General features: G+C 43.5%; 5 protein-coding genes across 6 annotated transcripts; 2 read left to right on the top strand and 3 right to left on the bottom strand.

Moving 5' to 3' along the window:
• Window positions 1-15884: 15884 nt before the first annotated feature.
• Window positions 15885-29214, bottom strand: LOC311235228 (troponin T, slow skeletal muscle-like; the record flags this gene model as incomplete). Its single annotated transcript, XM_084322638.1, has 8 exons — window positions 15885-15930; window positions 16444-16484; window positions 16591-16681; window positions 20615-20721; window positions 20938-21051; window positions 21576-21653; window positions 22464-22580; window positions 29158-29214. The coding sequence occupies 8 exons, from the start codon at window positions 29212-29214 to the stop codon at window positions 15885-15887; spliced, it is 651 nt and encodes a 216-aa protein (XP_084178764.1).
• A 20030-nt stretch (window positions 29215-49244) lies between these two features.
• On the top strand, window positions 49245-71447 carry eme2 (essential meiotic structure-specific endonuclease subunit 2). Its single transcript, XM_084322538.1, has 8 exons — window positions 49245-49862; window positions 50772-50893; window positions 51326-51421; window positions 60214-60338; window positions 60687-60765; window positions 63263-63381; window positions 69190-69379; window positions 70829-71447. The coding sequence occupies exons 1-8, from the start codon at window positions 49388-49390 to the stop codon at window positions 70982-70984; spliced, it is 1362 nt and encodes a 453-aa protein (XP_084178664.1). The 5' UTR covers window positions 49245-49387; the 3' UTR covers window positions 70985-71447.
• Window positions 71448-71688: 241 nt separating this feature from the next.
• Window positions 71689-84303, bottom strand: spsb3b (splA/ryanodine receptor domain and SOCS box containing 3b). Its single transcript, XM_084322636.1, has 7 exons — window positions 84175-84303; window positions 79498-79630; window positions 77258-77456; window positions 74645-74832; window positions 73990-74092; window positions 72835-72960; window positions 71689-72730 (listed from the first exon to the last, which is right to left on the bottom strand). The coding sequence occupies exons 2-7, from the start codon at window positions 79621-79623 to the stop codon at window positions 72210-72212; spliced, it is 1263 nt and encodes a 420-aa protein (XP_084178762.1). The 5' UTR covers window positions 79624-79630; window positions 84175-84303; the 3' UTR covers window positions 71689-72209.
• A 1023-nt stretch (window positions 84304-85326) lies between these two features.
• On the top strand, window positions 85327-103696 carry nubp2 (nucleotide binding protein 2 (MinD homolog, E. coli)). 2 transcript variants are annotated; one of them, XM_084323308.1, is made up of 7 exons: window positions 85327-85374; window positions 90377-90495; window positions 93821-94019; window positions 96729-96892; window positions 100671-100781; window positions 101417-101486; window positions 102077-103696. In XM_084323308.1, the coding sequence occupies exons 1-7, from the start codon at window positions 85359-85361 to the stop codon at window positions 102214-102216; spliced, it is 819 nt and encodes a 272-aa protein (XP_084179434.1). In that variant the 5' UTR covers window positions 85327-85358; the 3' UTR covers window positions 102217-103696. The 2 variants fall into 2 exon arrangements, with proteins under 2 accessions (XP_084179434.1, XP_084179435.1); XM_084323309.1 differs by having other exon boundaries at window positions 85338-85374; window positions 90380-90495.
• A 1267-nt stretch (window positions 103697-104963) lies between these two features.
• atp6v0cb (ATPase H+ transporting V0 subunit cb) lies at window positions 104964-118631 on the bottom strand. Its single transcript, XM_084323310.1, has 3 exons — window positions 118356-118631; window positions 108917-109100; window positions 104964-105451 (listed from the first exon to the last, which is right to left on the bottom strand). The coding sequence occupies exons 1-3, from the start codon at window positions 118423-118425 to the stop codon at window positions 105247-105249; spliced, it is 459 nt and encodes a 152-aa protein (XP_084179436.1). The 5' UTR covers window positions 118426-118631; the 3' UTR covers window positions 104964-105246.
• Window positions 118632-121807: the final 3176 nt, after the last annotated feature.

Here is a 121807-nt window from a genome sequence, read left to right as displayed (position 1 = left end):
ACCCGTCTCATGCTTGCCCATTAACCTAAGTGTACTATTTAGCCCTGTGTGCCCTAATCTCATTCTTGATACAATCACTTCTTCCCTCGTACTCCTACCCCCACTTCTCATCTTCCCTACTGCCCTCTGGATATTATAAAACTGCCTACTGTACCTCTACTTCCTCTATCCCACTCCTCCTGCCACTTCTTTTTCATTTCATACTTAACTACACTCTTAACTTCTGCCTTGCTGTACCTCACTTCCCTACTTACTTCTACTCTACTAGCTGCTTCCTTAGCAAATGTATCCGCTAGTTCATTCCCCTCCACCCCTATATGTGCTGGCACCCATATGAAACACACATCTGCGCCTACCCTCCTTACCCTAAACATCGCCTGCGCTATTTCTAAAATAATGTCCTGCCTTGATTCTGACTCTGTGTTCTTTATACTTACTAATGCACTACTTGAATCTGACGCTATTAATACCTTGCTTGGTTTAATTGTTTCCACCCAATTAATAGCTAACAAAATAGCCATTAACTCACCCGTGTATACCGTCAATTTATCACTCACCCTCTCCTTTTCCATGATATCTACTTCTGGGCTTATAAATGCAACCCCCACCTTGCCACTGATTGTTTTTGATGCATCTGTGTATACTTTAATCTGCTCTCCATACTTACTTTCTATATACCTACTGACTTCATACCTATCCAACACTTCCTCACCTCTTTCCCTCCTTCTTTCCAATAAATGAAAATCTACCTCCACCTCCTCAAACAGCCATGGTGGAACATCAGACAATGGTACCGTCGGGCTTATCTCCATCTCCCCTATCCCTATCTCCCTACTGTCATTCCCTATTGTCCACCCAAAACTCTTAAACTCTTTCTTTTCTTTTTCCTGACACTCTAATAATACCTTTTGAGTGGGGTGACTCTCCTTATGGCCCTTTAAATTTACCCAATACGTTAACGCTATCTGCTTCCGTCTGAACTCCAAAGGAGCTTCATTCATTTCCACTTGCAATGCAGATACTGGGGTTGTTCTCATCGCACCACAGCACAGTCTTAACGCCTGATACTGTATTATATCTAACTTCTTTAATAACGTTTTTGATGCAGACTGATACACGATGCAGCCATAATCTAAAGCAGACCTTACTAACCCTATATACACAGCTTTCAAAGAACCCCTACCTGCTCCCCACTCCCTACCCCTCAGGCACCTTACAATATTTAATACTTTCTTACACTTAGCAACAACTTTTCCTATATGGTTTGCCCACGTAAGCCTTTTATCAAACCAAATCCCTAGATATCTAAAGCACTCTACCCTCTCTAACCTTTCCCCATATAACTTAAGACTAACCTGTTCTGACACTTTCCTTCTGGTAAAAAATGCCACCTTTGTCTTTGCCACTGAAAATCTAAAACCCCACTCTTTTGTCCACTTCTCTACTTCCTCCGGTCGCCTGTTACTGTTCCGCAACTGTAAGTTACTTCCGGGGTAGGCCTGATTGGCCCCGACAGGCACGTGACAGGCGCGCGGCCACGCCCCGCGGCAGCCTCAGGATGCGCAACGAGGCTGCTGAGAGCTGTCGCGCGGAAATAGGCTGTCTATTGCCTCGCGCTGCAACGCGGAAATAGGCTGTCTATTGCCATTCTCTAAGACAAACTCTAACCTTAACCAGCTCCTTAACAGCGCCTAAACTTAACCCTTTAACCTTAAGCAACTCCGAAACTATGCCTAACCTTAACCTTAACCTTAACCATGCCTAACCTTAACCATAAGGCATAACCAACTCCGAAAGAATATTGCCATTCTCTAAGACAAACTCTAACCTTAACCAGCTCCTTAACAGCGCCTAAACGTAACCTTTCTAACCATAACCAACTCCGAAACAATGCCTAACCTTAACCAACTCCGAAACAATGCTTAAAGTTAACATGCCTAAACTTAACGAACAAATGCACGTTAAAAAAAGAAAAATTGAAGGGAATCGAACTAGCCAGCAACGGACGGTAGGATCGCCACCAATGCAGCGCTGCCAATTGAGCTATTTCTGGATAGTGAAAAAGGGCGTATTACTGCTACATAATGCTGCCGCGGAGCGTGCCGCGCGGCAGAGAAAGTTGCGCGTCCTGAGGCTGCCGCGGGGCTTGGCCGCGCCTGTCACGTGCCTGTCGGGGCCAATCAGGCCTACCCCGGAAGTAACTTACAGTTGCGGAACAGTAACAGGCCCTCCGCCTGGCATTATTTTTTTTCCTGGCCGCATTTCTGGCAGACGCTCTCTGATTGGCCACAGACTGACGCTCTCTGATTGGCCACTGACATGTTTGCCCAATCGCGTGACGAGCTGTGTCTTTGCCCATTTCCGCATCGAACAGCCTGCAAACTACCTGGCGTTCTATCGCCATGCTCTAAGACAAACTCTAACCTTAACCAACTTCGAAAGAGTGCCTAAGCTTAACCGTCGAAAGAACTTGCCGTCACGCTCTAAGACAAACTCTAACCTTAACCAACTTCGAAAGAGTGCCTAAGCTTAACCATCGAAAGAACTTGCGTCACGCTCTAAGACAAACTCTAACCTTAACCATCTTCGAAAGAGTGCCTAAGCTTAACCAGTGTAGAAACAGGCGTCGGCCAATCAGAGAGCGTCTCCGAGAAATGCGGCTACGGAAAAAAATAACGCCCACCCGACAGCCTCTATATTAAAGGCAGCGCAAGAGTCCTTCCGCGTTTCTCTGATTGGCCGCGACGCCCCACGTGACAACGCCGCCGCGCGAGAGAGCGGCAGTGCGGAAATAGGCTGCATTCTATTGCCATGCTCTGCGACAAACTCTAACATTAACCAACTCCGAAACAATGCCTAAACTTAACCCTAACCTTAACCAACTCCGAAACAATGCCTAAACTTAACCCTAACCTTAACCAACTCCGAAACAATGCCTAAACTTAACGCTAACCTTAACCAACTCCGAAACAATGCCTAAACTTAACCCTAACCTTAACCAACTCCGAAACAATGCCTAAACTTAACCGGCGAATGCATGTTAAAAAAAATTGAAGGGATTCGAACTTGGCACCAACGCATCGCAGGTTCCACAGCACCGCAGGTTCCACAGCAAGGCAGCGAGCGAGTTGAGCTAACCGTCGATGTTAAAAGAGGGGGGATTACGGCTGCATAATGCCACGGCAGAGCTCCGCGGCAGACGCGCGGCGGCGTTGTCACGTGGGGCGTCGCGGCCAATCAGAGAAACGCGGAAGGACTCTTGCACTGCCTTTAAAGAAGAGGCCACCCGACACGCGTTCAGAGTTTACTCTTCCTGAGAAAACAAAACGCGCCGTTGTTAAAATGGCGCAGCAAGGAGTTTATCTGGACCGGGACCAGTTCTGCTGTTCTGTCTGTCTGGATCTACTGAAGGATCCGGTAACTATTCCCTGTGGACACAGCTACTTGCAATGGGCCTGGTCTACAAGATACACTACGCGACCAAGGTACCCATGTACATGTCAAAATACTTCCCAAAGGTCAGTGAATACCACGATCACGACACCAGAGGGAGCTCCACAAATCATGTTAAACCCAGATTCAGCTCAAACAAGGGACTAAACACGTTTCGCAATTATGCCACATCAATGTGGAACGCCCTACCCAAAGCTGTAAAGGAATGTGAATCACTACCCACTTTCAAAAACACTCTCAAAGAACACATACGGGAGAATGCAATTCGAAACTGGCCCCTACAAATGTCCTAACCCAGTTGTACAGTAAATGACCAAGTATGGCTTTGTCAGTATTCCAGTGTACAGTGCCCCCCCCCCCTAACCAACCCCCCCCCCCCCCCCCCCCCCACCTCCAATGTACAGCCCCCACCCACCCAACTACACCCCACCCACCCAACCTCCTCCAATGTACAGTTTCTACGTCAAATGTATATACACTCTTTTTCTGGACACTTTTTGTATCACAAACAGTACTGTATTTGCAAATCTGATATGTCATAAATGTATAGATGTAGCAGTACTGTATGTCATGTATGTCATATATGTTATGATGAATTGAAAATGGGGGACCCTGATGTAAACAAGACGAAAGTCTTTCTCTGGTCTGCATCCCCTTAACAATTGTATGTATTGAGCTGTACTGTACTGTACCCATTCTGCAATCTGTTAATAAACTTTTCAATCAATCAATCAATCAATCAATCAATGGGCTGTATTAAAGACTGCTGGGATCGAGATGATCAGAAGGGGATCTACACATGTCCCCAGTGCAGGGAGACTTTCAATCCGAGGCCTGTTCTGAAGAAGAACAATATAATTTCTGAAGTGATGGAACAACTAATGAAGACAGGACTCAAAGCTGCTCCTCCTGATCACTGTTGTGCTGGACCTGGAGATGTGGCCTGTGATTTCTGCACTGGGAGAAAGCAGAAAGCGCTCAAGTCCTGCCTGGTATGTCTGACCTCTTTCTGTGAAACTCACAGTCACCTCCAGCTTCATTATACTGTGGCTCCATAATCCATTAAAGAAACACAAGCTGGTCAAAGCCTCCACATGGCTTCAGGAGAACACCTGCTCTCGTCATGATGAAGCTATGAAGATTTTCTGTCGTACTGATCACCAGTGTATCTGTTATTTGTGTTCCATGGATGAACATAAAGGCCATGATACAGTCTCAGCTGCAGCAGAAATGACAGAGAGACAGAAAGAGCTTGGCACGAGTCAGCAGAAAGTCCACCAGAGAGTCCAGGAGAGAGAGAAGCAACTCAAAGAGGCCCAACAGGCTGTTGATTCTCTCAATCGCTCTGCTGATAAAGCAGTGGAGGACAGTGAGAGAATCTTTACTGAGCTGATACGCTCCTTGGAGACGAGGCGCTCTGAGCTTAAGAAGGTCATCAGAGCCCAACAGAGGACCACAGTGACTCAGGCTGAAGAACTGCAGAAGAGACTGGAGCAGGAGATAGCGGACCTGAGGAGGAGAGACACTGAGCTGGAGCAGCTCTCACACACAGGACCACATCCACTTTCTACAGAGTTACCCCCCCTCTCCAGTCCCAGTGAGTCTACAGACTTACCCAGCATCAGTGTCCTTCCTCTCCTGTACTTTGCAGATGTGACTGAGGTCATGTCTAAGCTGAGAGACAAACTAGAGGACGTTCTAAAAGAGCAGTGGCCCAGAATCTCAACAACAGTGAATGCAGTTCATGTTTTACTGCCACCAGAGCCCAAGACCAGAGCTGACTTCTTACAATATTACTCTCCAACCACACTGGACCCAAACACAACAAATGGATATCTGTCTTTGTCTGAGGGGAACAGAAAAGCAACACGGATGCAGCAAGAGCGGTCATATCCTAATCACCCAGATTACTTTTGTTTTTCTACTTTACGTGTAAATGCCATAAAAATACAGTAAATTACCTTTTATCAAAATATTAACCATTAAATAAAGGTTGTTATCTGTAAATGTATTTGAAGTATTTCGCAACCGTTGCTGCCAGACATGTACCGTTTTTTTACAGTTTTCTTTTTTACAGTTTTCTTCTTTTTTTTTGGCTTAGGAAGAATGACCATTCATTGAATATTGTGCATTTTGTCTTTTGTTCTTTTATTCTTACTAAATAAACGTGGACATCTAAACCCAGAAGGACCCGTGTGGATATTTTCTTGCGTTTCACCGACTGAACCTCAATATAGAACTTTGAACACAACGCAAAGGAATTTACTTGAACTCCATATTTCCATGTGCTAAATTCTGTCGAATTCTAACATTACCATTGAAATTCAATAGTGAAACGAGTTAAGAGTTCCAAACCAATTCTGGTTTAATTCTAGATATCTAGATCATCTCCAATCGGCGGCAAATACTTTCTAAAATGTTACCATTATTAAGTACAATTGTTTAAGAACCCAAGAGCTGAGGGCAATTGTTTGGGCAGCGGTGGCCTAAAGGTTAGAGAAGCGCGTTTGTGACCGGAAGGTCACCGCCACCGGTTTCGATCCCCCGGACCGGCAGGAAACATCTGGGCTGGGGATTTGGGAAGTGAATGAATAACTCTCTCCCATACCCTCAATACCAACCACTGCAGTGCCCTTGAGCAAGGCACTTAACGACCCCCAACTGCTCCAGTAGAGTTGCTCAGTGGCCAAGGGTGTCAGACTGTGGTTGTACTGGGCGGCTCCCAGGTGTGAATGGAACTGTGTGAGTGTGAAGCAGGGTGTGACTGAAAAAGAACATTCGTGCTCAGAGAACATACCCTGGTAAATAAAGGTTTAAAATAAAAGTTTGATGTGGTGCTCCTAGAGAGAGTACCTCCTCCTGGTGGCAGGAGTCGAAACTGCAGGTGAATAGGGGAGAATATCCTTTCATCCTATCGGAATGACATTTCACAATATGGGCATGAATGCAAACATCTTTTGTATTATGCCCTTTATATATTGCTATAAAACACAATCTGTTATTTTTAGTTTTTGTTCTTGACTATACGTTTGATAAGATAAGATAAACCTTTATTATTACCCCGTAGGGGAGTTCAGGCATCAAAGCAGCAACAGCAAAGACAATGAAGCACAGTAGATGCACAGGTTAGATACAAACAAGCTAGGATAATTAGAATGAAAATACAATAAAACCAAGTAAACACTTGCTTGCCCTTGAAATCTACTCTGGATCTCTGAGTGAGTGAATGAACATAGAAACATTAGTATACTCTACAATATCAATAATATAAATATGTGTGTATGTACAGCCCACCCTGTTATAAATATACAAATAACTATGCTAAGTCTACCCCCGGTACAAATATACCTAACTCTATCTTATGTCTACTCACGGTACAATATATATACTGTAACTTACAAATATAAGTCTATCCTGTGCAATATATACAGTACTCCATACTAAGTCTACCATGATCTGTACATGGAACATAAGATATTTGGAACTTTCTGATATATAGATCAGTTTTACTACAATGTTTGCAAACATTGCCAACATACCCAAAGTGTTTCAGCCACAGAACAAATACAAGCAGCTCACTGTTGTCTAGTGTTGGTCGGTCAGCAGGATATGAAAACAGGGCTCCATTCTTATGTCCAGTGGTGGAGCTACACAGTCATGTATGTTTGGATCAATTACCTTTAACATATTCAAACTAGCCAATAAGAAATGCACACATTTGGATATGATCACTTTTCCCTTTGGTGAAATACATCAGATACGTTTTCTGTTTCAATATGATGCATAATTAAATAGTTGGGGTTCGACTAGTCAATTATTTTCTTTTTGTGTTAAAATAGAGAAAGAATAACTGTATAAGGTGACTGTACATGTCTTCATATAAACATTTAGTAAGCATAAAGTAATTAATCATAAAATGTGTTACCCATAAAATATAAAGGGCAATGTATATTGTGTATATACATATATAAAAAGAACAACACTTTCACAAGTTCATAGTTTATTAGTATGTAGATTTAAGTATCCACAACAGGACTTGACATAAACATTTGTACACTAATGATGAGAGTCAAGTTATGCAACACCCGCACTCTATTTCAGTTCACTTATCCAAAAACGCTTTACAATTTGTTCCTCACATTTTACCCATTCACTCACACATTCACACACCGACGGCGGAGGCAACCGCAATGTGCCAACCTTCTCATCAGGAGCAATTAGGGGTTAAGTGTCTTGCTCAAGGACACTTCAACACGCTGCCCAGGAGGAGCAGGAATCGAACCGTGAACCTCCGGATTACCAGACGACTGCTCTACTCTGTCGCATGTCTGATGAGCAAGGGTAGAATTACCTATGGAGTCAATGGAAAGAATACAGACGCATAATGGGGTAAACAATTGTCAGAACTAAGGTCATTTGGACAGTCTTTTGATGCCATTATGAATGACTAGCAATCTGTCGGAGTCAATGAGAGCTTTCATTTATGTCTAACTATGCCTGCCATTCAAAATGCCATTCCAGAATTCGTCCCTATGAGACAGTTGTAGTTAAATCTGCACTAATGCCAACTGTTTAACATGAGTATGCAACAAGCTCATACTGGCATATCCTTTCTAATCTACTGTCTATCTAGAAGCTCATACTGGCTGCATATCTTTTCTACTGTCTATCTAGAAGCTCATACTGGCTGCATATATTTTATACTGTCTATCTAGAAGCTCATACTGGCTGCATATATTTTCTACTGTCTATCTGACCCTTAGAGGGCCTGACCCTTAGATTAATCTGTCTAGTTTAGTTAGGATGTCTATTTGCTCCCTTGTCTGCTTTTCTGCAGACATAGGAGAACCTTTTAACCTCTGTCTCTGTCTTTAATATTTTTTGGACTGATTGATTGATTGATTGAAAACTTTATTAACAGATTGCAGAATGGGTACAATACAGTACAGCTCAATACACACAATTGTTAAGGGGATGCAGACCAGAGAAAGACTTTCATCTTGTTTACATCAGGGTCCCCCATTTTCCTTATGGTGTTCTTGTTTTGTGCTTGACTTATTGTGATGTTTCCTCTTGACTTGTTTAAAGAAGAAGTGTACGGCCCATGGGGACATTAACATGTGTTGTCGGGCCTTACAAATAAATTTGATTTGATTTGATTTTATCTAGAAGCTCCTACTGGCTGCATATCTTTTATACTGTCTATATAGAAGCTCATACTGGCTGCATATCTTTTATACTGTCTATCTAGAAGCTCATTGGTTTGTAAATTTACTAGATCTAGAGATTTTTAGTTTTTAATGTATGTTTTGTAATCTGTATATTGGCCTGGCAAATGGTGTGTTGTCGTTGTATTAATTGTGATACTGCACATGATAACCATTAAATATAAGGATCTTGAATACAAGGTGTAGTGGCTTAAGCCCTATAGTCAATACAATGACAAGATCTTTGGACGGGCCATTGTAACACTTGGCAACTCTCACTGATTTACAGTATAAACTGGTGGCAGATTATCATGGACACATGATGGCGCTATTCACCGTACAATCATTAGTGCTGTTGTGGTAAAGACACAATGACATGATGCCCCTTTAATATGTACAAAGTCATTCAAATGTGACCTTATAAGACAAATTCCCCTCCTCAGTATTTGAACCTCTGTTGTCAAGCCTTGTCAATATAGCACAGTACAGCACGGGGATGCCGTGAGACGTGACCCGAGAAGCGAGGCGCTGCGCCTTCGTCGCGGCGATCTTGCCCCGAATATCACACGTGCACTGTTATCACTGCACAAACAACCCTGCTGGTTTGCCGAAATGGTAAATGCCACTGTCAAGTGCTCATATTGGTATTCAATAGCATGAGTTCAGTATTCATAAGAACTCGTGAAAGTATTGACACCTGTCCCTGTTAAGCAAAACAAGAAATTGTGCATCAGACAAAATAACGTGTTGGACGTTGGAGATTTTAAACATTTTATTTTGATCACGAGAAACATAATCAAGGACAAGGAAAAAAAGATCTTGAGAAACACAGATTGAAACATGACAGAGCAGCTGAAATATTTGAGTAAAGCAGTTACTGCAAAACAGAACATCCTGGGAGCAGCAGAAAACTAAATCACAGCGAATAAAGGAACAGACTTTCTGTTGTTGTTTTGAAGGGTACTTATGTTACACTGAAAAACTAAATATTTTCACATTATCTTTTTTATATTTTTACAAAATATTGATGTAGCTTGCTGATAGAAGTTATTGTTTCAATTTGAAGAGGCATTGTTGATAGTCAAGACAAACTGAATGAGGAAACCTTTCCATGACTTCCTGATGGCTGGTGTGCTAATTAAACAATCCAAGGCACGGATTCTTTGTAGCTGACAGATTGTCAGAAAACCTTGCAGTTATTACTCTACTAAACTCTAAATACCAATATCTGGAATTCAGTATCTCTTCCTGGAGTTCCCCTCAGGGTCTCAGCCATTGGACCTTTTAGAGAAACATGTGGATTATGGATTATTTTAGAGAAACATGTGGATTATGGATTATTTTAGAGAAACATGTGAATTATGGATTATTTCAGAGAAACATGTGGATAATGGACCTTTTAGAAACATGTGGATTATGGATTATTTTAGAGAAACATGTGGATTATGGATTATTTTAGAGAAACATGTGGATAATGGACCGTTTAAAAACATGTGGTTTATGGATTATTTTAGATAAACATGTGGATTATGGATTATTTTAGAGAAACATGTGGATTATGGATTCTTTTAGAGAAACATGTGGATTATGTATTATTTTAGAGAAACATGTGGATTATGGATTATTTTAGAGAAACATGTGGATTATGGATTATGTTAGAGAAACATGTGGATTATGGATTATTTTAGAGAAACATGTGCCTAAACGAGACTATTGGGACCCTAGACCGTCCTCATGTAATGTTGCCTGCATCTCTGTCTCTTGATTTTAACGCTATTGAATTTCAATAGTAATTAAAAAGGTGAATACATATGAAAAAGGTTGTTGATTGTTGAGTATGAAAATAAAGATGTGGACTTCCCCACAGGCAAAGGCAGAGAGGTGCTGAAGATAGAAATGGAATATGTAAATATCCAATATCAAACCAACTTTACCCCATTTGATAGAATAGTACTCTGATCAAAGTAAAATGACTGTATTAAAAACTCTACTAAAGTAATAGCATAAAAGTAAATATTGAATGTATGTAAGTAACTAAAGTAAGTACACATTCTGTATGGTGTACTTGTACAGGATTATAAAGATTGAGAGGTCCTAAATTCTCAATGCATCAACCTCTGTGTGATGTCAAACTGGTTGTTCATCCAGTTATGCTGGTTGTGATTACTTCCTTTTGACATCGACAGACTTAAACATTAAATGTACATTTTGTTTTCCATCTTATCACATATTTGGTACTGACTGACACTGGGCTGGCCCAATCACATCTCTTACTAAGCACCCCCCCGACCAGTCGTGTGGTACATGACTGAGAGGGGGGCTGGTACATGACTGAGATGGGGCTGTGGTACATGACTGAGAGGGGGGCTGGTACATGACTGAGAGGGGGGCTGGTACATGACTGAGAGGGGGCTGGTACATGACTGAGAGGGGGCTGGTACATGACTGAGATGGGGCTGTGGTACATGACTGAGAGGGGGCTGTGGTACATGACTGAGAGGGGGCTGTGGTACATGACTGAGAGGGGGCTGGTACATGACTGAGAGGGGGCTGTGGTACATGACTGAGAGGGGGCTGTGGTACATGACTGAGAGGGGGCTGTGGTACATGACTGAGAGGGGGATGTGGTACATGACTGAGAGGGGGCTGGTACATGACTGAGAGGGGGCTGGTACCATGTATTGTGCATCATTGTAGGTCAAACCATTAAAAAGTTAATTTCCACAGCAGCCATTTTGGATTTTGGTCTCTCACAAATGTCCAACGCCTTTTTTAAAAATACACCCCGGCTAAATTTGTTTATTAACCCTCTTATAGATGACAAATCCATTGAGAAACGAAGTGCCACATATGACCCAACTACTAGGTCCATATCATATCATCATAATATTATTTAAAAAATCATTAGGATAAGGGTTCCCTTGATAAAGATGCATTAAAAGGCTGTATAATATGTAGCTCAACTGCAAAAACTGATTTTTTTTATTTGTATTTGGAAATTAAAAACACATCATAAAAACAAACTATCTTGACCAATTTGTATTCCTGAGGATATCACTTAAAACACTTATTTCCAAGGTGGTCCTCGATGGAAGACATAAAAACACAGCACATCATTTATAGCCTACTCAACTGCAAATTTTTGCTCAACTGCAAAAATGTATGTCTACTTATGTATTAGCCTACATGGAAAAACACATTCACAACAGGCAGCAACGTTTATTTTCAGCCAAGTATGGTAATAAGGTAACTATTAGGATATATATGGTATGGATTACTTACTCTTATAACTTATTACTATCTGTGGTAGCTCTAGTCTCCACCTACACAAATAGTTTTTGTGCTGTCCATTGATCATGCACCTTCACGTGGTAGGCACATTAACTGTAGGTCAAACTCCCTAAAACAAACAAGCACACCATTGATTCAATTGCCATATAAATCACATACAAAGATCTAACTATTACTCCTCTCTGAACATGAATATAAAACAAGAAGGTGATCTATTAACTGTGTAAACCTTATGCAATATTCATCATTGATATTTGAATACTTGAAATCTGTATGAACTTAGTAGTTAGTATCAAATGAAATAAGATGGAACACCTCCATGCATTCATTGAATAAACTATTTGCTCATTACCAGTATGGTATTGTTTAAATTGTACATCTTTGTCAGGGAATTCCAACAATTCTGGACCTGAATGTACCAGTTAATTGTAATCATCTCTCTCTCCTTATGTCTAGTCAAGCCAGGTTGTGGAGGAGAGAGACAGGGATGAACAGGCTATAGACTTTGCCCGTCCTGAGCCTGCTATGATGCAGATGTTTTTACATCACCACCCAAAACAAGATTCAGCCAAGAGTGAGTGAGTACACTGGTCCACTTGTCCATGGCACTTACTACCCAGCTTTGTAGTGGTTTGGGGGAATAGTACAGTAGGTACGCATATTTAAGGGGGCCGCAAGGATGGTGTACTGGTGGGTGGTGTCTGATCGATTATTGTGGGCCGGTCTGGGCCAAAAATGCCAGGGCCGATTTTTGGTCCCAGTCCAGCCCTGCTCACTTTACAGCCAAGAAGAAAGTTGCTGAGAGCACCTGAACTGCTGTTGCATGCACACACACACACACACACACACACACACACACACACACACACACACACACACACACACACACACACACACACACACACACACACACACACACACACACACACACACACACACACACACACACACACACACACACACACACACGCACACACACACAATGTAGCTAGATGCCTAAACCCATACCTTCACATGGAGACAGAGTAAGATGTAACCTAAATGTCTCAGGGTACCCATTCTCATTCTAGTAGTCAAATGTACAGTATTGTGGTTCAACTGTGCGGTCCCCTCAACAGACTGCTTTCATTGCCACTAGCATTTATTGTGTGCATGTCTCTCTCTCTCTCTCTCTCTCTCTCTCTCTCTCTCTCTCTCTCTCTCTCTCTCTCTCTCTCTCTCTCTCTCTCTCTCTCTCTCTCTCTCTCTCAGCCTGGTGCACCAGTTGGCTCCTACACTGAGACAGGTTGCTGCACAGAAAGCTGTGCTCGTTGTGGAATTGGCTAAGTGAGTTGTTTTCTTTTTAAGGTGCCTGTTACCATGGCGACAATTCAGTCACCTGCAGTGCAGTTTATTCATTAATCCGTCAGCGTAACAAATACTGTACAGTATTTACATAACTGTTTCTGTTTACTCATAATCCTAGCACATCTTGTAAGATATAGACATTGTTTTTGATATATTGTTTGCCATATTTTTTTTTATTATCTTTTCCCCCCTTCTTTTTCCGATTTTCTCCCATCCCAATGTTAGTCGTTATGCCAATTCCCAATCCCCTTCCTGGTCGTTGCGCACTTTACCCCCTACCGTCGGTCCGGGAGGGCGGAGACTATCACATGCTTCCTCCGACACATGTGTACCCAGCCCACCGCTTCTTTTCACCTGGCAGTGCGGACTCTCACTGGGAGAGTGTAACGTATGGAAGGTCACACTACCTCTCCTAGATCCTTCCCTTGCTGTGCAGGCGCCCCGACCGAACCGTAGGAGTCGCTGTTTACAACGACCAGGACCCACCTTCGCCGGGTTTCCCACCCGCTAACACTGCCAATTGTGTTAGTATGGACGGTCGGCCAACCCGGAAGCACCACAGCTGGATTCGATCCCACTGTCTCTGTGGTGGTAGACAGATGGTTAGTCCGCTGCGCTACCCGGCCGCCCCGTTTGCCACATATTTCATTGCTGTGCTAAATTCCAGTTCCAGTTACAACTGTTGTGTATTAATTTAGCATCTTTCAGCTAATGTGTCCTGGTAATATATGTGGTCTCTTGTGCTAATCCTCCTCGTATGTATCTCAGGTTCCTATTGGACCTGACCAAAGAGCAGGAGGTGGGCTTTGCGGAGAAAGTGGCGGACATGGCTAAAAAGGCGGGATTTGAACCACGGCAGGAGGTGAAGACGGGCGACGACGCCCACACCACGTTCACACTGGAGAGAGAGAGTGAAGCCTGTCAGAATCTAACAGAGCTCTCCTCTCCCCTGCCTCCATCAGTCTCCCTACCTGAGTCTTCACCTGCCTCAGGATGGACAGAGCCGGAGACATTTTTAAATGTCATTGACACAATGCAAATGACTCAAGCTAACATTTAGATTTCAGTTTCCCCAAAATCACAAGCAGAATGAATCTACTGATTTTCTTTATTATGTTATCAAATTGGATGCGCACACATCACATGTGCATACAAATAAATGGAAAGGAGCTGTCAAGAGTGGTGTCCACAAAATTCCTGGGGGTCATCATCGATGAGTCACTCAACTTCAAATGCCACATAAAATATCTACAAACAAAACTGTCCAAATATGTTGGCTTATTCTGCAAAATACGTCATTTTCTTCCCTTGCCTGCCCTTCTCACTTTATACAAAACCCTGTATGAACCCCTCATTAATTACTGTAATGTCATATGGTGCAACACATACCCCAGCCATCTCAAGAAACTAGAAAGCTTACAAAAGAGGGTACTACGAGTGCTGTCATGGTCCGGGTATAGAGCGCCCTCAAAGCCTCTGTTCCATCGCTTTGGTCTCCTGAGGCTCGCTGAATTTAACATTCATCAAAACGCATCAATTATGTATCAAGTTGTCAACAACATGAATCACAGACTGACTGAGCTTGTCCCAGTCTGCCAACCACTGCACATCCACAACACAAGAAATAAGCATCTTATATTTGGCAAGAGGAGAAGGCTCAATTGTGCTAGCCTAAGCATAGCTTGTAGGGGTCCACAGATCTGGAACAAGCTTGACGAAAATCTAAAAATGACTAAAACCTTTAAAACCTTTAAAAAATCACTGAAAGAGGATCTGCTTAAATCATATCTCTAATAAAAAAATTATAACTTAGGAATACAATTGTCTGTATTATGTATCTCTGTTATATGTCAGTTAGTAGGTAGGTGTGTAAACCTACCCACGTTGTATTGTTTTGTTTTGTTTTGTTTTTTTTGTTTATTGTTTTGTTGTTTATATTCTGTTTGTATCTGTGTTCAGGCTCCCTCCAAAAGCTTTAAATAGCTTCTTGGGAGACCTGGCACATGCACACAATTTGCGACATTGTCATATCACATGAGGATACTCACATGTAATGTATCGTGTGTATGTGTGAATAAATTCATTCATTCATTCATTCATTCATTCATTCATTCATTCATTCATTCATTCATTCATTCATTCATTCATTCATTCATTCATTCATTCATTCATTCATTCATTCATTCATTCATTCATTGATATGTTACCAGCTAGAGAGAGAAAGTTGTGAAATGCCTCAAATGGAGTTATCCCTTATTGTTTGGCCTCAGACGGTAATCATCTTTCGTCTTGTAATGTGTCGATACATTTTTGAGTAGTTCTAAAAATCATAGAATTCTGATCTTTTTAGTTTAGTTTATTTTTTGTTTTATTAGATACTCATAGTCTCCTCCCCTTTGTATTACAATCACAAAAAATTGTGTCAACCTTTTAATAAATACATTCATGAAATGTAACTATTTCAGTAAATGTCACTCAGAAAAGTTACTGTATGTCTCAGTTAGCTCAACATTGTCGTCATACAGTATATTTATTTCAGAAATAAATAAACGATGTTCCTGCTTCTTTGTTGCGCCTGTCCAGTGTTCACTTCCAGCGACCTCCGACCTTGCCCTGGCCCTGAACCTTTTTGCTGCAGAGAGAGGTAGGATGAAAAGAGCTGGAGAAGGGTGTAAATGGTCATAATATATCACTCGCGTCAAATCCACCAACATGTCTGTTCACTTAACAGCAAGGCATAAACCGTATGCTTTCAACAAATTATATCTGAGAGGTGATACTACGGGCGACCCATCAATGTGTTAGAATTTGAGTCAGGGTCATTTCATGATTGCTGTCTTGACCAGCCCTTGTGCAATGAAAGACATGTTGTGTCCACTGCTGTTTTTATGCTTCGGGATCTCTGGTAACACGTTCAAAGGTCTGAGATCTTTGCATAGTCTATGCAAATGTACACATAACAGTGGAAATACTGTTCACATGCAACACAAGAAGTACATGTAAGCATAATAATTATGTCAGTTTGAGACATCTATTTGTGGCGCGCCAGTCAAACACTGTGTTGTGTTAATATTAATTAAACATTTCATGGGGAAATGTCTGCCAAGTCATGGAAGGCTAAATTAAAATGGACAAATTAACTTACAATTTCTGAGCGTGTTGAATTCTGTTCAGGAGGACATTGATCTGCAGATACACAACAGTGTACAGAGGTCACTAATTGTACAGAAGTACCCATTTTCAAAAGAGTGGCCAAATGTGACCAGCAAGTGTTCTCAACCAAACCACTCACTTCATACTTCTGTCTCCTCATCTTCTCAGTCAGATCAAACTTATCTGACTCCAGCTGGTAGATACACTCCCACATCTCATTGGCTCGCTCTCTGAGAAAGTCATAGAGCATCAACAATGTCATTCTGCTCTCTTGAGACAGTCACAGAGCATCAACAATGTCATTCTGCTCTCTGAGACAGTCACAGAGCACCAGCGATGTCATTCTGCTCTCTGAAACAGTCACAGAGCATCAATAATGTCATTCTGCTCTCTGAGACAGTCACAGAGCACCAGCGATGTCATTCTGCTCTCTGAGACAGTCACAGAGCATCAACAATGTCATTCTGCTCTCTGAGACAGTCACAGAGCATCAACAATTTCATTCTGCTCTCTGAGACAGTCATAGAGCACCAGTAATGTCATTCTGTACTTGACCTATCACTCTAGAACAGGGGTTCGCAAACGTTTTCATACCGCGACCCCATTTTATTTAGGATTTATTTTGGGGACCCCACACTTAACACTTTGCCGCCCAAGCACGAGTTAACTCGTGATTCGATTCCACCCGTTGAGGACCAGAGCCACGAGTTAACTCGTGGCGAGTTGTTATTGTTTTATTCCATATTTATAACGCTATTAACGTCCGCGATCGACTTGCAGGACCTACCCACATATTTGATTTTCGAAACATGCAATACCGGCCAGATCCGCTTAGGGGCGCCATTGCTCCACTGCAGTATCATTGAGGGCGATTGAAAAAAAATTATTTTCACTGTCTGTGGGCGTTTCATATGAGCCTCGGTTCCAAACGAAGACCCTCCATCTTTGATCCCGTTACCGAACGCATATTTCAGCCTGGAATAATGGGATTTATGATTAGCCAATGGACATATCGATCTACCAGATTCCGATGACTAATGACGAAATGCTGCCTGCGATCACAAGGCCTGACGGTAGGATACTATTCCCCCAAATTACAGCTGGATTGGACATTGTTTTAAAACGTAATCGATCAGTGAAAATGGCTACTTGAACACACACTGTATTGCTAATCAATAATACTGATCGGCGTCCCCCGCCGCCCCCATTTCATCCATAGATGCTCTGTAATAGTCCGGATGCTACGCAGTTTGTTTTATTTCATTCGTATATATACAGCAGAAATGGCGTTTGATATAACGTGACTAGCCTTTAGCCTATTATCTAGCTCCCCAGAAAAAAACCGAGGCGAAAACTGCGATAAACCTTATATTCACGGCGCTATAAAATGACAACCAACCGATGGATTTTTATTTTCTTTAAGCCATTATGAAGGCACGGTTTATGCACTCAAGTGACAATGAGAATGGACAGATAGCAATACTATAAATTATATATATAGCTGTTAGAAAGTACATCGGTTTGTAAACAAACCTCTGGCCTATAAATCAGCGCTACATGCTGGTCGTCAATGTGTTAATGTATTGCATAGTTTCAAATGTGGAATTAACACTTTAATCGCCATGGGTTAAATTCATAATTTACCATCCCTCGCCAGCTCTATTTGTCTATGGAGAAGTTCCCCTTCTTTGCAGGGCTATAACTTTTTAAATTCTATTGCTAAATTGCCATTATTATGGCCCATTCAATGTCCTATATGTATTGTTCAGGGTGTAGCAACGTTAAACTTTTTCATTCACATATTCATACTAAAATATGGTCTAAAGTATAAGTATGTTTTTATCGTTTTCTGCAGCTTTCTTCAGAACGTGATTTATAGCCCTAAATGCATTATATTGATGATCAAATACAGTTTGGTAGGAATCTGTGCGAGATAAAACATTTCAACTGGATGTGCTTCTAGAAGTTTCTACGTATCATCTGATGATGACCGGATGGGCGGGGGATCGTTTATAATTCCGTGGGCAGCGTTAGATGATTCATCCAGAGTGGGTCATATGTTCATCATAGCAGTTTATATCGAACACGTTAGAATATAACGCTGAATCTTACCGTGGCTTCCTCGCGCCGCTGGCAGATGAGGGTGGAACAGAATTTTTTCTATTATGGGATGTAGAAATGCCCGATCCATTTCCAGGTTGTATAATAGTATATACGTCCAAATCATGTTGTTTTTTCGAGTTATTTGCACCGATCGATGTTCACTGTATCAAGACGGAGTCTCTCTAACGATAGCGAGTGCCCGGACCACATATGGATGAGCACTACCGGTTCAAAGGTTAATTTCCGGTTGGCGATCTGCCGATCGGCCACCAGATGGCGCTCTTGAACCGCTAGAGAGTTCAGTGGAGCTTTGCAGTGTGTCTCAGGGCTCCGGAAAGGAAATATGATTTCGATGACAGATTTTTGAAATATTGACATCAAAGACGAGTTACGGCGTCTTCGGCAAAATGAGCATGGCTAGGAATGACGTGTAAACTCGTTCACGGCGATCATAGTGTTAAGGAATATCAAAATAAAAGCACACGTTGTTGAACTTGATCATGCATATTTATTAGAACATTTAATTACAGCACTATGTTATCAATACACATTTATAAAACAATAGGCATATTTAGCCAAAATATGTTGCCAGAACAGTAAATAAAAAAAACCCACTGTCACCTACCCGCGACCCCAATTTAGGTCGCGACCGGTAGTTTGCGAATCACTGATCTAGAATGAAGGACCAAGGCCCAATTATCCACAGCTGGTCAAAATAGGCCTTGGCATGCCTTGTACCAACTCAGAGTTGTTGTTGTTGTTGTTGTTGTTGTTGTTGTTGTTGTTGTTGTATGTATTTCTTTAAACACTATGGCGTCCGTTCACGAGTATATACGTGTTTCGATTCCATGCGTTGTGGTCCAGAGCCACGAGTATACTCGTGACGAGTTGTTATTGTTTTATTCCATATTTATAACGCTTATTAGGTACCTGATCCACTAGCAGGATCTTTCCACATATTTGATTTTCGAAACATGCAGTACCGGCCAGATCCGCTTAGGGGCGCCATCACTCCACTGCAGTATCATTGATGGGATTTAAAAAAAAAATGCTTTTACAGTCCTGTGGGCGGATCATAGAGCCTTGATTCCAAACGAAGCCCCTCCATCTTTGATCAGCTTGCCGAACGTTTTTTTCAGCGTGGAATAATGGGATTTATGATTAGCCAATGTGCATATTGATCTACCAGAATCCGATGACTGGTGAGGAAATGCTGCCGGCGATCACATGGCCTGACGGTAGGATAATATTACCCCAAATTACAGCTGGATTGGACATTGTTTTATAACCTAACGTGATAGACTACTGACATTGGCTACCGGAACGCACACTCTATTGCTAATCAATAATACTGATCGGCGTTCCCCGCCACCCCCATTTCATCCATAGATGCTCTGTAATAGTCCAGATGCTACGCAGTTTGTTTTATTTCATTTGTATATATACAGCAGAAATGGCGCTTGATATAACGGCGCCAACGTTTAGCCTTTTTTGCAGCCTCCTGCAGAAAAGCCTAGACGAAAAGCGCAATATACCTTATATTCACGACGCTATAAAATGACAACCAACCGATGGATTTTTATTTTCTTTAAGCCATTATGAAGGCACGGTTTCTGCACTCAAGTGACAATGAGAATGGACAGATAGCAATACTATAAATGATATATAAAGCTCTTAGAAAGTACATCGGTTTGTTTACAATCCTCTGTCCTCTGAGGCCTAAATCGCCGCGGGGCGCCGGTCGCCATAGTGTTGAAATATGCTTGAAAGTACAACTTATTGTTTGAAGCCATGGCCCAGTAAATAAATAATCACTGTTAGCAACAACATTGTAAAGACTTGAGAATTTGTATTTGAATAAATATTTAATTAAAATAACTTTTGTCTGCGGGGTGATAGGGTTTCAAGTACAGAGGGCATCATATTGCAATGACTCAGAAAAAACTAAAATACATATAAATAAATATACATTCATCATTATTTCAGACTGAAAAAAAGGCTTCAATCCAGTAAAAACGAACATTGGAGCGACAGGGTTTCAACAGAGGGCATGGACTGACCTCAGGCCCTCCTCTCTCAGGTTGTCTATGGCCAGGGGCTGGTGTCTCTCTGCCAGAGTTTTCTTCTTAATCTCCCTCCCTGTCTGTTTCCTTCCTCTCCGCTCTGCCTGTGGGGTCCAGACCAAACACGTCATGTAGCCTAGAAAAGGCTTGGTTTATGACCGCATCAGGCGGTCAGAGCAGCACGTGAAGGAGTTAATTCAGAATTGACTGACGGAGGCATACTTCACACACTTTTCACTGCACAGAAAGAGACACACTTTTGATGACAATAACCTGATATCAAGAGATATAATGTTCCACTGACTAACAACTGGATTGACCTTAGCTAGGAAACCTCCAAAGTGAGCCCCCATGTTAGAGAGAACTTTCTTCTTCTTGGCATCGTCCTCTGACCTCTTCTTTGCCTCCTCATCCTCCTTCCTCTGTCGCTCCTCCTGAGAAATCCATTGTTATGATAAAAATTAACCCTATTGCTCAAGTGCTCATTCACTAAATACACAGACGGGGTCAGAATTGCCAAACATGTTATTGTGTCTACATTTAAAAAAGGTCCACTTCATAATCCAAATGTAAACAACTACTTGTGTACAACTACTAAAATATGGGACAGGATCATGTATTTTATAGCTGTTTAAGGGTCTGTTTACATTCGTAATGTTCGTAAACATGGGGGTAGTATTTGTAGTTCGAATTAATGATCAATTGGGAAAGTTGGTAAAAAAAACGAATTTCCCACATATAATTCAAACTCCAGAACATACTATGTTATAATATACCCCATATTTTAACACATTACTCATGACAATACGCGGACCGGGGCTTTGAATTACACATTAACATATCCAGTTCAATTTGACCCCCACTATAAACATGTCATCAACACGAATGGTATCATAATAGCATGGTACTGCAGGGATGATTCTCACGCCCGCACAGGGATGATTACAGGGATGATTACCGTGATCCTCGTCTGTCTGTCTCGTTGTTTGTCAACCCTTATGCGTTGCTGCTCAGCCCTCTCTCTGCGTCGGTTCTCCTGAAATAGAAAGTGTGAACGTTACACCGTGAACGTGTTTATTCACGCATGCCTCGTTAATCGGCTGCTATTCTTTATCGTGGCTCAATGTAACCGCTCACTCCTTCCATGCGGATGCCAACAGAGAGCAGAGACAATAGTAGAGGTTGATATTTGAAAGGAGCTGTCTAGACCTAAACTAAGCTCCATCTAACCGCACTGGTGAAGCTTACTGGACTTATTCACTCTGTTTTGCTTGGTCTGAGCATACAGTTGAAAAATACCGTATTAGTTTAATTCTGATCATTGCCATTCGTTCACACTGCAAGTCTTCGTGCCCAATTCAGATGTATTGCTCAGATCAGATTTGTTCTGTTTGGCATTCTTTTTATTTTTTATTTTAATGTGGCCAATATCAGATTCCAGTGTGAACTGGTGACGCTCCTGAACTGACCCGCATGTGTAAAGAAGAGAAAGAAGAAGATGGACGTAAAGAATTGTGACACATGTCAATCTAGAGAGCATGAAAGTCGCATTGCAAAAGATCAGACCTGTATCTGACCACATATTATGAAAGTGGACCAAATCAGAATTTAAAAACATCAGATTCCATGTGATTTGTGCTGTTCACACTGTTGTGAACAAATCTGGGTCACATTATGAGCAAATAAATCAGATTTGGGCCACTTTCGTCTGCAGTCTGAACGTAGCTCGATTCAGATTCTGACATACAGTATTACAGTATATTTTTGGGGGTTCGGGTCTGGTCAGGCTCGAGTTTTCAGGCCTGAGTAAATCTCCAGGCAGGGAATGGGGGGGAGGGGGCATTACAATCCTGTCTTTGAGCCCGATCAGCTCCTCTTCCTCCTTCTTCCTCTGGTCAAAGTGGACGTCGATCAGAGTCTGCAGCTCCATGAGATCCTTCTCCATCCTCTTCCTGTGCATGTCCTGGGGAGGGGGGGGGGGATCGGTGGATCAACACCACGCGGTCCACGCCACGCTTTTCTCTCGTCACGTCATCATAACCATTCATTACAGGGAATCAGAGATACTTCATATCACTTCAGCCAGCAAGTACATGGTCACACTGGTGCAGGGGTACAAGTTACACAGTGCATACTAACACACATGCTACAAGGACACTAAGTTACACAGTGCATACTAACACACATGCTACAAGGACACTAAGTTACACAGTGCATACTAACACACATGCTACACGGACACTAGGTTACACAGTACATACTAATACACATGCTACAATGACACTAAGTTACACAGTGCATACTAACACACATGCTACAAGGACACTACAAGTTACACAGTGCATACTAACACACATGCTACAAGGACACTACAAGTTACACAGTGCATACTAACACACATGCTATAAGGACACTACAAGTTACACAGTGCATACTAACACACATGCTACAAGGACACTAAGTTACACAGTGAATACTAACACACATGCTACAAGGACACTAAGTTACACAGTACATACTAATACACATGCTACAAGGACACTAAGTTACACAGTGCATACTAACACACATGCTACAAGGACACTACAAGTTACACAGTGCATACTAACACACATGCTATAAGGACACTACAACAGTGCATACTAACACACATGCTATAAGGACACTACAAGTTACACAGTGCATACTAACACACATGCTACAAGGACACTAAGTTACACAGTGTATACTAACACACATGCTACAAGGACACTAAGTTACACAGTACATACTAATACACATGCTACAAGGACACTAAGTTACACAGTGCATACTAACACACATGCTACAAGGACAATACAAGTTACACAGTGCATACTAACACACATGCTACAAGGACAATACAAGTTACACAGTGCATACTAACACACATGCTACAAGGACACTACAAGTTACACAGTACACACACATACTACAAGGACAGTATACTATATCACTCTACATTCAACACAAGTATTGTAATTATACAACATTGCATACATATTGTATGTATATATACTGTATATATATGCACACGCGCACTCACACACACACACACACACACACACACACACACACACACACACACACACACACACACACACGCACACACACACACATTGTTTCACCTGAATTTCACCTGAACTTGTTTTATTTAGAGAAAGAAACAGAACCTGGTATATTTTATTTATCGAGTATAAATAAAGATTGAATGAATCTTACCAGATACTCTGGAGACCCTTCACATTGGTCGTTATTTAGGCAACTTAGAAATAAATTGGAGGTAAGGAATGCCAAATCAAAGCTAGCCCATATTCAGATTGTTCAAATTTGGAAGGCAGTAAATTCAAACAAGAGCAAGATCACTACTTATTTATTTATTATTTAGCATGTACAATTTAATGGTTTAATATCTGAGCAGAAAGAGATTGTCTGGCCTTTAATTGACACTTTGTTGAAACCGGTAATTTGTTTGAAAATACTAATACAGGTTTGGAATGGAACTGATTGCCAAGCTACTTCGCTGAAATAGAATCCAAAACCACTTTCAAGAAAACATTTAAATACCATCTTGTTGTAAATTCCCCATTTTCTATGCTGTGTAGCCTACTATTATTATTTCCAGTCAGGCAATTCTTTGGACCACCAGGTGTCCTATTACTTTCTAGCCAGGCATCTCTCTGGCCAGCCCAGGGGTCCTTAGTCTGGTGATTAAATGCAGCTGCCATCTTGCCGCCACATGTTGTTTCCGCGTTATTTTTTTTCCTAGCCGCATTTCTGGCAGACGCTCTCTGATTGGCCGACGCCTGTTTCTACACTGGTTAAGCTTAGGCACTCTTTCGAAGTTGGTTAAGGTTAGAGTTTGTCGGGGGGGCAGGTGGCGCACAGAGATTACGTTCGTCACCAACACCGGGAGACACTGGATTCGCCTGTTCGAATCCAGCTCCCGGCGTTGCTATCAGCTTGGCTGGCCTCTCACACTGATACAATTGGCTGTATCAGGGGGTGGGAAAGCTGAAGGGTGGGTCCTGGGCGTTGTGGACAGCGACCCCTACAGTTCGGTCGGGGCGCCTGCTCAGCAAGGGTTGGAACTAAGGCCTCCCACACGCCACACTCCCTGGTGAGAACCTGCGCGGCCAGGTTGGCCTGCCCCAGGCTGCACATGCGTCGGAGGAAAGCATGTGACTGTCTCCGGTCTCCCGGACCAACAGTAGGGGAAAGTACGCAACAACCAGGAAGGGTGGGATGGGAGAAAAATCGGGAAAAAGGAGGGGAAGAAAGATAAAAAAAAAAAAAAAAAGGTTAGAGTTTGTCTTAGAGCGTGACGGCAAGTTCTTTCGACGGTTAAGCTTAGGCACTCTTTTGAAGTTGGTTAAAGTTAGAGTTTGTCTTAGAGCATGGCGATAGAACGCCAGGTAGTTTGCAGGCTGTTCGACGCGTGTCGTATATTCTGGTCAGTACTCTGCTTATTCTGTGGCTACGTGTCTGGGTCGACCACCGGTCTTGTGCAGGTGTGAGGTGCAGAAGAAATCGGAGTCCACACGAGCAAGTTAGAGTGGTATTTCGGTCGCTTTATTTAAGAGATTCCCTGAAGCTGGTTGTCTCAAAAGCTCTCTAAATACACACTCTTCCTCTGGATTGGTTTCCAGTGTTTACAAAAGCATTATTGCAGCAGGTTGGTCATCGTTGGCAATGCGCATAGTAGGTTAGTCAGATTGACATGGCGAGCGGAGGGCCTTAATCAGCGTTCAATTCTGGTCATTTCTCCTCGTCATCTTCATCAGTCTGCATTCTGTCTGTTGTGTGTGTCCTCCATCTGCCGGGGCACGAGCATTTAAACCTTTTCAGGCCCGCGCCCCCCTGCTTCCCGTCCGCATGAAGGACACCCACCCTCAACCAATCAAAACACTCCTGAGGCCGTGTCTGGCCTGAGTCAGGAAGAAGATCCTCCCTCTAGTAATTTCTCTAAGAGTATAGTTTTCTAATTAAAGCATTTTTTGGATTAATGCTTTCAAATTAGAATCAAGAGCTTTGTCTATAATTCTTAAAGACAAATGTACAGATTCTTTCCTTAATACTTTTACTATTGATTTGAACTTAAAACAGTTAAAAGAATATTATCCAGCCAACCAGTATTCTGAAGCCCTCTTTGGAATGTGTATCATGAAATAGGAAACTCTTTAAGTTAATGTAACTGTTTTGGTCACCTATTGTCTTTGATTGATTAAAATACTCTTGTGTAAGTAGTTGGACTATAACCATTTTTACATAGGTTCCAGTATTCCAATAGCACTTAATTTATTTGCCTATTTACCTATTATTATCACCAATTTAATATGTATTTTGTCTTTTGATTATTAGTTTCCCTGGTTTAGTCAATTCTAACAGTTCTACCCTGGTCCTTGCTAAACCCAGATCTGTTCTCAGGATCAATGATTGTCTCAACTGCTCTAATACCATAAACACAAGGCCAGACCCTTACGTTGACCTAAGGCCGTATCCTCTGAGATAATCTACTGACCTCCGTCCCAACTGAGTTCCTTTTGAGTGTCTTTATGGTTTTAACTTCCTTATCTGACAAAACCATCTATTTTAGCTTTTGTAGACAAAAGCTTATCCTTCATGGCTTTCACCACTGCTGAATCTACTCAAGGTCTGTTTCTGACCACTTTGTAACCTATTGACATGGAGTCATATTAGCTTGTACGATTACCCTGATACCTCACGCGGAAATGGGCAAAGACACAGCTCGTCACGCGATTGGGCAAACATGTCAGTGGCCAATCAGAGAGCGTCAGTCAGTGGCCAATCAGAGAGCGTCTGCCAGAAATGCGGCTAGGAAAAAAAATAACGTGTTGTTTCCACTGCTGTCTGCTGTCACATGAGTGTGTTCGTGAAGAAGTAAGTCATCAATAGCCTCCATATGTAATATCTGTGGGTTTATGATGGGTAAAGGTCATGTATTATGCATTATACACTGCCTGGTTTGGTTGTTAGGTGACTTATGTGTATTACTATGACTGGTTGCTACTTTGTGTTATGTTTGGTCCATGCGGCTAATTGATGCTAATGCTATGCTAATGTGAATATGCTATATAGCATTGTTTCAGTTATGTATATTCTAGATGCTAGCATGTTATGACTAAGTATGTATTCTGCTAATTCCTTGTCTATTCTGCTTATGTGTTGCAGAAACCACTCAATACCACCCACTCAATATCTCACTATTTCATCCAGCCTTACAACCTGGATGGAAATCACTCACTCAATAATTGGCCAGATTCACCCGATACCATTCCCATCCTTGTGTGGATGCTCATTGTTTCATTCAGCCTTACAAACTGGATGGAAATCACCTGTACTGAAGAAACCCTATCATCCTTTGATACCAACATTAAACTACAAAGGACTGTTCTCTGTCTCTGTGTCCACTCTCTGACCGGGGTGTGCTGTTGTGGTTGAAGTGGCTCCAGCAAACAACATTACAACACGTTATATCTTCAATACATCTACTAACGAGCATGGACTGAACCCTTATGGCATAGCGGTGAAAACCAATTGACTGTTAATTGTATTTGTTGATGGCAGTGAGTGCTGCTCAGGAAGCACTATTTATTTGATTTTAATTATTTGATTTTAATACTTTATACTAATAAGTATCTTGTACAATATCATTCTAACTGAGGATGAGATTGTTAATGATGTTGATAATGATGTAATTGATGATGTAATTGATGTTGATAATGATGTAATGTATTGAATATTGTAAGTGCCGGACCCCAGGAAGAATAGCTTTTTCAAGTGCAAAAGCTAATGGGGATCCTAAATAAACATAAACATAAACCCTTATTGGCAGCCATGAGCCAGTTCACGCTGTAATGATGCAGCCTTTCTCTCACAGTGTTTTCGAATCACTACAGACTACAGGAAATCAGCTGGAGAGGATAAACTGGATCCTTTTTTTCTCAGGTTAGCTGCTCCATTAATTACAGAACAACACATATATTTAATATTTCATTGTCATAGTTCCTAGTATCTGGAAATAGCTCATGTTCTTCCATTGCACAACGGTGCAGATAGATGTAATATAAATACCTATCGACCAATATCCAAGCTATCCTGTCTAGCAAAAATCCTGGAATCACTGGTAAATGATCAACTCAAAAACTTTCTCTCAGATCACTCTATATATATATTAAGATATGGAATCTGGTTTTAGAGCTAAACATAGCACTATCATAGCCACTACTCTAGTTATAAATTATATAGTATCTGACCTTGACAAAAAGAAAACACTGTGCTGCCCTTTTAGTAGATCTTTCAAAAGCATTCGACACAGTTGATCACTCTTCTATTGCAAAGGTTAATGAATGTTTGCTTCGAGACATCTGCTTGCAAATAGTTTCAGAGCTATTTATCCAAGCGACGTTAGTATGTCAAAACAGCCAATGTCCAGTCAGAATTCTTGCCCATTACAAAAGGCAGAGTTCAAGTCTTATTTGCTATTTATATGAATGATATTGTCTCTTCTTTGGGGGGTTGTCAGGCTCATCTCTATGCAGATGACACTATTGTCTATTGTGTTGCTGACTCTGTACAACTAGCCATTGGAAAGTTACAACTCTTGCAGGGTGCACTTGTTCATCTTAAACTGGTACTCAATGCAAACAAAACAAAGTTCATGCTGTTCTCTAGAGTCAAAGGTACTGTTTGTGAACATTTGCATATATCCACTGTGAATGGGTCTATTGAGAGAGTGAAAGTTTAAGTAAATTCAAATATTTACATTTAAACGCCATGTAGATAACCTGCCGACAGAAGGTTGGCTTTTTGTACAGAAATAAAACCTATTTTCCTATGCTTAGCAGAAGGAGGGTTGTTGTAGCTGTTTTACTGTCTGTTTTGGATTATGGAGACATGCTGCTGCTTCCACTCTAAAGCCATTGGATTCTTTACATCATTCTGCCCTTAGATTGATCACTGGTGACAGTTATGGTACCCATCATTGTATCCTGGTTGGGTGGTCCTCCCTGGCAGAGTGAGGTGACGTGACTTTCACTGGCATCTGGTTCTGTATAAGGCCATTATTGGTGATCTCCCACCCTACCATACATCACCGCATTGCTGGATTGCTCTGGACCTTATCATACTCGCTCTGGTGATTGACTTTTACGCTTAAGGTCCCCAGAGTTTGCTCTGAATTAGGAAAATCTGCTTTTAGCTTCTGTGCCCCAGAAACATGGAATATTTTGCAAAGCACCTTAAAACTCAATACTTTAGTATCCATTGGTCAGTTTAAATCTGTAACCATTTCACCTCAGTCTGTAGTTTGTTTTGATTGATTTGAATTGTTTAATTGATTCACATTTCTGTTTCTATATTGTTTTTGTGTTATGTACTGTACCTCTCGACATCATTGTGAATGAGAGCTTGTTTGATCTTTCAGGATTAAATAAAAATGGAATGAATTAATGAATTAATTGAATGGATGAAAATGATCAAAGTATGGAAAGTAAACATACGTCAAAGTCCACTCTTTCCCCCCCGGGGATCTTAGGAGAAGCAAGCTGTGACCCCATTGACCTGTGAAATGTCACCAAGTTACTAGTTACCAAGTTACTACTGACAATCATATCAATGTATTCCTCACCGGCTGGCAGAGCAAACAGTGAAATATTGTCTTGTTATTACTATAAGTGTTGTCAACTATGTGTATTATTCTCAAATGTGGGAGACTACTTGTGTACAGTGGTGGAAGAAGTACACATTTCCTTTACTTAAGTAAAAGTAGAAATACCCAGATAAATGAGTACTCTGGTAAAAGTAAAAGTCCTCCATTCAAATTCTACTTAAGTAAAAATAGAGAAGTATTTGCTATTGAATGTACTTATGTAAAAGTATGCATTCTACATGATGTTTGTGTATTCCAGTGCTTAGGAGCATTCAACACTTGATCCTTTGACCTCTAAAGGTTATGTTAAAGTGGTATATGGTCCAGTTATGCTGCTCTGATTGAAGGTTATGTTAAAGTGGTATATGGTCCAGTTATGCTGCTCTGATTACGTCCTCTTGAAGTTGTCAGGCTTCAAATGTGAAAGTATATAATCTTCATAAATCTTTGCCATGTTTTCTATGCTAAATCTTTTTCTTCAAAGTAACTAGTAACTGATGGGTTCAGATAAATGTAGTGGAGTAAAAAGTACAATATTTCCTTTGAAATGTAGTGGAGTAAGTATACAGTATAAAGTTCCCTAAAATGAAAATACTCATGTAAAGTACAAGTAGCTTAAAATTGTATTGTTTCCACCACGGTTTGTGTATACATTCATACGTACTTGTATTTACGGTGGTCTTCTTCTTACCATGAACCAAAGAAGCCAGAGGGGGTAGAAAAAAGAGAGTGAAAATGAATTACTAACCAAGGATTCTTTTACAACAAAACGTGAATAAGAGTGAGAAACAATCACACAAATCTCTCCTGGCATAAACAATGTGGGGGATAAAATGTAAAATGTACGTATACTGAATAGGATACTCTTTGGATAATGGGCGATAGCGGCTCAGGAGGTAGAGTGGTCAATCAGAAGGTAATCAGAAGGTTCCCGGTTAAATTCCGGTTCCTCCTCCCGAGCAACGTGTCGAAGTGCCCTTGAGCAAAGCCACTTAACACCTAACTGCTTCCAATGAGCAGGTTGTCACCTTGCATGGTCGCCTCCGCCGTCGGTGTGTGAAAGTGTGCGTGAACGGGTTGTAAAGTGCTTTGGATAAAAACACTATATGAAATGCAGTCCATCTAATGCAGCGAGATGGAGAGCACTGGATGGGCCCAGAGTCACAGCACACTTCACTGGGAATTTGCATTAAGGTTAAAAGTGGAATCATATAAGCATGTGGTCACTCTTTGCTAAGATAAGATATTTCTTTAATGATCCCCTTGGGGAAATAAGAATAACCATTTACAGATACCATGTATAGACCTACAGTAGTAATTCAGAGCCTGACTTGTTCATTCCTAGCAAGAGCTCTCTCTCTATCTCTTTCTAACACCCACATATGCACAAACACACTATCCCTCCCTCTCTCTGTCTCTCTTACTATCATACACACACACACACGCACGCACATTTACATTTACATTTAGTCATTTAGCTGACGCTTTTATCCAAAGCGACTTACAAGTTCTGTACAACAAGCCATCAGGAAGGGCACAACTCTATCAGCTGAGTAACAATGTTCATCAAAGTGTTGAGTGCTACAGTGTAGGTTAGTTTATTAGGACAAGTGCATGACAGTAAGGTTAGTTAGGGTTAGATTTTTATTTTTTTTAATTCAGATAATGGTTGAAGAAGTGCGTCTTTAGTCGACGGCAAAAGATTGGACGTGTTTCGGCTGTCCTAACTGGGGTGGGTAGTTCATTCCACCATTGTGGGGCAAGGACTGAGAATAGGCGACTTCTCTTTGATGACCCTCCCGGAGCTTGGATAGGAGTAGGTCTGAGGCGGCCAGAAGATGCAGAGCGTAGGGGTCTTGAGGGTGTGTAGTTAGAGACCATTGACCGGAGGTAGGCAGGAGCGGTTCCCTTTGCCGCACGGTATGCTAGGTCGAGGGCCTTGAAGCGGATTCGTGCAGCAATGGGGAGCCAGTGCAGGTCCCTAAGAAGTGGGGTGACATGGGCCGACTTCGGTAGGTTTGAGATCAGGCGGGCCGCTGCGTTCTGAATGAGTTGAAGAGGCTTAGTGGCAGTGGCCGGGAGGCCAGCGAGCAGTGCGTTGCAGTAGTCGAGGCGGGAGATGACTGTTGATTGGACGAGGAGTTGGGTGGCTTCTTTTGTCAGGAAGGGGCGGATCCTTCTGACGTTGCTCAGGAGGAATCGGCAGGTTCTGGTTGTCGCTGCGATGTGAGCAGAGAAGTTCAACTGGTCGTCGAGGACAACACCAAGGTTCTTGGCGGTCGGGGACGCGGTCACAGCTGCATTCTCGACTGTGATGGAAAGGTCGGTCAGGGGGGAGGATTTGGCCGGCAGGTGGAGCAATTCTGTTTTGCTTAGGTTCAGTTTGAGGTGGTTGGTCGTCATCCAAGCGGAGATGTCGGACAGACAGGCCGAGATCCGCTCAGAGACGTGGATATCTGAGGGAGGGAAGGAGAGGAAGAGTTGAGTATCGTCGGCATAACAATGGTAGGAGAAGCCATGAGACGTGATAATGTTACCCAGTGATTTAGTGTAGAGGGAGAAAAGAAGAGGTCCGCACGCGCACACACACACACACACACACACACACACACACACACACACACACACACACACACACACACACACACACACACACACACACACACACACACACACACACACACACACACACACACACACACACACACACACACACACACACACACACACACACACACAGCCTCTCTCTCTACACATAGCCTTCAACCTGTACACATATGCACACACAGCTGTACATCATATCTATAATTCCAGATATCTCTGTACATGAATGAATGAATGAATGAATGAATGAATGAATGAATGAATGAATGAATGAATGAATGAATGAATGAATGAATGAATGAATGAATGAATGAATGAAATATTGCAGAATGGGTACAATACAGTACGGCTCAATACACACAATTGTTAAGGGGATGCAGACCAGAGAAAGACGTTTGTCTTGTTTACATCAGGGTCCCCCATTTTCAATTCATAGTGAATCATATTTGAATGAACACACACACACACACACACACACACACACACACACACACACACACACACACACGCACGCACACACACACTTGACCTCCATGCAACATTTCAGCCTCCTAGGCACGAGACCCTCTTCTTGGAACCAAGTATGGTTTCGTCGATATTCCAATGTACAGTTATAGATTGTATAGCTTACGCTCTGCTCTTAGTGGAACTATCCCTTTATCCACTCTAATAATGAATAATTTTCTCCACATGCACACACCCATCCGCCTGGCCACACCCACATCCGCTCCTCTACATAAGCGGGGTCGTGGCCACACACATCAGCTCCTTCCCTATTTTCACCACCGAAAAGTGTCTGTACAACACCACTTTAAGTTTAGTGCCGAAATAGTTAATGGAGAAGAGGAGCTGCGTTGACATTGTATCTTTGTTTTCTCTCTCACTATTTTTCGAGAAAATAAAGCGATAATGTCTTCATCACTGGAGAGTCTAGAAGATGGTGATCATTCTGACCTCCACCAGCGCTTTGCATTGGGGCACGCGTCGCTGAGCAGTCGCGTTCCTCTTGCAATAGTGAGAGTGAACTTTTGCCTTTTTTATTGTGAAAGAGGGTTGTGTGTATCATGTTTTTCACGTTTAAGTAAACGTGGCATTGAGTCCACAACTGGGTTAGGTGTTAGCCTACAGAAGTTTACATGTATAGCTCTTGTACCAAGGCCTTTGGCCTCTCTCTTTGGTCTGTGTTTTTCTTACTTTAGGGTAAAGGTGTAAAAATTCAGGTGCCAAGTTCGCACATGAGCCTGAAGCCGTGTATAAAGCCAGTTTTTGCACAAACAAGGTTATCGTGTGTGGCTGGCGAGCAGAATGTGAAGCTGTTACCCTAACAGGTATAATGCACTTTCATGTAGCACGCTACGACTGGTGTCATGGCTCTGCTTTGTTGTTGCATCGTATCAGGGGTGAGGGGTCATAAGGGGTGGACTAATAAATCCCTCCCCCCCTTTACTGATTGGCCAGGAGGTGGGACCTCCTGCCTGTCAGTCTCCCTGTCGGCTGAGGGGTCAGCGCATCCAGGGAGGGGGAAGGGGGGGGGGGGGGGGGTTCCCTGTCACAGGATTTCCCCCCGGCCATGGAATACGTCACTGGGTGCGTTTTCCTATTGGCCATGAGACGTCCGTGAGTTTACAGGCTCTGTGCTGCAGACCGCTGTCATTGTCAAAGTTGGATGATGCGATGCATTCGAAAACTGTTCGTTTTCTGCTCTGCTCTCTATTACAGTGTGTATTGGGCCGTTGGTCACTTGGCCCAATTATTATTACATGTATCATTTTCAATTGTTACTCACGTAGAGGTCTCTCTGGGGGAACTTCTGTCTTCCCCTCTTATGTAAAGAGCAGAATTGACGGGGTTGCCCTCAGATGCGTCATATGAGACTCGTGTCTGTGTCTTATTGACCGGCTTCCTGCTGCTCGTCCCAGACGGCATGGAGGGAACATTGTCTGGTGTTTCTTATTAGAATTCACCATTGATGTGTTTCGGGTTCTTGACGTGCATATAGCGCTGGCCCTGGGTGCTTCCAATGTGGAACCACGTTATGGGACGGCGCGCCTTGGTTGCCCAATTCATAGAAACAGCATTTTTTATGCGGGCGACTGGGAAGGAGATTTTTATCTCTACCGAGCGCCAGTGCACTAGGTTAGACTCGATGACTCACGTGCATCTCCGGGGGGAGATGACGGAGTAGATCATTACATTGGCGGAGGGGTCTCACGCCCATGAGGTGGGCCACCAGGAGCAGCGCATTCACGTACTGTCCATCTTGGTGGCGCCCTCTGTGATGTTTTAGATCAACACGCGTACCTACACCCCTCTTAGGACTGGGGATGGCGGCGTGACTAGGATGCAGGACTGGTTCTGGTCGCACCGGACCAGGTCAGTTAACCCGTTGTCCGCAGGGGCGCAGATCTGCTGTTCTGGTACCCCGAAGGACTTTGTGCTTTTCCGGGGGGAAAATGCCGGGTCGTCCGGGCTTCGCAGGGATTGATGTCGTGGATGTGTGTGTCATATGTATGCCACTACGAGTTGCCCATAACAGTGACGTGCTTGGTCCATACTGTGTTGTACCTTGCGCTGTGTTAGGGGGCCTGGTCCTTCTCCATTGTTTCACCCCTCCCTCCCCCTACTGGGCGGGGATGGGAGGGGGCTGTCTGGGTGGTTGCTGTCAGCCCCTCTAGGCATCCCTGTGTAGGTCCCGGTCCGCCAGGCCCGGACTCATTCTCGTCGACCTATTGGCCTAGGTTAACCCTTTGAAAACTGGAAACACTTGTACTGCTTGTATAGCCTGTGTATACGCGCAGTTATGTTTCTAAGTTTTCTTGGTGGGTTAAGGGAACAACCGCCTCCTGTTAAACTAAACATAGGGAGGTGGTTGGTGTTTCCGGTGTGTTGGTAGCAGAGTCGACTCTAATAATAATAATAATTATTATTATTTAGGACCTGCTCAGAGGTCATTAATCGGCATGCATGCGATGCATGTATGCGATTCGTCTCTGCGATTAACCCATCCCGTCGTCCTTCCCCCCCAAGGGCAGCCGGGAGCAGACAGGCGTCAACGTGAGCCGCGCCAGGGGACCAATCCAAGTGCTCCTGTCCGTCTTCGTCAAGGACGCCACAGCGTTAGCGATCTTGTTGTTGTGCATGTTTTTCTATTGGGTTTATCTTATCGGGGGGGAAACCCTTGCGAGCACGGGGAGAACATGCAAACTCCACACAGAAGGAGATACCCCACCTGGGTAACTGGCATCATGGAAACCTGGTCCCCAAGCGGGAATCGAACCCTGGACCTTCTTGCTGTGAGGCGACAGTGTTAACCACTACACCACCGTGCCGCTCGGGTTGAGGCCGGGCTTGACCCCGTCAGACCGAGAGTATGCCCCCGCAGGTCGGGTTTGTGGAGGTCATGACATGGTGCACAGCATACCGAACACCCCTTCCGCCGGGTACTGTTCTCACAGTAGACCCCTTAGGCGCCTGTCTAGTCCGTAGTGCTCCAGGCACAGGTCGAGTTCTGGCCTGTTGCCTGGATTGAGGGATCAACCCCCTTGGGGGTTGTCTCCCCAGCACGCCGTCTGGCCCCACAGTATTGTGGGGGTAGCCTCTTGGGGCTTACAGCCATGCCAACCTGGACACGCCCGATCTCGTCAGATCTCGGAAACTAAGCAGGTTCGGCCCTGGTTAGTTCTTGGACGGGAGATGCCCTGGGAATACCAGGTGCAGTAAGCTAGGGTGCTTCAGAGCGGCATGCCAGGGGGGAAGGGTCTGCTCTTGTTTGGGCCCTGTCCGATACGCTGGCGATGTGGGGGGTGATGTCACCAGTGACCGTCTGGTGGGGCCCCAATGCTGCGGCCTCGTTGGCCTCACCAGGCCCCTTTTTTCGGGGGGTCCTGGCCCTCAGGTTGTCCTAGGGCCGGGACCTCCTCCGCGCTCCGCTGCTACGGCCTTGCCACGGGGTTGGGTTCTTGACCTTCGACCCTGTGATGTTGGGGGCTGTGACGGAGGTGTTTTTGCTTCCCGTCCATTCCCTGGTGGCATGTGGGATGCGCGCCTGAGTGGTCGGCACTGGTCGCGGGTCCTTCTGAGTGAAGGTAAGTCCCACGGTCTGCTCACCCTGTGCGTTTTGAGGTGCTAAACCCTCTTTGCACAGTTGGATCCGATTCCCTCCCGTCCTCCTCTAGGGGGGTCCAGGGGGCTCGGGTCCTCCCCGGTTCTGATGTTTTTTTTTTTATCCTTTATTTATCCAGGAATGTCCCATTGAGATACAAGATCTCTTCTTCCAGGGAGTCCTGACCAACACGGCACACAACAAGTTTCAACATAAAACAGGGCATTAAACAAAAAACATACAATTCAAATATAAATACAGAAGGCCATTTGTGCAGTGGCAAGGAGCATAATCAAATCAGCAATAGCATCAGGTAAAACAGTTACATGTTTCATAAAGGGCTAATCGTAGCATACCTTTAAAAGCATTCACAGTAGGAAGTGCCTATAGACAAAGTTTTACTTGCAGCGTATTCCATAAAGAGGGAGCATAGTGGGAGAATGCAGCTTTACCAAGCTCTGACTGCATCAAAGGAACATTTAAAAGCATCCCATTTGCTGCTCGTCTGGTATTAAAAAAGCAAGTATAAATGGTTGTGGGGGGCCTCAGCGGGTACATCTGTCGAGCTTCCGCTCTGCTCAGCTCCTGTGTTCCACTAAGAGCAGAGCGTAAGCTATACGATCTATAATGTAAGGTTATTCTATAACCCTAGTTATATGAGTATAGCGAGCGCTCTGCTCTGACTCACTGAGGACCCCGTGGTCTTCGCCTTCGGTGGTGAAAGACTTGGGAAGGAGCTGATGGTGTGGCCACGACCCCACTTATGTAGAGGAGCGGATGTGGGTGTGACCAGGCGGATGGGTGTGTGCATGTGGAGAAAATTATTCATTATTAGAGTGGATAAAGGGATAGTTCCACTAAGAGCAGAGTGCTCGCTATACTCATAACTAGGGTTATAGAATAACCTTACGTTTTGCTTGTACAGTTGTAGTTTCCCCCACCCCGCCTACCCAACCACCCCCACCCCACCCACCCAACCACCTCCAATATACAGTTCCCCCCCCCACCCCACCTCCTCCAATGTACAGTTTCTACGTCAAATTATATACTCTCTTTTTTAGACTCTTTTTGTATCACAAACAGTACTGTATTTGTAAATCTGGTATGTCATAAATGTATAGATGTAGCAGTACTGTCTATCTGTATGTTGTGTATGTCATATATGTTATGATGAATTGAAAATGGGGGACCATGATGTAAACAAGACAAAAGTATTTCTCTGGTCTGCATCCCCTTAACAATTGTGTGTATTGAGCTGTACTGTATTGTACCCATTCTGCAATCTGTTAATAAAGTTTTCAATCAATCAATCAATAGGGCAGAACCTGTGGCTGCTAGAGGGTGGCGAATTCTGTGGATCAACCAACAGATCGACCTATAGAGCTGCTGGTCCCAGCAAAAAATAAAAATAAAAACATTCTGTGGGTCCACAAAATCAGTCCCCCATTCATTCTCTAGACTTTATACCTGATGTTTGAGTCTCTCACTCCTCTGGTTTCTGGCTTCGTGAGAGAGTAGCTCATTAGCTCATGTTCACAAACATTGATTGATTCCCTATGCCATGGAGATAACATATTGGAATTCTTGATTTGAAATGAAATCAACATGGATTCATATGAAGGTCTCACCTCCCTCTCCATGCTCCTCCTCCTCCTCCTCCTCCTCCTCCTCCTCCTCTGCGGAAAGAGTGAACAACAGAGTGAATAAAAGGAGAGAGTGTCAAAACTACTGAAGCAGGATGCAAATTATTATCCTTACCCTCCTCCTGGTGTTCCCTTAAAGAAAGAATAGAAATGAAACCATATGGTGTATGTATTACCGGTACTATAAACAAATTAAACTATTGTTTATGAATCAGATTTGATTGAAGGCTGGCTCACTCACCCATGATCTTCCTCGACATCCGACATTGTGACTCTGGAAAGAGAAAATCCATAGAAGATAAATGATCAAAATGAATAACTCCATTGTTTTATACAGTATTATAAACCCCTATCCAACTCTATTTTATAGTGTTCTCATTGTTCACATTATACAGTATAACCCCTCTCCAACTCTATTTTATAGTGTTCTCATTGTTTACATTATACAGTATAACCCCTCTCCAACTCTATCTTATGTTCTCATTGTTTACATTATACAGTATAACCCCTCTCCAACTCTATTTTATAGTGTTCTCATTGTTTACATTATACAGTATAACCCCTCTCCAACTCTATCTTATGTTCTCATTGTTTACATTATACAGTATAACCCCTCTCCAACTCTATCTTATGTTCTCATTGTTTACATTATACAGTATAACCCCTCTCCAACTCTATCTTATGTTCTCATTGTTTACATTATACAGTATAACCCCTCTCCAACTCTATCTTATGTTCTCATTGTTTACATTATACAGTATAACCCCTCTCCAACTCTATCTTATGTTCTCATTGTTTACATTATACAGTATAACCCCTCTCCAACTCTATCTTATGTTCTCATTGTTTACATTATACAGTATAACCCCTCTCCAACTCTGTCTTATATAGTGTTCTCATTGTATACATTATACAGTGGACATATACTGTATGCATTCTATTTAGTGGACGCTTTTATCCATGTACCATACAAATGTGTAAATATTTTGCATAGGGGATGCCAGTAGCATCCCTATATTATTTCTTATACTGGCAAACCCTAGTCATTATTACTCTTCCAACATTTAAATCCAGATGGCTAAGATGTAATGAAGGGAACAGAATTTACCTCAAGCCCCGCCCTCTTTTCATGATCCTCCAATTACAATTGTTTGTCCGAGGCAAGCGACAGTTGCGATTGGAGGATTGGGGTTTGAGATACAGTAGGGCAGTTGCCATTTTGTCTGGCGATGGTGTCAAGTGAGTAAGCGTGTAATTCTGGTCACTAGTGCTCAGGACCTGTCCCCCCACAGCCTCCAACCACTCACCAGCACCACCAGCACCATGTGATCACTTACCACAGTCTCATCCATTTGTGGAGGGTATTTCACTTAGGAGTGAGTTTACACCAAGGTGGCTAACATCGCAAGGTTTCAACCTTGTTACACTCACCCCTCTAAACTCACGCCACACTCCACGGTGACTCAGCCATATCATCCGAATCACGGCACCACTTGTAACGGCAGTCACTAGGTACCAGCAGGCACTTGTCGCTGAGCACCTGTCCTCAGACAGCCTCGAACCGCAAACCCTCCGCTCACCAACACCATGTGACCGCGTACTGTATCCATTCTGCCACCTGGAAAGGATCCAGTCCAGGTGGCAAAGTGGAGGGTATTTAATTTAGGAGTGCGTTTACACCAAAATAGACTTAGGAGGGGTGGTGGTGGGGGCACTGTTCAACCACCCTCCTAGTACGCAGAGAGTTGGACGACGTTCCACTGTCAAACATCTCCAGCCCAAAAAGGAAGTAAACTAACCAGTGCTACCTTTACTCATATTATTTTCCCATACCATATTGAATAAATAATATTATGTTATTGTTCCCCCCATAATTGTTGTCTCTTTTACAAATGAGAATTGACAATTTGTTTAAAATAGCTGTAGTTGTTTATTCACTGTGTCCATGGAAACTACGATGAACGCAGCCATAAAAGGCATGGTTTCCTTACGCAGAAAAGATAGTCTGTTTACATTTCTGATAACTACATCACTGCATAACTGTTCAGAGTTCAGACATGCTTCATTTTCGGGTTTTTTTGTGATAGCTCTGTATACAGCCAATACAAAGTTATTGCCTCATTTTCTTTCAAACTAATTTGGGTGTCTGGATTCGGTCCAGTTAGCAGGCTGTGAGGTACAGGCGTTAGAAGTAGCTCTGCGTAAGAGTGTGATGTTCAACATGAACAGGGGTGTTTTTGTTGTAAGGGAGAGGTTAAGAGAAGGCCGTTTGTAGCTAATGAGCTAGGAATAGAAGACACTAGACCAAGGGAGTGTCCAGTTACCCAGGCTAAGTAAGAGCTACGTATCAAGAGAGGAATCCTTTGTGGTAATTTGATTTATAAGAGAGAGAGGGGGGTGGAGAGATTATGCTGTGCCCACAGGCTACTATTAACACCAGCCAAGTCAATTATTATCACCTGATAGTTCAACCCCGGTGAATCATACAGGGGATATATAGTAAACAAATGAACACAGGGTTCCTACAGTCCTGAAAAACCTGGAAAAATCATGGAATTTGTGTTGAATTGATTTTAATTAGTGAATTTATTCATGGCTCATATATCCTAGATTTATTTTTCCAAATCAAATCATATAGGCTACATTTTGTGTCAAGCTTGGCTACTGGCAGATCTAGTTATCTTTGAAGAAATTTAAACTAAAAAACAAAACATATTTCCTGATTATTTAAGTCTCAAATGATTGTTGTAGTTGGGACATTCACATCAACTATTCAATAATACAATTGAGGACCTCAGACGAAGCCATGTAAATCTGTTTTAGGTTTTCAGAGGAACAATGTTTTCAAACCTTATTATCTAAATATGGTAGGTTAGAGTGTTGTGTTCACTCGTAGTAAAATAGGGACTGCTACCTTCATTTAAGCTGTGATTGAATGCTGGATGCTGAAATGCAGAGGAGCGCTGCTGTAGGGTGAAAAAAACCCAGTTTTGGTTATGTACATGTATTGTAACTTTACATGGTGGTCCAACCCGGGGGCGGGTTCCATCACCATGAGGGGCAAGGACCCTGTTCCAAACCCACTGTTTATTTTCCAAAATACACGGCTGTCAATCTGAAAATGAAACAAATAAAAGTATAATGTAATAAATTCCTGTGAAGTTGATCCTTTGGTGATGACAAGGTATTTGACAAAGACCCATCTGACCCAGGCTCATGGTGATGCTGTCGCCTTAGTTTTTATAGAGTGATGGATGACGAGAAGCCAAGCGGCCTAACCATTATGGGAAATGACCGGACACCCCAACGATGAAGGCAATCTTCCAAACTCTACCCTCCACACCGACAACAACTGGGCGCCCGTTCCCAGACCGTCGGGCTTTGAGCGCATTAACGTGGCAGATCAAGAATTGAAGAATCGAAGCCGGCTTGAGTCGTTCCGATCCCTCCATAGTTCACTTTTAGCCTTGACCTCAGTGCATGGGCATGTAGAACTAAATAAACACGGGCGCCAGAACAAGACAGATGAGGGATTGAGAGGGGAATTCACCACAACGCCTTTACTGTCACACGGTCCTGGCCAGACGAACAGATAGAGTGACACGCAGACAGACAAGAGAGACAAACAGGCTCAAGGCACAAACTTTGTCTCGGCATGGGTGTACCTGAATTTTAATAACTCATTATGCATTGATTGAGACTATTAAAAAATGCATGACTCACGACGTCTTCCATGGACGACTTGTTTGGCTTAGGCTACTAAATGAAAAGCCCAGATTTCAAGATTAATTTATTGAAATACGCTCCCCACCCTGGTTCATCAGTTGATATTTGGCTTGGGAGGGTAGGCTTCCAGTCCACCTGCCTGTGATACTAACAGATGACCTTTACAGCAAGAGAAATCCACAGATGATATCCCTGAAGGATGTCCTCTTCCACTACGCCATATTCTACTGGGTTCATTGTATCAAAACACAGCAGGTCGTTCAGTATCCTGCACTGTGACACGGTATTAAAGAACCTGCCATATCAGTTTCGTTTTATCTTAAAACCATGGTTCGGGACTCAGGAGCCAAAATGGACGTCCATGGGTCAGTCTGCACAACACAAGATTGGTTGAAAAAAGGTTTAAGAAGCCATAGTTTGAGGGTAAAAGTAAAGACACACAGTACATACTAGGTAGCCTAAGGAAGGAAAGTACTGCACGTAGAGATATATATAAGGATACAGAAGGAAAGAGAGCATATCCAGTACATACCTGTCCAAACGACACGTGGGGAGAGAGAAGGACGGTCGCCACCGGTGATAGCGGTCAGAGAAGAGAATAGAGCAGGAGACAAACAAGGGGGTTATATAGAGGGGATCCCCCTCGGCCAGCATGTGGGCAATGCGCGGGTGTGTGTGTGTGTGTGAGTGTGATTGTGTGTGTGTGTGTGTGTGTGTGTGTGTGTGTGTGTGGTGGGTTACATGGACTTTCGGGGACTAGGCGGATTATTGGCGGCTTTTGGGGGGAACTGGATGAAGTATGATGAGCAAGATAATGAGGGAGGGGCTCACCGCTGACATCGCAGCTGAAACAAGAGACAAAGGGACAGGTGGTCCCAGAGGGGATCAGGGAGGGACACGGGAGAGAGAGGAGGGAATGAAGGAGGCAAAGAAGAACATCGAAGCCTCCACAGGGAAGAATTCTTCCGCATGTTGTTTTGGCATCTCTCCCTCTGGAGTCATAGAGTGGCTCCATAGAATAACATTGCCATGTGTGTGTCATGAACATTCACAGCAAATGTTGTGACTATTTAAGGTAAGGATTTGGGTTAATGGAGATGCTACTGTACGAGGAGATTTATTTTTCTTTTGGTCATGAATGTGCACAGCCCTTACTTCTTAGATATCTTGTTCTCGGTTTGGCCTGACAGTGGTGCTAAAGGAAAGGTCATGGGGTCATGAAAATCAATAGTTGTCTTCCTGTAATGATCATGAATGTTTACAACAGAATTTGTGACGGGTCAGGAGATATGGCAGGGTGGCTACATGGGTAGAGCTCCGGACTCATGATCGGAAGATCACCGGTTCGACCCCCTGTCAAGGCTGCTGTCGGAAAGTGGTGTTGTTGTCCAGCAGGGAGCACTCTGTCCTCTGGACTTGTCAGTAACAATGCCCCTGTTACGGTGATAGGGACACCGTACAGCTGCGAGTGTCGTCCTTTGGATGAGACGTTAAACTGAGGTCCCGACTGAATTCGGCCATTAAAGAACCCAGGGCACCTATCGCAAACAGTAAGGGGTTCCCTGATGTTCCTGGCCAAATTCCACAGGTCTCTGACATCAAGGTCACCTAATCATCCCTTAATTGGCTGACATCAATCCCTGTCTCCTGAGCCATTCAGCCATTGTGTAGCGTGATGTGTGCCTGGTGCCAGTGTATGGCAGCCATTGAGCCTGTGTAGCCCAAGGTTGGGTGCTACCAGTGGTGGTGAAGGAGGCAATTTCCACCCTACATTGTGGGGAGCACTTTGAGTGTCTAGAAAAGCACTATATAAATTAATTCATACTGTATGCACTCATCTGAAGGTTTTGGCCTGATGGTGGCACTAGAAGACTCGTTCTTTGATGCGTTCATCTCTAATTCATCGCCCATCATCATGGTACCAAAGCACCTCAAAGGCACTAAAAACAAAATTACAAACATCTCAAAACAAACTGGTCATACTACTGCTTGACCTTACTCCTAGAACCCACCTCACCCCTGCCCACTTTGACCACCTAGGATGGCTTAGAGTAGACGACAGAGTACAGCAACTTGCAATGGGCCTGGTCTACAAGATACACTACACGACCAAGGTACCCATGTACATGTCAAAATACTTCCCAAAGGTCAGTGAATACCACGATCACAACACCAGAGGGAGCTCCACAAATCTTGTTAAACCCAGATTCGGCTCAAACAAGGGACTAAACACGTTTTGCAATTATGCCACATCAATGTGCCACATCCGCTCCGGCACAGCCTACCTCCTCAAAGCCCCCAGGACTAAGCTGCACACCATGGGCGATTGCGCCTTCTGCTCTGCCGCACCCAGACTTTGGAATGCTCTCCCCATCCACCTGAGAGCACCACAATCCGTCAAGGCTTTTAAAAGGGGCCTAAAAACATTTCTTTTTAACAAGGCTTTTGCCTGAATTTTCTTTTACTTTTATTTTTACTTCTATTCATTTTATTATTATTTTTATTTTATTTTACTCTTAGGTTCTGCCATTTCACTGGTTGTTAGTCTTTTTAATTGTTTTTATTCATTTTAAATTGTTTTATTCATTTAACTTTTGTCTATATCTCCTGTAGCACTCTGAGATTCTCACGAATATAAAGTGCGGTACAAATCGAATCCATTATTATTATTATTATTATTATTATAATGTGGAACGCCCTACCCAAAGCTGTAAAGGAATGTGAATCACTACCCACTTTCAAAAACACTCTCAAAGAACACCTACAGGAGACTGCAATTCGAAACTGGCCCCTGCAAATGTCCTAACCCAACCCCCTCCAATGTACAGTAAATGACCAAGTATGGCTTTGTCAATATTCCAATGTACAGTGTACAGTCCCCCCCCCCCACCCAACCCCACCTACCCAACCTCCTCCAATGTACAGTTTCTACGTCAAATGTATACTCTCTTTTCTGGACTATTTTTGTATCACAAACAGTACTGTATTTGCAAATCTGGTATGTCATAAATGTATAGATGTAGCAGTACTGTCTATCTGTATGTCGTGTGTGTGTCATATATCTTATGATGAATAAAAAATGGGGGACCCTGTCACCCTGATGTAAACAAGACGAAAGTCTTTCTCTGGTCTGCATCCCCTTAACAATTGTATGTATTGAGCTGTACTGTACGCGTGAATCCTTTCGGCAACTGGCTTGTCCTTCCGCGTTCCCGTTTGGCGCTCTGATTGGCCAGGTCATGTGACATGAGCGCCAATCGTGGGACGGCAAGTTTTTGCACGGTTAAGCTTAGGCACTCTTTCGAAGTTGGTTAAGGTTAGAGTTTGTCTTAGAGCATGGCGATAGAACGCCAGGTAGTTTGCAGGCTGTTCGACGCGGAAATGGGCAAACACGCTATTGGGCGCACATGTCACATGACCTGGCCATTCAGAGCGCCAAACGGGAACGCGGAAGGACAAGCCAGTTGCCGAAAGGATACACGCGTACTGTACTGTACCCATTCTGCAATCTGTTAATAAAGTTTTCAATCAATCAATCAAGGGGTGTGGACTCAAGTCACATGACCTGGACCCAGAGTCAGACTTCGAGGTTGAACCTTTGAACGAGAGAGTGGGAGAGAAGCTCAGAGCTGGGCGATGGGGAAGAAGAGAAGGAGGAGGTTGGGAATGCCGAAATATCGGATGTGTTGTGGTGGTAGTGTTGATGATTGGAGTTTGGGCGACGATGGTTGTGAGATTTGCGACTTGTGTTCACATGTTCACGAGTTGATGGTATGGGATTTGCCGCATCCGAGCCCTGTTTCCCCCAAGGGTTTGAGGTCGGGAGCCAGAAGTAGGAGTAGGAGTGAACGAAGCATGTCGCCGTTTTCGGGGCCCTAGTTCCCCCCAGGGTTCGACGTCGGGAGCGGTAGAGCGGTAGAGCAAGCAAGTGCAATTCCAACAGTGATGGCCGTGATGAAGGAGAGGGGATGGCTAGTGATATGGAGTGTAGAGTAGGAGAGGAAAACGAGGGAGAGGTGTGGGAAAAGGTGGGGAAAAAGAGCAGGGAAAGTGGGGGGAAGGGGAGTAAGAGGAAGAAAGAGGGGGGAGATAGCGAGTGGGTCAGAGGATGAGGGTAGAGAGAAGGAGTTTGTAGGGTTGAATGTAGTGGTGCGATTTGAGGGAGTAGATGGAGTTAGGAACATAGAGCCGAGTCAGCTGTCAAAACTCATTAGAGCACAGTTAGGAGAGGTAAGGTACGGAAAGGTGTTAGATGATGGGAACTTGTTTATAGGGTGTGTAAGTGTAGTGCAGGTAGAGAAGGCAAGGGAAATGAAGAGCATTGGCAAAGTGAAGGTCTGTAGAGTAGTGATAGTAGGGGAGAAAAGGGATGGTGGTTGCAAGGGGGTGATTAGTGGAATTCCAATTAAGGTTAGTATGGAGCAGCTGTTAGAAGAGTTGAGGAGTGACAAACGTAATGGGAAAGTTAAGAGTGTAGATAGGATGAAGAGAGGTGTAGAGAAGGAGGTGACAGGGACGATAGTTATTCAGTTTGAGGGTGAGGTTAGTCCAAGAGTATTTTTAGGGTTTTTGGCATATAGGGTTAGGGAGTTTGTGCCGAAACCGTTGAGGTGTTACAGGTGCCAGGAGTTTGGTCATATAGCTAGGTCATGTAGGAAGGGACAGAGATGTGGTAGATGTAGTGGGGAGCATGAGTATGGGGAGTGTGACATGGGAGTGGAGCCGAGGTGTTGTAGTTGTGGTGGGAAGCATAGTGTAGCGTATTGGGGTTGTGAGGCGATGAAGCGAGAGGTAGTGGTCCAGCAGGTGAGAAGGGATGATAGGATTTCGTATGCAGAGGCAGTTAGGAAGGTAGGACAGGGAAAGCAAGGTAAGGAAGGAGAAGGGCATTTGGCAGTAAGGGTAGTGCAGGAGGATCAGGGGAAGCAAGGTGAGGATCAGGGCCCTCATTCATCAACGTGTTCTACGCACAGATTTGTGCTTACCCTGTGCGTACGATCATTTCTAAGCAAAGAGTGGGATTCATCAATTTCAACTTGAACTTGACTCCGTGCTTACGTCTACGCACAGGTCAGACCATGCGTACCTGGCGCCCAGTGGTAGAATATATTATTACAACAAGGAAATGAGCTTCTGTGCATAATAACACTGGCATGTTCTGTACGAACCGTAGTTCATTATAGTTCATTGTAAAATAGCAACAGTAGTGTAATTATGGTCAAAACCCTATAAATAGCATTTGGAATAATAGATCTTTCTCTCAGAATGAATGCAGCATGGTTTATATAGCGTTATCGGAATATACAGGGTGTAGGCTACTGACTGACTGCGCTCCGCGTAGCTTGATTGATTGATTGATTGAAAAGTTTATTAACAGATTGCAGAATGGGTACAGTACAGTACAGCTCAGTACATACAATTGTTAATTGGGGATGCAGACCAGAGAAAGACTTTCGTCTTGTTTACATCAGGGTCCCCCATTTTCAATTCATCATAAATCATAAAGCTCAACTCGTTATTATTTTGCGCAGACCGCAGAAACACGGGAACGTTTTGATTATATTTAAAAGGCTTTACGTTAAACGAAACAAGTGGAATTTCGAAGCTGTAAGCAGAATACAAGTCATATGAATATAGTGTTCTTCCCCCTTTTTACTGTATAAGAAAGAATAGAAAACGCATTGCAATGACACCAGATAGTGGACAGACTATGTATATGATGGGATTCAAGTTCATGTATTGAAAGGCAGGCTACATCATACATGCAGTGAGATTCATTGTTCTTGTATATGCTCTCGTATTATTGTTTATATAGGCTACCCAATACTGACATCAAAATAGATTGTAGTATGCCTCTAGAAATCATATGCGATTTGGAATAAAATTGAGGAGAACTTTAATCCCTGGGTATTAATCAAACAACACGGGAAAAGGCAGTCATATTCCAGCGCAGTATTTATTAGTGTTTGCGCTGCCCAGGCAGCAATGGTTAATAGATATCATATCCGACATCACCGTAAGTGTACACGTCTGTCAGCCTGTCTCATGACACGCTTCCCTCGGCTTAGTCCATTTTTCCACATTTCATGGGTGTATTCCATTACCGTATATGGTTAATCGGGGCGTTTCTGGTATGCAAATACGTGAAAGTGTGCACGAGCCTCGGCGCAGAGCCAAGGTGGGATTCATCATGACAGGTGTGCGTAGAGCCTGCGTACGCACGTGTGATGAATCCCGACTTCCCTGTGCGTACACTGGTTCTACATTCCGTGCTTACGTGTGGAAATAGAACATGTTCTATGCACACATTGATGAATGAGGGCCCAGGGGTTTAGAAAAGGGCATTTGTCAGTAGAGGAAGTACAGGAGGAGAAAGAGAGGGTGTGGGGGGAGAAGTTGGAGATAGTGGCATTTGTGACAAGAGTAGTGAATACAATAAGCAGCAGTACTAGACATGGGTATGAAGGGGTTGACAATGGGGCAAGTATCAAGGGAGTTAGGGAAGTTAGGGAAGAAGGTTGTTGTGAGTGATCAAGTAAGAGAGTTAGGGAAGGTGGTGGTGAGTGTTCAAAAAAGCCAGAGTCAGCCCACAGGAGGCAATGAATGACTCATAGATTAGGTTTGGATAGGGTGGTGATGTTAGGGATGGGGTTTTGTTTTGTGTGTTATGGGGTTGAATGGATTGTACAGTATGTGGCGGTATGCACCTTTTGTGGTCGCAATCTGCCATTAACTCATGGAAGAAGAAGAAGAAGAAGAAGAAGAAGAAGTCAGACTTCGAGTCACAAATTTGACGACTTGAGACTCGACTTGACATAATTTTGACATATATACTTATTTAAGCAATATCACAGTCGAGTTGTTATGCTGTTATACTATAGCAAAGAAACCCCCAGAGAAAGGAGGAACAGGACCTATTCCCCTGGGAAGAGTGGAGTCAAATCAAGGAGGATCTTGAAAATGAATGGGGGAAAAAACGAATATTAACCTTCATATTTTTATTTATTTTACTATTATGCACTTTGCTACTAAGGAATCTACCTTGCCTATACTACTAGGTACTATGCCCTCTCACTTACTTACCCTTAGCTGCCAGAGTTGTAGGCCTACTCTTCCTGGTGCTGACTTGTTGTACAGAACTTTGGATAAAACTTAAGTGTCAGCTAAATGAGGGATTATGGGGAAAGGAAACCAAATGTGTTCAGCCTCAGATTAAAACATATTTTGGCCAGATTGAGAACCACCAGCTAATAATAACAGAAGCAGTCTGCAGTTACATAAACAAAGCGTGATAGTCAGTATGATGAATAAAGTTCCCTGGTTAATTTTGTCCTGCGGAGGGCAGTAATAGGCCTAGTTGCGTATACACTGACGGAAATTATGAAGAAGAAGAAGAAGAAGAAGAAGAAGAAGAAGAAGAAGAAGAAGAAGAAGAAGAAGAAGAAGAAGAAGAAGAAGAAGAAGAAGAAGAAGAAGAAGAAGAAAAAGAAAAAGAAAAAGAAAAAGAAAAAGAAAAAGAAGAAGAAGAAGAAAAAGAAAAAGAAAAAGAAGAAGAAGAAGAAGAAGAAGAAGAAGAAGAAGAAGAAGAAGAAGAAGAAGAAGAAGAAGAAGAAGAAGAAGAAGAAGAAGAAGAAGAAGAAAAAGAAGAAGAAGCATAGATACTATATCTATGAGAAGAAGAACCAACTGTGCGCGGTTCTAAATGTCCCTCAACGCACACCGTCGGGGGCGTGATTTCTTTCCGTAGCCTGTGTTTGCGAACACGCTCTCTGGTTGGCTAGCCGCGTACAGCGAAGACCCTCTCTGATTGGTTTAGCGCCGAAGGGTCTCTTCCGCATATTCAACAACAATTGATATGTTGACATTCAGTCGCCTGGCTCTACCGTACAACCATATTATCTGATTATGTCAAAACAAAGCGATGAGCGGATTCATCGGAATATTTGCATGCAAGGACGTGTTCAGTTAGCAAGGTCTTTGTGAGGGCTTGATGATTTCGCAAAGGAATGTCTGTTTTAAAAAGAACGACAACATGGGAAATATCCGAATCTGAAGGCGACAGTGATGCTGAAACCAAACCCAACATACAATGTGATGATGATCAGAGCAATGAAACAAGCGCTGCCAATACAGATGATATTTGCAAGGATGAAAGTAGGCCTAGAGAAAAAGAATACAAACCACTGCCTTTGCCAGTAACAAAAAGTGAACCTAGTCAAGATACGTTAGTGCCTCCTCCACGACCAACACAGTCTGGTACCTCAAGCCCTGTAAGAAAACGACGCACAAAGGAAGACGTTGAAGCAGACAGACTGAGAACTGAGGATAAAAGGGAGGCCAGGGAGAAACGGAAGACAGCGAAAGCCAACGAGAAGGACGAGAGAAAACGGGAGCAGCAGAGGAGGAGAGAAGAGGCTGAGTACACAAAGAGTCTCAGACCTGAGAACTATCTGAAGTGCCTGACTGTCTGCATAGATCCTGGTGAGAGAGCAACCTCTCCCAACGTTGGGGTCCGGACCCCATTCCCATATATGAAAATGGGATCAAACTAAAATCACTGTGATATTGGTTATTATTTCAAAATTAACTACTGCCAGTGATATATGTTATGATAAATTGAAAATGGGGGACCCTGATGTAAACAAGACGAAAGTCTTTCTCTGGTCTGTGTAGCAGGTGCCACCTAGCACCTGCCACGAAATTCGACCGTGCCTTGAGTGGGAGTCGAACCCCGGGCGTCTGCACCGGGGCCGACATAACAAACCGTTGCGCCAAGAAGGGAATTCCCCCCTAAGCGCTCAGTTTGTATGCCTCTGGGGAGTGAGTTTTACACACTTCTATGTGCCATAGTCACACTATCGCGGCACATATCCGTTACATTCACCCCCCCTAAACTCACACCACCCAAGGCATCCGGGTCACGGCACCACTGTAGCAGGTGCCACCTAGCACCTGCCACGAAATTCGACCGTGCCTTGAGTGGGAGTCGAACCCCGGGCGTCTGCACCGGGGCCGACATAACAAACCGTTGCGCCAAGAAGGGAATTCCCCCCTAAGCGCTCAGTTTGTATGCCTCTGGGGAGTGAGTTTTACACACTTCTATGTGTCGTAGTCACACTATCGCGGCACATATCCGTTACATCTGCATTTCCTTAACAATTGTATGTATTGAGCTGTACTGTACTGTACCCATTCTGCAATCTGTTAATAACGTTATCAATCAACCAATCAAACTCTGTGCTGAAGCCACCATAGAAATCATGCAGCTTGTCTGTAAACAGCTGTTTCACACTCGTCACTATCCTTAAATTCACCTACAGGAATGAAAGGGTTTGTGTGGTTAGGTTTGACAGATAACTTGCATGAATATGGCCTGTCTGTCTTGTCCAGCTGTTCTACAACAGGATGGCTCAGACATTTTGCTGGGCACCCTGTCAGCCTTTGAGTGGAAATTCAACATAGAGAGTCAGCAGCTTCCTCACAGCATCGCCTGGAACACAGAACCACCTCAGGTGGGCACCTAGCACCTCTCCATTGACTATATTAATACGGCTGCCATTTATGCTCTTATGTCATTCTCAGGTTAAAGGAACCAAACCTTTTTTTTCCTATTCATATATGAGCAGTTCTAGATTCAACATCTTGATGACATCACAGGTGCAGGTCTTAAATCTGTAGTTGAAAGAGAGCTGTTCATGTTCACAATATTGACTGGACCAAAGAAATATAATAATGTATGTTCATTGACATTGTACTGTATCTATGGACTGGACTGTCCTAGTATCTACTAATAACATGTATTAATTCTCAAATAGAGCTGTATTCCCCATTAAAACATCCATAATGAGGTGTATCAATCAATCATGCTTAGAGTTAACATTTGAAAACAGCCTTCCAGTTGACATGTCAACCAAACAAGGTGCCTGTATTTCTACCCTTTCCAGCAGGGAGAGACCAGCAGGAGGGCTGTGGAGGAGGACCAAGTGGTGTTGGTTCTGGATCTCAATGACTTCATGGACATGGTGATCTGTGTGAGAAACGTAAGACACGTTCTCGTCCCCAAGAGGGAAATTCTCCCTGGTCCTGTTGGTATCACTGAAAAGCATCACCATTAACACTTTGACTGCCCAAGCTTAATTCCTTTTTACCCCCTTGAATGCCCAAGGCCACTTCAATGTTAACGTTAATATCGCCTAATCTATGTTTTAAATTATGGCTATGTGTCTAATCTGCCCGTCGCATTATCAATGACCTATTTCCAGTCAACATTGTCGAAGCAGATTGTTTTTTTTATCGGTTCATTTCCGTTTCATAGCATTTAGAAAACCCCTCGTTTTCACGGAGAAAAAAGGGGTTTCCATGATAATCGCCTTTTACTGGAATATTCTAGATTGATTGATTGATTGATTGATTGAAACGTTTATTAACAGATTGCAGAATGGTGATTACAGCTCAATACATACAATTGTTAAGGGGATGCAGACCAGAGAAAGACTTTCGTCTTGTTTACATCAGGGTCCCCCATTTTCAATTCATCATAACATATATGACATACATGACATACAGATAGACAGTACTGCTACATCTATACATTTATGACATATCAGATTTGCAAATACAGTACTGTTTGTGATACAGAAGTGTCCAGAAAAGGAGTGTATATACATTTGGCATAGAAACTGTACATTGGAGGAGGTTGGTTGGGTGGGGTGGGGTTGGGTGGGTTGGGTGAGGGCTGTACATTGGAGGTGGGGGGGGGGGGGGGGGGGGGGGGGGGGGGGGTTGGGAAGGGGACACACACACATTTTACACTGTACATTGGAATATTGACAAAGCCTTACTTGGTCATTTACTGTACAACTAGGTTAGGACATTTGTAGGGGCCAGTTTCGAATTGTAGTCTCACGTAGGTGTTTTTTGAGAGTGTTTTTGAAGGTGGGTAGTGATTCACATTCCTTTACAGCTTTAGGCAGGGCGTTCCACATTGATGTGGCATAATTGCGAAACGTGTTTAGTCCCTTGTTTGAGCCGAATCTGGGTTTTACATGATTTGTGGAGCTCCCTCTGGTGTTGTGATCGTGGTATTCACTGACCTTTGGGAAGTATTTTGACATGTACATGGGTACCTTGGTCGCGTAGTGTATCTTGTAGACCAGGCCCATTGCAAGTTGCTGTACTCTGTCGTCTACTCTAAGCCATCCTAGGTTGTCAAAGTGGGCAGGGGTGAGGTGGGTTCTAGGAGTCAGGTCAAGTAGTAGTCTGACTAGCTTGTTTTGAGATGTTTGTAATTTGTTTTTTAGTGCCTTTGAGGTGCTTTGGTACCATGAGGTGCAAGCATAGTCGTAGTACCCTTGAATGAGTGCTCCTGCTAGAGTCTTCAGGGTATTCTTGTTTACCAGAGAGGAGATCCGGTACAAGAATCGCGTTCGTTGGTTGACTTTTTTTATTACATTGGATGCCATTTTGTCACAGGAAAGATTAGCCTCTAGGATGGAACCCAGGTAGGTAATTTCATCTTTCCTTGTGATAATATTGTCACCCACTGTAACCGAGAAGCCGTCGGTCTTGCTGAGTTTGTTATTTGAACCGAAGAGAATGGACTCTGTTTTGCCCATGTGTAATGATAGTTTGTTGTCGGCGAGCCATATGCAGATTTTGCCTAGTTCCGAGCTGAGGGCTTTTTCAACCTGTAACTTGTTCTTGTCAGAGACCAGCAGGGCTGAGTCGTCCGCAAACAGGAACAAGTTGCAGTCACAAGCTGACGACATGTAATTTGCATAAATTAGGAATAGTAGCGGTCCTAGTATGCTTCCTTGTGGAACACCACAGCTCACTGTGAGGGGGGGGGATAGTGTACCGTTTACTTCCACCATCTGTTCCCTCCCCTCCAGGTAGGATTGTATCCAGCTCACTGATAAACTATCAAAACCAATTGCTTTTAGCTTGTCAATCAGAATGGTGTGATTGACAGTGTCGAAGGCCTTTTGTAGGTCCAGCATGACCATGCCGCAGTATTTGCCCGCGTCCACCTCTTGTTTGATGTGGTCGTTCAAGTAGAGAAGGCATGTGTCAGTGGAGTGGGATGTTCTGAAGCCAGATTGGAATTCGTAGATTAGATTTTTTTCCGCGAGGTACTTTTCGATCTGTTCGTATACTATTTTTTCCATGACTTTCGAGATGGATGTAAGGATAGAAACAGGGCGTTAGTTACCCGGGTCTAATTTGCTGCCCTTTTTGTGCAGGGGTGTTACTCTCGCAATTTTGAAGTCCTTGGGGACGTGTCCCTGTTTTATGGAGAGGTTTATTATGTGTGTGATGACTGGGGTGATGGCTGCTGCTGAGTCTCTGAGGAATTTGGAGGGGATGTTGTCATGGCCAGTGGCCTTGTTTGGTTGGAGGGCGCTCAGTTTTTTGAGTACCTCATCTGTAGTTACTATTTCCAGTTTGAAGTCGTCTTTGTGGACGCCTAGGTTCTTGTAGTATGCTACTATGTGTTCTACCCCATACTGCCCTGAGTGGGAGGGTAGTTTGTTTACCAGTGTTGTGGCTATGTTTGTGAAGAAAGTGTTTAAGTAATTGGCTACATCCAGCTTGTCTGTGATGAGCGTGTTGTCCGTCTTTATGTTTATGTTTGAGAACCTGGTTTTGAGTTTTTTACTGCAGCCTAGTTGATTGTTGAGTAATTTCCAAAGTTCACGTGGTTTATTTTTGTTTTCCTCGGTTTTGTCATTGATGAATTTTTTTTTAGCAGTTTTGATCATGGAGTTTACGTCATTTCTTAGTCTGTTTCTTTCTAGTTTGAGTTCAGTCACGTGGTCTTGGAGTTCACTGCTCGTGCTTTTGGTAAGCTTTGACTGACTTTTACGAAACTCAGAGCATTTTTTGTCTCTGGCTTTCATAGCGGTCAGTATTTCAGTGTGCATCCATGGCTCAGCGCGATTTTTTACCCTGGTGGTTCTTAGGGGGGCCATGTTGTTTAGTATTGATGAAAATTTGGTTTTGAAGCCAAGCCAAGTTTCTTCAACCAGTGTACCATTGAGTTCATCTGACCAGTCCAGACTCTCCAGTTCAAGGTTAAAGGCCTCGCTAGAGTAGGTTTTGAGGTCTCTAGATGTGACTGTTTTGTGACAGCCAGCCTTTAGTTTTAGCTTTTTGCGGGTACAGAATATCATATAATGATCACTTAACCCGCATGCTATAACCCCTTTGTTGGAGATCTTGGACTTGTCAGAGGTCAGTATGAGGTCAATGGTAGTCTGAGTTGATTCACATATCCTTGTGGGTTGGGTGATTAGTTGGCTGAGGCCGTGCAGATCACAAAACCTATTGAAGGATTTGAAGACGGGTGCATCTTTTTGTTGCATATCCGTGTTCCAATCCCCAATAAGAATTTTTTCCGCATCCTCAGCTCCAGCTAAGCACACATCCAGAGTATCATAAAAGCCAGTTTGATCTGGCGGTCTGTATATTGTGCCGACTAGAACAGATTTTGCCCTTTCAAATAAAATGTCCACCCATACGGTTTCAATTGTCTCATGATGAAGGTCAGTACGGGTAATGAATTTGGTGTCCTTATGTATGTACATACAAACACCACCTCCATACTGGTTTCTGTCATTACGGACTATAGTATAGTTCTCTATTTCTATTTCAGGGTCTGTTACAGATGGATCAAGTTTAGTTTCAGTAAAGCATAATAAGTCTACCTTACCGCTCATAAACAGGTTTCTTATTTCGTCCAGCTTATGCTTAATGCTGTTCACATTAAGGTGAAAGATGTGTAGTCCGTTTTTATTAGCTGTGTTATTGATGTCTTCAAGTTCCAGGTAATTGTTTTCTGGTGCTGCTGTGGGGGAGGGAGGGGGGGGGCTTTGTTGTTGTCTCCGTGAGGTCTGTGTGCTGGTGTGTGGGGAGGGGGGATCCTTTGTCCTGTCTTTTCTGGCGGCAACCCTTTGTTCTCCTGGGCTGGTAAACATAGCCAGCCTGGCTAGGTTGGCTAATTTATCAGGCGATTTGTCCGTGGGGTTGCCGGTTGGGGGGGCTTTGTTGTCGTGGGTGGGAAGGGGGGAGGGGGGGGTCGGGACCCGCGCCGTGCTGGTACAACAGAGTCCTTTGTTCCTGGATGTTTTCGCCGTTAGCTCCGCTGGCTAGCCGGCTATCGGGCGTTGAGATGTTTAAATCCCGCGTCGGGATGGTCGTCATGGTTTCGACCCTCGGTTCACCTCCTCTCGTCTCTGCCTCACGTGTGCTCGTCTGCTGCGGCGTCATTTGGGAAGAGTTGCCGTCCGCGCAGTGGATGTAGCCACAGGTTGAGTTGTTGATGTTGGTCGCGATGGTAACGTTCCTCGCTTCTTGCGCTGCCAGACCAAGTCTTCTCGCCTGAGTTCTGGTCAAGACCGGGCCTGGGTTTAGATGAACGTTGTCATTGTTCGGCCTATTTATGAATAGTTTTCAAATAAACGCTAGCTTATCGATAGTATATGTGTACGCATGCACGCTCGTGGCGCACGCTGAAAATCGCTTCTCCTATTTCCTGACGGCGCGCATAGTCAAACAGCCATATCACATAATCACATAAAAGCTTATATATCCGTGAAAACGGGTCTGATTATCCTTAGACTTGTAACATAGATTCCTTACCTGAGATCAGATGGTATCCAAATGGATTATTCCAATTCCTTATCGCCATTAGAAAAAATCGATATTTTTATTGATTCACTGTGTATACTGTAAAACACATATTCCCCGCTGCTCTGAGAGTCCAGCATGAAGCTGGTAGATGCCGGCTGCGTGAGTGAGAAGTAAAATGTGGAGTGCGGTTTTTTTCACCTGGGAGACGATAGGGGGCGTTTTTTTCACATCTGAGAGCCTCAGGTAGCTGAATTTCCAACGGTAGACTCGGTTGATGAAATATGATTTCAGATCGCTAAAAAAAAAAAAGAGAAAATACGAGAATTCTCGTGAGTGGGCATTCAACCCGCGGGGGGTAAACCCGAGAAATCTCGGGCGTGGCATGCAAAGTGTTAATACAATTGCAACCACCAGTATATGTACGAATCATTAGGAATGTCTGACCACTAAGAAGTGTGACTGACTCTTAACACTTTGGATGCCACTGGTGAACATGGTAAAACATGGTTGAATGCCAGCACCCACTTCAATGATAGCGTTGTGAACGCATAATCTATGTCTTAAATGTGTCTAATCTGGCCGTCGCTTATCAATGACTTGTTTGCAGTCAACATTGTCGAAACGGATTGTTTTTTTAATCGGTTCATTTCTGTTTTATAGCATTTTGAAAAGCCCTCGTTTTCTTGAAAGTTTCAGGAAAATATAAAGATTCGGTGACAAACGGCATTTGCTGGAATATTCTGGAATACACAAAAAAAAGTTGAAATTTTTCGGCCTATTTATGAATAGTTTTCAAATAAATGCTAGATTATCGATAGTATATGTGTACTTATGCACGCTAGAGAAGCGAGCTGAAAAATCTATTCTCTCATTTCCTGATCAGCGCGCACACACACACACACACACACACACACACACACACACATAGGGCAAACGCTGACATCTCTGTGAAAACAGATCCGATTATCCTAAGACTGGTAAAATAGATTCCTTACCTCAGATCAGATGTTCTCCAAAAAGATTATTCCAATTCCTGATCGCCATTCCAAATATCGATCGTGTTTATTGATTCAGTGCTGGGTACTGTAAATATGTATTCCACACTGTTTTCCGGCTCGGCAATCACTTAGATCTCTTCGGATTGCTTGCCGGATAAGTAAAATGAGGAAACTGGATTTCCCCCCCCCATCAGTCTAATCCAATGGGGTGCAGTTACACAGGGAGAGACGATAGGTGGCGGTATTTTCCCAATGGAGCTCAGAGAGAGGTTGCTGCACTAGCGTGAAGCTAGATTGATGAAATATGAATTAAAATCGCTAATAAAAAAAAGAACGACAAACAAACGCTATATAGCGTTGCTGGCATTCAACGGTCGGCATGAACTAACGACATATAGCGTCGCTGGCACTCAAAGTGTTAACCACCAAACCCTGCATGGGCTACAACATATATCATGCCAGTTAGGGTACCTTGTGTATACTGCACCTTGTGTTTACTTTTACTCTTACTCATAGTATATATTCAGATAACGAATACACCGAAACGGTGATTGACTATGTCTGTACTCAGGTAGAAGTAATAATCCCCACCACCAAAATTAATATCTACCCAAATCAAAAGCCCTGGGTAGACAAATCCGTCCGTGAGGCTCTGAAAGTGCGCACATCAGCATACAACACCGGGCTGGTGACAGGCAACATGGAAGAACACAAGATGGCAAGATACAACGTCAGGAGAGCAGTAATAGAGGCAAAACGGCGTTACAGGGATAAAGTTGAACTTCAGTTTGAACAGGCTGACTCTAGAGGCATGTGGCAGGGCCTCAGAACAATGACAGACTACAAAGGAACCCCCCTCAAACTGAACAGTGACATCTCCTTAGCAAATGATCTCAACTCCTTCTATGCGAGGTTTGAGGCTGTGAATAACAACACCAGCCTACAAACCACGGCAATGGGGGGGGGGGGGTCTGCTGATGGAGACTCAGTGTTCAGGGTAACAGAGCATGAGGTGAGACGGATCTTTAAAAAAGTGGATATCAGGAAGGCAGCAGGACCGGACGGCATCCCCGGCCGCGTCCTAAAAGTCTGTGCCGACCAACTGGCCCCGGTATTCACTGACATCTTCAACCTGTCCTTGGAACAGGCCGTCATCCCCACCTGTCTGAAGAAGTCCACCATCATCCCTGTACCCAAAAAATCTACGCCCGCTTGCCTCAACGACTACCGCCCTGTAGCCCTCACCTCCATAGCCATGAAGTGCTTTGAGAAGCTAGTGAAGGGCTACATCTGTTCCTCCCTCCCCATCAACCTGGACCCTCTGCAATTTGCATATCGCCCCAACAGGTCCACGGAGGACGCCATAGCCCATGTGCTGCACACAGCAGCATCACATCTGGACAAGAGGCAGGGGAACTATGTGAGAATGCTGTTCATCGACTACAGCTCAGCATTCAATACCATAGTCCCCTCCAAACTCATAGCCAAGCTCAGGGACCTGGGCTTGAACTATGACCTGTGCCAGTGGGTCCTGGACTTCCTGACGGGCAGACCCCAGGTGGTAAGAGCCGGCAACTGCACCTCCTCATCCATCACGCTCAACATAGGGGCCCCCCAGGGCTGTGTTCTGAGCCCCCTCCTCTACTCCCTGTACACACATGACTGCGTAGCACAGCGGAACAACAACACCATCATCAAATTTGCTGATGACACAGTAGTGGTGGGCCTGATCTCTGCCAACGACGAAAGGGCCTACCTGGAAGAGGTAGAGAACCTGTCACAGTGGTGTCAGGAGAACTGCCTCTCCCTGAACGTCAGCAAAACAAAAGAGATGATTGTGGACTTCAGGAGGTCGGGGGTCAAGGACTACAGCCCCCTCAGCATCGACGGGGCACCAGTTGAGAGAGTGAACAGTTTCAAGTACCTCGGAGCCCACATATCCGAGGACTTGACATGGACCACACACATTGACAGTGTTGTGAAGAAGGCACGACAACGCCTCTACTTCCTCAGGCGCCTAAGGAAGTTCCAAGTCAGTCAGAAGATCCTTAGGAACTTCTACTCATGTACAATAGAGAGCATCCTGACCGGCAACATCACCTCCTGGTTTGGGAATAGCACTGCACAAGACCGTAGCAGACTACAAAGAGTGACACGTTCAGCCGAACGCACAATTAGAGGGGGGCTTCCCACCCTCCAGAACATTTACAACAAGCGGTGCAAGGGGAAGGCTAAGAGAATTATTAAGGACTCGAGCCACCCGAACAACTGCCTCTTTGAACTGCTGCCGTCAGGCAAGCGATACCGGAGTCTTATGGCGAGCACAGAAAGACTCAGAAGGAGCTTCTATCCCCAGGCCATCAGGCTGCTAAACGAACAATAATCGCTAAACGAACAATAATCACTATGCAACAACCATCAAATGCACACAGCACACACACCCACACGCACACACTCACTCAAACAAACAACACACTGCAGCACCCACTCTCCACACTTTAGATCACACAAACACACTTACACTTTATATTTATTGATAAAGGATTGCACTACAACTCGTACACCTACTGTGAATTGTACCTAAACTGCACCTCGTCCATTTATGCCTTGCACTATATAGTATTGTATATTAGTACACTGCACAGTATTGTATATTGTATGGTAACTACGTCTACGAACATTGTACATATGTCTAAACTGAACACTGTGACCTCTTTTTTTACTTCTAATTTTTACTATGTTTTTATTTCATACTTATCTTGTCATGCACAGTCTCTGGAGCGCAACAGTAAGAAGCATTTTGTACAAAAGTATTCTGTACTTCTGTATGACAACTATTAAAGAAACTTGAAACTTGATTAAAATTCTTTATTGCCAATATTTACGGTAACATATAATATAACCGATAGGGCATACAGACCGTCATGTGCACCTTTGTTTACACTGTTTATTCTTCTCATATTTTATATTCAGAGTTAATGATATAGTTTACACTGTTAATTATTCTCCTGTACCCCTCCCTCCCCCTCCCCCATGCTGCTATGACGCCCAAATTTAACATACGTTTACAATAGAGCAAAGTATAATGAACACAGTCAAAATGACTTTCTGAAGATATCCCCAAGCTGTCATTGTCTTCTCTTGTCCTTTCTGACAATGACCGTACACTATCTTCTAACACATTTTGTTTCTATACCCACCAGACACTAGAAAATGCCGGAGAGGAGACTGCAGTCCAGTCTTTTCTCAAGCCTTTGTTGGAGTGCCTCAACCGTGATGCCAAGAAGGTGGTCACTGTGTTGGTGACGGGGCCCCACCCCAATAACTGGTCAGTATATTTGTCTTTATACTCAAGTTCAAGTTTTGTTTTATTTGTCACATATAAGGCATTATGTACATTACAGTGAAATGCTTGGTTCTGTATAAGCCCCCTAAGAAAGTGCAACAAATGCAAACATGAAGTAGAGATGTAGTGCAGATCTTTTGGTAATAAATAGATCAAATATGGTGTAGTGTTAAAAAGTGTTTAAAGTGAATGTTAAAGGTGAATGTTTAAAGTGAGTGTGTGCATGTGGATGTGTGTACAATACTGTCCTCCTAATGATAAAGACCTGTCAATCAATCAAGCAAGCAATCAATCAATGGGCTCCTAACTGACCTTGTGGTCTCTCACCAGGCCTAATGCTTGGAGTGGACGGCCGGTCGTTGAGACACTACAGTCCCAGATGGGGATGGAGGACCTGGAGATTGAGGAGGTCTGTTGACTTTTAACTCCACAGTGCAACTCTTACCCCCTCCTCCCTACCTAATGACGCACCATGATGAATGCTTTGCTCTCATGACCATGACCCTCTTTGTATTCATCCTCTTCATCATCATCATCAGCATGTGTTTTCCTTGTTTTTTTTAAGCAGGTGACTTTTGACTGGGCTGCCTGCCACTGCTGGAACTCAACCGATTAACATAAGCAACATACACAATATACCAGGGGTATTTAATTAAAATTCAAAGAGGTCCAGTCAGAGAAGCAAGTCCTCAAGCAAAAGGTCCAGAACATCATAATGTCTGACTCACATTTAGGGATGGGTACCGAATTCGGTACTTTTAAAGGTACTTACCGAAACACGTCGGTACTACCGAGTATCGATTCACGTGAGATACCGTTGTCGGTACTGTAAAAAAAATATATATATATTTTTTTACACATTTTACACAATACCGTTGTCGGTACTGTAAAAAAAAAATATATATATAATTTTTTACACTTTTTTTTAAAACTTTTTTCTTTTCATGTCAACGTTCACACGCACAATATACGCTTACCTAGGATTTGACTTGATTCAACAACAAAGCAGTCGGGGCAATGGCAAGCCGAAAACGGTCGAAAGTGTGGTTATTTGAAGTTTGGATTTTTTTTCCACAACTGAGGTAGGTAGATTACATTTTTAGAGACTAAAGTACAGAAAAAAGGTACCGTTGGGTACCGGTATCAATTCACAGATACCGGTACCGTATCGGTTCAAATGTGAACGGTACCCATCCCTACTCACGTTATTATTCAGTGCCATATACGTATATATATGAAAGTAGCCTAGTAGTCGTATCAACGCCTGTATGTAGTCGACTGTCAAAATTGAATAAAGAAAGTACAATTCACTATATTTCAACAATATTTATTATCGGTTTTCACATTGTAGAGGAGGGACTGAAGTACTTGTAATAATAATAATTAAATGTCCTTTCTCATTTCAAGTAGAATCGGTTGCGCCGGATAAAATAGAAAACGCTCCGTCAAAATGTATTGATTGATTCTCAATCATTTATGGGTTATAGGTCACAGGTTATACTGTAGGTCATAGGACGGCGTCTGGGTCCGGACCGCGGTCCACCTATTAGTGACCTATGCAATATACAGTAACATATATCATATGGTACAACATACAGCAACATTTTAAAGCAGGTAGACAGAAAGAACTGTTGAAGGAAGGCGACACCCCCCTTTTTTTTAATCCACTTTTTCTCCCATTTTCTATTTTTCTCCCATCCCAATTTTCATATCGTCCAATTCAACCCTCCCCTGTCTTCGAACGTTGTTTCTTGCCTCCCACAAGCCGGCTGCAATGTGGACTAAGTCATACATAGCACGAGTCCCCTCCGATACTCGAGGTAACAGCCGTCGCATCTTTTCACCTGCGCGGCTCGATCTTTCAGCGTCGGGGGTCTGGGCTTTGGAGGGGCCCCGCCCCCGTCGCTTCTTGATTCTACTGCGCAGGCGCACCAACCGACCTGTAGGAGTCGCTGTCCACAACGCCCGATCCCCACCCTTCAGTTTCCCTCCCCGTAATACGGCCAATGTGTATTACTGTGGACGACCAGCTAAACTGAAAGCAATGTGGAGAGCGGGGCTCGAACAGGAGGCATCCTGTTCGAGCCTAGTCTCCAGCATTCGTTGCGAGCGCCTTGCCCACTGCGCCACGTAGCCGCCCGGAAGGCGACACCCTTAAACAACATGCATCTGATTTAGTAGAGTGTCAGTTCTACTACGAACTGTAAATATCAACGCTGCACAGGGAATAGAGACCTTGCATGGAGTGTCTTGTGTGTCTCTTTCCTCCAGCCTGTAACCATTGGTAATAACTTGGTAAAGTTATAATAAATAATTGGTAAGAAAATGCCTAATTTCTGTGCAGTGGTAGAGTTGGAAAAACATGATTCACGGTTCCACTGTGACTTGTTTTACGAGATCCAGTAATAAGTCACCAAATGATTATGTTTTTGTTGATATACTTCTCATACAACAGTTTGCACATATCAACCGCTGTCTCTTCCATTGCCATGTACACACAAACATTCCATGCAAGGCCAATGTTTGTATGTATATATATATATATTATAATAACTTTATTTGTATAGCACTTTTCATACAGAAATTGCAGTTCAAAGTGCTTATATATATGTACAGTATATGTAACGGTTGTGACGTCACCTCAAACTTCGATGCCCCGAGGGAGATTCGAACCCCGGTCTCCCACGCCGCAGGCAACAACACAGGCCGCTATACTAAGAGGTGAATTCACTTCTAAGTAATGGGTTTATGCGTCTTTTGAGGATGTGAGAGTGAGTTTAACCCATAGCACCGCTACTCACCCCAGCCCTTCTTGAGTGCGCTTCACGATACCATCCGTTACATATATATATATGGTGTTTTGTACAATGAAGATCTCTCTTTACTCTTGCCTCCATCCCCTTCAGGTGCTGGTGTATCTTCAGCTGTTCTACAGGAACATTTCGGTGGTCTTCCTCAATGGCTGGCAGGAAGTCACTGACCACGTGGTCGCCGTCACAAAGGCCTTGTCCAAACGACCGTTCAAGTAGGAACCCTCTCCTGTCTATTTTGCATCATTGAAGGTGAAGTCCACCCTAAAACAGAATGTACATAGTGCCATTCCAATTATGGAAACATCATTGAAGGGGAAGTCCACCCTAAAACAGAACCATTCCAATGATAGAAACATCATTGAAGGGGAAGTCCACCCTAAAACGGAATGTACATACAGTAGTGCCAATACCAATAATGGAAACATCATTGAAGGGGAAGTCCACCCTAAAACAGAATGTACATAGTGCCATTCCAATGATAGAAACATAATTGAAGGGGAAGTCCACGTTAAAACAGAATGTACATAGTGCCATTCCAATGATAGAACCATAGACAACTGTCTCCCTGAGCTGGCACCTTTAACAAACAAGACTTACCTCCAGAAGTCTACTTTCCATTCTCACATCAGATGGAAATGGTTTAAAAAACAACCAATGAACGTTCAATATTGTGGTTTATTTATTCTTTCGTGTTTGTGATGCAGTACTAGCCAAAGTAACAATTACTCGTATCTCTTACCTGCATAAAACCTACCGTCTCACTGACCAAAATGCTGACAGGAGCGGAAATGGGACGACACTTGAGTTTGTATCTGACCGCAGTGGGTAGATAAACAGGGTATCTGCGGGGTATTGAAACGTCTTAAAAAGTATTAAAAAGGCTTACATTTTATTTGCACAGGTATTACTGTACATTTTTGCAGCTCGGCTTTCAGGAGATGAAATAATATGAAATATATTAAATGTTTTTATATTCAAGTCGCAAGCTTGGGTCGTCTGGCGAGAGCTTGTATGGAATGCGCAAGAATTTAAATTGGCGCACAAGTGCAGCCGCCAGTTCAGTGTCGCTATGTTTTAAAAAATGTTTTGCTAGTATGGTCATGAAATTGGTATTAAATCTTACTCTTAAAGGAACACGCCAACTTTTTGGGAAATTTTCTTATTTGCCATGTACCCTGGAGTTAGACAAGCAGATACATACCACTTTCTTCTCTGTGCATGCATTAGGCTTAGGGAACAGCCGTACTGTTAGCCTAGCTTAGCGTCATTCACTGGAAGTAGGTGTGCCAGTGTAGCCTAGTTCCCAACAGTCACGAAATACACTCCAAATACAACTCCGACGGGGGGCGACAGTGGCTCAGGGGGGCGACAGTGGCTCAGGAGGTAGAGCAGTCGTCTGGCAATCCGGAGGTTCCCGGTTCGATTCCCGCTACTCTCGGGCAGCGTGTCGATGTGTCCTTGAGCAAGACACTTAACCCCTAATTGCTCCCGATGAGCAGGTTGGCACCTTGCATGGTTGCCTCCGCCGTCGGTGTGTGAATGTGTGAGTGAATGGGTATAGTCAAGTTAGACCGTGCTCACAAGTTCTAACACTGGGTGCTGTAATCCCATAAAGTTCAGTATATCAAAAAGCAGGGTAGCCGGACCAGCACTCTCAGGTTCAATGTTTTTAATGGCAGCCTGAATAGATAGCAGACATGTTTCGGACAATGTCCTTCTTCAGTGATATGGCTAGCAATGGAAATACATTCAAGATGGTAGTTAAATACACCTGGCAGGTAATTACATGACATGACACGGCAGGAAATGACATCACAATGCAGGTGTGCCGGTGCAATGTGACCAAAGGAATGACCTATCTAATCATAAATCCATAAATTATGCATATATATAGATATATCTATATCTAACACCAATCTATATTATAAACAATACAAAACAAAACAAAATTACCAGAAACTTGATATTATAACATGCCCATTAATTTCTAGGGCTAATTGAGCCCCATTACATATTTAATTAAATAGTTTCAAATTATACATTGGGCATCCTTGAGAAACATACCTCTTGTTTAGCAACAAACAACAACTTTAATAAAACCAGAAATAACACTGTAGGTGTAAGGAGGTTAGAGGAAACAGGTTAAAACGTTCTCTTCATTCATTCCTCTAGGTTCGATGCAATTGAACAGGTGGATATAATAATATTCACGTTGCAACAGCAACTTGTGTCTGTCTCCACCTCGCGCGGGCCTGAGTACTAACTCTAGTCCCATATATTTGAGATCGTTGATGGTATGTTTACACTTGGAGAAATGTCGAGCTACCGACGACTTGACATCTGAATTTCTCACAGCACATTTGTGTTCACTGATTCTTGATTTAAAGGCTCTCGTTGTTTTGCCCACATAAGAAAAATTACAAGGACATTTTAGCAAATACACCAGATTAGACGAATTACACGTAATCCGTCCTTTGACTGGTATATTTTTCCCCGTTTTAGGATGTGCGAAAAATTTACCTTTAATCATGCCTTGGCACTGTACACAGGATTGGCAGGGAAAATTCCCATCTGGGATATTGGACATAAAATGAGAAGGTTTCTTTAAGGGCAAATCAGTTTTGACTAGGAGATTAGATAAATTCGCTTGTCTCTTATAAAAATAGTTAGGCGAATGCTGAAACGCTGCCCCTATAAGAGGGTCGGACTGCAGAATATGCCAATGTTTATTGACAATACTCTGTGTGTCTCTCGTGATAGGGCTGTAAGTAGACACAAAAGATACTTTGTCTGTTTTGTCTTCTTTCTTTCTGGGGGTGAACAACGTGGCCCTATCGATATGTTTGGTTTTGTTCAGGGCTTTGAGTGTCAAATCGGCACTGTAGCCTCTTTCGTGGAAACTGCCACGGAGGACCTCTGCTTGTGCAATAAATCTATCGTCAGTATCTAGAGCTGCCGCGGTATCGGTATTACCGCGGTATCGCTGTTACATCATGCCCACCGCAGCGTTGGGCTGAATACCGGCATCACCGCTGTTTTTTATTATATTATTATTATTATTATGCTCTCGTTGGGCTTGCGGCTCTGCAGATATACCCTACTTCTCTGTCGAGATTCCAAGCGACCCTATTGGGTACCAGAAAAGTCACATGAAACACTGCAGACCACTGATTGGTCAGAAGAGATACGCGTCACATGCTTGGAGCATCTTGCAGTGCGTTTACTTCCTGAATCTCAGCCATCACAACACGGCTAATAGTACGTTAGCTCCCACCGGAGACCGGAGTGGATTACCGACGCCGTCGCTCCTCAGGGAACGAGGCATAATGATTTTACTGCAACGAAATGTTATAATAAAAGCCCTTCGTTCTATACACTTGTCTGATTGAAAACTTTATTAACAGACCGCAGAATGGGTACAACTCGGCACGCTCTGAGCAAAGAAAGGAACTTAGATATTAATTGAGTAACGCTTGCCTTGCTATGTGGTCCGGTAAATACGAACGTGTAACTATACTAACGTTAATGCCACAAATCGAATGCCTTTGTAATCATAAGTAGTAACGTTATAATAATAAGAAGAAGAAAGGGTCGGGGGGGTAACCGGCGGGCGCGACACCGAGGGGAGACTTCGAATCAGTGTTTCACTTTTAATAACGAATGCGTGCATGCCGAATCCCAAACAATATTCATGCTGCAAAGTCATCCTCTAAAGATAGACATTTAGACTAGAGGCAGGCTATATGCTATATAAAGAGTAGACTACAAAAAAAATGCATTCAAACTTTTTTTTTGTGTGTGTGCGGTAATACTGCGGCGGTAGGAAATATTTTGCAAATGTGTGCGGTAAGGAAAACATCAATACCGCGGCAGCTCTATCAGTATCACATATTATCTTATAACGAAGTATTTGGCTATAAGGAAGACTATTCTTCAAGGCTGGGGTGTGATAACTGGAATAATGCAAGAACGAGTTACGGTCTGTCTCCTTTTTAAAAACCTCTGTGTGTAATGAGATGCCATTAGGGGCTTTCTTGATCAGAACATCGAGGAAAGGTAAATTATGCATATCAAACTTCAATGTAAACTTTATCGTTTCTCTACAGGTGTTCAGGTACTCAAGGAAGGCAAAAAGCTCAGATGATGAACCAGACCAAATAAAAAACAGATCGTCAATATAGCGCATATAAGATTTGACAAATTTCTCAAACGGGTTATTATTAAAGATATGATCTACTTCATATTTGGACATATAAAGATTGGCTAGGTTCACAGCGGCTGGAGAGCCCATGCTGAGGCCTCTGTTTTGCAAGTAGTATTTATCTTGGAATCTAAAATAATTTCTAGTTAGAACTAGGTCGGTTAAACTAACTAGCGCTTCTGTTGGGGGGAGTAATACTTCCCTCGAGTTTAAATAAAAACTCAGAGCGTCAAGTGCGTCAGCATGTGGAATGCTGGGGTAAAGACTGACTACATCTATGGTAACTAGTAAGCCTGTAGGACTAATGTTGCAGGTCGAAAGCCTGTTCAAAAAAGTAGTAGTATCTTTTAAGTAACCACGTTGAGAAGAGGCCAAATCCTTAATATGCGCATCAATGAATTGAGAGATTTTTTCTGTGGCAGAGCCAATACCGGAAACAATAGGTCTACCAGGAGGGTTAATCAGATCCCTGTGGATTTTAGGTAAAGTGTAAATAATAGGGGTAACCGGGTACTCATTCACTTAAATTCATTTTCTGTAATTGCCTCTGACAATCTCAGGTTTTGAGGACCGTTTTTATTTCCGTAGAAAATCTAAACACAGGGTCTGAATTTAAAAGGGTATATACCTCAATCTTGTTCAATTGTCTGTTGATCTCAGATACATACGAGCTCTTATTTTGGAGCACGATACCAGAACCTTTGTCGGCTTTTCTAAAAATTAAATCATCTTTCTTCATGAGTTCCTTAAGTGCTGCAGACTCTGATTAAAGTAAATTTGGGTAAAGATGGGCTTTGTGACTGGTCTCACATAACTTAAGGACATCATTTTGTACCAATCTGCAGAAAATTTCAACTGAGGGAGGGTTGAGATGGGGAGTAAACAGGCTACAGGGTTTAAATACTTTTCTTTTAGGAAAAAGGGAGGTGTCTGGCTCTGTCGCAGGCCTAGCATCAACATCAACATCATCACATATAGGCACATTTTCGTTAGCAACATATTGAGTTCTCTTATCAAACCCTCTGGCATAAAATGCTTTCAACTTAATGTTTCTAAAAAACTTAAATAGCTCTACCTTGGTAGTAAATGAGTCCACCTTGCGGGCCGGGACAAAGGATAAACCTTTAGAAAGGATATTGTGGTGTGGGTCGCTCAATAGTGCATCAGAAATGTTGACAATATTGGATGTAATGCTTATCACCGGAACCGTGGGTTGCTTTCTCTGGCTCCGCCTCGTCTTCCTGTGGGTTCTCTCTCCGGTCGGGGAGGTATGGGTAAAAATGTGAGTAACAAATTGTAAAGCACTTTGGATAAAAGCGCTATATAAAAAAGCAGCCATTTACCAACTCCAAAACGTTCCTGTAAACGTGTTGTGACCTGTGTATTTACCACGTGTAATAAAAAATAAAAAAAATATTAGACATTTCGTTTTCTAAGCAGATATATACTCGGGACAATTTTTTGCCGAACCACTGCTGCCTGGACGCAGTGATTTCATCACCTCAAAAGCCCCGTTTTTCACAGGTCACAACATGTTTACAGGAAAGTTTTGGAGTTGTATTTGGAGTGTATTCCATGACTGTTGGGAACTAGGCTACACTGGCACACCTACTTCCAGTGAATGACGCTAAGCTAGGCATGCACAGAGAAGAAAAGGGTATGTATCTGCTTGTCTAACTCCAGGGTAGATGGCAAATAAGCTAATTTCCCCAAAAGTTGGTGTGTTCCTTTCAAGTGGTATTAAAAAGTCTTGAATTTAACTTGTTGAAACCTGCAGATACAGATAACATGTAAGTAACATCTATCCTTTCTGCCCCAGACTGATGGCTGAGCAGGCCGAGCTGCCCTTCTGCGTGGACGGGTCCTGGGCCAGCGGGGCTCGGGTGGAGAGGGACGGCTCGGGGCTGATCCAGGTGTGGAGCAAGCAGATCCAACAGCTTAACCGGGTCAGCCCCGCCGTGGCCTCCACCGTGACCGCAGCCTACCCCTCCCCTCAGCTACTGCTGCAGGTAGAGTCCACTACTACTGCACCGCTTCTCAAAGTGGCCCCAGAGTACCCGGGGGTCCCCGGCGAAATGAGGAATAGTTTAACTGAACTTTATATGTCAGAAGATAGCACAATGAGAGAACGTATAAGAATGACTATTCTGATCATAGGTTTTGATTCTTGAATGAATGAATGATCATTACATTTATATAGCGCTTTTCTAGACTGGGTGGCAATTGCCTCCTTCACCACCACTGGTAGCACCCAACCTTTGTCTACGCAGGCTCAATGGCTGCCATACACTGGCACCAGGCACACATCACACTACACAGTGGCTGAACGGCTCAGGAGACGGGGATTGATATCAGCCAATTAAGGGGCGGGAGGATTAGGTGGCCTTGATGTAGAGACCAGATTGGGACTTTGGCCAGGAACGTCAAGTAACCCCCTACTGTTTGCGATAAGTGCCCTTGGTTCTTTAATGACCGGATTCAGTCGGGACGTCGGTTTAACGTCTCATCTGAACAACTCCCTCTGGGTTTGACTCCCTCTGTTGTCTGTCCAGATATTCTGGATCAAACCATATTTAACATGTATCTTCTGGGATGGGGGCCTGAGGGTTGTGATGGGAGCCTGAGGGTTGCAATGGGGGCCTGAGGTTTGAGAACCACTGCACTGCTACACAACGCAAAAAGGAAGACATTGCAGAGTAACTGGATGAATTATATCTAGTTCTTAACAATGTAGTGATACCATGGCGAATGAACAGTTGTACCATTTCCCTCTGTATATCAAGAGTACCCCTTCAAGAACCAGAGTGACAAGAATGCGTGTTCGAATCTCACATTTCTGCTCGGCAAGACTTATTCCCGGGAGAATTAAAAGACGTTCACGTTGACATCCAAACTGACTGTCTCAACCCTCAACTCCCTGGACTCTGTATATCACTCTGCCCTCAGATTCATGACTAATGATAGATACAACACTCATCACTGTGTCCTTTATGAGAAAGTTGGATGGTCCTCTCTGACAAGAGTGGTATTTGTTAATTTTGTAAAATGTTAAGGCCCTTACTGGTAAGCTACCTCCTTCTACATCTACATCATCATTGGAATGGAATTTTGGTACCTATGGAACCCATTCTAGTGACTGGCTGGTCCATAGAGTTTGCTCAGAACAGGGTGAATCAGCATTTTGCTATGATGCCCCTAGCTTAAGCTTGAGATTCTCCCCTCTGTTGCAGAGTTTAAAACCTTGATCTCCAACCTTTGTCAATCAAGTTGTACGTGGTGTAATTGATGTTATCCATGCTTTTTTTTTTTTGTGCCAATTCTGTAAGTACACTCGACGTGACTGTAAATGAGGGAAACATCAGTTGCCTTTGAGTTTAAATAAAGGTTTGAAATTAAATTAAAAAATTTTTTTTAGCATTGTAATAATGTGTTCTCCCCTCTTCCCCATTGTGCTTCAGGCGTACCAGAGGATGGAGACGGAGGAGGAGAGGAAGGGGCTCCTGGCCGGCCTCCGGGTGACAACCGGGGGGAAGGAGAGACGTGTCGGACCCGACATCTCGGCCAGACTCTACCGCTGCCTCACAGCCCAGAACCCCCAGTTGGTTCTGGACTGACTTCATCCTGGGCCACACTACAAACCCAAATTGGACTGATTGTAGACCCCATCACTGTAGACCATGGCTAATCTGGGTTCTAAAGGAGTTTCCAAGTACTTGGGCGTACTTGACTGACAAGCTAAATATATGTCAGTGATTCACTTATCATGTTCAATATCATGTTCAACATATCATGTTTGATCATCCTTGGAAGGGAGCACTGTTTATTATATGTCAGTGAAGCACTTTGAATACCATGTTTGAAATTATGTTTGATATATCGTGCTCAATATCATGTCCGATCATCCTTGGAATGGAGTACTGTTTACACTCATCTGATCTTCAAAAGGAGCAAACGATTGTCGTAAAATATTATTTATAAATCAAGTTAAATCTTGATGTAATGTTTGTTATTTTTTGGGAAAGTAGCAATAAGAGCCAGGTACTGTATTATGAAGATGAATAGATGAAAGTTGCATTAAAAGGGTTTTTCTAAGATGAGTTTTTACTGTATCTAAGAATTATATATAGAACATAATGCTGCATTGAGTATTTTTTATTTATTTTATTGCCTCAGTAAGAAAATTGACAAAATAAAGTAACTGAATAGAAAAAAGTTAGTTGCAAACCCCTGTGTTATTCAAAAGCATAACCGTTTCTCATGTTCAAATTTTATCCACATTATAAAACACATTTACAAAGTGTGTAGTTTTTCCACAGTATCAAAAAGCAACTCCATAAGAGTATATATATGCATCAGAATTACATGTTTCACACAGATTTACAGTACTTGGTTGCTGCAGATTCTAATCTGACAGACAAACAAACATCAGGCCTTCCAAAGACAAACTGATTATAACTGTTACTGTTATATGAAGATCACCATATGTATAAATGATGGCCTTGGCCTCCGGAAGCTCCATGACAGACGACGGCCATGTTGAAAAAGACCCGGATGTCAGTGATTTCAGATCTCAAGTCTGCATAGCCTCATCTCCACTCACATTTCCACACCCGACACCCTCTTTACACATGTCTTCAAAGTGCTTTGAATGACAAGAAAACTAAAAGAAATGCGAGGACTGCAAGTACAAACCGCTCGCACCCAACCGTCTTGGCTTTAAGAGACAAGGAGGTTGTCTCCTCTTCCGTCTTTTCCACCGGTGTGGGTAGCAGTGGCAGAAGAAGCTGTGTGAAGGTGCCATGCAATGAGCCGTAGATGTTTCAGATTCTTTGTGGAAGATCATGTCCAGCGGCAGCGCTTGCTCTGGTAGTCTTCCGGCTCCGAGCAGCAGCTGTCGTAGTCGCTGCTCGTGGGGCTTGCGGGGCGGAGGCAGGAGCAGGCCTGAGTGTGGGGCGAGAACGTGCAGGGGCAGTGGCGCGGGACAGGGCTGGCGCAGGGGCTCGGGGAGGAGCAGGCACCGAGGGTGGACAGAGGGCTGGGGACGGGGCTGCAGCTGGGGGAAGAAGGGCTGATCTCCTCTGGCCGGTCCTCCTCCGGCTGATCCGGGCTCTCCGGACCGTCGCTGAGGGCGAAGACCCAGCCGAGCCGCACGCGGAGAAGGGTGCGCAGGCCGGGGGGCAGGTCGAGGACCCCCAGAGGGTCCTGGGCGTCGGGCAGCTCTTGGCGTAGCCGGGCACAGCAGAGGTACTGCAGGGAGGTGGGGGTGTAACAGGCGCGGATCACCTTCATGCTGCTCTTGGCCGCCGTGGAGCACACCATCGGGAACACCTTCTTGTTCTGCAGCTTGGTGGCGGCGACGCCTGAGACGATGGAAGGTCAGAGATTTTCATCCTGATCGGAAATAATTTCTAGCAATGTAATCATTGTACGTTACGTGCGGTTTGGATTGAAGGGAGATACGAACCTATGCAGCGCCGGTTCTTGTAGATGGTTAAGGTCCCGCGCCAGGTGTCGAGATGCAGCCCTATGATGGAGCCTTGGCCAAACCGGGAGGAGAAATCCACCTTGTCCCCTTTGTGCTGCACAAGGCCTTCAAACACATAATGGAGTTGAAATGTTAAATAATGTAGACAGGACACTGGGTATCAGAAGAACGGTACCGATCACTAAGTGTGTCTGACTGTTAAACACAAAGACCTGCATAGTCTATATTATAACATATGACTTACAGTATATCACGCCAGTTAGGGTAACCTTGTGTATACTGCACCTTGTGTATACCGTTTACTCTTACTCAGATACCAATTTATTATTGCCTATTTTTATTGTAACATATAACCGATAGGCTACATCGGTTCTACATCGGTTCTACACCTTTTTTTATGCCGTTTATTTCTCATATTTTTATATTCAGAGTTAATATTATGGTTTATATTTATGTCTTTCTACCATTACCCTGTCTGTACCTCCCCTCCCCCATGCTGCTATGATCCCAGAATTTCCCCAAGGGGATCAATAAAGGAATATCAGTATAAAATTACCCTTTTAATTATCCTCCAGCCAAGCTGTTAATTTCCGGTAATGATGCTTTCTTCTGGATTTGAAAGGAGACTTGAGAGAAAAGGGTAATTTTATACTGTATTTCAGCAGCGGCTTGCGTTTCCACCGCACCAGCCTTTGTCGAGACTCTGAGCTTTCTGTTGATCCCTTCGAAAACACAATGCCAATTTGCAGTAAGTTCAAGTTCTGGTTATGATGAGTCATTGACTAACCCTCAGAATCTGTGGTGGTTCGTTATAGAGCTTTGTATGAACAAAGAGCTCAATAGAGCTAGTTTCAAGGCATCAAAAGGCATCACAAGGTATGGATAAGCATCAGAATTGTTGGATTCCTACACGACACGGAAAACAATTTGACGCTTTAGTGAAACAGGGCTTAACATTAAATGTTAAATTTTAACGTACAAAAGTCGGGTTGGTTGTTTTCATACGTTACTAATTCTCACGGTCAAATAGTCTCCTGAGAGCATCTTAAGCCATAAGATCATCTACGGTAAGCCTATTAGTTTGATAAATGCCCGTCCAAAATGCGGTCCTGTTCTGACCCGAACTGTCCTTACCGGTGTAGGACAGGCCCCAGCTGTCCTCGTCGCTACCCAGGAGGCTGCAGAAGCTGTGCTTGAACTTCTCCAGGTTCACCTCTGAAGTTCCAATTCCCACCATCTACACAGGATCAGCACAGGCCATAGTGAACAGAGGAGCCAGAAATATATATATATATAAAAAGACACAGCGAGGAGTACAATTTCATTAAAATAAGAGTCATCCGTCGGTCATCGTTCAGCTTCCGACAGATACAGGACACAGGGTACCTTTATTACCAGGCATCAAAAACAAGTACATTGGAATTCTTACAGTTCATCTCAGTCAGGGCAATTTAAACACTTTGAGTAGACACTATATAGTACTATACTATATGAACTATACCACCCCACTATGCTATACACAGGGTGCACACTATACATAGACCATGATACAGATATAGCCTACAGAATATACAGGACTTGGAAAAAAAAAACATACAAAAATAGACAACACAGATTCTGACTGGGAAAGTATACAGGTCAGTGAATTAATTAAAACGGAGCAAAGAAATATATACGATATCAACGCCATGCTGTATTTCTTCTGTAAGACTCCCTCTTGATACAGTTTAAGCCCACCTCTAATGTGCCTGGGTGTCATTTAAGCCCTAGCCCACACCACGCCACCTACCATGTCAGTCCCGTAGACAGGCGATGTCATCTTGATTTCCCAGAAGTGTTGGCCGTCCGCCAGCGCCTTGGTTCCACGGATGGCGGCCGTGCCGCAGCTGTAGTCTGAGTGGAAGCTCACCTTCCTGTCGTCACAGCTCAGGAAGGCCCCCGGGGACCGGTAGCCCTCGTCCCACACCCAGTCGAAGCCTGGGCACACGCGGTGGACACGGAATAGATTAGATTAGATTCACATTTATTGTCCATTATATTAGGAGTTGCGTCAAAGGTTATTTGACACTAACCTTGAGTTAATGTGGTTGAGTGATGTCGAAAGACTCCAATGGATTTTTGATCACAGGGTATTTGCACTTGCAGAATATTTAGAGAAAGCTTGCGATAAACGTACGAAAAGAAGATATGTGTGATGTATTTATTTTGGCCTTTGTGAACGTTATATTAAATTATTGTTTTTGGTGTCTTATAATCCCGTAAGGGATGAGTCATCGGACATGACATGAAAATAAAAAAATAATTTCATTCATTCATACAGCAAGTACAGTACAACAAAAATAAGTTTGGCATCCAACCAGAGTGCAAATATAACAGTAAAGTGCAATGGTAATATACAATGTACAGGTGATTAAATTGGGTATAAAATATATAAATGAGTACTACTGAGTAATAGTGCTAATCAAATGTATGTACAGAGTTGTAGTATTAATATGTACAGTGATACAGGTATAAAGCCAGCAGCGTAATTAGAGTAGGTAAGGGATATGTACAGATATAGTATCTACAGATATATAAAAAGGATTATGTGCAGGTACAGTACTGTATGTACAGACAGATACGTGGATATATATATATATATATATTAGGGATGCTCGATATTGGCTTTTTTACCGATACCGATATTGTCCAACTCTTAATTTCCGATACTGATATCAACCGATACCGATATATGCAGGTCCCCCCCCCCAAAAAACGGAATAATTTCAGGTAATTAACATTACATATCTCTTGTCGTGTAATTAACACAACATTATGCATACTTTGACAATAAATAAAATAATAATTTGTTCTTGCCTGGGTAAATAAAGGTTAAATAAATGTTAAAAAAAAACTTAAGAAAACATATACCGATATTTTCCGATATCACATTTTTATGCCAATATCGGCCGATAATATCGAACATCCCTAATATATATGGTAATAATAAGTATATATATACCGTACTTTTCGGACTATAAGCCACAGCTTTTTCCCCCATTTTTCGACCCTGCGGCTTATATAACGGTGCAGCTCGATGTGACTCGACGTGACCAAACCCGAAAATGTAAAAATCTAAATATTGCTTTTTTGACTGCATTGAAATGTTATTTATCTGTTCCCTTATTTGCTAAACTTAATACAACTTGTAAATGAGTTAATTCTTGTTATTTGTCCGACAGTATTGTGTCCCAATGTTAATTACATATGGTAATTAAACATTAAAACACCTGCGGCTTATAGTCCAGTGCGGCTTATATATGTACACATCATTCAATTTAGCTGCTGCGGCTTATAGTCAGGTGCGGCTTATAGTGCGAAAAGTACGGTACATGGTATAAACAGCATTATTGTACATGCTATCATACAGAAATATATGAGTTATATGCAGATGTATAAGTAAGTCTGTAGAGGGATTATATGCAGGTATATTCACATACTGTACACACACAGTCCCCACACATTTCCTCAAGAGAGTTCGGGAGCAGTTAAAGCGGTTCACTCCAACGGCTGCCGGGAGGAGGCGGGATCGAACCGGTAACCTTCAGATTACCAGACGATCGCTCCACCTCCTGAGCCACTGCTGCCCACTAATGCAACTTTCCCGTCTGTTGTCAAGGAAACTATAAAAAAGGAAGGGTCATCACGTCAGAACAACAAGGTTCTATGCTCTGCTTGGTGTCGGACTTTGGTGTCAGTTCTATTGAAACCTGTATTAAAATTCTAAATCTGAGAAAATATACATCAAACAATATATCAAACGTTATTTAGTCAACAAGGCAACACATTGCAGATGTTTCCGACATCCGAGGGAATAACTCGGCCAGACTAAAAGTTTCCACACTTCACGCACTACACAGTCATGACCCTTCCTTCTTTAATAGTTTCCTTGTCTGCTGTAGATCTAAAATAAACATCTCATTCATTATCATCATACTGTATGCATGTCCACTACAGTGGGTTGTGCTCATCAGCAAATAATACGCTGAGTATTTAGTCACATCCTACACATAGCCCATTATAAAAGTGAATGTATTATTTGTAATCGTTGTATTATCGCGGTAAGGGTTAGCCAGGTATACATGCATGGTCACGTGAGACCACCCGTGTGCCTACTAACTGTCTAATGTGTACTTGTACTTGTGTTATTGCACATACCGCAGACAAGTTTATTGTATACAAATACCAGCTTTTTTTATTCTGTTAATTGTTGCTTTTTTTTTATCCCTTTATGCTGTGGAGCAAACAGAGAGTAAGAATCCCATTGTACTGTACTTGTTGCACATGGCAAATAAAACCATCTGAACCTGAACTGAGGTTATATCAAGCTTAGCGAACCGTGGTTGTCATCAGCCGCACTCACCTTCGTCCTCCTCCCCGCAGAGGCAGTCGTTGGCAGGCTCCAGGCCCTGCAGCAGGGCCGCGGGGCTGAGCTCCTCCTGGGGGTCACACTGGCAGAAGGACTCCCCCGTCACTGGCACCGTATTTGGCCGGGCTTCCGCTTCGGGAGCGGCCTGCTGTGAGCCGTCCAGGTAATCCACCTCTGAGTCCGACTCGCTGATCTGGTTGGCACAGAGCGCAGAGACATCAGCGTTTAAGTCTACAGAGGTGGCCATGGCCCAAGGTCTTTGGCTCAGAGGCAGGGTGGAATTACCGTCGGCACAGAGAGAGTCTTTTTCTCTTGTTTTGTTCCCTCTTCTTAGGTTCCACTGATGTTTGTGAAGCTTTTTTTTTCTTCTTTTTTTTATAGAATATATCTCTCTTAGGAGAAAGGAAGAATACCCTCACTTAATGCCGTCTCTGCCCGTTTGGAACATGTACAAACGTGTCTTATCTTCCTGACTGACCACTCCGGTTGCTAGCTGTACACTGGTCACCCACTAAAGAGTATCCCAGATGTCACCGAAATGACACGTTTTAAAGACCCCACGCCTTTTCCCAAAAAGTGGCCTTGGACTCCCATTGGTGAGACGAGCAGTGTGTGCCACAGAGTAAAAATAGACCCCGTCCAAAAATACAGAGCCCCCCTGTGTCCATTTTGAGACAGCGCACACTCCCCCCCCCCAACCCCCACCTCACGTGGAAAACTACTGGTTGCCTTGGGAACTGGGGTCACCTTTCTCTCACAGAGAGTCTTGCTTCTCTGGCCTCCTCAACAGATGAATGAACGAATGAATGAATGAATGAATGAAAACTTTATTTAACAGATTGCAGAATGGGTACAATACAGTACGGCTCAATACACACAATTGTTAAGGGGATGCAGACCAGAGAAAGACGTTTGTCTTGTTTACATCAGGGTCCCCCATTTTCAATTCATAGTGACATTTATGACATACACAACATACATGACATCATGACATTTATGGCTTAGGGACATACATGACATACAGGTATATAGTACTGTTACATTTGTGACATATACAATATGCAAATATACAGTACTGTTACCCATAGATCCTAACAGAGAGTATATGATGGGGAGGACACTGTACATTAGGAGGGGGTGGGTGGGTGGGAGAGAAATATACATACGGTGGGGAGAGAATATATACATACGGTGGGGAGGAGACTGTACATTAGGAGGGGGTGGGGGTGGGGGGGTTTGGACATTTACGGTGGCCAGTTTCGAATTGCAGCCTCCCGTAGGTGCTCTTTAAGAGCGGTTTTGAATGTGGGTAGGGATTCACATTCCTTTACAGCTGTGGGTAGGGCGTTCCACATTGATGTGGCATAATTGCGAAACGTGTTTAGTCCCTTGTTTGAGCCGAATCTGGGTTTAACATGATTTGTGGAGCTCCCTCTGGTGTTGTGATCGTGGTATTCACTGACCTATTTTGACATGTACATGGGTACCTTGGTCATGTAGTGTATCTTGTAGACCAGGCCCATTGCAAAGTGGGCAGGGGTGAGGTGGGTTCTAGGGGTCAGGTCAAGCTGCTCTGCTTGTTGTTGATCTCCCTTGCTACTCTTCAAACTCTCTCCAAAACATGTCCACACTTCCTCCCCTGTCAGCTTTTTATTTGACCCCCCCCCCCCCCCCCTAGTTCCACTTCTCCTTCACTCACACTTCTCTATCTGCCCTTCTGTCCATCACTCTTCTCCTTTTTCATTCCATGTTACCTTTTTCTCTTAACATAATACACATGCCACTTTTTTTGTATGGGGGGGCAGTGGGAATTGAACCCTTAATCCTAACCCCTAGCAGTCTTAGTGCCATGCTCTTGCTATATGTTTGCTGTTCCCCATTACCTTTTGCATAGCAGCATGCTATTCTTCCTAGGGTATATATATATTGCAATATATTGACAAAAGACATTAAAAAAACAATAAATAACACAATATCAAAACAAACACTGCAATTACACAACACAAATAGACTAATATAATATAATATATTGAGCTATACAGGTCCTGTATAGCTGGCCTGTTCTGGTGCATCTCCCCCCCCCCCCCCCCCCCCCCCCCCTCCACACCGCTCATTTTGGCAACTGGCTATGAGTTGTTGGCCAGTTAGCCAGCCTGTGTCATCAGTCCTCTGTGTGTGTGTGTGTGTGTGTGTCTCTCCCTCTCTCTCTCACTCTCATTCCCACGTGGTCTCACCTGTTTACTCTGTCCGTCCCAGTCCTCTCTTTCTGAGGCCAGGACCACTGCCATGGCGTCTGCCTCTTGTTGTGTCTCACTCCATATGTATTGCCGAGCGTGGCCACTTCTGCTTCTCCTCAGCATGCTAGATCTGTGGACAGCAGGAGGAAACCAGGTGTCACACATTAAAGTTCTTTATTTGTCAAATACACAACAATACAGGGGCATTGCAGGTAATGACATTTTTGTGTTTCGAGCTCAGACTCAACAGTGCACAAATTAAGAAACAACAATGAATACAAGAATGGTAACAATAAGTAGTAGTAGTAGTAGTAGTAAGATATTACACATTACTTAGATCTACTTTGAGTGTATTACAACATGCTTTGACAGCCGGCCTTATAGGGAGTGAATATCAAGAGATGAGTTGAGCTATTTATTTTACTCTTACTAGTTACCCTGCTGGACAATATGACTTACAGTATGACTTACTACTTACATAGCAATGGCCGAAGAACAAAACCTCCCACCTGAAAAATAAAACATTTTGAGAAAGTGTTGTTTTCGTGTTGTTTTCTTTCAGAATGCACAGAATGCACATTTTAAGGGTAGCCAATACAATAAACTGTTGTTGGACTATATTATATGTTAACAATACCGACCAGGTATTAGTGCCTCACAAAGTGCAGATATGAGGTTTTCCCCCACTTTTCATTCATTTTTTTTTATGAAATTTTTTTGTTCTTCGGTCATCGATAATATAAGGTCTTTAAAAGGTAAGCTCTCGACAAATACATTTTTATCTCAATCTGACAAGAACACTTCCCTTCATTTCAGTCTGTGTTCTTTAGGATTTGTTTTTCTCTACATCACAAAGCAATACATCACTAAGCAGTGGCAACAGGCATACATATAGCCTCGACTTCTAACCAACCTACTTCTTGCTCTCCCATATGCTGTTGGCAACTGGAAGGGTTTCCAAGCATTTGCACAACCTTTAAACCCAGCCTCCTGCGTGGCCACCCTGGCAGCCCGTCTGCTAGCTAGCTAGCTTCCACAGCAGATTAACACAACTTGGCTTGGCACCGGGCTACCTCTCGGACCTGCTGGAACCTTATGTTCCTCCAAGGTCCCTCAGGTCCTCTGATCAGCTCCTCCTGGCTGTTCCTAAGTCCAGGCTGAAGCTTAGGGGGGACCGTGCTTTTGCAGTGGCAGCCCCAAAGCTCTGGAATGAGTTGCCACTGCATGTTAGGCAGGCCCCCACTCTGCAGGTGTTTAAATCACGCCTCAAAACTCATTTATTTGCTTTGGCTTTTAAACTGTTTGAGAGACCTGCCTTTTTTATCTTTTTATCTTGTGGGACTTGTACAGCAATTTGGTCAACATTGTCGTTTTTAAATGTGCTCTATAAATAAAGTGGATTGGATTGGATTGAACACTGACAAAGTTACCCGACTTACTGACTGCAATGTAGCCTAGAAACTATCATAAGCCACAGCTTGGTGATATCGTTAATAGGTCTCTCCCCTCTACCCTCTACACACTGACCCCACGAGTCCGTCACAGAACGGTCTAGGTCTGGGCAGGTTCACTGACTTTGTATCAAATGTTTGAGTTGGTTCAGTTCCTATATCTACATAAGCTGATGTGCCAGATGGTTTGGATCCAACTGCATGGAAAGGTTAAGTATCTACAGGAGTAGGCAAACAAATGTTGATGGCTCTGCAGTGTCTCAGCGGGCTGGGGGACACATAGCAAGCAGTGAAGGTTTTCAACAGTTTAACCATTAACAGTAAAACATTCAATCTAGGGTTGGATGTGTTGTGAAGAAGAAAAAAACATTTGAGTCACAGGTTTGTCTAGAATTGTCTTTTTGTGTGTGTTGTGGTTTTGAGGCCATGCCACAATCACTCAAATCACCATCTGACTCTGTCTAAGTATTCATAATGTTGAGGATGATTGAAAGCCTACAGTTCTGCGGTTAAAACACTTCAATCTTTGTCACAAAAGGGTCCACTATTGCAGGTGATGTTCTATTATTTTGCAATACACAGGATATCGTGGAACTACATCTTTGTGCTATTAAATCACATAACGCTACGTAACGATTCAGGCTTTGATTTTGGAGGAAAGGGTGAGCAGGTGTTAGAGGTTTTTTAGGCTGGTAAAGATATGCCTCCTAAAGTGTGTAAACGGAAGTACAGGCTACAGGCTTTCCGGTTTCGACAAAACAATTATAGAAACGTGTGAAGTAAAGAATATTTCCTCGTTTAAGCCACTGCAACGGCTTTGCCTGAAGAATTTACTACATGACCGGGACGTTCTAGCTTGTTTGTCGACAGGATTCGGGAAAAGTTTGGTCCGTTCGGAGGCAGCTTCCAGGGGAAGTACATACACCGGAAATTCTACCCCATACACACTTTCGGTGTGGTTCTTTACCAGGCTTTATCTCACGGAGGAGATAAAACTGGGAACGAGGTTAGATGTTTTTAAACCTGTGATGCAGAGCGTATTGTGAGCCGGCCTGATGGGTACATCTCCGTTAATGCCAGCACTGAGCAGCTGGTCGTGTCTTTCCAAACAGGTGGAGGAGATAATTGTCAATACCATAGATTAGATAGTCTGGCGGTGGGTTCACTTTAACTCGGCTTTAGCCTACATACTGTAACAGCATCAGCCAGACCGACCCAGCCAGCACTATCCGTGTCAACACCTCTCTGGTAGCTGTGACGTGAATGCAGTGGCCCACTGTGACCGTGACCGTGACGTTAATGAGTCGCGTCGCTCAAACGCATAATTGACCTTTGTGAAAACTCCCAAACGGTTGCGATTGGAGGATCGAGGAAACCAGGGCGGGGTTTGAAATAGGTCAATAGATCAAATCATGGTCCTTGAAAAATCACACTCTTCCATTAAAATCAAACCCGACGTCCTCTTTATTGTTCTCATATTTTTATATTAATGTAATATATTGTTTACACCGTTTTTTCTCTCTCATATTTTTATATTCAGATTGAATTTAATTGCCTATATTTATGTCTTTATATTATTACCCTGCCTGTACCTCCCTTCCCCCATGCTGCTATGATGCCGGAATTTCCCCAAGATGATCAATAAAGGAATATCTTATCTTATTATATTTGTATATTTTCACAGTATGATATGTCACATCCAGAGTACAGTGCATGTGAAAATATTGGCAACTGGTCGTTTCAACAAACATGCATACAGAGTGCACAGTACTCAACTATCCTCTTTATATTTAATGTGAGGGCAGTTGTAACAACACAGGCACAATATAACAATGCAAAAGAGAATGTGATTGTTCTCACTCCATTTTAGTTTCAGCAATAATAACTCACCTGAAATGCAACTAATAAATATTTCTAAAGGTTACTGCATTTACAAAAGCATGTTGTATACAACGATTACATGTATGAGCTTGTCAAAATATATACCGTCAACTCATGATGTTATCATCAGACATGGCTTTAACCAAAGCAGACTGTTTTGTTTGTGATCTCCATTGGATGGGTACATAATCAGTATGTTCAGCTATATAATTCCATATATCCTGTCTTATCAGTAGCCAATGCCATACAAGTCATAGTCAATGTAGTTTTCCAACAGTAGCCAATGCCATACAAGTCATAGTCAATGTACAGTTTCTACGTCAAATGTATATACTCTCTTTTCTGGACTCTTTTTGTATCACAAACAGTACTGTATTTGCAAATCTGGTATGTCATAAATGTATAGATGTAGCAGTACTGTCTATCTGTATGTCATGTATGTCATATATGTTATGATGAATTGAAAATGGGGGCTGCAACGATTAGTCGATTATAAAAAATCGTTGACGAGGAATTGTTGCGTCGATTAGTCATTAAAAAAATTTATATATATATTTTTATTTTTTAGCACTACCTATCTTTGTGAAAGTGGCTGCTCAGCTCTGGTCCAGCCAGCTGAAGACTTCTTAGCTTAACATAACAGACCGACAGTAAGTTTGGGGGAACTAATGGGATAACTGGGGATGTTGCTTGGTCCTGACAAGAGTCTCAAAGCAACTCTGAGGTCATGCTCAATGTCCAATCTGTTCCTCTGCTCTGTCTTCAGCTGGACCAGAGCTGAGAAGCCACTTTCACAAAGATAGGTAGTGCTAATCGAAAAAATAATCGACAGATTAATCGACTACCAAAATAGTCATTAGTTGCAGCTAGGGTGACCAGATGCAAAAAGTCCAAAAGCAGGACAACAGTAAGATTTTGGTGGGACACAGTGGGACAGATAGATAATGTAATTTTTTTTATTAGAATAACATGGTCTTCACCGAGACCAATGTTTGTTTTTTTGCTTCAAAAAGAGGGACATCCTCTCAATATGTGGGGCGTTCGGTCAAATGGTGGGACAGTACAACCAAAAGGGGGACACCTGGTCACCCACTTGCAGCCCTACCCTGATGTAAACAAGACGAAAGTCTTTCTCTGGTCTGCACCCCCTTAACAATTGTGTGTATTGAGCTGTACTGTATTGTACCCATTCTGCAATCTGTTAATACAGTTTTAAATCAATCAATCAATCAAACGATATGCAAATATGCAGTACTGTTACCCATAGATCCTGACAGAGTATATACGGATTGGGAGGGGACTGTGCATTAGGAGGGGGTGGCCAGAGGCCAGATGTTCTTACCTTATACTGGTGGTCTTCTTATGCACTATCTTGCAATGGCTCGTTTTGCACGCCAGCGCTGCCTCTATATCCGACCCGTGCGACTGGTGCAGTTTGCTCTCTGGTCTCTCTGGCCCACTTCTCTGCACGCCTAACCTCGTTCCCAGCTTTATCTCTCTGCACGCCAGACGTAAACAACACTTCTCCACGCCCTTACCTAGTGCTGATTGGATGACGCCACCTGGGGGAGGAGTTTTATTTTTCATTATTTTTCTGATTCCCTAAATAGGGTAACAATAACAAGATAACAGTGGCCTTTGATGTCAGTACTAGCAATGTATGTTGTGTATGTCATAAATGTCACTATGAATTGAAAATGGGGGACCCTGATGTAAACAAGACAAACGTCTTTCTCTGGTCTGCATCCCCTTAACAATTGTATGTATTGAGCCGTACTGTATTGTACCCATTCTGCAATCTGTTAAATAAAGTTTTAATTAATTAATTAATTCATTCATTCATTCGTTCATTCATTCATTCAACGATATGCCAACATTATATGGCCTGCAGATGAGATAAAACATGCGTGGGGACTTTCATAAAATTGAGAGATGGCGATTTTTAAAGTTATGAAAGACAGAATACAATCAAAGAAGCACCGTACGGTATTTCTAGTGAAATAACCTGGCAACAATTCAGACTGGACTGTAATCAAACGTGAATATAATAATTTGTCTGTGAGCAGAATAATAACGTGGTAACCACGTGCAGGCATGTGTACGGTATTCATTATAGACGCATTTGACAGACGATGATTGATTGATTGATTGGTTGAAAACTTTAACAGATTGCAGAATGGGTACAATACAGTACAGCTCAATACACACAATTGTTAAGGGGATGCAGACCAGAGAAAGACTTTCGTCTTGTTTACATCAGGGTCCCCCGTTTTCAATTCATAGTGTAAATATATAATGATTGAAAAAAATATGAGACCAGCCACAAATAAAACATGCTACTTCTTGCTGAATCTGCTCTGCATGTCTGTGGGCTGGTGTGGTCGGTGAGCGTAAATTCGGCGCACTGATAATCTATTGGTGGGTTTTAAAGAGGGGCGGGAGACAAACAAAACACACGGCTGGTTGTTTGATTGGATGTCTATGTGTGACGCTATACGGAAGTACATGGTGTGATCAAAACAGAACATGGAGCAAAATACTGGTATGTTAAAAGTACTTGTTGTCAGCGAAGATAATGAAAAACATGAATAATTTGCTAAACGTTTTGGCACTATTATGAACTATCTATGTATATTGACATTGAGCGCTCGGCCGCTCGCAGTTTGGAAGAACTTCCACGTGTTTTAAAGGTATTACTATTAGCCAGACGGCTAGCCAATGCCACTAGCTAGCGCGGCTTGTAGGCTACACTAAAGTTTAACTATCCAACTAGGTAAACCTTTAAAAGGGTTCTCGCTGAGCTAAATGTTTTCATTATATCCCTCTTATTTGCGTGAACGGCTGTCATGTCGATATGTGTGGAATGCAATAGGCTGTTCGGAATGGCCTGTGACCTAATTATTTTTCATACTGGCTGATGAACAGATTGCAGAATGGGTACAATAATACAGTACAGCTCAATACAAACAACTGCTAAGAGGATGAAGACCAGAAAAAGACTTTCGTCTTGTTTACATCAGGGTCCTCCATTTTCAATTCATCAGGACATTTATGACATACAAGACATAAAATATACGGTACTGACTACTGACTGTGTAAGAAAGAGAGAACATCATAAAAAAAAAATTGAAATCCGAAGGGGAAGAAACTGTACATTTGAGGGGGTGGAGTGGGGGGGGATTTTGACATTTACAGGGGCCAGTTTCTAATTGCAGAGGGAGCTCCACAAATCATGTTCAACCCAGATTCGGCTCAAACAAGGGACTAAACACGTTTCGCAATTATGCCACAACAATGTGGAACGCCCTACCCACAGCCGTAAAATAATGTGAATCACTACCCACCTTCAAAACCGCTCTAAAAGAGCACCTACGGGAGGCTGCAATTAGAAACTGGCCCCGGTAAATGTCCAACCCCCCCCCCCAATGTACAGTTTCCTCCCCCTCAAATGTATATATATTCTCTTTTAGAAACTCTGTCTGTAAATAAACAGTACTGTATATTTGATCTTGTATGTCATAAATGTCTGGATGTAACAGTACTGTATATCTGTATGTAGTCGTGTATGTCATAAATGTTATGATGAATTGAAAATGGGGGACCCTGATGTAAACAAGACAAAAGTCTTTCTCTGGTCTGCATCCCCTTAACAATTGTGTGTATTGAGCCGTACTGTATTGTACCCATTCTGCAATCTGTTAATAAAATGTTCAATCAATCAGCCACCCATAGGTGCTCTTTGAGAGCGGTAGAAGGCAGTGCATTTGGTCCTCAGGGTGCTTGTAGCACTCTCGTGAGGAACCTGCACGTCCTAGTCTGGACAGACAGCACAACGAAGGTTATCCTATAACCCTAGTTATGCAAATACTGGCAAGCGTCCTGCTTCGCCTACTGGACTAGTTTGTTTATACATATTGTATACATTGAAAGTATTTTTTCATGCACCTTACATCTACCCAGCCACGCCCACTCCGTCACGTATATATAACCCTGTGGTGTGGCTGTGCTCCCCTTCCAGAGTCTTCGAAAGACAGTCAGCGATATTCAGGGCGCAAAGCAGGACGCTTGCCAGTACTCGCATAACTAGGGTTATAGGATAACTTTCGTTATGTTTCGATACTGGCTAGTGGCGACACGTCTTGCTTCGCCTACTGGACAAGTGGGCGGAGCAAGGCGCATACCGCATAGGCCCGATAAATGCACCCTTTAACGCTTGAAAAAAGCCCAACACAAAAGCCAACCGCCATCCGTGGGCTCTTGAGTCTACGTTGTGTAAAAACATGCACACGAGAGCCCCACGGCTCCATTTCACAAGACAAGAATCACCGCCCACTTACTTTTCTTTATCAGAAAAGGTAACAGGGCCTTAATTGTCACCTTGTTTGAGGCATACATTAAACACATTCGTGAAATTATTGCACGTTTGTTTCAACCAAAAAATGCCGCTCTTTCCAAGGGTGGTCTCTTCATTGAACAAAAACATATGCATTGAGGGGGAATCACAGGCGTTTTAGCCCGGTCCCGCAACCTCGACCCATCGTGCGGGTCCGGGGTCGTACAGCCTCGATGTGCTGCGCAACGCCTCGCGGACCGCGCTGAGCCAAACAATGCTTATGATTAATTGAAAACATGCGGGACCCTGATGTAAACAAGACGAAAGTCTTTCTCTGGTCCGCCCCGCAACAATTGTGTGTACTGAGCCGCACTGCATTGTAAATACAATTTTCAATCAATCAAACAAAACTGGGAGAGGCAAGCAGTATTATTTTCACATTGACTGCCACGTACATGTTCCGCGGGGCCGGGGTTTTGGTTTAACCCGAGCACGCCAAGCGGAACATAATACGGTGCGATGGGCGACAGTGACAGCCGCAAATGCCGGTGCCACCGCGCCAGGCCTCACCTGAGTGCGGCTCACCGCCGCGCGTTGTCACTCTTCAGCCATCTTCCGGAGGAACTCTCGTCGGTCTGAAGAAACTGTGACGCGCGGCAAGCACCAAGCGCTTCCTTGCTTTCCTTTTAGTCTGTCTGGGGAAGAGAGAACAAAGCTTGGACTGCCGTCTCTCTTCCTCCAGTTGCATCTCGCGGCGTCGGGGTTGCTAGGCCCGACACGCCAGCGAGGAATCTGATGGTGGCCCCATGAAGACGCAGCCTCCAGGCTGAACTCTGTGGGGACACCACCAGGGCCGGGGTTCCTCCTCACACGAGAGGGGCCCACCACCGCCTCCGGGCGGCTCAAACTCCCCACCGCACGCAGCGATCACCTGACTGCCATGACAGCCGGTCCAGGGAGCCCCCGCGATGAGCGGTGGAAGCCAAGCGATGGAAGCGCTGGTGGCATTGCCATCGCCAAACTAAATTCACACTAATAACTATCTCTTAACGCTCAGACTGCAGGGCGTGTATGAGCAACACTTTCGAATGAAAGAACGAGGGGGGAGGAGCACAGCCACGCCACAGGGTTGTATATACGTGACCGGGAGTGGGGGCGTGGCTGGGTAAGGTGCATGACGAGAAATACTTTTCAATGTATATACAATATGTAAACAAGTCCAATAGGCGAAGAAGGACACGTAGCCAGTATCGAAACATAACGGCGGCTTATGTGAGCAGACAGGGAGGAGTGCGCTCCCCCCAGTCTCCACCGGGCGGCAGTCGAGCTCTGGATATGGGCATCTTGCAATCTGCCAGCCTGAGGGTTCTCCACCTTTCCGAGTAAAGGAAATGTGAGGACAATAATGTCACAAGGGGGTCCCCACTTTCCACCCAGACGAGTGGGGGCGGGACCCGGACCTAGTCAGACTAATCTGGGATCAGTTCGGGTGGGCCACCGTGACCGTGGACCTGTTTGCGAGCATTCAGTCCCACCAGTGCCCCCTGTGGTTCGCAGAACGGTTGAAGGGACAACACACCTCCTCTGGGAGTGGATGCCTTCTCTCTATGCCCGTGGCCACACGGCATACTATACGTTTCCCCCCATGTATCTGATACACCAGTTGTTGGGGCAGGTACGTCGGGGACACAGGACTCTTATCCTGGTTGTGCCGGACCGGATCAGCCTATTGGTTCCCCGTTCTAATTCAACGCCACCATGGTCTCGGGAGCCCTCTCTGGGCACATGGCGCCTGTCCTGGGACAGCGTCTGATGGCCTGGCTGCTGAGAGGTTGAATTTGGAATGGATAGGTATTAACGCTCGTTCGGGTCGACCAGAGTACCTGTCCTATACAGGGGGATAATAGCAGTTTTACTCTGTGGCTCGACCCAGCCTTTGTGCCAAAAATTGTCCGGAACTCTTATCGCTCCGTGGTTATTGTGCTAGAGGCTTTCCACCCTCCATCTCACGCAGGTGAGGTGGAAGAGAGCCTTCACCTATTGTGGCCTATTGCCCTATTCGTGTGTTTGCGATATGTCTTAAAAGAACACACCAACCTTTTGGGAAATTAGCTTATTATCCATCTACCCTGGAGTTAGACAAGCAGATTACATACTTCTCTTCTCTGTGCATGCATTAGGCTTAGGGAACAGCCGCACCGCTAGTCTAGCTTAGCTTCATTCACTGGAAGTAGGTGTGCCAGTGTAGCCTAGTTCAACAGTCACGAAATACACTCCAAATACAACTCCAAAAGTTCCTGTAAACATGTTGTGACCTGTGTATTTACAACGTACATTAAAAAAAAAAAAAAAAAAAAATTAGACATTTTCGTTTTCTAAGCAGATATATACTTGGAATTTTTTTTGCCAAACCACTGCTGCCTGGGCGCAGTGATTTCATCACCTCAAAAGCCCTGTTGTTTTTTGAAAAACGGGGGAGGGATAAACATTTTCTCACGTTGTGCGTTTTAGGGAAGCTGCGCCCTATTACACAGTGTCGGAGTTCTATCCTTCCGCTCCTCGTTAGGACGAGTGTGGGGCTAGGTCCCTCCCTACTTTGGTGGTCGTGAGGGGACCTCAGGGGGTAGTGGGTACATTTATCTGGGCTATGCGCCTTGCTTTCCGGAGTTTCCGCCCATTAGTCCAATAGGCGAAGCAAGATGCGGAGCCAGTATGAAATATAATGTAGGTTATCCTATAACCCTAGTTATATGATTACTCGCGAAGCGCCTTGCTTTTCGGCCCTGAGGACCCTTGGCTGTTTTTCACGTGAAATTCAGACTGAAGGGTGAGCATGGCCACTACACCGGGTTATATACTACCGGAAGTGGGCGTCGCCGTGGCTAGGTAGATGTAAGGTGCATGAAAGGTTTTTTCAACGTGCGCCCATAGGCGTGAGCATAGTCCAATAGGCGAAGCAAGGCGCTTTGCCAGTAATCATATAACTAGGGTTATAGGATAACCTACGTTATTGTGAACTTGCACCTCTGGCTCAGCTGATAAACACGTGCGCGTCTCTGACCCGGGTTCCTTGTAAAGGTGTTACAGACGTGTCGCTTATGTAGTATATAGGTTAACAGCTGCACCTCCAGCCAGCACTGGTTTGATACAATTACGACTGGCTTTTCACGTGTCACATTTCTACCTACATTTACCTCCTTTTTTTCCTCAGAAGGTGGTAACTTGGCCCAGGTCCAACATGTCGTGTTGGTGCTGTCCGGTAAAGGAGGGGTTGGCAAAAGCACCCTCACCACAGAACTAGCGCTGGCCCTCAGGCATGCTGGCAAGAAGGTAAGGCCCCAGACCTGCTGCATGTCTGTCTGTGACATCATAGCATTATTACACTAGTAGTGGTATATATTCTCTGCTGCTCTAATGCTAGTGCAAAGGCAATTATCTTTCACACTTAAACATATTCCACATAAACTACAGTGCATTTGGAAAGTATTCAGATCCTTCATCCTTCCCACATTGTCTTACATTTCAGCCTTAATCAAACATTTTAATAACATTTTCCCTCATAAATTTGCCCACAATACCCCGTAATGATGAAGCAAAACAATTTACTCGAAATGTCTTAAAATGTATTACAAGACCCCCCTGAAATATCACATTTACACATGTATTCAGACTATTTACTCTTCTTGGGTATGATGCTACAAGCTTGGCACACCTGTCTTTGGGGATTTTCCCTTGTTCTTCTCTGCAGATCCGCTGGGGCTCTGTCAGGTTGGATGAGCAGTTTGCAAGTCTCTCCAGAGATGTTTGCTGGGGTTAAAGTCTGGACTCTGTCTGGCCATTCATTCAACCTTCCCGGTGGAAGATCAACCTTCGACCCAGTCTGAGGTCTTGAGTGCTCCAGAGTAGGGCTGACCCCTATTAGTCGAATAGTCTACTAATCGATCGAAAGGAGCCGTAATCGACTGCCAACCTCTTAGTCGAATGCAAAAAAAAATATTATAATTTCATAAAAAATAATTATTATAATTTTCCAAAAGAGAAGAGGCCTAGAAGCGTGGCTAACGCTAATGGCACGCATACCAGAGGTTAACTGCCTAAGAAAACGGGCACAGAGGCACTGAAAGAGGATTTCACCTGTCTAATGAACACACTAGACTAGACAAATATCAAGATGTATCCATCAGTGGACCAATTGCATGCTTTTGCAGAGGACAAGAAGCCTTCAGTCGACTCCGTCAGACATTAAGCACCCCCACAGCCCAAATGGAATAATAAAAAATAAAATATTTAAATAAAAATATAAATTTTTTCTTCAATTTTTTTTTATCTGCTAATTTCGGCCAATCAAAGTCGACTATCCAAATCCTTAGTCGGGGACAGCCCTACTCCAGAGTTGGTTCTCATGAAGGATCTCTCTGTACTTTGCTACGTTCGTCTTTCACTTGATCCTGACTAGTCTCCCAGTCCAGGCCTCTCTGACCAGCCCTCCAGCTCTAGGAGGAGTCACGGTGGTTCCAAACTGCTTCCATTAACACTTTGAGTGCCAACGACGAGATTTCTCGTTAGTTCAATGCCAACCGTTGAGTGCCAGAGAGACGAGATCTCGTTTTTGATCGTTATTTTTTTTTATTATCGATTTCCATTAATTTTTCATCAATCTAGCCTCACGTTACCAGTGGGGATCTGTCTGAACTCGAACAGGGAAAATACCGCCCCCTATCGTCTCTCCGGATGGTACTGCACCCCTTTGGATTGGATTGAATGAAACGAAAGGAGAAAAAAAAGTCCTGCTTCCACATTTTACTTGTCAGACAAGTAACCGGAGACGATCCAAGTAATCGCCCACCACCAGAACAGCGGAAAATGTGTTTCCAGTACCCAGCATTGGATCAATAAACGCGATCGATATTTGGAATGGCGATCAGGAATTGGAATAATCTTTTTGGAGAACATCTGATCTGAGGTAAGGAATCTATTTTACCAGTCTTGGGATAATCAGAGCTATTTTCACCTATATATCAGCGTGGGCCCTATGTGTGTGTCTGTGTGTGTGTGCGATCAGGAAATAAGATAATACATTTTTCAGCCTGCTTCTAGAGCTGCCGCGGTATTGATATTTTCCTTACCGCACGAATTTGCGAAATATTTCCTACCGCCGCGGTAATTACCGCACAGTGCGCACAAAAAAAAAAAATTTTGAATGCATTTTTTTTTTTTTTTTTGTAGTCTACTCTTATAGCCTGCCTCTAGTCTAATGGCGCTTTTCCACTGCATAGTACCTACTCGACTCGACCCGCTTTAGGCACCTGGTACTTCGTTCCTTTTCCACTGCAGCCAGGTACTACTCCGTTTGTCTCCGTGTGGGAATGCAGGCGGGGCCGCTCGCTTGTGTGTACACTGAAAGCTCCGTGGGCATAGATGTCCGAGGGCTTGCAGCAAGCCAGAGTTTAACACAGTTTCAATCAATCAATCAATCAATCAATAACAACATTAACCAGACTCTCGTTGCGTCTATTCTGCCAAAGCTAACGTTACCTCTCATTGTGTATTCTACCAAGCAAACCCGGGTTTAACGTTACCTCTCGTGTATATCGGCTGACGGTAGTATTAACAACAACAAACTTAACACATCAGCGATCTTGTTGTGACACTAAACTCTCCGCTCGGTGGTAAATTGGGTTGATGTCGGTTTTGTTTCATCAATAAATAAGGCAGAATACACAGTGAATCCATTCTTTTTTGTTTATTGCTTGGTTCTGTCGCAAACAAATCCTGAACGAAATGCATCCTTAGCGAGGCAGTAAAGATGGCGGCGCCGGCGTTCTGTTTTTGTTCAGACTGAGGCTACAAAGTGTGACGCGTCTCTCTTCTGACCAGTCAGTGGTCTGCAATGTTTCACATGACTTTTCTGGTACCACTTCTACCCAATAGGGTCGCTTGGAACCGAGTAGGGTATATCTGCAGAGCCGCAAGCCGCAAGCCAACTTTATTATTATGATAAAAAACAGCGGTGACGCGGTATTCAGCCTAACTCTGCGGTGAGCGTGATGCAACAGCGATACCGCGGTAATGCGGTTATCGCGGCAGCTCTACCTGCTTCTATAGCGTGCATAAGTACACATATACTATCGATAATCTAGCATTTATTTGAAAACGATTTTTTGTGTTGTGTATTCCAGTGTATTCCAGTAAAGGGCGATTATCACAGAATCTTCAAAAAACTTCTGAAACTTTCAATAAACGAGCGTTTTTCAAAATGGTATAAAACGGAAATGAACCGATTAAAAAAAAAAAAACAATCCGTTTCGACAAAGTTGACTGCAAACAAGTCATTGATAAGCGACGGCCATATTAGACACATGTAGCGCTTTTCTGAGGACCCAAAGTCGCTTTACACGCACAGACAATAAAGTAATTTAATAGATACAGAATAGAGTAAAACATAACAAAGAAATATCAACAATTGTAAATGTAAATAATTTAAAAAAGTTTTGAAGGAGGGTAGGGCGGTCGATTGACTGATGATTGACTGTACATTTTAGAGCCAATGCTGTAATAATGTAACAAAATGTGGGAGAAAGTGAAGAGGTCTGAATACCTTCAGAATGCATGCCTGTGTTTACAGTTTTACACAGAGACGTGTCTGTCCCATCAGGTTGGCATTCTGGACGTGGACCTGTGCGGACCCAGCATCCCCCGCATGCTGAGTGTGGGCCGGCCCGAGGTGCACCAGTGTGACTCCGGCTGGGTGCCCGTCTACACGGACGCCCAGAAGAGCCTGGCCCTCATGTCCATAGGGTTCCTGCTGGAGGACCCGGACGAAGCAGTGGTCTGGAGGGGCCCCAAGAAGACGGGTATGTCATCCGTAGGGGAGGCGGGTTTGTTTAAAAAGAGAAATAGTAATAGTAGCTGTAGTGGTGGTAGTAGTAGTAGTAGTAGTAGTAGTAGTATTAGTGGTAGTAGTAGTAATAGTAGTAGTGGTAGTGGTAGTAGTAATAGTAGTAGTAGTGGAGGTAGTAGTAGTAGTAGTAGTAGTAGTAGTAGTAGTAGTAGTGGTGGTAGTAGTAGTATTAGTAATAGTGGTAGCAGTAGGGGTGCAACCAGAGGGTCACATATTCGATACCCACGACAGCCCGTGTGTCTGTCCCAAGTCGGAAGTGTCCTTGAGCAAGACACTGAGCTGCTACCTACCTTCACCAGGGGTGCCACAAAATGGCTGCCTCAGCCACGATATCTTTGGTGAAATGCTTACATATAGGTGTCAGAGGGATAGACAAAGTAACAAAAGAATAATTACACTGTTTTAATATGGCGCAGAGCTTTCACCTGGTTTTTCAAACTAAATGGAGTCGCAACTAGGGGGTGGTAAAAGAAAATTTGGATATTTAAATATTTAGCAATAAAGAAAGCTATTCGCTGTAATTTTCTGCAACTTAAAAACACAAGTTCGATAAAATGGCAAACACAAGGGTAAGATCGAAATATGTTTTTTAGTTAAGTACAGTGTATATGGTTGCACAATAGTTTAACGTTAAACATGAAAACACACACACAGTGGAACAGAGGACAGCAATCACGTATTACACGGTGATGTATCTGTTTCTAAGCTGGCCCCAGACTTATACTGCAAAAAAAAAAAGGATTTTTTTTAAACACATGGTGGTGGCGCTGGTGTGTTGTCATAGTGGCGCTGTGCCCCTATACCATTGTTTAGGGAAAGCTGAGCTCTGTGGTGATTGAATGCTCTAACATTCTTTAAAAAAAAATTTATATATGTTTTTGTAGATTTTTATTGGTTTGTACTACCGGGCAGTCCGGTAGAGAGAGAGGGAGAGGAGGAAATGGGAGACAGGGCAGGGGAAGACATTCGGCAAAGGACGCCGGGTCCGGGAGTTGAACCCGGGTTGGCCGTTTTGCGACGCAGCGCGTTACATGGTGTGCTACTAGAGTGCCCTGCTCTAACATTCTTTACTGGTCCATCCATGACTGCTGGTCCATGCATGACACAATTTAGCTAGGGCTCAGACTTAACCCTTTCACCGCCGCACTACCAAAACGGTTATCCCTTTCACTGCCATACGACAGCCGGTTAACATGAAACCTGACATCCAACCAGAGTGCAAATGTAGCAGTAATATACAATGTACAGGTGATTAAACTGGGTACAAAAAAAGAATTGGTACTTGTAACTGAGGGGTTACAAAACCCTGACTGTATTAAAGATTGTGATAGATTAAACCACTGCTAATTATGTACTTAGTATTACTTGCCAGACAGTACAACTAATTATGGCAGACACTCATAATAACACGGCACGGTGACAAAGAAATATCATTGAGGGTATTTATTATTATGCAGCAAATTGTACAGATATGAGAATTAAGGTTGCGCTTGTATGGCGAAGAATATGCATAAGTCAGTCAATAGCAAAAGTCAGTGGGAATAGAATAATTCCTACGATGGGTACTAGACTAGACGCCGCCTGGCGTAGGATGGCAATTATAGGGGGAAACGCTGGTACCGCTGGAGACAGGGGGTTTCCTCCCAGAGATGTAAGCTCTGGAGGAGAGAAGAATGTTCGGATACTCAGTCTGTTCAATTGAAGAAGAAGGGGGTTCACGTACAGAATCCAGTCCTTGTAATCCAAAGGTCAGCAACAAAGCAATAACTGTAATCCAATTGCACGATAGCAATGACGATAGCCAGCTAGCTTCGGTCCACGAAGCCAGCCCGAAGTAGATCCTCAAGGTGGTTAAATCCAAACGACAGTGGATATTAACGATGCTCTTCTCCAAGGGTAGTACGTTCCACAATCACTATAATCCAACCAATACTTCTGCAATCGCCGCCGTCAGTTCCAATATGCACATGTCCAGCAGGTTCTCTGACTAGGCCCTCCTCGTGTACTGGCACCAATGTATTTAGTCCACGCACACTGGCTAAGGTTCCACTAGCTAAACGAACGAACTGCTGGGTGATGCTGCACACGAACGAACTGCTGTTGGCACGATACACAATAATTAACGACTCCTTACTTCACATTAAGCTAAGTCGAACTTGACGTTATTGCATTAAATCTGACACTTATACTATTCACTTCGCACGTGGTTCTCAACGCTCTGTTAGACGAACTGCTTCTCACTACATTAGAATCACACTGAACTGCTGCTGTTCGCACCTGCCGCGATATATATACTTAAGTGGCTTTCTAGTGCCAAACCTCAGTTCTCGTCTCGAATCAATGCGCCGTCTCCAGGCATGTTCCAACATGCCTGGACTCGCCTTTGAACCTGACTTTAGGGGCTCGCCGTCTGGCGCCGATAGCGTTATCCAATGAGGAAAGTGAATATTACTAGGATTCAAACGCAGGCTTAAAGGGATATAATGTGTATATATAAATAATATACAAGGTATATAAAACAATAAATGTAGATTCTCAGCTTTAATCTGGCCCTTCACAACAGTACTACTGAGTAATAGTGGTAATCAGTTGTACAGAGTTGTAGTATTAACCCTACTCTGTAGTATTGTAGTATTAATCCCCCCTGTTCTCCTCACCTCAGCTCTGATTGGGCAGTTTGTGTCCGACGTGGCGTGGGGCGAGCTGGACGTGCTGCTGGTGGACACGCCCCCGGGGACGTCTGACGAACACCTGGCGGTCTTGGAGAACCTGCGGAAACACAGAGTGGATGGAGTGGACGGAGCCATTCTGGTCACCACACCACAGGTACTGGTCACCACACCACACCACAGCTACTGGTCACCACACCACAGCTACTGGTCACCACACCACAGCTACTGGTCACCACACCACAGCTACTGGTCACCACACCACAGCTACTGGTCACCACACCACAGCACAGCTACTTGTCACCACACCACAGGTACTGGTCACCACAGCTACTGGTCACCACACCACAGCTACTGGTCACCACACCACAGCTACTGGTCACCACAGCTACTGGTCACCACACCACAGCTACTGGTCACCACACCACAGCTACTGGTCACCACACCACAGGTACTGGTCACCACAGCTACTGGTCACCACACCACAGCTACTGGTCACCACACCACAGCTACTGGTCACCACAGCTACTGGTCACCACACCACAGCTACTGGTCACCACAGCTACTGGTCACCACAGCTACTGGTCACCACACCACAGCTACTGGTCACCACATCACAGCTACTGGTCACCACACCACAGCTACTGGTCACCACAGCTACTGGTCACCACAGCTACTGGTCACCACACCACAGCTACTGGTCACCACAGCTACTGGTCACCACACCACAGGTACTGGTCACCACAGCTACTGGTCACCACACCACAGCTACTGGTCACCACAGCTACTGGTCACCACACCACAGGTACTGGTCACCACAGCTACTGGTCACCACAGCTACTGGTCACCACAGCTACTGGTCACCACAGCTACTGGTCCAGACCGGGCCGCCTGATGCTTTGCTCACTGGATAAAGAAATCACAAAAAACATACAAAACGTATAGAATGGAGACTCTAAGGGAGAAAAGGACGGTTGAGTGTTCTCCTGTAATTTTATGTGGCAGCTTTTCATGCAGATATATGGTTCGTTCCCAACCATATCTTAACCAAAACATCTGCACAGTCAACACACGCAGTCAACACACACAGTCAACACACACAGTCAACAGGAGTGATCCTGCAAAGATGGCGGCTTGCCACATAATGTCAGGCGTCAGCCTGGTAGTGCTGGTGGGATTTTTATTACATTTCCATCAGCTTGGCCATACGGTAGGCTTGCCGCGGTAATCTATGATACCGGTGATACCAGTGTTACTTTGTGTAGTCTGATACCAAGGCTCCACCAAGTACATTACTTGCCCATTGCCTCCACCAGTGTATGGTTCTTTATTTTCACATATCAGCGCCCACGTTCATCAAATAAAAAGAAAACCCTCTAATTTGTAAAATACTAAGTGTGTTAATACTTAGTCAGACAACATTATAAACTGAATGTGTCTGCGCGGACAGCGGATCTATTTTATAGGTTGCAGTAGCCTAGAGTAGCTTAAGTTTCACTTTTGTTTAGAGATTTAACTTTGGGTGAAGGAGAGAAAGGAGGCTCTAGAGACACGACACGTTATTTCGGATTAAACCAGCTGCTTGACTGGAGAGGAGCTGAGCACCAGTCCAGACCAGCAACAGTATGTTCGCGTGATGCATTAAGTAAGGCTGCAGCTACATTGGTCATTGATCCGTCAATGAACGGATAGAACATTTACGGAAGATATTACTGTCCCTTGGTTTATTTTAAAATTAGAACATAACTCTGTCTGTCCAACAAATGGATATTAGTCATCGATTTTTTTTTAAACGGGCGTCGATGGACAGACAGATCAATGTAGCTGTATAACGTTAAAGATCAAAGTAAGCGCTCTACAGATATTGAGCTACTATAACTCTCAGTAGACTGAGGGGGCGTGGCCTTCTGTTCACTACACACTATAATGGATGCTTGATAGGACTACACTGATGGCGAGCACCACTCGGCTTGATGCGACTGATGGGCCAATCAGAGCAGCTAGATGTGACTGATGGGCCAATCAGAGCAGCTATATGTGAGACAGACGAGGCCATGGACAAAAAGGAAAGGAAAAACCAGCCGACCAAACGTAGATGTGGCCACTCCTCCCTATGACACCTAACTCCATTATAGAATGAGAAAACATCACATCAGCGCCCAGTGAAACCCCACACCAAGCTACGCCGGTTACTTATACATCATCCCAAGGGTACAAATGTACACCAAGAACAGTAACAGTTGAAAAGTATTAAATTCATAATTCTCAATTTAAGGCCTTAAAATATATTAAAAAAAGTCCTACATTTCATTTGCACAGGTACATTTGGGGGGGGGGGGCGGTCGGGAGATTAAATCATATGAAATATCTGAAATGTTTTCTTTCAAGTTGTTTTTTGCGGGGCTACCGGGTGCGTTTGGCAAGAGCTTAAATTGGTAAGCTCTTAAGTGGTATTAAAAAGTCTTAAATTTAACCTGCAGATACCCTGAAGAAGAAATGTGACACAATTTATGAAGTCTCATACCTTTCATGTACCAAAAAGCAGAGACTTGTGGCGTATGAAGAAAAGGAAGTGCACAGAGAATGAGGAAAGGAGACATTTGGTGTGTTAACTCTTATTTTCTTTGCACTTTTTCTCCCATTTTCTATTTTTCTCCCATCCCAATTTTCGTATCATCCAATTCAACCCTCCCCTGTCTTTGAACGCTGTTTCATGCCTCCCACAAGCCGGCTGCAATGTGGACTAAGTCATACATAGCACAAGTCCCCTCCGATACTCGAGGTAACAGCAGTCGCATCTTTCCACCTGCGCGGCTCGATCTTTCAGCGTCAGGGGTCTGGGCTTTGGAGGGCACGCCGCCGTCGCTTCCTGATTCTACTGCGCAGGCGCACCAACCGACCTGTAGGAGTCGCTGTCCACAACGCCCGATCCCCACCCATCAGTTTCCCTCCCCCTAATACTGCCAATGTGTATTAGTGTGGACGACCAGCTAAACTGAAAGCAATGTGGAGCGCTGGGCTCGAACAGGGAGGCGTATCTGTTCGAGCCCAGTCTCCAGTATTTGTGGTGAGCGCCTTGCCCACTGCACCACGTAGCCGCGTGTGTTAACTCTTCTTTATTTGGTCAGTAGTTCTGCAGGATGACTGGTTGTATCAAGCCTTACAATCTGTGTCTGTGTTCACTGTCTGTGTCTACTGTCTGTGTTTACCGTCCAAGCTGTTCGGAGAGGAAATGCTAAATAGTCAAAACGGACAACTTTTACGTCTTATTTCGGATGATGTTATAGACAAATTGGTTGGATATTTAATATACAGACGGATCGAGGCATTCAACGATCCTTAAAGTTATCCAGTTTCCAGAAAGGTTTTGCCTTGTACACTCCGTGCCTCATGTGGAAGATGTGCAGAAACTATGTATTTAGTCCAACCAGAGACAATGGTGGGTTTAAGCGTTTAGATTCCTATTGAATGGATTACAAAAGGTTTACACCACCTCTTTCATACCGATTTGAAATAGAATTAGGATCGGGCCAGTCTATTCTGATTGAGGTGGTTACATGAGGAGGTATATTTATTCGGATTGGGCTATTATTCTGATTATAGTGGAATACTAGGGTCCATGTCAACACGGATACTGTTTCTGACCTTCAATTTTTAGACTACTTGCTACTAACCTACTTGGTTAGTGGACAACATCGTTTTAGATACATCATCCGTAACAATAAAAATTCCCAACCCTATGTTGGGCGGTGGTCATGCGGTCAGTCCCGTCTGTATGTAACTTGTTGAAACAGTTACAGATACCCTGATGATACAACGGTTAGTTTAACGGAACAACGCAGGGGACCCAAACCGGGAACCGGTTGTAAAACACATGACGTGTATTAAACTACATGCCTCTCTCATTGGATTATCATGTTGTTTGGGCCGTGCAGGCGGTGTCGACGGGGGACGTGAGGCGAGAGATCACCTTCTGTAAGAAGACGGGCCTGAGGATCCTGGGCATCGTTGAGAACATGAGCGGCTTCGTGTGTCCACACTGCTCAGTGAGTAGTCCTAAACATACAGTACATACCACACACATGAACAGGCTTAGACAATTCAAACATGGATAACTTATATGAACTATCATTGGTATTTGTTTATTTGTAAAGCCCTTATTGGTAAATTCAAATGACTGGTTGGTTCTTGGGGTTCCTCCAGTTTGCTCTGAACTAGGAAAAACTGCTTTTTTCTTTTGATGCACTTGGAATGCCCTCCAACTGACTCTAAAGCTTCTTCCTTCTTTTGCTGCATTTAAATAATGTCCTTCCTTAGACCAGGCTCTCCAAGCCTTGTGGTTGGTACTTGGTACCCTAAGTGGGGTCCTGTGGAAAGATTCCTAATTAAACTAAGATGATTGCTATAATATCCGACTACCATCTGTAAATTAAAAACGACTGCCACTGTAGAAGCCATGTGGCCTTGCTAGCCTACAAGGGTTGGGGTTGACCAGCTCACATGAGCAGCTGACCTTCTCTACCTATTTGAAACATTTAGGATCATAAGAACTTTCCAACCTCAAGTCAATATGGGGATCACCTGCCCAAAAAGGTTGGGAGCTGCTTTGGACTCAAATACTGAAGTGTGTAAAAAAAAAATTAACAGCCTTCAAAAAAGTATTCTTTGTATTCCATTTCAGGAATGCAGCAATATATTCTCCAAGGGCGGAGGCGAGGAGCTGGCCAAGTTGACCGGATCAGTATTCTTAGGTGAGATGTCTTTGCTCTGGGTTGAGGGGTCAGTAATGTCACTTTTAAGCCACAAGGTGTCACTACACTCCACGACTCTACCCCTCCCTTCACACACAAGCCAATTCAGCAGGCATTTTACATCACAGCCTCACTGCCAAAATGGTCGGTCTAGATTTCAGTACAGAGGGCTAGTAATGTTTTGTGAGAAACATCATGTGATACACTTTGATCAATATGAGTTTGAACACTAAATTGCGAACCATTTTCACTCTACGCTAATCCGCTTTGTGTGCGAGTCGGAGAGTAATGAAGCAGCTAATGCACACGCTGCCCCTGGCGATGAGAAGCTAGCTTTATCTACTGCGTAGTCCTGAGCCAGTAATAGAAAATATATAGTGTGTTACAGTAGTCTTGGTGGGGGGTTACCATACACTATCAGCTAATCTTGTACCATTTGATCATGTCCGATGAACATTTTAAGTAGTGAACTTCCAGAAATTGTGCTGGAGCTGGCTGTGAACCATTTCTCAATCACACACACTGAGTGGTAGGGCTGTTCTGATCTTATCAATATTGACTTAATGTATTTTTTTTTGTCTCCATCACAGGCTCTGTGCCCTTAGATCCTCTGCTCGCCAGCAGTATAGAGGAGGGCAAAGACTTCATCCAAGCGTTTCCCGACAGCGCCACCTTCAGCGCGATCAGCAACATCTGTCAGACTCTACTAACCAGCCTACAAGCGCTTTGAACTACGGACTTCTGTGCTGTTCCGGCAGCTGAATCGTAAACGGGCCAATGTGTAACCAGAATTATGTCTAGTCTTAAAGCGCACAATTCAGTCTCATATTTATCTATCCATTTAAGATGTCTGTTTCTCTACTTATCAATGGAAAGTTGGACATGGCAGAGAAGCTGATTACATTCCCCTTGTTTTATGACTCGACTGATATGAATTTACCCAGTCTAATCTCTCTAGAGCAGGGTTAAACTGTAAATTGATACCCTGTCATCGGTGGGTCTCCACTTGATTGATTAGAGTACAGAGTATGTTTTAAAGCAGACCTGGGCATTGTACGGCCCGCGGGATGATTCTGACCGGCCCGCGAAAGATTACATGATAATAAAAGAAAAAATTAAAAAAATATTTTTTTTAAAAAATTTTTTTTTAAATTTTAATTTTCATGTCAACGTTCACACGCACAATATACGCTTAGGAGACATGCTCAGAAGATGTTGGTTCTCTTTGGATCCACCTACATATGTGAACAGACATTTTCAGTCATGACGTTTACCAAGTCCAGGTACAGATCCTGATGAACATCTGGCAGCTGTGCTTCGCATCTCCACCTCAGACATGCAACCTGACTTTGATGGACTTGTTAAAGCTCAACAGAGACTGGATTTCTCACTGAATGAAAAAAAAGAACTGAAGAACACTAAAATGTGGAAATATAACAAGTGAAATGGGACACTTGATATTTTTTTTCTTTTTTTTGCACAGTTCTGAAAACATTAAATGTTTAATATAGGCATGTAAAGTAAAAAAGGCTACAAAACTGGGACACTTTCACAGTTGTGGGACACATGTTCACAGTTCATTGACATGTCTTGTTTATTTTTGCTATATGATGTGATGTCTTTAGAAAGCTAAGAAAATCCTTGTTTCAATAGTATATGAAACTCAAAATGCCTTTTGTTATTAATGTTTCACATTTTGTTTATCATTTTGGAAATAAATTCTATTTGAATAAATGATATTTTTGAAAGCTAACCTCACCTTTTAATTGCCAAATAATAACATACTCTTACCAGGGGTCAAAACAATGCCATTTACTGCTTTTTATATAGAAATAAAATGTATATTATGCATAATTGAGTTTGGAATTTTGGCCCGGCCCCCCAACATATTTTCAGTTGCTCATTCGGCCCCCCGGGAAAAATAATTGCCCACCCGTTTTAAAGGAACTGGGGCCCAGGGTGGAGCTGAACTGACTCAATCTGGGTCCCATGCTTGTAAATGATTTACCCTGCTCTAGAGGTTCAGATAGCTGCCTATACTTGATATAGCCATCCCAGAGCCAGTATTTCCTCAGGCCAGGCATTGCAGTAGAACAGTGGTGCAAAGGAGTTTGTTAGGCGTTAGCCACAGTGTGATCAGTTGTCACCTCTCTCAACGTGCAACAGAAATGGGAAGTTTGTGAAGGTGTTGGAGCATTTAACACTTTTTTTTTCATAGGTTGTGTACACTTTTGTAATAAACAAGCCTAAAATCACATTTCCTATGATTTGCAATATTGTAAACTCATTTGTTATGTACAATACATTTTTTATTTGTGTGTTTGAAGGCAAGCCAAATCTACGTTGGAATCTCCTTTAATTTGATTGTGAAAACATTCATCTCAACACTACAGAATAACTTGAATACCAGTGTCAATACAGGCTTCGAGTGGCGCTTCAGTCGAGTGAGTCAGGCAGCAGCTGCCTTTTCAGAGAACATTCCAGATCCAAATGAACCGGTCTGGTAGAAAACTGGGCCAAACCCCCAACACCTATCCCAATGGCGCCACGCCGTATGCTACAACCAAGACAGTGTTGTCTTAGTCCCGCGGCATTTAATTATAACACCAGTCTCTCGGTTTCACTTTACCAAAGAAGACTCGACACTGGGGGAGAAACCTGAGGGAAGGTCATGGGCAGCACTTTCGGATCTGGAGATGTTCTGAAAACCAGCCTGGCTCTTTCGAAACTTCAGATCCAACATCAACAAAACACTGAACTCCATGCAGGTTTTAATGGTGGTATAGGAGGTGGAGATGACGGAGTTACAGCCACTGATGAAGAGGAGGGCAGGTGGCAGGATGAAGAAGGAGATGGATTTTTTTTTCTTTTTCGGGAAATTACACCTGTGAGACCCAACACCGGGCGCACACACACACACACCTTTAATGCAATCAAACAGCGGTACTACAGGAGAAACAGTGTTTTTGAGAATGTTTGCGTAATGATTAAAGTACATTTACACACAGATCTCCCACTCCACCGGCCACACTAAAGGCAATCTTACATTATTTTTTAAACCAAGTAATACATCCAGAGGAATTCCAACCACTTATCACAATTAACCCACACAGTGCATTAAATCAATCTATATATACTGTATATAGATATTTATGTCTGTTTATATATATATTTATATATATAATGGGGGGGGGGGGGGTAAACTAAAGAGTTTTGCTCCATTTAAACAGTTTCATGAACAATTCTTTATAAATAAAATTTGTGGAAAAATAAAAGAAAAACCTAAGTCCATACACATCTTTTTTTCCTTCTCTTTACAAATAGATCCTCGACAGCAATGGAGAAATTGAGTCAACTTTCAAAATCAATGCAGGAGGATTAAGAGCACTGGGCCCCTTTTTTGGTCTGCTCTCGAGACCGGAGGCCAAGCTATCTCTGCCGGCCTGAAGGCCTGAAATAAGTGGAGGGAGAAAGGAATCTTCATCATACAATTTTAAACACACACGCACACACAGGACAGACAAATCACTACATTGCGCATTTACAAGAAGTTGACTATCAAATCGGGACGACTGTACACATTGTAGAGAGATAAGACCATATCTTTTTCGGAGCCATCTTTTTTTTAAGTAATTCTTTTTCACCTTCCACTTTTTTTTGTCCGAAATTTTACAAATTTTTCTCCGTTTTACACTTCCTCCAGCAGCGACATAAAGGACAGATCTCATAGTGGTGAGGTTCTTTTCTTCTCGGGAGGGGTTTATTTTGTGGAAAGGATGAGGGCCACGATGAGGCCGTAGAGCCCCAGGACCTCAGCGAAGATCAAGATGAGGATCATGCCTACGAAGAGCCTGGGCTGCTGGGCGGTTCCCCGCACACCTGCGTCACCCACGATGCCGATGGCGAAGCCGGCCGCCAGCCCGCTCAGCCCCACGCTCAGCCCAGCTCCCAGGTGGAGGAAACTCCTAGAAAACACAGAGGCAGAGAGGCAGGCATTATTAATGAGGAAGAACTGGCACCGGTGCCAACATGCTAGGGCTGGGCAATTGATCCAGTTTCAACGATTTTGGCTTGCCGCAATCATGAAAACAAGATAATGTCTCTTGTCGTCTTGGAAATGCAGCACACCCTTCCTTCACCCTCAAACGGTAGTTTCAGCTCATGTTGAGGGAGGAGGGAGCCACGGCGCGTTTCTCCAGTCATTTAGAAACGTCTTTGGTAACTTGTAGAAGATGACAAAAAGGCAGCCTTTGGTCGAGAACAAAGGTAAAAGAAATGTGCCTAATGGAGCAGCCCTACAACATGCTTGGTACCACCTGGACCCAATCACCAGACCAACTTCGGTGGCTCATTTCTGTGCCGCACCTTACGCACAAAACCACCGTCAATCACCCTTTTTGTTGTAGTTGCAGAGGACTTTTCTCTCACCTACTGCCCAGTCAGCAGTCTCGCATGCACTTCAGAAGTGACAGGCAGTAAGCAGAACAGCATCATGTCAAAAGCAAAACGCTCTTCAGTAGCTCATCTTTATAGGCGCTTCTCTATAATAATTTATTATTATTATCTACCGGCTCAGCTTCACTGAAGCAGACATTTTGCACTTTTTTGCTTAGACACGCCAATGAAAGAATTACTTCAGGATAAAATATATATATATATATATATATACATTTATAAATAAAAAAAAAAAGTACACAACAGGTGTACATTGTCCATCCAGTATCAAATTCTCATTTAATCTGCTGTGTAAACTAAACTGTGTGTTTGGTTTGAGCGTCTCTCTCTCTCCACCTTCCTGTACAGTGTTTCAGCAAATCAACCAGTACCACAAGCAGATTAAAGAGAAAGACAGGATTCAGATCCAGAACAGGCAAGTGAAGATACAGGGACGCTCAGTGAAACGTCATGCCTAGAAAAAGGTCTTTAGTTTTCTTGAATTCCATTTCAGATTTGCTGGACATAGCCTGGTTCCACACTGCTTACGCTACAAACCAGGAGGGTCTATGGATGTTCAGCCCATTACACCCAGGCTGGTACTCAAAAGAGGGACTGCAGTACATTGCAGACAACTAAGGCTACGTTCAATTTAGGGCTGCACGATTTTGGGAAATAATCTAATTGCGATTTTTCTGACAGATATTGTGATTACATTTGCGATTATATATTTTTTTTAAATAAGCAGCCCCACAAAGGTTTATTGTAAAATGCAGCTTGCATCTGGCCTACGCAGTGAGTCTTTTCGGGACACCGAGCCTGAAAATGTTTATTTTTACCTGGGAATCGATACCGTTTTTTTCTGTACTTTACTCTCCCTCTCTGAAGTCTAAACTTCACAACACACAATCTAAAACCCCTTACCTCCCTCTCCCAAACCGATCTTGTATCTCAATGGGACTTCATGGTTAAAAAAATAAATAAAAAGTTTTTAAAAAAAAAAATCGTTTTTTTTTTATTTGATAATTGCATCATTCCAAATCGCTATTTCGATTAAAAATCGATTAATCGTGCAGCCCTAGTTCATATCCATCTCCAATCAGTGCAAAACACTCAAGGGGAAGTTTTAGGAACAAAAGATGTTCAGTGCCATCTCTGTTTACATTAGAGAGGTCAGATGTTTGTCATTTTCCCCACAGGTTTATCTGATGTAAAATACACTACAATAGCTTCCTATACCCAATATTGAGCGAATGAAAGCAGTTTCAAAGCAGGACCGAGGTACAGATGCATCACTGCCACTACAGTGTTCCTCACATCAATGCAGGCTGTGAAAATCACATGGCCAACATCATGGTGTATGTGCACATATATATATATTAGGGCTGTCCCCGACTAAGGATTATGATTGGCTGAAATTAGCCGATAGTCGACTATTAGTAGACTATGAAAAAGAAAAAAAAATTGGAATGATTAAAAAAAATATTATATATATATATTATACTTTCTTTCTTTTTTCTCATTTGGGCTGTGGGGGTGCTTAATGTCTGAAGGAGTCGACTGAAGGCTTCTTGTCCTCTGCAAAAGCATGCAATTGGTCCACTGATGGATACATCTTGATATTTGTCTAGTCTAGTCATAGATGGGTGAAATCCTCTTTCAGTGCCTCTGTGCCTGTTTTCGTAGGCAGTTAGCCTCTGGTATGCGTGCCATTAGCGTTAGCCACGCTTCTAGGCCTCTTTTCTTTTGGAAAGAATGATATTATATTTATATTTAATATAATTATATATTATTATTTTTGTTTTTTACTATTCGACTAAGAGGTTGGTTAGTCGACTATAGCTCCTTTCGACCGATTAAGTCGACTAATAGGGGTCAGCCCTAATATATATATATCCACATCCGTCTGTACATGCCTGCATATAACCCTTTTTACATGTCTAGTAAAACATGTAGATACCATCTCTACATATCCCTTACCTACTATTTTTTTTTTAAACTTACGTTTTTATTTTCATTTTTTTCAACAACATACATAGACAACATTCATAGACAATACATTTCAACATCTCAACAGTACATACATATAAAACAAATAGACAAAATTAGTAAAGAAAAAGTGTGGCATGGGTCCTTCGGTCCATTCTATATTTGCATTATTTTTTATTTACTTTTCATTAATTTCCTTGTATCCTTTTCAAACCTCTGTGATGTCGTTACTTCCCCTCCTGTATTCTTCCCATTTCCATTCAAACTTTTCTTCTTGCAGCCTCAGCAGATGTGTGATTCTCTCCCATTTCCTGTATCCCCTCTACCAACTCGATCCATTGATCCTTTGTCGGCACTTCTACCTTGTACCACAGTTTAGTTAGAGCTTTTTTGGCTGCCACTATCAATATCTCCCTTACCTACTCTTACTAGTTACGCTGCTGGCCAGTATGACATACTACCATAGTGTCTTTATACCTGTATCACTGTACATATTAATACTACAACTCTACATTTGATTAGCACTACACTCAGTAGTACTCATTTATATGATTAGCACTACACTCTGTAGTACTCATTTATATATTTCATTACCTGTATATTACTATTGCACTTTACGGTTATATTTGCAGTCTGGTTGGATGCCAAACTTCTTTTTGTTGTACTGTACTTGTGCTGTATAATGACAATACATTTGAATCTAATGTAATCTGGTCATGTAATCTTGCCTTTGTAGCATGTATTGTTGTGGTAGATAACACCAGGCCTATATTTATATTAAGGTGCAAATTTTCCTTTTTTGCGGTTCACATGAACAAAACACCGATCTCTAAAAGATCTGCTGAAGTGGCCTAATCAATATCTTGACCATATCACTACTCAGTCAGCACTGAATACATGACACTCGTCTGATCCAACAGATATTGGTTGCAGAACGCCAGCGGCGGTGAACCGCATGGCCCTAATTTCCTCCCCTGCACATGGGCAATAACACGACGGGAACTCACTTGTAGAGGGTGAGGGTCTGTGTGATGTTGTTGGCGATGAGCACCGCTACTACCAGGCCGTAGATGGCTATGATACCCGCCATGACCACGGGGATGATGGACTTCATGATGAGCTCCGGCCTCATCACCGACATGGCGGCGATCCCTGTGCCACTCTTAGCCGTGCCATAGGCTGCTCCCAAGGCTGGAGAGAGAGAGAGGGAGAGAGAGAGGATAGATATTTAGCTACATAATTACACATGTTTGTACAGAACTTTTAAGTCGCTTTGGATAAAAGCGTTCAGCTAAATGTAAAACGTAATTCATTCCGACAGTTACAACTTCATTTCCTCCAGGTTCTCAGAGTAGGAAATTAATGTTGAATTTGGAAGGAATACTCAATTCTTGCTACTTCACTTTATGTAGGAATACTTTAAACCAACGTTTTGGTCAACAGACCTTCTTCAGGGTAATTAGTTTCTGTTCCTACGTAAGGTGAAGTAGCAATAATACCAGTGTGCTTGACTTCCAAACTATCTGCCGTGGTGTCTTGCAGGGTTATAGCTACTGTACTGAGTCAATGAAAGACAAAAAGATTGCACGGTTGAGCAATGAAACAGGAAGTGAAAGAATAGATGGAACAACATTGAGTAAAACCAGTGGTTTCTGTTCCTCTACGGAGCCAAGATGGCCTCACTCTTGGAATTCTGCCTGCAAGCAAAGAATTTCCCCATAAGCACTTGAGCAACTACTATAGTGATGGTGGTCTTGCGGTTCTCAAACGAGCACGTCTCTCCCTCGCCATTACAACCTCTACTTCAGCCCTCATATTCTAAATGAACCCTTTAGTCACCTAAAGTTTAGTGGCTTGAATTACGCAGCCCAGCGGAGGCAGACTGAGTGTGAGCCGGAGACCTGCATTGTTCCAAATCATCCCTTTGAATGGAACTGCCTCATCGGGCTCAGCGGCAAAAAAAATGAGAAGGAAGTGACGTCACGGAGAGACGGCGGTATTGGTAACACCAGGGGGGCCGAACATCTGTGCCACGTGCCGCTAGAGCCGCACTAGTCACTCGCTAGCATCCTGCTAATTTAAGAAGAAAGGGAGGAGCGTCGGGGCAGATTTCTCAGTCAGCATGTTAGCAGCCAGGCTGTGACGTAGCTCCACCTATGTCACACGCTGCCAAGTCGGACTGCAGGCAGGAGGGGGGGTGTGGGCCGCTAGTCACCTGCTGGAGAAACTAAATTCATATTCGCTCGTTGCCAAGATCTGAATGTAGAAGAACTGCCGATAGTAGAGGCTTTCACTACCAGCTGTGACTTTATGCATTGCTTTTATTTAGTAAATGCTATGCTCATTTTATGCAGTATGAGTATGACCATACAATACTGCAATTATTCTATGAAAGGTGCTATACAAATAAATATTATGCTGATGTTTTGGTGGGAAACAGTGCTGGAACCGTCCAATCGAGGACCGTAGGCTGCAGTTCTGGTGAAGACTGAAACGAAACGAACGGAGAACATGAACGTCTCGCTTAATATCAGAGACAGCCTGTCAGAGCAGGGAAGCATGGCGTGAATCAGAGGCAGGCTGGTCTGACGAGATTTCCCTCACTTCTGTTGTGCGTGCGTGTGTGTGTGTGTGTGTGTGTGTGAGTAAGAGAGAGAGGGGGGGAGGGAGAGTGTGCATGCGTGCTTCCTCACCCGCAGCAAGAGCAAAGCAGAGACAGCTCTTTGAAATGGCACTGACCAAAGTGTGTGTGTGCGTACGTGTGCGCCTGCACGGCATCTTAAGCACCCTGCTATTCATCTTCAATCAGCTACAGGACACTAGACACACGGCTTGTCGTCGAGGTATTGAGATGGAACAGCATTAGCGGTTATATCATCAGGTCCCAAGCAGGCATTCTAGGAGCATTCGGTTGTTTGAGTCAAGGATGGGCGTTTCACCTAATTTCCCTGCTGAGCGAGTTAAAGGGTTATGTAATCAACTAACCGACAAGACTAAAAATAGATGCCAAGACACGACTTGACTGACTTTGATCGTGTGCCAATTCTGCCCAAAACACACAGCCTGTATAAACCAGGCGACACACGGTTTAACAAACTGGCATTTCTGTCGTTTACCAACTAGCTACGCCGTTTCATTTAGGGATGTCCCGATAAAAAGAAATGTGCCCCCCCCCCCCCCCCCCCATCAGAGTAATTTAATATTCTGCTGATAGAGTTCCAATCCAATATTTATATTTTCCTAGATAATACAGGTGCACAGTGCACACTTCACTTCATTACCAATCCAATGTGATAGCTCCGCTTTTAGAGTAGAAAATAAGCCTACATCACAGCTTTCCCCTAATGGTTCTCATTTTATTACAATACTTTATTTATATATATATATTTTTTTTAAAAAGAGGATCCGAATTTGATCAGACTTAATATAGCTGGTACCGATCAAATGAAATGTGCTGTGATTGGCTCCGATCGCCATCTGTCCAATCAGGACATGCCTAGTTTCTTTGTTCCCATGCCGGGCTTAGTGCATCGCTGAAGATGCCAAGCATCACTAGAAATAACTTCTCCTTTCAATTTGGGGGTTTTGGAGATCGCTTTGAGATCGACAGGAGCGCACTCACGTTGGGTCCTTCTGACCAGCTTTCTAAAATGTCACCTCTGTCTCCAAATCAAGTTACTTAGTTACTGTGTCGCTACAATCAGATACAAGTGCTACAAGAGATGAACAGAAATGCCACAGAATCTGGCTGCCCTTACAAATATTATTTCACGTCAAGTGTGAATAAATAAAGCGACGTCAGAATGGCCTCGAATATCCATCATTCATGAGTAAAAATTGGAAAATACATTATTCCAACTATTTGCCATTCAATTAATATAATAGAGTAAACGCAAGGCCCCCACGGCTATTCTGTCTGTGTGCCTCTGCTCCGTATGACAATCACATTCAAGACTCTGACGCAATGACAAATGTTTGAGACAAGACCAATATTTGCTTGAGACAATCCCTTTGCATACAGCCTGAGGTCTGCCTTGCCTTGCTTCCTCGTCATTGTGTAGCAAATGTGTCCAGGTAGCCTGAAGGCAGAAGTCTGCGTTAACTCTGCCTCTCTTCCGAGGCTCCCTGACAGATGGCTCTAGAGGCAGACGGGCAGGCAAGACGACCAATCCTCAAATGTGCACATGGCAGCCAGCCAGCCACCCCCCCCCCCCCCTTCTCACAGACTCCTTACATTTCACTTATTTATCACCAGACCGATGCCATCAATATAAGGTTAAATCACTCCACCCCTAAAGAGAAGAGTAGCTAGCCTGTGGCCAAATGGAATGATGTAGCGTCTCAAGCCAGACGGCCTCGCTGATAACGCATCTGCATCATTCTGGACCTGCCTTGCTCTCCACTCTGACCTTGTAGAATCACTCCGAACAGGACCCACGAGGGCACCTCCGAAAGTATAAAAGATCCAGACTGAGAGGATCACTCCATGACTAGTCGTTAACCGTAGCGGGCTTTTTGGAACATCTCATTTGCATACAGCAATCTCAGCAGCTCAAGACAGGAAGTAAGGGAGTTGCAACGTTAAGGCAACTCGTACGGTTTCCTCCTAATGAAAGAACGACCTGCTGAATCATAAACGACAGCCCTCTGAACGAAGCATGTCCGGCGACCTTCTCGCCTCAGTTAAGGTGTAAAAGCACATTTTGGTCCAAATCCAACCTACATCACAGTACTTTGCTTAATTTAAGAAGGTAAAAGTGACCCTGGTCTGAGCTGTCAAGTAAGGAATGGCATCTTGTTGAAAGCTTGCTAGTCTACTAGTTGGATGGCAACTAAGCATCTTGCGAGTCGTGTATGACTTGCGACGAGACCTACTTGCGAGAATTCAGTTTTTTCCTGGACCCAATGTTGAGTCCCTAAATTGGCCCTCAAGTCATCGAAACCTTGAGAACCCTTGTGCTAAATGAAAAAACATTTAATTTCAGTTATCCCACCCCCTCTCAGACAGAGCTAGAATTACTGCACTATTGATTCATGGTATACAAACCAGTGTCCACTCTGACCCAAGAATATATAGATCTCTTATTCCATCTACCTCTAGGAATGATCTGAACCACAGAAGCACCCCCCCCCCCCTCTGGGCTATCCAGCCCCCATTCCCTGGACCAGTGTACAACCTTAGTAACAACACAGTAACTCTATCCATGCCTAGTGATCCTATCGGTTATCAGTGAGGCGTAACGAGTACAGGTTGGTGGAGAGGGAGGGTAAAAGAGAGAAAAAGACAGAATTCCTCAAACATTCAGTTCTGAAGTAGGGCTGGGCGATATGACGATATTATATAAATATCTGGTACAGTTCATTAACGATACACTTTTTTAACGTATCGTGGATATCGTGATGTTTTGCCCAAGAGGATTGTGTCGCGTCAATCTGGTCCACCCCGTTCAAACTTTTGAACAACGCCGCTCCCACACACACACTACTGCATCAAAGTTAGTTAGTACTTATGATTAACAAAGGCATTCGTTTTGTGGCATCAACATTATATAGTTACACATCAGCGTATTTACCCAAACATAGCAACGTCCGATGACGACATAGATAGCAAGCGTTACTGTTCATATCTCAGTCCGTGCCGAGTTGTGCGTGCCCATTCTGCGGTCTGTTAATAAAGTTTTCAATCAGACAGATGTATGGAAAGGCTTTTATTATAACATTTGTTGCAGTAAAATCATTATGCCTCGTTGTCATGCTGCGGTGCGCTAGTAATCACTCGTCGGCTGCGGTGAGCTGTTGTTGTTGTCGTTGAGCTGAGCTCTCGTTAAAATCAAGGAGGGCATTCAGGAAGTAAAAAAAGAATAGCGCTGCTTGCCGATTGGTGCTAAGAACAGCAGGGCGGGTACAAGCGAATGATTGAATGAATGAAAACGTTATTAACGATTGCAGAATGGGTACAATACAGTACAGCTCAATACAACAACAGTGGACTGACTGGAGGATGAAGACCAGAAAAAGACTTTCGGCTTTTTTACATAAGGGTCCTCCATTTTCAATCCATCAAAACATTTAGAGACATACAAATATACAGTAGTTTCATAAAAATGCTAAAATCCTATTGATTGATTTAAAACTTTATTAACATATTGCAGAATGGGTACAGTACAGCTCAATACATACAATTGTTAAGGGGATGCAGACCAGCGAAAGACTTTCGTCTTGTTTACATCAGGGTCCCCCATTTTCAATTCATCATATTTCATATCTAAATCATATAATATCTCATTGCTAAATATATGCAATATATAATCTAATAATCCAATAATCTAAATCTAATATATAATATAAAAATGCTAAATGCATGGGTATTTTATTTTGTCTTTAATGTTAGCTTGCAAACTCAAATACTGTCTTGGTAAGCCTCATAATGAATTGTTTGGGGAAAAAAAGAAAAACATCGTGATGCGTATCGTGTATCGCCGAAAGGTCAGAAAATATCGTGATATCATATTTAGGCCATATCGCCCAGCCCTATTCTGAAGATTAAAAGGTTGGATGTGTTTGAGGGCCTCAGCAGCAGCAGTGGTGGTGGTGCGGAAGCAGAACCCCTGGGCTATAATCCTAATCCTTAGTCTGCTTTAGGTAAAGAGCTTTTATCCCTTTCCCCCCTCAGAATATTCATCCAATGCTCGAGTGACGTCTTGTGACGTAAAAAAAAAGAAAGGAAAAAAAAAAGGCAGCTGTGCCGAGGAGCTGTATCGCGAGAATCCAGGAGGACACCGGATTGGTCCACGCTGAGGATTGTAGGCCAATGGGGGAAGGATTAGATTGAAACAATCTTGACTAATGACAGCATCCGGAAGGTCACATCTCTTCACACTGGGAGGATGTACGTGCTCCTCCCTCATGGGAGGCAGCAGGACTGTGACCATACGCTATGCTCTGAAAACACCAAGGTTATTATTCTGAGCACAATAACTGAGCGGTTCAGACAAAGAACCATATAACTTGTTTTTACATTTCCTTTTGGACAGCCGCCCATGTATTTGCTGTTGTAAAAGGCTGAATCACTTGGGAGGGAATCACATTAGGTGCTGCAGCTAATTGGCCCATTTCACACCCGCCCCTTCTTTTCTTGATCCTCCTATCACAACTGTTGGTTGCCTCTTAATAAAAAAAAGCAAAAGTTGTGATTGGAGGACCAAGAAAAGAGGGCAAGGCTTGAGATCAGGTTAATTACACAGCGCCATCTCTCCACTCGACCATCCCTGAAGGAGTGACAGACCCCTGGAACTAACGTGGTCTGGGCCACCTGCGTGTGTGTGGACTCTCATCACATGAGCATCACATTAGCATGTGATGAGAGAAGGAGGTTGTCGAAAGGTCAAGTAATAAAAAGTATCATTCATTAAAATATTGACTTGAGCAACACTAGCATATCCCCCCCCCCACTAAAATCACGTGAGCTGGTACTGAAGGAGCTGGTATAATCAAAATACCACAGGCCAGAAAACAAACACTCGCCAATCTGGCACGACCTAATGTAAAGACAAGTACTGGCCAAGGTACTGGAATGACAAAGCCAACAAAGCAATTTCATTAAGTTCCACCCGACTGGGGAGCATTAGTTTTCTGGCTTATGGCATTTTCTCCCAACCTCATACTAGGTGGTTGAGCATAGATGCTGGGTATACAAGCTAGTCCTCAAGGAGATCGTTGATAACTCCGCTTTCAGCAGATTCATCCTCAAAAAGGTACATCCCCCTATTCGATGTGTAAAACTACCAGGCTGGTTATTGTCAGCAGTGGCACCATCGGTTGTAGCCAGTGCCAGTCCCCGCCATCTAAGTGGCAGCATTGGACTGGATCAGACAGAGTGGGGGATAGCCTTCCCATGGTGGCTGAAGCTTTGGGAAGGCTTTGGGAAGATAGCCGCAGAGTGACATTACAGGAGGGAAGGCAGCAATTTCCCGTTAGTGACTCAAAACCCTTGTAAGATGCTAAATCATCAGTCACTGTCCAACCGCCACCCCCCAATCTTTGCGCCACTACCCCGTCACCCCTCCCTCCTGGCTAATTCCCCATCTGTCACTCCTCCCCATCACAGATCAGTCCTACTGCCAGCCACAGGGGCCACCCACCATGCTGTCCTCGCCCATCACTAACCATTAGTAGGGATGTATAGGGTAGTAGGGTATAGGGTAGTAGGGATGGGCAAGACTGACAAAATTGCTATTCGATGGTCACTGGGAATAATTAAAATACTAATTTAAAATAAAATCTCCCCCCCCCCCCCCCACCCATCTTTTCTGGTCTCCCAGCTGTTATGCTACCTGGCTAGCTACCTGTACCCAGTATGCCGTTCAGCGGTGTAACAGTTAATAGGGCCCCCTCTCAATTCACTACACATTATATTCAATCGATGCCCATCCCTACTCTGTAGTGTAGGAGACTGGGCCTATGCTGGGCCTGGCCTCCAGCTTGCATGCCACTACCTGGTCATGCCTAAGAGAATATGGAGGCATTTTAAATAAATATAGAGGGTTACAGTTCTTCTCATCTAGTGGAGCATTTCTATTTTGACATCGAGTTACTTAATGCTACATCATTTAGTTCTAAACAAATTTCAATGGGTACTACAAATATTGGCATTACATTTTTATTTTTTTACCATAGAGTAAGCATTTTGTTGCATTCATGCCACAAAAGGAACCTATGATGCCACATGCCCTGCAATGACGGGCAGCAGAAAGATTCAATATGACCAGCAGGTCAAGTTTTCTATAAAAATACTATATACCACAGTAGTGGCATCTTGCTCCCGTCAGCCTTGTTGTCACATATTATAGGCCTGTGGTGTGTCCACTGACTGGAGGATGATGCAGATCCTATGGAAAATTAAAACAAATGAAGGGCTATCAATCTTCGCAAGTACCAAAAACCATGGGATGAAATCATTGGCTGAATTTAAGAAACAATATGTGTGTAGGTTTTTAGATAACAGGTATTAGGGGTATATCCTGTATAAGACATTGGTATAAATGGTAATTTCGTTGGATATACACTGTGTATTAATGCTTGTGTATCTTACCGTGTGTTGTCATGTTTGTTTATATGTGTGTTTAAAAAATAATAAAAAAATAAAATACAAAAAGAGAAACAATCCATCATTTTGAACCAGCAAAGCCCTTACTTGGTTTTCCTATTTGGGCTAGATCAAGGAAAAACAAGTGTTATTACTAGGTATGAGAGACCTTGGATATGATAGACTGACTGTAAACCCAATTCTCAATTAGGAGCAAACTAATATGATTACAAAGTAGATTTTTAGGCTGGATTTTAAGCCAGAACATGGGCCTCAGATCAGACACGATACAGACAGCATTAGCCTAGTTTACAATTATTTGTGTGTGGGGAAAAAGTCTCATACTTTCTGAAAATATATGACTGTTGATTGCAACGCTAGTAAAACATTGCAATTGTAAATGCAAGTCAGAAGTCTTCATCATGTGATCGCCATGTGATCTTGTGTCATGCCTTTGTGGTATGAGGAAGCCTCCACCTTTTAAACTGACAGATGTTTACTCAAGTTGATCCACAATTTGGTCCATAATAAACCTAATACTCGTCAATTAAAAAATGAACTGTTCACGCACATGCACATGAATGATGGTAAATGATTGCTTATACATTTCAAACAATATTGTTTATGTAGGTGTCTCACGACCTATCCTTTCAACAGTGAGTGGACCGGTTAGTACTTATTATTATGGTCAAGATAATTCAGTGATTACCATAATTCTAAATATAATAGTAATATTATATTTGGCCATTTAGCTTAAAAACAGCTCCTCAATGTCTATCCAGCGCAGTGGCGCATGCGCAGCAGACTGAGCTGTGCATCCTCAGCAGTTTAGTTAGTTCATTGAAAATGTAACGTTAGCTGGTTGCTAGCAAGGCAAGGAGTATTTGATCATTTTGTTCAAAAATGACAAATAGCTAACTACAACGTGCAAGAAGATAGCTAGCTGCTAAGCTAACTTAACTAGCATAACGTAGTCAGCTGGCCAGTTCTTGACTTGGCCCTTAACGTTAAGCCCAGAGGCGGGCAGGTTGCTAACTGTCCCTTAAATCATGTAGACAATAATATCCTTTGGAAAATCAGCTCAATAGCCAATGTCCTTGGAAACGAAACCAAGAAATGTCAGAGCAGCTAACGTCTGCAGAACGTTGACGGTTAGATACGGCGGTTAGCTATCAGCTGTCATCCGCTCAGCTGGTTTCAATAGACGCGCCGCCAAGGTTGGCAATACAACAAGGCAGCCTGTTGAAAATAATACGACATGAATGCAAAAAATAAAAAGAGTTAACACACGACAACACACGCAGGGACCGTTTGTAATTGAGAAGTCAAAACAGTCAAATTGATAACGGTGAGATAGTTACCGCTGAACACCATGGCCGAGGAGGCGCCCATCACCGCGAAGAACGGAGAGTACTCGGGGCTGGACGACATTCTTATTTCTCACACACAATATATAAAAACACTAAATAATACACAAAACCGACTATTGCTAGGTTTTCCCTTAATGGCGTAATTCGCTAAACCTATCCACAGTGTTATTAAGCAGCGAGTTAGTAAACGGGGGAGACGGTCTGAGCAGCTAACTAGCAGTTTAAACGCTCCAGTCACGACTCTTGTGATAAATACCAGCAGCGGAGCAGCAGCGACACAAAATGGCGAAGCGGAAAATATCACCTGACTGACCATATGGATCAAACCATCATCATCCGCTGTGTGGGGGTGCTCAAGTAACTGTGCTCAAGTAACTTTATTAATGATTGACTGCGGCACACGATGGATATATTATTAAACCAGAAATACATGATTAAATATATATTTCACTAAATGCTTGCAAAGACGGTGGTCTTTTCTTTCGTTCCTTCTTTCGTTTTTTGAAGGTCACCCTTCAAAAAACCACGGGTCCCCTTTGGTGTGCTCCGCTGCAGGCTTTCCCTTTGATATCTCTATAGGCATTATTTCTTTCAGAATCAGGAGGATGCAACGCTGGGTGTGTAATAATAAAAGGGTGTGTGGATGCTATGGAATAATAAATTATATCTAAGCCTATGTACCAAATACAAGATAACCAAGGAAAAAAGCAGCCCACGATTCAGTTACCATTGCATTTTATTGTAGGCTCAGTGAATGAATGAATGAATGAAAATTGTATTTTACAGATTGCAGAATGGGTACAATACAGTACGGCTCAATACACACAATTGTTAAGGGGGTGCAGACCAGAGAAAGACGTTTGTCTTGTTTACATCAGGGTCCCCCATTTTCAATTCATAGTAATATTTTATTATTCATAAAGAAACCAGCCTATGCACTTGAAATGAGCCTAATGGCATGGTTTGAACATGGCAATATTGACACACAAATACTGAAAACCACAATGTTACATATAATCAAATACATTTCTATAACTTTGCACCTGGACACTACCATGCAGGAGAGGGTAGTTTACAGTTAGCTGTGATATGCAGCAGTGATGTGGAGCGTGAGTGTGAGAGAGTGGGTGTGTGTGTGTGTGTGTGCGTGTGGGTGGTGGGGGGAGGGAGTTGAGAATCCTCACCGTATAGCTCCCAGCAAGCACAGGCTCAGGGAGGGAGGGGGTGTGCAAGCCATGTACAGCATGGCTGTGACGGAGTGCGTGAGTCAGAGAGATTGTGCAGTGTCCCCCCCCCCTCCTCTTCTCCCTCCATCCGCCCCCTCTGCATCTCCTTGTCAGGCAGTCAGTACCAGAAAAGGACCCCTCCCCCAAACTCGCCACCGTAAAGCCCCTTCGACCGTGATGTAATTATTTCTATACCGACATCCTTCCTGCCAGGATACCTTTTTCATTCACATCTTAACATCTCAATGCGGCTGCCAAATCTGAGGCCCCGGCAACATCACATTATGTATCAGAAATGGTATGATGATGTGCGTGGCGTGTGTTAATATAAAGGTCACAGCGTTGAATTGAGATGATGTGCACTCTCGTTTTCTCTCTCTCTGCCCGACTGACTGACCAACAAACCAACCACTTATTGATCCAGGCATCTCGTTACTTGACATTTGAGGGTCAGAGGTGGCTTGTTATGGCTGGTCTGTTACAACAGCCTATGTGGGACACATACTCGGCAGACATCAACAACTATACTCCTTTCAACAATACACTGTAATATGATATGGTCATAGCTAAGCCCTGCGTATTCACACGTCAGAGAATCCTATTTGTTCAAGGCAGATGAAGAGATAGATGCTCTTGCCTTTAAGTGACACTTGATCACGGATGATAAAAGGAGAAGATATGGTGGATGTTGTATGTTCGGATGAAAAGCCCCTTAACTGTATGGAGAGGGAACTGAGGAATCCCCACAAGAGGATGATTCAACTGAGACATCCTTCAGATGTACTCAGAGAGGTTTAGGGCCGCCCTCGACAAAATCAATTCTTAGTCGACTAGTAGCCTATAGTCATAGGTTTTTATCAATGGGTTGATTTGATCAACAAATCTGTAAAGCCGCTTTTCCCTGCATGCACTCGTGCAGACCCCTTTAAATATGGTGCTTACCAGATGTGCTTATCATTCTTTTTTTTATATACACTTTTTCTCCTCTTTTTCTATTTTTCTCCCATCCCAATTCCGCTGTGCCAATTCTCCCCTCCCATCTTGAACGTTGCTCGCATATGCCCCCCACTGGCCGGTTGTAGGGAGGATAGAAGCCTTGCATCACGTGTCCCCTCCGATACACGAGGAGGCAGCCTGTCACATCTTTTCACCTGCCAGCGCGGACTCTCATTGGCGAGGTGTAACGGGTGGGAGGCTCACACTACCCCCGCCATTTCCTGTCTCTGCTGTGCAGGCGTCCCCAACCGACCTGTAGGAGTCGCTGTCCACAACGTCCAGATTGCCACCCATCGACTTCCACCCGCTAACTGCCAATTGAGTTAGTATGACGGCTGGCCCAAGCCGGAGGCAACGCCGACAGCCGGACCCGGTGTTTCTTGCGTTGGTGACGAGCGCAATATCCACTGCGCCACCCAGCCACCCTATGTGCTTATCATTCTCTAGGAAATAACTAATTCAGCCTGGGAAAAAACAACATTAAAACAACTAGTCAACAAACCAAATCAAATCTCCCCCTGGACTGGACCAATCATGTTCTTACTGAAATAGTCATGGCATACCATTTTCCAGCAGAAACAGAATAGATGTAATTCTGCACGAAATGGTGATTCTATTTCATTTGTGAGAATAAATCTTTATTTATCTTCACCGAATCTTAGCTGCATGGGGGAAGAGTTGACATTCTCCAGCCACTACACATAAACAAGGACATGGATACGCAGTGCCGAAATCCATAATTCTCATTTCAGAAACACTGACTATAAAAAGAGATTTGTGATGCTACCAGGAACAAGGGGCATTCGTTGAAAGCAGACCCCCCCTTTCTATAACAAGAGTCAGTCTGTCTGAGCCTAAACAATATCTGACAGACTCTCTTGGCCTGCTTGTTAATCCGCTGTCCACAACTCCTTGCTGTGGGGTGGGGTGGGGGGCGGGGGGGGCAACGAGACACGTCTCAGTGTAGGGTTAAATGCTTAAGCATCTTACTGGTTGAGGCTGAGAAACCATGTTTTTCAGGAGATGCGTCCGACCAACACCCAAAGGAGGGGCTAAATATAGGAGCACATGTGCGATTAGCAGGGAGAATGAATGAATGAATGAATGAATGAATGAATGAATGAATGAATGAATGAATGAAACTTTATTTAACAGATTGCAGAATGGGTACAATACAGTACGGCTCAATACACACAATTGTTAAGGGGATGCAGACCAGAG

This window comes from Notolepis coatsorum (genome assembly GCF_963971535.1).
Source record: "Notolepis coatsorum genome assembly, chromosome: 10".
In the NCBI taxonomy this organism is placed as follows: Eukaryota; Metazoa; Chordata; class Actinopteri; order Aulopiformes; family Paralepididae; genus Notolepis; species Notolepis coatsorum.
The sequence above is the reverse complement of the archived record's forward strand: the minus strand, read 5'-3'. Positions and strand labels throughout refer to the sequence as shown.

Bases quoted from the DNA above. Each gene is read 5' to 3' on its own strand.
- eme2 (XM_084322538.1), top strand. From the start codon at position 49,388: ATGTCTGTTTTAAAAAGAACGACAACATGGGAAATATCCGAATCTGAA. The intron at 60,339-60,686 runs GTCAGTATATTT...GTCTCTCACCAG, and splicing joins GGGCCCCACCCCAATAACTG to GCCTAATGCTTGGAGTGGAC. The intron at 69,380-70,828 runs GTAGAGTCCACT...ATTGTGCTTCAG, and splicing joins CCCCTCAGCTACTGCTGCAG to GCGTACCAGAGGATGGAGAC.
- atp6v0cb (XM_084323310.1), bottom strand. From the start codon at position 118,425: ATGTCGTCCAGCCCCGAGTACTCTCCGTTCTTCGCGGTGATGGGCGCC. The intron at 109,101-118,355 runs GTAACTATCTCA...CTCTCTCTCCAG, and splicing joins CTCGGCCATGGTGTTCAGCG to CCTTGGGAGCAGCCTATGGC. The intron at 105,452-108,916 runs GTGAGTTCCCGT...TGTGTTTTCTAG, and splicing joins CAGACCCTCACCCTCTACAA to GAGTTTCCTCCACCTGGGAG.
- nubp2 (XM_084323308.1), top strand. The intron at 100,782-101,416 runs GTGAGTAGTCCT...ATTCCATTTCAG, and splicing joins TCGTGTGTCCACACTGCTCA to GAATGCAGCAATATATTCTC. The intron at 101,487-102,076 runs GTGAGATGTCTT...TCTCCATCACAG, and splicing joins GACCGGATCAGTATTCTTAG to GCTCTGTGCCCTTAGATCCT.
- spsb3b (XM_084322636.1), bottom strand. From the start codon at position 79,623: ATGCTGAGGAGAAGCAGAAGTGGCCACGCTCGGCAATACATATGGAGT. The intron at 74,093-74,644 runs GTAGGTGGCGTG...GATCCTGTGTAG, and splicing joins CTGTCTACGGGACTGACATG to ATGGTGGGAATTGGAACTTC. The intron at 72,961-73,989 runs GTAAGGACAGTT...ATGTGTTTGAAG, and splicing joins CTGGGGCCTGTCCTACACCG to GCCTTGTGCAGCACAAAGGG.